Source organism: Equus asinus, chromosome 3 (genome assembly GCF_041296235.1).
Source record: "Equus asinus isolate D_3611 breed Donkey chromosome 3, EquAss-T2T_v2, whole genome shotgun sequence".
Lineage (NCBI taxonomy): Eukaryota > Metazoa > Chordata > Mammalia > Perissodactyla > Equidae > Equus > Equus asinus.
In genome coordinates this window covers 158,502,061-158,642,216 of record NC_091792.1, presented here as the reverse complement: position 1 = coordinate 158,642,216, position 140,156 = coordinate 158,502,061, and the positions used below count along the sequence as shown (strand labels likewise).

Sequence of the window (140,156 nt, the reverse complement as noted above, 5' to 3'; positions counted from 1 at the left end):
CTGGTCCCGTTGGGCAGCCTTCCCTGGCCTGCCGGTATTGTGGACGGGGCATCGCGGGCCTGACGGACAGCGATCTTGTCACACAATCCCTGAGGCCTCCTGCCCCAACGCCCCCTGCAGGTCCCTCCTCCCGCGGGTCCCTGACACCTTCACCAACAAGCTCTGAAATGCTCTCACAGATGAACGCTTCCCTCCCGGATGGCACAGGCCACCCCTCCCCATGCCCTCCCTCAGCCCCCGTTCCCTTCTCCTTCTAGAACTTGGAATGCTTAGTAATCAGTCAGTCATCTGACATCTAGGCCTCACGCCCTGTCCTCCTGCTGGACGGTAAGCGTGTCCGCAGCCAGGCGCTGGTACAATGACCCTCGTCGGGGAAGGAATGAGGACGAGCGCTGACGGCTGCTGTCCTGACGCCGCCCTGCAGGAGCGCATCTCGCAGGCGGTGCAATGTTAACCCAGAGTCTCCACGGGCACCCCGAGGGGAGGCAGGCAGGACACTCGATGCATGGACAATGAGAAGATCCCCCCAACCCTGACCCCCAGCATGGGGACCCTCCCCCATTCAGCTCGGCCTTGGGGACGGTGGGCCTAGGCTCCCAGGCGGTCTCTACCACACACCAGGTGGCCGGGGCACGTGGCTTCCCTTCTGGAGTCCCACCGTCCCGCCTGTGAAGAGGGACATGACACCCACCGCCCAGGGCACCGCCCAGCGCCGACGGGCCTGGGGGGCCGGCTGAGCTGTTCTCGGGGTTACTAGTTGTGGTGTTGCTTCTGTTCCTTCATCAGAGATGCTCACAGCAGGAAGCAGGCACAGCGCTGGGGTTCGGCGTGCTCCCTGCACCCGATACCGGGGGAGGGTGGGCGGCGGGCAGGTGGGGATGCAGGGCCGTGTGAGGAACGGGAGCAGGACCGGCGGCCGGGGGCCTAATTGCCCGGTGCAGGCGCCTCTGCTGCCCCAGTCTGCTGTTCCTGCCTCTGCTCTCTCTGCGGAAGGACCACGTGCCTTCTGGGCAGGGCACATGGCTCTAACCCTCTTCCCTCCTAGTCGGCCGAGGGAATTAAAGCAGACGAAGCCTCCCGTGCGAGTCCTCTGTGCCGCGCCCCGAGGAACCCGGGGCCTCTGCGGCTCACTTTCTGCTCACCCAAGCAGACACCTAGAAGGCCAGCCCCTCTGGGCGTCCACAGGTGCCACCCCACTCTCCCAGGACTCCTCACACGCTGGCCTGGACGAAAGGCACTCGTGTGTCAGAAGACAGAGAAAAGTGCATGCAGAGCGTCCTTCAGGGAGGGCTGTCCGTGATGGCAGGGACCGTGGGAGACTGTCGGGGGTGGAATCGTGTCCCCAGAAAAGATGCATTGATGTCCTAACCCGTGTACCTGTGCTTGCGACCTTGTTTGGAAAAAGGGTCTTTGCAAACAATCAAGTTAGGATGAGGTCATTAGGTGGCCCTGATCCGACGGGACTGGTGTCCTTATGAGAAGAGGAGGGACACACGGACACGTGGGGAGAAGCCACGGGACGACGAGGCAGGGGTGAGGGTGATGCGGCCACAAGCCCTGGGACGCCTCGGGCCACCAGGAGCTGGAGGGGCAGGAAGGACCCTCCGCTGGAGCCTCTGGAGGGGGCCCGGCCTGCCCACACCTTGATTCCAGACTCCCGGCCTCCAGCTGTGAGAGCGAATGTCTGTGTTTAAGCCCCTGCGTGGTGTGCGGGGCTCTGTGGCGGCTGCCCTGGGGTGCTGCTCCATGAGCTCAGCCTGGGAAGAGGCGAGGCGAGGGGGGAGGGGGGAGGTGCAGGACGGCCTGGGTCATTCTGTCCTGTTGGACGCAGAGGCCTGGAGCCGAGGCTGGATTCCGGGTGGGGGAGGGGCCTGAGGACCGCTGGGCAACCTGACAAGGCAGGACCCGGGAGGATGGGCGAATACCCTGCCGAGGGCGTCCTCACCTCTCCTCCTCTCTGGAACGTTCAAGAAAGACCCCCCTCACACACCCCCAAAGTAATTTTTTAATTAAAATAATTATTTATTGAGTGCCCCCGATACCCCACGCATGGGTCTCGGGGAGAGAAGCCAGATGCAGCGCCCGCCTCAGGGCTCACAGTCCTGCTGGGGGTGGGGTGGGCTCCAGCAGACACTCCCACAGCCACACGGAAACTGCCCCCCTGACGAGGGCGCCCATGGGGCCGCCAGGAGCACGTCCCACATGGAGAGGCGAGGCTGCGCTGAGCACAGGCAGGCGAAGCAGGTGAGGGGGGCAGGCGGGAGCACTGAGGCCCCACGTCCCCAAGGACAGAGCAGAAACGGAACCCAGGTCTGTGTGACTGCAACCCACAGGGTTCTGTCTCTGAATGAATCTCTCTCCGGGCTCCCCTGGTGGGTCAAGGACAGTGTAAGCCATTGATAACTGCATCCAATTGATTCTTAAACAAGAAAGGAAGGGCAGGTGGAGGGAGGGAGAGAGGAAGAAGCCACCCCCTTCTGCAGACACCTTGCATCAGCAGGAAGCCGTCTTCCTGTTTCTGCCCCACTACGATCTAGGGAGCCACAGCCTGGCCTGAGAGGAGGAAGCAGCAGGAGGGGTGCAGGGGAGACAGTGACTTCTCTGGAGGTCTGTAGTGGAAAGAGCAAGGAAGGCAGAGTCTGACAGATGGGGCTTGTAGGGCCAGCTCTGCCCATGATGAGCTGTGCAACCTTGGGTAACTTTCTCAGCCTCTCTGGACCTTGGTTTTCTAAGGTTTCTTCCCTTAAAGACTGCAGACTCAAGGGGAGATGGGCATAAAGAAAAACCGGGCTGTGTGTGAGGTGTGGCCATGGCCTGAGTGGGTTGACATGGGGGGCCACATGGCAGGAGGGAACGGGGAGTGAAGGAGGGGAGAGGTTGGAAGGGGAAAAAGGGGAAGGAGGGAAGGAGTAGACAGAGTGGGGGAGCAGGGACTCTCTCTGCCACTGAAAGAGTCGGGGCGAAGGCCCTGTGGTGGAGCTGAGGCTCAGCCAGTCTCAGAAGCATCTGCCGGCGGCCTGGTGGACAAGATGAAGCCCATGGGTGGGGGGACTTTCGGTGGGGACGGGGGCAGCTCCTGTGGGTGGCACCCGGATGAGGGTGGCTAAGGGAGAAAGCAGGGACTGTACCTGGGGACAGACCGCAGGGTGTGCAGCCTCCACCCGTGCTGGCAGTTGGGCTGCGTCCAGCGTCCTCTCAGACCACAGGGGAGGTGCGCTAACCACCACGGCAGCGGGAGCTCACGGGTGCCCAAACCTTCCTCTCCAATCAGAGGAGCTGAAGCCCTGAGGCGAGGACAAGCCCCATTGCTCTTGTTTCCTGTCCTCTCACTGCTTGGCCCTCGACTCAGGCGTGGTCCCAGGAAATGTGCAGCAAATCAGGATTCTGAAGCCCTAGGCTTTCAGCCAAAAGACTTGAGAGGGAACCCCTGAGAACCGGAAAGTCCCAGAGACATCACACAGAGGAAGGAGCTTGCAACCCAACACCACAACCCCAAGGCTTGCCCCGGGCTGGATGCGCATGCGTGGATCTGATTGTGAACAGCACGCCAAGACACTGAGAAGTCAGCTGAGTGTAGACCACCTCTCAGGCACTGGATCGGCCACTGGGTGGTGCACACACAGGACAAATCTAAATGTTACTGCAAAGACTTTAAAAATGTAACTGATGTTAAAACCTCGACCCACAGCAGGCTGGGGGAAACGCATGAGCTGGACCCAGCTGGATCCATTTCCTGCTACAAGGGAAATACCAACATTTTCCATAGGATTTAAATAAAACCCAGCCTCAAAACATAATATTCTAAATGTCCAGGATACAATCCAGAATTACTTGGCATACGAAGAACCAGGAAAAGCTCAACTTGCATGAGAAAAGACCACCAATGGACTCCAACGCCAAGATGACTCAGACGTCGGAATTATCTGATGAAAACTTTAAAGCAAGTATTATAAAAATAATCCCGGAAGAAAGAGTGAACAAAGGGCGAACACTACTGCAATGAAAGGAAAGACAGAAAGCCTCAGCAAAGAAACACAAGACATAAAGAACCAAAGGAGAAGTTCAGAACTGAACAACACAGTGATCAAAATTACAAACTCACCGTGTGGGCTCGAGAGTAGAATGGAAATGACAGAACAGGGGGGTGAACCTGAGGATGGAGCACCGGAAGGCACCCAATGTGAACAAAGGGGAAAAAAGAGGTTAAGACACGGTCACAAAATCCAACATCCTACCGTGATAAAAACAGTCAATAAACTAGGAGCAGAAGGAGCTTCCTCCCCATGGTGAAGGGCGTCCTCGAAGCACCTGCAGCCCCCATCACTCAGCGGTGAAAGACGTAGGGGTGTCTCCCCTATGACTAGGAACACGGCGAGACGTCTGCTCTCACCACTTCTACTCAGCACTGGCCTAGAGGTTCCAGCCAGGGTGATTAGGCAGGAAAAAGAAATAAAAGGCATCCCAAAAAAGACATGGTGTGTGTATACACACAACAGAAAAATACTACTCAGCCATGAAAAAGGCTAACTCTTGCCATTTGTGACAACATGGATGGACCTTGAGGGTATTGTGCTAAGTGAAATAAGTCAGACAGAGAAAGCCAATTACTGTATGACTTCACTCATATGTGGAAGATAAACAAATAAAGAAACACGTAGATAAGGAGAACGGATTGGTGGCTACCAGAAGGGAAGGGGTGGGTAAAGGGCCACATAGGTACGTTGATGGATGGAAACTAGACCATTGGTGGTAAACACAATGCAATCTATGCAGAAGCCAAAATATAAAGATGTACACTTGAAATTTATATAATGTTATAAACCAATGTGACCTCCATAAAATAATAAAAAGTAAAAAAAGAAAGAAAAGTCATCTAGATTGTAAAGGAAGAAGTCAAACTATCTCAATTTGTGTATGACACCATCTTATATACAGAAAACCCCAAGAATCCACAAAAAAACCTATCAGAGCTAATCAACAAGCTGAGCCACGTTGTAGGATACAAGACCAACACACAAAAATGAGTGTATTCTTGTTCACCAGCCATGGGCCATCCAAGAAGATAATTCCATCAACAGCATCAAAAAGAATAACATCCTTAAGAATGAAGTTAACCAAAGAAGTGCAAGACTTGTACACTGAAAACCACAAAACAGAGTTGAAAGAAATTAAAGACGACCAAAGCAAACGGGAAGACATCTTGTGCCCATGGATGGGAAGGCTGACTATTTCGTTAGGATGGCTACACGCCCCGAACAGATCTACAGCTTCAGTGCAATCCTGATCAAAACTCCAATGCCCTGTTTTGCAGAAATGGATGCATTCTCCTAAAATTCATTGAAAGAAGCCCAAACAGCTAAAACAACCTTGAAAAAGAACCAAGTTGGAGGATGCACACTTTCTGATTTCAAAACTTCCTACGAAGCTACCGTCATTAAGGCACTGTGGGCCTGGCAGAAGGATAAACACATAGATCAATGGACTAGAGCGGAGAGTCCAGAAGTAAACCCACAGAGCTGTGGTCGGCTGATTTTCTCCAAGGGGCTGACCATTCAATGGGGAAAGAAAAGTCTTTGTAACAAATGGTGGTGGAACAATTGGATAGCCACATGCAAAGACAATGAATTGGGACTCCTACCTCACACCATACACAAAAATTAACTCAAAGACCTCAATGTAAGAGCTAAGACTAGAACACTCTTAGAAGGAAACACAGATATAAGACTGTGTGACCTTGGATTTGGCGATAGTTTCTTGATATGAAACCAAAGGCACAAGCAATAAAAGAAACAATAGCTAGATTGGACTTCACCAAAGTTAAAACCTTTTGCTACAAATAACATTCTCAAGAAAGTGAAAAGACAACACACAGAATAGGATGAAATATTTGCAAATCATATATCTGATAAAGATCTAGTGTCTAGAATATAACAATTGAAAGACAAATAATCCAATTAAAAAAATGAGCAGAGCACCTGAATACGTTAGCAGTCGAGCTCCCCCAGCCGGGCAGAGACCCGAGGAAGGGGCTCTGGCTCTTCCTCTTGGGGTGCTTCCTCTGTTCCGTGCCACAACTTGGAAACAAGATGGAAGCTGAGCGTTCAGCAGCACAAGCTTTATTCAATGGCCAAAGAATGGAGAAGTGGGAACTACGTTCACAAACCAACTCCTCAGCTCTTAGGACGATTGAGCACCTGTTGTAAGGGGTCAACGTAACGAAGGGAGGAATATTCACAGGTACTCGGGGAACTGGGCAGGCTTTTTAGGGGAACAAGGGTGCCACCTCTTTTCTTTCCTCATGTGGTTATATCGTGCCGTTGCCATGGCAGCTGTAAACTGTCACGGTGTCGATGGGGTTGTTCTATAATATGGTGATGTATTACAACGAGCGTAGAGTGAGCTGAGGGTCTATGTCAGCTCAAGTCAGGCGGCCATGTTTCCCTTCAACCGGTTTTAACTGGTTTTGGTTACATGTCTCAGCCATCTCCTCCTTCCTCTCTGCGGTTTCCTAAAGGCTAAAAAGAACGCGTTAGGCTTGTTCTGAGCATGGTTGTGGTTAATGTCATGGTGTCAGTGGGCTGGGTGACAAATAGACATCTCTCCAAGAAGCTATACTAATGGCCAATAGCACATGAAAAGATGCTCAACATCATTAGCCATCAGGGAAACGCAAATCAAAACCACAAGGAGACACCACTTCCCCACCAGGAGGACGGCTAGAATCAAAACCAGCAATGACAGGTGCTGGCGAGGACGGGAAGACATTGGAGCCCTCAGGAACTGCCGGTGGGAACGTGACACGGTGCAGCCGCGGTGGAAAACAGTTCGGCAGTTTTTCAAAAAGTTAAAAATAGAGTTGCCATGCAATCCAGAAATTCCGTTCAAGAGACTCAGAAACATATGTTGTTCACACAAAACTTGTACACAAACGTTCAAAGCAGCATTATTCACAATAGTCCAAAAGCGGGAACAACTCAAACGCCCATCAACTGTTGAATGGACTTTTTAAATGTGGTCCATCCATACAATGGAATATCATCCAGCCATTGAAAGGAATGACGCACTGACACACCCTACAACACGGACCCATCTTGAAAACCAGGCTGAGTGCAAGAAGCCAGACACAAAAGGCCACATATTATACTATTTCACTTCTACGAAGTGCTCAGAATAGGCAAACCCATAGAGACAGAAAGCAGACGAGGGGCAGCCTGCGGATGAGCGGGAGGGGAGCGGGGGGTGACTGCTAACAGGTGTGGGGTTTCCTTCAGGGAGGGTGGGAATGTTATGGAATTGGATAGTGGTGACGGTCGCACAGCATTGTGAATATAGTAAAAACCACCAAAGTGTACACTTAAAATGGGAACCTTTTTTTGTTATGTGAATTATATCTCAATAAAAAATGCAATTAAAAAATGGAAAAAAGTGAACAAAGCTTCACAGACCCTGGGGAAATAATAAACGGTCTACGTTCGTGTCGTGGGAGTCCCAGAAGGAGAGGAGGAAGAAGGCAGAGCAGAAAAACACCTGAGGAAATGATGGCTGAAAACTTCCCAAACTTGGCAAAAGACGGAGGCCTGAAACAACCCCAATGCCCTCCTGGGGGTGAAGAAGGAATGAGGCTGCCTGCGTAGGGCGGAATGCCACCCCGCCATAAAAAGGGTGGCCCTTGGCCTGGGCAATGACTGGCCTGGGCCCCAAGGGCACCGAGGGCGCTGCAGAGGAGCGGAACTGCCGGCTCCCTGTCCGCTCGTGTCGCTCTAAAGCCTTCGTCAGCGAAGTCCAATGTCCTGTTCCATTCAGACGACGTTCTAGAAAAGACAGGACGTGGTGATGGCAGCAGGCCGCTGGTCGCCAGGGGCTGGGGGTCAAGGGCAGCAGGAGGGGGTTCCTCGGGGGCTGACTCGCCTTGCCCTGACTGTGCTGTGCTTGCACAACCCGACGCCCGCGTTAGAACTCACAACGCTGCACGCCCCAAAGGGCAAGGGGCCTGAACCGCAGTGTTTAAAATAAAATATGCGAATTTGAAAACAAGACTTTTTCAAAACCTGGGCTCAGAGGAAAGACATCCGGGCGCCCCAGACTGAGAGAAGGTGAAGACCACCACTGTTAGTATTTTGTCTGAGTAAAAACCGTTTACACACGGGCAGGGTCTCCGGTTCACAAAGCCCAGTTCGCCATTTCCCCGCCTGCCCTCGTCTCTGCCGGGTCAAGCAGGAGCCAGCACTGGCTCCTGGGCCCAGAGTCCCTGACAGTCAGCGGGCATGCTTGTCCTGCACGCCTCGCCTGCCGGGGCCACCTCGCTTCACAGCGCATCCTGACTGCGGAAGGGCCTCGCACAGGTTGGATGGGAAGGCGCTGGGAGGGAGCATTCCTGTCCCCAAGGAGGCGGGCTTTCTCCACACACTTGCTGGGCGCCAAGCAAGGTCCCAGGAGGGAAGTCCTCAGAGGGCACGGGGCAGCCAGCCCTGGATCCACCCCCACAAGCCACGGGCTCTCTCTGTCCTCAGTGTCCTTAGCTATAAAACTGGAAACAGGGGCTGGCCCGGTGGCGCAGCGGTTAAGTTCACACGTTCGCTTCTCAGAGGCCCGGGGTTCACCGGTTCGGATCCCGGGTGCGTACATGGCACTACTTGTCAAGCCATTCTGTGGTAGGCGTCCCACATATAAAGTAGAGGAAGATGGGCACGGATGTTAACTCAGGGCCAGTCTTCCTCAGCAAAAAGAGGAGGACTGGCAGTAGTTAGCTCAGGGCTAATCTTCCTCAAAAGAAAAAAACTGAAACAGAGCACAAAGATGCAGACATACGAGGCGTCAGATTCCAGCACCCAGGGACTGAGATCACCATATTCATTGCAATTCCCCACAGTTGGACGCACCCCACCCTCGCACTGGGCCAGCAGCAGGCCTGACACGACTCGTGGCACTGAGTCGTGGTTCAGCGCCAGTGAACATGTCCTCAGCAACATGACGACGTGGCAGGGAGGCCATGTTGGCACTTCACGGCAGCAGTCTTTCTCTTCTCGGCGTGTCGGGGAGGAAGCATCCTGCAGCGACGTGTCTGCAGTCAGCGGGGTGTGGAGTTCATCTACTCACACAGCAGACTGCGCGGTGCACCTGCTGGGTGTCGCCCACGGCACGGCCTGGGCCACTGAAGAGTGAAGCCGCATCCCGGGGCAGCCACGCGGACGACGCCGGTCCTCACGGGCGGGGGTGAGCAAGGAGCAGAGTGCGGCGCCTCCAGTGCTTTCCACTTTGACCTCGGCTCCCCCTGACTCTGGCGCAGACCCTCCATGACCCCCACCCCACGCACCTCCTCCGTTGCCGACCCCGCCCCGCCCTGGAGCCAGCAGCCTCGCCTGTGAACCCAGAGCTCCAGGGCCCCCTGGCCTCCGCCCCAGGAGCACAAACCTTCCTTCCTCTTAAACTGGGAATAGTTGAGATTCCACAGGCGGCCCCATTGAACTTTCCCAGAAATATTTCCTGAGCAGCAAATTCTTGAGCCTCCTTTGAAATGCATCTTCCTTCTGTCCTGCTTTCTCTGCTGCCCGTGGCCTCTCCCTCGGCCCAGAAACGTCTCTGGCTCACAGGAAGGCCTGTGTCCTTTCGAGCTGGGTTCCCTGTGGGGGCCTCAATGAGAGGCTGTGAGTCTTCAACCTCCATCCGTCTCATGGGCCTCCATGGAGGTGGATTCTGAAGCTCATGTCACCTTGGGAAGCGCCTCCCCAGGAAGCCCTCCTGACCACCGCCCCACCCCGGGGGCAGCATCCAGTCACACTGTCCATGGGGAGGCATCAAACCCTCCAGGATGAAACGTGGTCCTACTGTGTGTGACTATGTGCAGCCGGGCCACAGGGGCTCACCCCGTGGACTGGTGCACCTGCATGTTGTGACAAGATGACGTCAGATGGTGACGTGCTCCAGCGACGCAGCAAAGTCAGGCTGCTGCGCAGTCTCCCCCCAGTGGCACTAACAAACACCCGTGGACAGGCCCCCGGTGTGAACTGCGCTGAATAGCACTGACTGGGGCCTCTCCACTCAGTGTGTCCAGGACCCCAGGTGAGCCCTGAGCCACACAGGTGCCACAGCTCCATTGCCCCGTTGGCCCAGTGCCTGCAGAGGGCCTGGGGCAGGGAGGCCGCATGGAAGGAACAAATGTCTGGGGGTGTGTGAGGGGGAAAGAGAAGGAGGAAGAGCACACGGGGGCGGGAGTCCCTGAGACGTCACCGTTGTTCCGCGGGCCATCTCCAGCAGCGCCCTCCGTGGGGGGCGCGTCACAAACGTCCTCCTGCTTTGGGCCCCTCGCGTCACACGGCATATGCAACTGTCGTCCTCTATGGCTTGGATTTTCATGTCCTGGTGAAGAACCATTCTCTGACCCAAGATCGGAGACGTTCTGCTGTTTGTTCTTCTCAGCATCGCGGAGTTTGCTTTTCACGTCCAGGTCTTCACTCAGAATTTGCTTTTGCGCAGTGTAAAATAGGGCCCTAGCGTTTTCACTATCCATAGAGATAAGCAATTATTCCAGCCCCGTCTGTCAATGTGTCTGCTCTTTCCACACTGATCACAGAGGGAGCCAAGGCCACTTATCTGGCCAAGGACCTGCTTGCCCTCCCCCCCTCCACTTAACCAACTCCTATCCATCCCTCAACAGCCAGCTGTGCGCTCACTGCTCCCAGGCAGACTTCTCTGATGCCTGACCTGGCTTTGGTGCCTCCTCTGGGCTCCCACAGCCTCTCTGCCCACCTCTGTCACAGCAGAAAACACACATAAAGACAATCAGACAAACTCAGGTCAGTCATCACAGGATGAAATCCTGCTTCTCTGGCAGCTGTGTGACCTTGGGCAGGTTCCTGAACCTCTCCTAGTTCAGTTCCCTTGTCTATAAAACAAGGGCAGTAATATATGCCTCAGTTCGTCCCAGTTGTTAAATCAGATAATCTTTATAAGCTTTAGGCATGTTAGAGGACTCCATAGTGATCGTGGATGTTGTAACCATCTCTCTCGGTGTCTGCTTCCCCAGGAGACTGAGCGCTCCCCGGGGAGCAGGAACTGAGTCGGCCCATGGGGGTGCCTATGTTTGCTGAGTGGAACGTAGCTTCGCAGCCAAGAACAACGAGAGGACATGACGATGGCCGTCATTCAGGGAGGAGGACTGTTCAAGGGCAGGGCAGCTGGGCTTGGCGGGGAAGCGGGGCTCCAGTCCACGTGGCCACCCAGCCCTTCCAGAGCGTTTCTTTTCACAGTGGAAAATCGGCCCTGGCAGCCGCCCTGCTGGAGGCACAAATGCTGGCGCGCTCTGCGAGGACTTCTCCAGATGGCCCCGGGAGCGTCCCGGCTGCATTCCGGGTGAGAACGCTCTCCAGGCCGCCGTGGCAGCCCTGAGCCCGGCGCAGATGCTGGGATTGCCCAGTGCAGGTTGTGGGGACGCAAGGCCTGTCACCCCACCAGGGACACAGCCGAGCAGGTTTGGCATGGGCATCCAGGCCTTCGACTTCCTCTCCTGCGCGAAAAGTCAAATCGGGAAAGTTGAAATGCTCAACACCCACATTTCTTTCGACAAGACTCCCTTGGCCCTGTCTGTGTCCAGCCCTGTGACAGACGCAGGGGGCAGGAGAGGATGGAGACCTGGCCTCTGCCCTCCACGCTGCAATGCCACTCACGTCCCAGGCCACCACCCCAGCGCTGAGAGGAGCTGAGGGGCCCGGGGGGGCCATGCCCAGCCAGCCACAGCAACAGGGCACAGGGCAGTCACTGTCCAGCCCCCAGAGGGTCTGTCCTCACCACTCAGTGTGTCCAGAACCAAGCCAGCCACAGCCCGATCCACCTCTCTTTGGCCAAACCCAGCTCTTCATGTCTAAGGCAGGGTAGTTAGGGGCAAAGCCCAGGCTTTGGAGGGAAATTGTCCTTTCATCCATTCATTCATTCATCTCCCTGGGCCTCAGTTATCCGGCTGCAGAATGAGGATAATAAGAGTACCCACCCCATAGGGATGTTGCGTGGGTTACCTCCACAGTGAAGAAGTACTCATTAACGGCATGGGAGCCAAGAGGGACACAGGGAAATCAGGCAGATGAGAATGGAAATAAAGTATCAGCTTTGTTACTTAAAACAAACAAACAAGGCTGGCTTCAGAGGAATGGGCTCCGATGTGCGGCAATAATGGCTTCCTAATGCTGACCACCAGGGTCAAACAGAACTGACCACCGCCGGCCTCCCCAAGGGGTGGCCCCGAAACCTGGACCAGGGAGGAGCTGACCACACTGTGCACTTGGAGCGGACAGCGAGTGGAGAAGCTACCACGCTCCTCCAGCGGGTGACCGATGCCCTCCTCCTGGAGGGCATGGAGTGAGGGGTGAGGCCGGAGCCCAGGAGGGTTTAGGGGAGATCCCTCTGTAAGGACAGCAGGCGAGGGAAGATGCATTTTACCACGCCCACGCATGCAAACAGGGCTGATGTAGAAAGTGCTCAGACAGAGCCAGCACGGGAAAGCGCACAGTGACTGTCAGCTACCAGGATTCTGATAAACTGTTGTTTATCAAGCCTCTGCGAGGTGCCAGGCAGGGATGCCCGAAGCTGAGGATGCAGAGCTGAGCAGAGCGGGCACGGTCCTGCCCACCTGAGCCTCTGGCGCTCCCACTCACTGCTGTGGGATACCGGCCAAGGCAGTTTCTTCATCTGTAAAATCGCGACCCCTCCCAGGGTCACTGAGAGGACGCCAGGCGACAACACACGCTGTGTGGGCCTCCCTTCTTCCAGTGGTGGGAATGCTGCGACTTTGTTCTTTGTCAACCTGCTTTGGATACCTTAGGTCCTTTGCATTCTGTTCAAACTTCAGAATCGGTTTGTCAACGCTACAAAAAAGCCCGCCGAGACGCGCCTGGGATGGCGTGGAATCTATAGACGCACTCGGGGAGAAGAGGCGGCCCGCCCTCTTTCGGCGGCTTCAGCTCTTTCGTTTCTTTCCGCGACGTTTTGCAGTTTGAGTGCACCCATCTCACATCCTTTTGTCAGATGTATTCCTAAGTATTTCATAGTTTTGATGTTATTGTAAATGGTCATTGTAAACTTCAATTTCCAATTGTTCATTGCTAGTATATAAAAGAATTGATCTGTATATATTGATCTTGTATCCTGCAACCTCGCTAAACTCCATTTAGTTCCAGTAGCTTTTTTGTAGATTCCATCAGATTTTCTGCAGAGATGACCATGTTGTGAGTGAATAAAGAGTTTTTCTTCCTTTCCAATGTGCATGCCATTTATCTCTCTTTATTGCCTTATTGCTCTGGCCACAAGCTCCAGGATAATGCTGAACGGAAGTGGGACGAGCATATGTCCTTGTCTGCCCCTGTTCTTAGAGGCCTCAGTCTTTCTCCACTAAGTATGACATGAACGGTGGGCCTCGCAGGTGTCCTTGATCAGGCGGAGAGAGTTCTGTTCTATTCCTAGTGGGCTGAGAGTTTTCATCAAGAATAGATGTTGGGGTCGGCCCTGTGGCCTAGGGGTTAAGTTCAGTGTGCTCTTCTCTGGTGGACCAGGTTCTGTTCCCAGGCACAGACCTACACACTTGTTGGCAGCCAAGCTGAGGCGACAATCCACATACAAAATAGAGGAAGACTGGCACAAGCATTAACTCAGGGCGAATCTTCCTCAGGAAAAAAAAAGAAAAAAAAATAGATGTTGGATTTTGTCAAAGCTGTTTTTGCCTCTATTGAGACAATCATGCGTTTTTTCATTTTTAGCTTGTTAATGTGGTCAATTACACTGATTTCTTTTTAAATGTTAAACCAACCTTGCATTCCTGGGATAAATCTGCCTTGGTCATAATATGTTATCCTATTTACATTTACATTTAATATGTTATCCTAATATGTTATCCTATTGTTGGATTCAATTTGCTAAAATTTTGTTTAAAATTTTTGCACCTATGTTTGTAAGAGAGGTTAGTTTGTAGTTTTCTTTTCTTTCAACGTCTTTGTCTGGTTTTGGTATCAGGGTGATGCTGGCCTCATAGAATGAGTTGAGAAATATTCCTCCCTCTTCTACTTTCCAGAGGAATTTGGAATCAATTGGTGTTATTTCTCCTTAGATTTTTGGTAGAATTTTCCAGTGAAACCACCTGGGCCTGGATTTTCTTTATGGGGATGTTTTCAACTGTGAATTCAACTTCTCCATCAGATGAAGGGCTGTTCAGGTTGTCTTTTACTTCTTGAGTGAGCTTTGGTATTTCGGATCTTTCAAGGAATTTGTCCATTATCGCTAAGCTCTTGAACTTATTGGCGTGAAGTTGTCCATACGAGTCCCCTATTTTCCTTTTAATCAGTGGAATCCGTACGGCGTCATCTCTCTCATTCCTGATGTTGGTAATATTGGCAGGCTTTGCCCAAACAGGATCTCCTACAAAACAGCAAGACCTTTCCATCAGACGTGCTGAGTCAGCTTCTCCGGTAGTTACCTCACACGCTTTCCAGAACCCCCTCACACCCTCCCTTCCTTCCCTCCCCAGCACCATCGGGTCCTGCACCCAGTCGGGCCCCTGGGATGGCCGAGCGAGGTGGGACCAGGATGGCTGCACACAGCAGGAAGCAGAATAGGGTGGCTTAAACAGACAGCGGCTTACTCTCTCGGGTAAAAGGTGTGGGAGGGCTGAGGTCAGCAGGGGCCCCAGAGCCTTCACTCTTTCTGCTCCAACATGCTTGGTGTGTGGGGCCTGTCTTCCAAGTCACAAGCTGGCTGTTGGAGCTCCAGGAAGCACATCTGCATTCCAGCCAAGAAGAAGGAAAGAGCAGGGGCCAAAAGGGGTGAGCACCCACTGTCTGTCCCCCTTGAAGGAACACTGCTGAGGTCCCACTCAGACACTTCCAGTTCCACGTCACTGGCCTGTGCCAGCAGCTCTTTCCTTGACCTGTCTCCCGGGGTCTCGCCAAGCCCACTCCATCACTAGCACAGCTCCACACCAGACTTCTGTACCCACCTCCTTCCACCAGAGGAAGCTGAGCCCCTTTCCCAGCAAGGCTCAGAGGCTGGTCCTCAACACCTCTCACTCTACAGATGGGGAAACTGAGGCCTGGAGAAGAGGGGCCCACCCAGGGTCACTCACAAAGTTGCTGACCCAGCGGGGTGACCACGTCAGCCTCTATTCCCAGCCAGAGCTCTTGCTGGCACATTCCATCTGGTTCTCTGAAGACGATGCTCAGAGAGGTTGACTGGAGCATCCAGGACCACCCAGGAAGCAGCTGCATGAGTCATCTCACAGCATGCATGGCAGGCCCCCTGAAGGCCCCCAGAAACGTGGCTGCTGCCCTCCGTATCCCGAGTAATCTCCCAGTCACTCTTCACATGCTCACTCAGCCCTGACACAGGCCGGCGGTGGTGCCGAGCCCAGGCTCAGCGAAGGTTCCCTCCACCTTCCTGGAACAGGGCTTCAGCACCTGACGCCACTCGCTCGCCTTCCCATCTCCCAGGGTGAGAGCACAGCTGACCCCAGGGAGGGCAGCCAGGCTGCCAGCATCCTCGGCTGGGCGACATAGGGACAGAAAATGGGATTCAGGGGCAAATGACACGAGAGCCTGGGCAGGGTCCTGCCCTATACTCAGGTCATCAGGGTTGGAAAGAACTGGAGAAAACGTGAGCTAAATCTACAGCAGCCCCCGGCTCCTGCCACCCCCTGCCCATCTGCCGGGCGGGCAGTCTGAGGTTCCCAGAAACCCTCGTCCAGGCTGGTGCAGCCATAAGAGTCAGAACCTGGCCACGAGGGGGCTGCATCGTGAGGGTCCCTTTCTCATTTTGCAGTTAAATAGCCTAAAGTCACTTCAGACCCTGCGCCAGGCCGTACTGCTCCATGCCCTCACTGCCCGACCCCGTGCCTTCCCCACCTCCCATCCTGGGTCAGGAGGACCCCGACGGCAGCCTGCCCCTGCTGCCCTAACACCCCGCTGAAGCCAGGCGGGCAGAGTCGGTGCCCTTTTCGAGTCCAGCACAGAGAAAGGGTGCTTTCAAGGCAAAAAGATTCCTGAATGCAGCTCAGTTCTTGGAAGTCAGTTTTTCCTTCTCTGCCCAAGGAGAGGAAGGCAGCTCCCAGGCCTCCACCCGTCCTGCATCCTGCCAGAAATCTATGCCTCGTGGAAACCCTCAGAGGATGGGGCCGCCTCCCAGCCATGGGCCTGCTGCTGACGTGGCCTCAAGCCTGGGCTACCACGGGGAGGACGAGGGCGCCCCTGCAGGGAAGAAGCCATTAACGCCAAGTTGTCTAGGCCCCTCCCTGGCCGGAGGGTCTCGCCCCCAGCAGGCATGTCTTCGCGGGGCTCTCTGGGCAAGGGGGCTGGAGAGGAAGCAGAGAGGACCCCCTCAGCAGGGGCTGGGCTCCCTCCAGCTGTCATGTGGCCCCAGGGGTACAGACCCTGAGGGCCTCCACCCCCAGCAGCCCCGCCATACACTGCCTCCTTCCCTGCAAAGCCAGGACGTGCTGCCCGGGGCCCCACCCTGTGCAGGTGAGGGCGGAAGAGTCCAAAGTCCCTCAGAGTGCAGGGCAAGGCCAGGGCTGTCTGAGCCCAGAGCCTGTGCTCTGTCACTGCTTGCCTCTCCCTTCCGGGCCCTGGCCTCATGAGGCTGAAGACAGACTTCTTGAAGGGGACACAACCCCAGCAGATTGCCAACATCAGGGGACCAGAGCAGCTGAGCTGAAAGGACCCTAGAGCCACGTGGGCTGTGTGCAGTTCTCAGAGGAGGACTCGGAAGCCCAGAGAGGATGGGGCCTCCTCAACCTCACACAGCAGCTTGGTGACAGGGCTGGGACATGCCTGCCACCTCCTCTTAAACCCAGGACCCCCCACTTCCCTTCCAAAGGGCCTACCCTGTGCTCCAGCTCCCTCCCTCTCTTCTGCTCCCTGGCACTGGAGGCGGTGAGAGAACCTTCCCAGGGTCTGGTCTGCCCTGGTCACCACTGGATAGAAATGAATTTTAAAATAAATTTCCGGGTGAATCATCACACCAGGAATCCTCGAAAACTGCCTGTGTCTGCTGGAGGCCTCTGTCCTCTGTCCCAGCCATCACACTGCTTCCTGCAGTCTCCCTTTCTAAAACTTGTAAATAGTTCATTGGAAACAGGCGTTTGGCACCAATGCTGTGCCTGCCACAACGCTGGGCCGCAGGACTGCAGCCTGCAGACCCTGCAGGCTGCCTGTGACCGGGCCCACCCAGTGCTCAGCACCATCTGCACCTGCTTTTCCTTTGAAATTCATTCTCTTCCAGATGGTCAGGAAGTGGGTGATACAGCACAGCATCAAGAAGAGGCTCCATCTGGACACTGATCCCTCGTTCAATGTATAAGATTAGCTCGGAGACAGGACCAGCCCCATGGCCGAGTGGTTAAGTTTGCCCGCTCTGCTTTGGCAGCCTGGGGTTTTGCTGGTTCAGATCCTGGGAGTGGCCATGGCACCGCTCATCAGGTCATGCTGAGGCAGTGTCCCACATGCCACAACTAGAAGGATCCACAAGTAAAATATACAACTATGCACTGGGGGGATTTGGGGGGGGGGAAGCAGACAAAAAAGATCAGCTCAGAGAGATGCAGGGCTTCTCAAGAAATCGTCAGCTGGATAGAGCAGGTGACACTGTTATAAGGTTACGGCTGCAAAAGTCCCTAGGGACCCCCACCCAGGATAACACAGTGCCTAGCACACTGGATGTCTCTGGTTCAGTAACCTCAAAGAAGGGAGGGAGGGAGAATGACTGAATGGGTGAGTGGGTGGATGACAGATGGATAAAAGGGTGGGTGGATGGATGATGTATGGATGAATAACAGGGAGGATAGACAATATCTCCCACAGGTGCAGTCATTCATTCACTCCACAAACATTTATTGAGCACTTGCTATGCACCAAACCCATCCCAGACATGGGGGATTCAGTGGTAAGCAAGAAAGACACAGTCTCTCTCTCCTGGAGTCCACAGCCAGGAGGTGGGAGGGAAATAAAAAGTCAGGCTCCCTTCCAAAGCAGGAATGCAGAAGGCAGTTTTCCTGTTGCACACACAATTCAACCTTGGCCACATTGGCATTTGTGTCATGAACTCAGTTGTCATAAAGGTAGGGCAGTGCAGTAGTAGGAGCCTGCACTCTGGAGTCTGATGGACCAGGTCAAAGCAACACTTTGATGCTTACCTGCCATGGAACATGGACAGGTCAGCTCACTTCTCTTGGTCTGTTTCTTCATCTATACAATGAAGGTGCTGTCATGAGCACTGAATGAGAGAATGTAATACTCCCAATAAGTGGTAGCCACTATGAATGTGCCTCAAGTGTCGGCTTTGCCCTCCCCCTTGAGTATTGCAAACATAAGGGGGTTACTGATAGGATCCATCCTTCCCTTTGAACCTCTGCTCCCTTCCTGAAGTTGGGGGTCTCTCTCCAGTGCCTCCACGACCCTGTGAATCTCCCCAGGCAGCCCACAGACATTCCATTCAAGGCTGGGGGACCCCAAGTGGCCATCCAACCCCTGCCTCAATTTCCTGTTGATGCTACCAGGCTGCCCTGGGCTATCAGAGGGGCAAGGGGCAAACCCCAGCCCCCTTTACCTCCCCACCCCTCCTTCAGCTCTCCTGCCAAAGTTGTAACGAATCAGGAAACTTCCTCAGAAGGTTCAGAAACTAAAAGACATGAAAGTGCGAAAGGGAAAGGATTTAAACCTGTCTGCTTGGTCTGACTTTCTACACGGCCCAGTGGAAACCACCCCCCGCCCAAGATAAGCCTTCCTTCTCAGGGACCCCCAACTCCCAATCATTCTCCTTGTCTTCAGAGGCAGCACGTCCTCCTGCAAACCTCTGCCCGCATCGCCCACCATCTCTCAGGGGTCCCACTGGCCTCAGCACCAACTGCCCCCCAGGCACTGTGTGAGAGGCCCGAGCTGGACCTGCAGCTCCAGCGGGATCCCAGCCCCAGGGCACTCCGGCCCTCTCAGCTCCTGGCAACTCCCCTTCCCCAGCCAGGGACAAACCTTCCTGAGGTTGAGCCAGAGGGGCCAGTGGGACCCCAGGGGTGGCCACAGCCCAGAGCCATCTGCAGACCACTGTTACTGGTCAGGGAAAAGATAGGTGCAGAAATCGAGAGTAAACAGCAACTTTTATGGCAATCTGACAGAGTAATTTATATCTGTTGTTAAATCTTATAATAATTTTTAAATGGGCCTGTCTTTTGAATGAATATCTTTTTATTTCCTTTTCTAACAGTTTATTTTTATGATATTTTACAAAAGTATTGGTCTGCCACAGTTTGGAAATTTTAAAAAATGATCCTTGTCCCGGCCTGGTGGCATGGTAGTTAAGTTTGCATGCTTCACCTTGGCGGCCTGGGGTTCACAGGTTCGGCTCCTGGGTCCAGGCCTACATGCTGCTTGTCAAGCCACACTGTGGCAGCACCCCACATAAAAAGTAGAGGAAGACGGGCACAGATGTTAGCTCAGGCCAGTCTTCCTCAGCAAAAAAACCAAAATGCAACAAAACGGTCCTTGCCCGTCGATCATTTGAGAAGAACAGCTCTGAATGCGAAGGAAGAGTGTCGCTTTCCCCGAGGGTCCTGTCATTGGGGGCCCTCCCCGGACCTGGGAACTCAGGGGCTCTCCTTGCAGAGCCAGGTTCCTTCCACTGAGCCCAAACCTCCAAACCTCCCTGGCTTGGGGACCTACTGGGAATAAACCCAGCTTATTGGAGAGTCCCTCTGAACAGCTGCTCCCTTGGCCTCGGGACCCCCAGCGAACCTCACAAGGCCCCAGTGAAGTCAGAGGACTGGGAGACCAACCAGTGGGGACAGAGGCCGGGAGGGGGTCTGTCGTACCTGCAGAGAGAGACTGGGCTGAGCGCCACCAGCTAAGTTTCTCGCCGCGGTCTCTTGCCGTCAGCAGAAGGAAAGCAGACAGTTCGTTCACAGAGAGAAGGAAGAAGACAGCGGTGCAGCTGCTGGAGCGAGCGGGGGCACAGACAGCAGGGGCCGTGTTCCTGGCCAGAGATCGTCCACGCGAAGGGTCGCGCAGGCTGCGAGGTCAGCGTATCACTCCAGATGCACTCGTTCGCTGGCAGCAGGGGCCGCGGCCTTGACCCACTTGTCTCTGAGACATGGCCAGTCCCTGTCCTGCCAGTAACATCACCTTGCACAGAATGGTAATGATCGCTGCGCCTCCTGAGCGCCTGCTGCATGTGGGCCCTGACCAGAGGCGGGGAGCAGGACACAGGAGGGAAACTGAGGCTCAGAGGGGAGGCATGTTTTGACCAAGGTCACAGAGCACTTAAGGGTTAATGCCGAGATAGAGACCTAGGAGTGCCGACCTAAAATCTCAGGTATTTGGAGCCAAAGCCTGATCCCACGAGTCCGGTAAAGCGGACCCAGAGCGTGGGGGCCTGCCACTGCGTCAGCCAGCCAATCAAGTGTCAGCTGGACCACAGTGTCCTGCCGGGACAGGACGCCCCAGGCCCCAGGCTGGACTCCTGTGGTACAGCCGGGCAGAACACAGGTCCCTGCTTCCAGAGGCAAGAGTGGGCACAGCCCTGCACAGCCCTAGACCACCCTGCGCAGGGGAGGGGACATTCGAGCCAAGGCTGAGGCAGCACGCCCTGAGCAGCGGGAGCACCTTGGGAAAAGATATTGCAGGCAGAGGGACACCTGCTCCCTGGGCCGGAGCAACTCCAACCCCCAGCCCATCCCCAGCCTCCTGCACGTTCTTTAGACTCATCCTAGAGGTCACCTCCCCAGGAAGCCTTCCCTGATTCAGCCCTCCCCAGGCCGGGTCAGACACTCCTCTGGGCTCCCACAGCCCTGGTTCTGCCCCTGGTGACATCTGTGCCATCGTCTCTCCATGTCCCCACAGGACTGGGGCTGGATCACAGCAGGTGCTGCAAGTGCACACGTCGGGCCAGAGGCCGGGGGTGGAGGGAGGGCCCAGCAGCCAGGCGCCCTTCGCTGGACGGCGAGCTCCCGTGATCAGCCTGGATTCTGCACGGTCATTGCTTCTGGGGCTAGAACAGCACCCAGCCCGAAGCCAGCATCCCTGAGCACTCGTTACATAAAGGAGCTGCGAGTCTCAGTGCACGCGGGCCCGGCTCAGCACTCACCCACTATCTCCCTCCAACCTATTCTCCTCCCACCAACTACATACTGGGGGTGCTTATTCTTATTCCTACTGCACAGGCCCAAGTTTGGGGGCATTTGGGGTAAATTTGTTAAGGATGGAGAAAATACCAAAACCGGACAGCTGGATGAACATTCGTAAAGCAGACATGCCACGTAGGTCAGAGATGTAGACCGTCCCCTGCTCTGAGGCCGCCCCACCTCCCAGCACAGCGCCCCGGGAGTCACGGCCGTCCTCCCTCCCCGCAGACCCCGCCCGTGGGAACTTCACAGGGGAGGCGGCCTCGGGCGGGCGGGTCTTCTCCTGTGGTTCTGCTTGGCCCCACGTGCAGGACACGCCCAGCACCATGCGCGGTGGGGGCAGCCACGCTCACTGGGGGATTGCCTTCAGCGCGTGTCAACCGCGCTTTACTCATCCGTCCGCTGTTGGCGGCACGTAAGTGGTCTCCCGTGGGCTGTTCCTGTGCTTTGGGGCACGTACGTGTGCGTTTCTGTCGCGTGTCCACCCAGCGGTAGAACTGCTGAGTCATGTGGAGCAGACGCTGCCCCACAGTGTGGTCAGACCTCGGTCCAAAGTGCCTGGACCAATGTCCACCCCACCAGCGCCGACGAGTGCCCCGCTGCGCGGCACTTGCGACGTCTGCGGCACATTGCTGCGTCCTGGTGGGTGTTCAGTGAAGTTGCGCTGTGGTTCAGTTTGCATTTCCCCGAGGACCGACAAAGCTGAGCGCCCTCACGGTCGGGGTCCAGAGGGGCAGAATTTCATCCTGCTCAGGTGGGCGGGGCGAAGGGCAAAGGTTTCAGAGAGGGGTAGATGCTGACTGAGCATCTGAAGGGAGGCCGGGCCTGGGGCAGGAAGAGTGGAACAGTGTTTTAAGAGGAGGGACTGGCATATCCAGAGGTCGGGGGGTGGGGAGAAATCGCAGTCCACTCCGAGGCCCACAGGTGCCCAGGGCGTGGGAGAGGGGCAGAAATAAGCCTGTCCAAGAACTCTGGCGGTGGCCCAGGGGGCCGGTGGGACCCCACGGGGAGGAGACAGGCCTGAGCGCCATCCTGTGCCCACACTTACCTGCCCCCAGCAAGGTCCACCCCTGTGTCTCCTCTCAGGACAGGCCTGTCCCTCTGTCCAAGGCCCACGGTGCCTCGGGCCATCTGGAGCTGTGTGCTGGCTTTGTGAGGTGTCAACCAACCAGGCTGGACGACATTTCTGAGTCCCTTTCCCACAGAGGGGCCCTCGTGGGAGACTTGGAGGGTGGGAGGGAGGCAGTGGATGCTCTGTGGCTCGCCTTCTTGGGTGAGGCAGTGGCTGCTGCAACTGCTGGACCCTTGTCCCTGGGTCCTTCTCTGCTTCTCCCCGCAGCGGGCAGGTGAGAGGGGGCCCAGCTCCTGCAGGACACCCTCGTCACCCCCACGGTGGAGGCAACAGGACCTGAGCTGACACGGGTCTCAGTGGTCCTCCTGAGGTTCCAGCTCCTGCTGTGGCTTCCAGATTGTCTGGCTCCCCTCCCACACTCATCTTCCCTTCCCCACTGCTGCCCTGACCTCAAGCTCCAGCATCAGATGAGAGCCTGACAGAGACCACTTAACCCACCGGCTACTGCATGGGGCTGGTAACCTATCCCTTTACAGACAGACAGACAGACACATAGATGCGTATGTGGGATGGTATATATCATCCTGCATTCAAACATACAAATTTACATACGTATGTAGGTACACACATTTATATATTTAAATATATTGATGTAATTTAATAAAATTATTTTAAAATTTTATGATAATTCAAATTATATTGAAAATAAAAATATATTCATTATTTACTTATAAAGGAATGTGATCATATATAGTCCTTTACATAAGTCTATAACCTTATTTATAGACTTGCGCACACGTGCCCACAGACCCACTGGGAGACACAGCAGTTCTCTAGAACCTAGCAGTTCTGCCTCCCTGACGGAACCCTGGCCAGGGGCCACTCTGTGAATAAGTGTTTTTTAATCTTTATCTATAAAATAAAAGATAACAGTAAGTGATGCCGAATCCCCCGTAATTCACGCAGCAGCTCACGCACCATACACAAAGCAAGTGAGAAACGCCGTGCTCAGCTGTTTCCAACAAGATGTAAGCGTCTGTGTGATAATTATTATCAAAACTAATTTTCAATATGCTTACATTGTTTTGATCAATTGGGTTCTGACAACAAATGTAGGGATAACTAAATCCAGAAGAAAATTTAAAGTCTTAGAATGTGAATAGTGATCACAGAAATATTTAAAAATCTATTTCAGCTTATATGATTGTGTTTGTAAGGGATAGGAGGGATTTGGAAGACCGTAGAGCACAAAAGATGTGCACTGTCCAGTCCAGCAGCTGGAACCTTAACACCGTACGAGCTGATGTCCACCATCTTAGGAGGGATCATTTCCTGCATTTTAAAATTTAATTAATTTATTTTTTGTGAGGAAGATTGTCACTGAGCTAACATCTGTGCCAGTCCTCCTCTAGTTTGTATGTGGGATGCCGCCACAGCATGGCTTGATGAACGGTGTGTAGGTCCGTGCCTGGGATCCGCACCTGCAAACCTCGGGCTGCCGAAGTTGTGTGCATGAACTTAACCACTGTGCCATGGGGCTGGCCCTCCTGCATTTTTTTAAATGCCAACATTTTAAAATAAAACTGTTACATCACCTTTTGTCACCATTTAAACTTCAGATGAAAAGTTTACAGATGAACTATAAGAAGGGTGAGGCCGCATGCTCTCCTCAAAGTTCCTGTGGGGATATAAAGAGAGTTTGGGGACCCCCGCCCTGGACCCAGGCTCGGCGACCCTTTGGGTTGCCCCAGCCCTGTTGCCTTCCTGTGGGTGCACCCACATTCCAAAGTGTCCAGCACTGTGTGGTCTCATTCTGGAAGGAATACGGAGAGGAAAGGGGGCCGTCCCCTTAGGACCTCCCGTAGGCCCCAAATCTGGCCTTGTGAGCCCGCTCAGTCCCGGGACATGAAGCTGGGAGCATTGGAGGTGGCTGGCCTGCTCGCTCTAGGCACACAGAGTTTGTGCTCAGGGGATGGAGGGGGTGCCCAAGACTCTAAAAGCCCCCTTTTGGAGCTGAAGGAGCCCAGAGCCTTTGCACTGTCATCTGTCTGGCTCTGAATGGCAGGGAAGGGTGTCCGGACAGTGGAACCACATGGCAGCCCCTTCAGAGCCGGCCCTCGAGGGAGCCCACCTGGATGTAGATCCCAGCCTTCCAGTAAGATCTGCCAGAAAGCTCCAGCCCACGGCCCGCACAGCATCCACATTAACTGCCCTTCTCACCAACCTGAGCCCCGAGCTGTGGTGTTACCTTGGAGCTTCTGTCCCATAAGAGTGCTTCTCTTTCTGTCTCATCATTGATGGCTTAGTCATTTCCCTCACAGTGACGACAGGACCGCCCTTGCCCAGCATCTTCGGGCCAGAGGCAGGTGCCTGGACACGCATGTGCATGCGTGTGCCCACGTGTGCACCTTTCTGGGCCCAGCTCCAAGCGTTCCCTACATTCCAAGAGGGGCCTTGGCTGCAGACCCTCTTCAAAAGCCCTGCAGGCAGACACTCCCGCATTATCAGATGCAGAAATGTTTCCTCTCCGTTCGCTGGTGTCTGGCTCCTGCCCACAAAATATTCTATCGGGTCAAGTCATCAGCGTGACCCCTCGGGGGCAGACAGAAGGTCTGCTGAGCAAGCTCCTTAGGGTGCAGTCAGGGGGACAGCCTGAGAGCGAGGGGCCCATTGACACACACTCAGCGTGGGCAGACATCCCAAGAAAGACTCTCTCACACGTACATGCGCTCAGCAAAGGCAGCAGGTTGGGGTCCATTCGCACTGCCCCGGCCGGGTCCTCCTCACCCCTGTCCAAGATGAGAGCTCCACGGCATGAGCATCCCCATGCCCGGGCTCCAGGCACTGCTGTTGCTGTTCCACTTGTCCGTCAATCCCAGCCTGACAGGCTCTGTCCAAAGGAAGAGGGGCCTCCCGAGGGACACCTTGGCATTCTGCTCATGCCTCTTTCCAGCAGGGTTAGCTGCACCCCAGAAAATCGTTGGATAGACTTAGTGTGTGCCAGGCACATAATAAATCCTCAGTAAAGTGAACTACCATCACCATTACTGTTTCTTCCCCACAAGAACAAGTGAGCTTCTTGAGGACAAAGAACCATGCCGTAGCATCTTATATCTCCTTTACCCAACATAACACTTGGAACACAAAGTGGGCATTCAGGAAACAGTGGCTGGATGAATAAACAGAAGGATGGATGAACAGATGGACAGGTGGGTGAGTGGATGGATGGACAGATGGATGGATGGGAGATGGATGGGGGAAGGATTCTTGGGGGATGGGAAGACGGATGGAGGCATGGGTGGGTGGGTGGATGGAAGGAAGAGTAGATGGATGGATAGAGGATGCATGAATGGAAGGAAGAAAGGATGGATGGTTGGATGGATGGATGAACAACTGAACAAACCAACCGGCTGTGGAGGTAGACACAGAGCAGGAAGGATGGAGAAGCTGGAGCAGGGTAACGAATATGATGGTGCATGCATTATCTTTATAGGAAACAAACCAATCAGTGAGAGGCACACGCTGCATTTCCTAACTGGTGGAAAACAGCTGTAGCCATAACAAGGAAACAGGTTTGACAGTGGAGTCGTCCCCATGGGATGGGGACTTGTTTGGAGCCCACTAGACAGAAACAAGGATCTGGAAGAGTCTGAACGTGGGACGTTATGAAGACCACAGAGTCTCTGGGAAACACTAAATCCACATGGCATGGTAACCATCTCCATCAGCTCTCAGGAAGGGGTCTGAGAGCTACTGTGGGTCCTTCATTTGAGGGGACGCTCTTGTCCCACCAGGCCCAGCCTGGTGGCTCCCCTGTTCTGATCGTTGTCCACGGGGATCTTCAAACCACCCACATGGCACCCTCTGTCTCCTGCTCTTGCTCCTGGTCTGTGAATAGGCCTTTCTACCTGCTTTGCCAGCGAGGGCATCCCACCTCGACCTGGCCATGAGGAACTCTCCATTCTCCCCCCGTGCCCCAACATCCCCCTGTGTCTCTATATCCACAAATGACACCAGAGACTCAGGGGCTCCAGGCCAAAACCTCGCAGGGCCCTAGGGGGTTTCCTCCAAGACCTACCCCATGTCCCCCTCCACCACCACCACCACAGACCTGCACAGGATCTGCAGACATCCCTGGTGGGCTGGAGCAAGTGGGAAGCCAGAGGGCCAGGTTCTCGTCCTGGCTCTGCTGCTGATCTCCTCTGAGGCCCTGAACGTGGCACTGCTCGTCCTTGGGCTCAGTCCCTCCACCTGTAGAATGGGGACACTGAGGCCTGTATCAGAGGGTTGCTGTGACAACCAGATGAGGTAGTGTGTGAGGGCCTCACAGGAGGCAGGGAAAATAAGACACATGCCCCAGAGCAATGGCACTCCTTCCAGAAGCTCAGAGCTCCTCACAAGCTGTGAGCCTCCCTCCCCACTGAACCAGGAGCAGCCTGACTTCCAGAGTGGGGAGACTTTCTCAGATCCCCCACTGGCCAGTGGTTGGTGGCAGGCCAAGGCAGGCAGCCATCTCTGGACCCCGGGCCCCCGGGTCTTCCTACTAACCCGGCCAGCCCTCCGGGGCCTGCCTGCTGGACCTGCCCAGTTTCTGGGACTGCAGCTGACCCAGCTGAGAGAAGAAGGGGTTCTCTGGGCAGGGCCAAGTGCCCTCCAGGGAGGCCCGGCCCCCCATCCAGGGCCAGCCCTAGGGAGGGGACGCGGTGGCCATGCTTCCTCCTCCACAGCCCCTCACAGGTGACACTGAGTGTTATCTGGGCCATGAGAGCGGCTTCTAGCAGTGGCTCAGGGCACACGGGCTCACCAGGGTACCTGGGGTTGACGGGCTGTTCTTCCAACTTGAGCAATTCCCTGCATCAAAGCCAGGTGCACACCTTCTCGTGTGGCCGGATCCTTGAGTGAAATGATGACACCATGCGAAGGCTGATAAGTCCCGGTCTCCCAGAAGAGGAATTTGTCTCCTCCTGTTGGGAGCTCAGATGTTGGGCAAGCATGCACCCCAAGTGCATCCAGAATATGCACGTTTAGCTGTCAGGCACTGGGATCCACTGTCCTCTCACCCTATCCTTCTGAAATCCCATGGGGAAGGGCTGGTGGCCCTCCCTACAGATGAGGAGACTGAGGCTCGGGCGGTTGAGTAAGTTGCCCAAAGTCACACTCAGTAAGTGGCCCAGCTGAGACCCCAGGCGGGTCCGCCTGGCTTCCCGTCTGCCCTCCCAACTGTGAGCTGTCCGCCCCCCCAGTCCGGGTCCCAACAGGTGTCTTCCGGGCAGGAGTCAGGAGATATGTCACTGGGGGCAGCAAGGCATTGTGGAGCTAGAGGAGGATGCTCGAGCCAGATGCCTGGATCCAGCTCTGCCCTTGCCAAGGGACCGTCCTAGGAAGCTTCTCGAGCTCTCTGAGCATCCTCGTCCTCGTCTGTCATGGGAAGAACACGACAGCCTCCCCCAGAGGGCCTGCCCCTGGAATGCACCCAGCACTGGCCCCTCAGTGACTGCCCACCCGACAGCCCCAGTGCAGCTCCTTCCCCCGACGGCAGCCTGGAGCAGGGGCCAGGACACAAGACAAGCACGGTCCAGGGTGGAGACCGAGAAACACACAGCCTCTGGCCAGATGGAGGCCTGTCAGCAACTGTGAGCACAGTAGAGGGTACCCCATGAGGATGCAGCCCACCCAGGACACCCCTGTGCTCCAGTGCTCTTAGCACTTTCACCTCGGATGTCCCTGGGCCAACTCACATGGTCACTCACCAGGGTCGGTCTCTCCATCGGAAGCAGAGTGCAGTGCCGCCTGGCTCATCCACACAACTGAGCTCTCCAGGGGGGACACCCCCACCGAGGTGAGGGATGGTCAGGTGAAGAGGGCAGCTGGCTTCCGTGTCGACATAAGGCGGGACATCTTTGAGGGGGGTTATTCTGACTACCACAGTCCATGAAACTGCAAATACAGACCAGCATGAAGGGGAAACCAGCGGCCCTGATCAATACCTGCTTTTGACATTTTCCTGCCCATCCTCTGGACTCTTCTGAGTGTGAGTACTTTCAGGGATGGACCCGTGCTCGTCTGCAACTCGCTGTGACCAGAGCCTCATGCAGTCGGGGCACTTGCCGCGTCGCTCAGCACAGACCCCACGTGGCTGCCTGGGGTTCCAGCGGGCAGATGAAGCAATGAGCTGGGACCAGTCTCCCATGTGGGACATGCAGGCTGTTCCCGATTTTTGCCATTTATACAACGACAGGGACGCATCCTTTCAGTTTGATCTCCACCCTCACCCTTGTAAGCGAGATCCTGGGCTCGAGCTCATTCCACGGGCGTCTCAGGCCAAGGCCATCTTCTTTCTGTTCTCTCCAGGTAACCAATGGTCACTGGTGGGGGGGGGCCGGGCAGAGGAAGAAGGCTGGGGAGGGGCACGGACTCTGAGGCAGACCTACACCCATAGGGCTGGCCTGCAGGTGGAAGAAGGGCCCAGGAGCTGAGGGACATGGGCCCCTCTAGAAGCCAGAGAAGGCCAGGAGTGGCTTCTCCCTAAAGCCTCCGGAGGGAGGTGGCCCTGACGATGCCCTGATTCCCGCCCAGCGAGACCCCATAACAAGCCTAGGCTGTGGAAGCCGCTGAACCTGTGATAACGTGTCACAGGGGCAAGAGAAAACCAACACACCGTCTCTACCTGGACGGCTCCCAGTGCCGTCTCCAGCCAGGGCCTGCCCCCAGGTCCAGACACGTGACCCATTGCCACTGTGCTGCACGGTCAGCTCAAACCCAGCACGTCCACAGCTCGAGTCCCCACCCCACCCCACCGTGCCACCCTCTCACATCCCAACTAAGTGACAGGTGGCCACCTGCAGGCCTGGGTTAAACCGCTGTGTGGCCGGCAGCCATGCCAGCTGGGCTTTGACATCGGGGCACATCTCTAAGCTGCTCTGGTTCCCCAGTGAGACCTTGCTGGTGGGGCCCAAGGGCCTGGCTGCCATCTCTGCACCATAACGTGGAGACAGTCCGACCAGCCTCTGAGGCGCATGGCTGGGGCTCAGTGAACGACAGCCTCCTCCTCACAGGGACAGTGGTGTGAGGTAGCCAGGCCCGGGCTCGGCCTCATCGGGGTTGGAATGGGACCTGGGCCAGCTCTGGATCTCTCTGAGCCTCAGTTTCCTCACCTGTGAAATGGGCACAGGCACCCCATTGCAGAGGAACCCCCTGGCGTCCTGACCTGAGTTCCCTCACCGGCCACTACAGCCTCCGCCCGAGCTGGCTCACAAGTGCCCCTACAGGGGAAACTGCCCTCCGTCAGGGCCTCCCCAACCCAGGGCACACGGAGGCATGAGGGGGCCACTGCCCCAGGTTGGCCTCCCCAGGCGGTCCAATGCACCCTACAGAGCTCCCGGGGTCGGGCCAGCCTCCCCAGGCAGTCCAGTGTGCCCAGCAGAGCTCCTGGGGTCAGGCTGCAGCATGACTCCAGCCGAGACCACTTTTCTGCCTGATTCCTTGCCCTGCCCCATCCTGAGAGCACACCCAATGAATCACACGACCAGAATCCCCATCTCAGGCTCTGCTTCTAGGGTCCCTAGACTGCCTGCCACACACAGGCTGGTATAGAATTAGCCAACGCCTGTCCAGTGTTTCCCATGTGTCACACGTCCAGCACAGCCCAGTGGGCAGCGGGGGCAGCCCTCAGCTGTCCTGCCTGTCGGGAAATGAGCAGGCTCAGACTCCTTCCCCGCCACCTCGGGCTCCCCTTTCACAGGGGGCACGGGTCCTCAGGACTGTGGGGAAAACCCAACTCCTACTGGCTGGAGTTAGATGTACGATTTCATTGTGTTTCTTTGGTTACTCAAGATTGGATTACAAAGTCTCAGATTCACCTGTGTTCTGGTTTCCAATTTCCATGGAAACCAGACATTATCTGTCCTCTGCCTGAGAGAGGAGCGGCTGGCTGGGCCCCCTCTGGGTCCTGCCAGCTGCCAGCCCTTCAGGGCAGTGCGGGATGGGGCCTGGGGCTGGGAAGAGAAAGAGGCCCTAAGGGACAGTCAGCTCAAGGACAAGGAAACGTCACTGGCTTGGAGAGGGGCTGCTCCCCCACTTTACAGGTGAGCACACCGAGGCTCAGGGAGGGAAAGGCGTGTCCCAAACCCGACAGACCAGTCTCAGGGCCTGCGGCAAGCAGGGTTGTTGTGGGCACATCGTCAAAGGTGCACAGCCGGCCCGCCCTTTAGAGCCGCGGTCCACGTCCCTACAACCGCACGGCCAAAGTCGGGGTCCGCAGGACGCCATGGCCATGCGGGTTCGAGGGACAGGCTTCCCTTCCGTCCAGTCCCACTGGGGCTTCCTGAGCATCTGCCCTGCACTCAAACGTGACTCGAGCGGGCTTCAGGTTTGTGAAAGGCTTCACCTCTGAGGCTGGACCTCTCGGGAGGGAGTTCCACGGCCCAACAACCCACAGCCACGGACGGCCAGTGGCTCCTGCCCACCCTCACGGCCCCCAGCCCCCTGCCTGGAACGTCACCTCCCTGCCTCTCACAGCCCAGAATACCCTCCAGGGACCACCGCAGGCCCCAGGTAGCTGCAGGGGACGTGGAGGAGACCCAAGAGGTGTGCGTGCTCATCCCCAACGTCCGAGGGGGCGCTGGGGCCCAGCATTTCTCGGGCTGAGGGCTCTGCCAGGCTGAGGGCGGGTCCATAACTGGGGGATGGCAGGGGGTGCGGTGAAGGAGCCCGCGCAAACTGTGGACACTCAAGCTTGATCTTGGCCCTCAGAGCCAGGATCCTCCTTTAAACGGATGACGGCCTTGCCCCCAGGTTCCGGGCAGAGCAGAGGGACCTGAGACCCGGGGCAGGGGGACTCACACAGCCCCAGGCTGGACTCTTTTTGGAAGCAAGTAACAGAACCAACTCTAGCTTCAGCCAAAAAATAAAGGGAGACGGGGGGAGGTGGGGGAAGGTATGGAGGGAGGGAGGGCGGCAGGGCTGTCACAGAGCTGCAGGCGGGTGCTCGGGGCTCAGGAGCCGAGAACCGGGCACCATGGGAACCCCGGACTGGCCAGTGCCCACGCTCCTCTCGGGTCTCCGCCTTGTGCTGTGGATGGAGCGTTTCACGGCAGAATAAACGGCTGCCACATGATCCTGGATTTCTGAACAACCAGCCCAGTCACAAGCAGAGACTCGTCCTTCGTTCAAACTCCCGGTGAGGACACCGTGCCACCTGGCCAGGGTCAGGAGCTCACAGGGCATGAAGACATCACTCTGCTGTGACCATGTGCGCAAGGCATGCGGTGGAGGGAGACCTCCGCTGGGTCCCCTGAGCCTGGAAAAGCACAGCTCCAGGCCTGCTCCATGGGGGCTTCTGAGGGGAATCCAGCCCTCGAAGGCTCAGGCCAGGCCGGGCAAGCTGGCGTGGTCACAGGCCTTCCAGTCCTCAGGCTGCGGGCCGCCCCCTCAACCCGTGGCCAGGCAGGCTCCGCCGGCCAGTCTAATGAGAAGGCCCAGCCCCGAAGGCGCAGAGGCTCCCGCGAGCCCCTCGGCCGGTCAGCGGGCCGCCCCGCGGACCAGGCAGCTCTTCCCACTTGGAGCTCGAGCTGTGGTTTCTCTTTACGCCAAGAAAAGTCTCCCAGGCTCCCTGCCGGAGCCTCCGCAGGCGCACGGGGAGGGGAGGAAGTGCACACGCAGCACTTGGCTGCCTCCCGGTGCAGAGTCACCGCTTCCCGGCCTGAGTGGGCCCCAGCCGAGGGAGGGACCTGCCTGGCTCGCAGGGACCCCAGAACAGAGGTTAATTCAGGTGAAGGCGGCACAAGCGTGGAGCCGCGCCCTGGCCGAGCCTCGCTGGCTGGCCCTGCAGGACCGTCGCGGCTCTGCAGCCTGGCCTGAAGGCTCTGGGTGCTGCTCTGTTTTCAGCAGTCAAGGCCTGATGATTCAACAGACAGTTAAGAAACAGTGGATTCCCGTCCAAGTCGTTTTCTGGGGCACGGAGGGCTTAGGAGAAATTCCTTCTGCTTCACCCCCTGCTGCTGAAAATATCTCTGGACTCCGAGCGCTCTGGGCAGTATTGGTCAGGGGACGGCATCGGGAGCTCAATGACACCCCTGTGGATCTCAGTCTCGGGGAGGCCCCTGACTTCGCTCCAGCCTCATCCCCTTGTAAAGTTCCTGAAAGGGCTGCAAGAGCACCTCCTCCCTCCGTGTCCCATGTGCACTCAGCCAGGCAGACCTGGGTTCCAGCTCCAGGCCGCCGTATACTGTGAGGCCTTGGGCGAGTGGCTCAGCCTCTCTGTGTCAGACTTCTCGTCAGCACAAAGAGGGTGACATTGAGGGGACCCACCTGTGGGGACTGTGAGGAGAAAAGGTGACACAGCCTGCTCCCCTCCTGGTAGGGGTGTGAACCGGCTCTGTCTGACCCTGTGACCTCAGCCGTCCACCACCAGCTGCCTCTCCAGGGCCACTAAGAAAGCCTTGGGGGGGGGGGTCTCCATCCACCCCGAGTCTTACAGGCAAAGAAGCCGAGGGGGCAGGCACCACAGAGACCCCTGAGACCCCATCTCAGAAAAACTGGAAATCTGATTCCACATGTGTTTGGGAGTTGCTTGGGGTTGGGGGTTGAGGGTGACAGGGGACAGCTCTGGAATAAAGGAGAGGTGGTCCTCAGCGTTGTCCTGCACACTGGCCCCTGTGCAGCGGAGACCGCGTGCTTGTGGGGGTAGGGGGTGGGGCCTGCTGATCGTTCTGCTCTTCTGGCCAAGTGCTTTTCTGTCAATTTTTATGAAATGCAAAAGGAGTTTTTTGTTTTATTCTGTTTTTTTTGTAAAGCTTAAAAACACATCTACATCTTATACTTGAGCTTCCATACTTTAAAATAAAGGAAAAAAAAGAACAAAAATAAATAAATAAAAAGAAACCCATCTCAGGCTCGGTCAGCAGAGCTACAACGGAACTCGCCCGGCCTCCCCCGGGGTGAGGCTCCCCCCGCACAGTCACAGCAGCCCCAGCATGACCACTGCTCGCCAGCTTCCGTACACAGCAGCTGACTTCCACATCTCACTGGGCACCGACTCGGCGCCACGCCCTCCGAGGTGTGCGGCCTGGTCACCCCACTCAGTCCTCTACCTGGCAGGGCCACCCATCACCTACAGTTTAAGGTCAGGAGACTGCCCCAGAGGTCACTTCTGGGCCAGCATGCTCTGCCCCTCGCCACTGGGCACACAGCCCCATATGGCCTTGCTGCTAGGACCCTCTGTCTGACCAGACTCCACACCCCTTGGTTCAGGTTCCACTGAGCAAGCACCTGTCGCTCTGGGCAGTTCCTTTGGGCCAGCTCCTCAGGCTTGGATCCATCAGCTGGGGCTGGGGGCTGGCGGAATGGAAGGCCCCCTGCCAGGGGCCGTGGGGAGGTGGCAGGTGTGATAAGGTAAGTAAACCATTTTTGTGAGTTTGTGAGCCACTCTAGCAAATGATGGAACCCGAGGAGGGGGTCATGGGAACCTCTGATGTTCAGCCAGGAGGTCCAAAGCACAAGTGACAACCTGGACTTGTGACCGGCATCTGAAGCGGGGGAGGGGAGGGAGTCTTGTGGGACAGAGCCCTTAACCTGTGGGGTCTGACGCTATGCCAGGCAGACAGTGTCAGACCTGGGTTAACTTTGTGGAGGGCCCAGTCAGTGTCCTTGGAGAACAGGAGGGTTTGTGAGGGAGAGCAGCCCCCTAAATGTGGCACCTGCAGCCGGGGGCAGGGGGCAGATATCCTCAGCAGAGAATGGGCTGGGACCCCTCAAGGTCACCCCCTCCTCACTTTACGGATGAGGGAGCAGCCCCCACGGGAGGTGGCCCACCCATGGTCACACAGCCCGTGATGCCAACCCAGCTCTTCCACCTTCCATGTGCCAGTGTGAGGCGCACAGGGCATGCCCCCGTCTCACTCTGATGGGATTCCAGCCCCTGCCCATGCTGCAGGGTGTGCTCGTCTGAAGGGTGGATAAAATGGTGTGGGCTGGCCCAGACAACAGCACCAACTCTGAGTGGCCCCATGGCCCACCTCCTGTGTTCGCGAGTAACCTCCAGAGTGTGGGCAGGGCCTGCAACTGGCTTCTAACCAACAGGACCCTGCAAGGGTGATGGGCCGTCACTTCAGCAGTAACCAAACGAGAGGGTGTCAGCAGTCTTGCCAGGGGGCGCTCTCCCTTGCCAGCTCTGAAGAAGCTGCCACACGGTGAACGGGCCTCAGGACAGGGCCACGTGGCAGCGAGCCGAGGCCAGCCTCTGGCCGACAGCCAGCAAGGCACCGAATGCTGCCAACAACCACGTGAGCTCAGCAGCAGGCCCTTCACCAGTGAGGCTTGAGCTGAGAGCACATCCCCAGCCAAGAGGACAGCAGCAGCCTGATGAGGCCCTAAGCAGAGGACCCGGCTAAGCCGCGCTCAGAGCCCAGGCCCACAGCAACTGTGAGAGGACAGTGTTCCTTTGGCCGTGAAGTTCGTTGCAATTCATTACACAGCAGCAGACAACAAATACACAGAGGGTCCCTCGCCACGGCCCTGACGACCACTCTGCCGGAAGCATCCAGATGCGCCAACCAAGGCCAACAGGGAGAAGGCAGGACAGCGTTTCCACTTCAGGGCGCCTGCCCACTATGAAAATGACTCCATGGACTACGGAGGAGGATTTCTGAAGTCATGACCAGGGGAGTGCTCTAGAAACACACCATTAGCCACCGTCGCCGATTAACAGGAGTTCGCAGACCCGTTTTGGAGAATGCCCCGTGATGAGTCATCAAAATCAACTTATCTTCTCTCCTTGAAAAAGACAATCACAGCCCTTCTGTTGGCAAATGCAGCTGCTGCTTAAAGGACCAGTGATGTGTTTCCTCCCGGAAGTAGGGAGTTCCCTCCCCAAGGATCCAGGAAGAGGCAGGACCCCCGCTGTCCCGCGGTGGCATCAACCCCATCGGTGCACAAACCCAAGCAGGTGTCAGCACCGAGAGCAGCCTCAGGAGCCACTCGAGCAGCCCTCTGGTTTTACTGATGGAGGGACTGGAGCCCAGGAAGGGTGAGGGGCTTGCCTGAGATCACACAGCAGACTGGAAGCATGACGAGGAGATTCTGGGTCCCAACAGCCAGGCTCCACAGCGCCCACAGTTCCACCATGATGTCCACTCCCAGAAACAAACTGTCTAAATTAACAGGGATCTGCAAATGATCAAGTTCACGCCCCCACCCCCAAATATCAACAGGGAAGATATCCCCCAGAATTCCTGCCAGATAGTCGTGCAGCCTCCACTTGCACACCCTTGATGACAGGGTGCTCACTCCCCGGAGGCAGTGTGTCCCACCTCTTGTCAGCTCTGCTGATCCAAACATTTTTTCTTTCGTGGGCTGAGCAGAAATCTGCCCTCGGTCTGGCTTCCGTGTTGGATGTTCCGTGTTCCGTATGGAGGGTGGCATAGAACAAGCTGTTCTGTTCTCCACCCAAGACCCCTGGGACTGTCTCTTCTCTCCCCTGGCTGAAGCCCTACGCCCAGCCCCAGCCACTCCTCCTGGGCACAGTGCCACCTCCAGCCCCCTCCGGGCCCATGGAGGATGCCCCAGACATGCAGAGCTGCCGTGAACCGTGTGCCCCCAGCACCCTCCCTCAGGCACCCATCCCCGAGCCTGGTGGGAACCATGGTCACTGCTCTCTGCACCCCATGACCAAGGGGGGCCTAGGGAGAGGGAGGGGCTCAGAAACTGTGGGTGCGCAGTAAGCGTGGGCTGGGTGAGACAGACCTCCTGCCCTTCGGGACCTACACCCCTCGCCTTCTGCCGGCATCTCAGACCTAGACCTGGAGTTCTTGCACCTTCCTGGGGTGTCTGCTGCCCAGCTCCACTTTCAAAACATCCCAAATGCATTTTGCTGCCCTTTTTTTTGGGAGCTGAACCACGCCCACAGCAGACCCAAATCCGAGACCTCTCAACAGTCAGTTACTACCTGCTAGGGCTGCCGAAACTTTTTATCCATCCACCAGGAAAAATCTATTCCTTACCTAGTGCCACCCACTGGTCCTTCACGCTCATTCCACCTCCCGCTGAGAAGCAGAAAAACATCAACACTTCCTGCCTCACATGACAACCGCATTGTTAAGAGTGTTTCTCACAAAATATCTCATTTAATTCCCCAAACAGCCCTGTGAGCTTGTTTCTCTTGAGCCCATTCTGCAGACGACGCGACCGAGGCTTGGGAACCCTGAGACTGGCCTGAGCGCACCTGCTGCGGGGCAGAGCTGGCTGCAGTGAGCAGCTGTGGGGCTGCTGTTAACACTTTATACCACTGATGTTTCCATAAAGAACAACTTGCTTCTGAGCTTCCTAGCAGCCCTCGCAAAAAGGGTGATGAGAAAAGTCACCTGCTTCTCACCGTCTGAGGACCTGACAGGCAGTGCCAGTTCTCCAAGCGCCCCACAGAGAGCCGTCTGTCACCTGCATCCTTGCTTATGGGTCACAGAGGGACAGAATGGCCAGTGTCTCCTCTGTAGGAAGAAGCTTCCAGCACAGAGCCCCGTGGACTCCTTGGCCTGGCGTAGGCTGGGGGTGGAGCAGACCCGGGAGGTGGCTTCACGGAGGGCAAGGACCCTGGACATCTCTGGGGTGGGTGTGTGCATGAGGGCGCCTTCTGAGCCCCCCTCCCTTTGCCTGTCCCCCAGACCCCTCCTCGCGGCCACGTCTCCTGGTGCAGCCAAGGGTGTGGGAGAGAGGCAGTGGGGGAACCTTGTCCTCGGGACGGAGTTCTGTGGCCCAGCAGACAGTCTGGTGCCTTCAGAAGGTGCCAGCACCACTCTGCAGCATCAGGAGAGCAAGCCTGCCTTTGGAAGATGCCTCTCTCCAAGGGTTCTGTGAGGTGCACCCTCACTGAGTGACCACAGCACGGGGCCGTGGCCCCAGTGGCTGAGCAGGTAAGGCCCTGACCTCATCGCCAGGCCTGTGAGATGCTACCATGGGCCCCAGAAGTGGGGACTCAGCCTGTCTAGGGCGTCGGCAAGCTGGGGCAGGAGGGCAGGGAGTCCCGGAAGGAAGCAGCAGCAGGTGGCAGGTGTGAGCACCTGTGGGTCCTGCGGCCTGACCCCGTGCCCACCTCACCCACCGCCTGCACCCAGCCGTTTCCTGCCTGTCTCTGTGCCTTGGCCAGTGCTGTTCCCTGCCTGGAACACACCCCGCCCCCCCCAACCATGGATCATCATTTGAAACACCCTTGTGCGTCTCCTCCTCCCATCTCCCTGCCTCCTCAGCAAGGCCCAGCGTCCCCCGGGCCCCCGGAATCTGCCTTCCTCTCTCCCGGCACAGTGCTTAGGCACGGCTGAGGTCCCTGCTTGGCTCGGGGTCCTCAAGATCCAGGCCAGGCGTGAGGCTCCTCCGTGTCCCCAGCAGGAGCCTGGCCCAGAGGGGCAGCAGCGAGTGGGACTGAGGTCAGCTGCCATCTACCGGCTGAAGGGCTCAAGCGTCTCAGGTGGAGGGAGACTGGGCCTGCCCTCCCACACACCAGGGTCTGCACTGGGTGGACATGCGAGTCTCTCGCCCCATGTGGCAGACGTCACCATTCCCATTTTACAGAGGGGAAACTGAGGCTCCCGTAACTTGCTCAAGGCCATGCAGCTCAAAGAGGCTGAGGCCACATTCACACCCACATCTTTTGGGCTGGTTTTGTTGTTCTCCCAACCCTGAATTGGTTCTCCTGGCACCCTGCTTCTGCCCCGCTGCCTGGTAGCCGGCTTGGTGCAGCAGGCTGCTAATGCCCAGTGTGGCCTATGGGGTGAGTCTCAGAGGCTGGGTTCCGGGACTGAGGGAGGGCCTGCAGCGGGAGCTGGGGCCCTGGGCCCTGAGGACGGAGAACCGAGCCCCCACTGAACTCACGGAGCCAGGGCCCGGGGCAGCCGTGTGGGCTGGAAGCACCCACCCAAGGTGGGATCGGAGGCAGCCCCTCTTGCCCAGCGGCCAGGATCCCAGCCCTGACCCCTCCCTCAGGGCCTGCCCCAGGCCCAGCAGCTCCCAGGGAGGGCGTTCGCACAGGCAGGGAGAATGCTGAGTCCAGGCGTCAGGACCTGCGGGGACCGCTCTGACACAGAAGCCCGCGCCCCGCCTCCGCCTGTGTCAGCAGCCGTGGTCCTGGCTGAGGGCCCCCACTTTCAAGATGGATTCAACAAGTTCACCCCTCGGGGAATTCTGAACCATCCACAGCAACATCTGCATTTCCTGACTCTTCCAACTAAACGAAAAATCTATACTCTTAAAAAAGGAGCAAAAAAAAAAAATTAGCCCTTGAAAGGAAATTTAAGACTTGAACCCTCCCAATGGCCATAAGGATTTCCAAAGACCAAAACCCTGATTCCAAAGCAAAGTGCCAGGGCAGAAAAGAGGCCACCGGCAGCAGCGCAGACCTCGCCAGGCCGGGGGTTACTCAGCAGGCAGTTCTGAGCATCCGAAATAGCCTGCGCCTGGCTGGACACAGGGAGGACCAGGGTCACTCCCACCCAAGGAGCTCCCGGGGACAGACCGTTCAACGAAAGATGGTGACGCAGCGTGACGGCGCCATCCTACCGGTGCAGCAGAGGGGCCAACAGAGAGGGCCTCCCCAAGAGCTGGCTTTACCTGGATTCTGAACAACAGGACTGTGCTAAGCAGAGGAGAGAGAGAAGCACTTCCAGGCCGAGGAAACAGCTTGTGAAAAGGCTGAGGTGTGCAGCGCACTGCAGCAGCACCTCCCCAGCCCCAGCACCAGACCCCACCCAGAGAGCGGTAAACACAGGGGGCTGCAGCGGGCTGGGGCCCAGCTCAGAGATTCGGATCAGCAGGCTGGGGCGGGGGGCCCACGATTCTGCATTTCTAACAAATGCCCAGGCGAGGCTAACCCTGATTGTCAGACGATACTCTGAGCAGCGGCGGTCTAGAGCTCTCTCTGTCCAATGTGTTAGCCACCAGCCACATGTGGCTATTTGAATTTCAATCATAATTACATAAAATTACACACTCAGTTCCTCAGTCTCAGCAGCCACATCTCAAGTGGCCAGTGCAGTGGCTATCACATTGGACAGTGCAGATCTGGAACACTCCCACCGTTGCAGAAGGTTCCACTGGGCTGCGCAGGTCTGGAGGGTTCAGGAACAAGCAGTGGTCCAAGCTGAAGTCTTGAGGGGTCAGAGCAAGTGCGGGGAGATGAGCTTGAGCTAGCCGGCCGCCAGGGGAAGCAGCTGGGATTCGTCCACGGAGCTGAGGATGATTTTCAGGTTTTGAGAAGTGGAGGCTGGCCATCAGGCTGGGAGAACAGATGTGGTGGTCGTCTCCTTCGAATCTCACAGCACAGGGTTCTGGCTCCCAGTGCTCACGGAGCGGCTCGTCTAGGACAAGCTCTTCTGTTAGTAACAACTGTAACCCTGGATGAAAAGAAGAAAGGCTGAAGGCACTGGAGAGTGATCAAACACAGGTACGACCCGGAGGGGAGTGTGGCCCTGAGAGAAGCGGGCACACAGGTACGATCTGTATTGGTACGGCTCTCCCTAGAGGATACTGCTGACTGCGCAGGGCACGGAGGACGGAGGTCAACCAGAAAGCTGCTGGCTCATCACCTGAGGAGTGGTGGACAGAGCTCAGTGCTGCCAAAACAACCGGAAATTGAAGGGAAAATCCTGGAGAGGAGGGACACACAGAGGGGGCACTCCAAAATCTGCATATAAACTCCTCTGAAATCCTTGGCTGACTCCTAAATCGCACAGGAGTGGCTGACAGTCCAAAGGGCCAAGGACAAGAGCCAGAAGTACAGCTGAGCAGAGCGTGCAGTGCTGCATGCCACAGGGAAGAGAGAATTTGGAACTCAAGTTCTGCCAAGTTAGAGGCACCGGGAAAAACCTTGGCTTTCCATGAAACCCCAGAAAGACCCACTGTAGAAGGACGGACCTGTCCAGGACTACAGGGACATGGAATAAGAAATCAGAATAGGGCCCGGCCTGGTGGTGCAGTGGTTAAGTTCGTATGTTCCGCTTCGGCAGCCCGAGGTTTGCTGTTTCAGATCCCAGGTGTGGACCCATGCACTGCTTGTCAAGCCATGCTGTGGTAGGCATCCCACATATAAAATAGAGAAAGATGGGCATGGATGTTAGCTCAGGGCCAGTCTTCTTCAGCAAAAAGAGGAGGACTGGTGGCAGATGTTAGCTCAGGGCTAATCTTCCTCAAAAAAAAGAAAAAGAAATCAGAATAAAGGCAAAACAGAGATACATCTGCCTTAACAAAGCCTAATGCCAAGCCTCTGCCAACCCAAAGTGATTCCCTGATAATTAAACGAGCAATAAAACAGAACTCAGCCATCTTCTAGGAAGACAACTGAATTTAGAATCTCTACAACATCTGGAAAGCATCCACAACATCCAGTATACAACAACAAAATCTAATCATAGGAAGGAACAGGAAAATGTGACTCATAATCAAGAGAAAAACCAGCCCAAAGGAACAGACCCATAGATGACCCAAATGCTGGAACTGGCAGAAAAGGACTTTAAACTTGATGGATAATGACTGAAGAGATGGAAAATTTCAGGAGAAATTACCTGCAAAAAGATAACCAAATGAAAATCCTAGAAAGGAAAACTACAATATCTGAAATTATTACAAAATCTATCACTGAGTAGGGTTAACAGTACGTTGAATGAAACATAAGAAAGGACCAATGAACTCAGAGACAAGTCAAAACTGAAGTCATCCAAAGTGAGGCCCACAGGCTAAGAGATTAAAATAAACGGAGCCTAGCGGTCTGTGGAATGGCACCAAGCGCCCTAGCACAGGGATGAGTGGAGTCCTATGAGGAGAGGGGAGAATGGAGCAGAAAAAGATATTTATAGAATATTGGCTGATTTTTTTCCAAATTTGATCAAAAACAGTAACCCAGGGATTTACAAAGTTCACCAAACTTTGGGATAAATAAAAAGGAAATTACATCTTATGAAGAACGTTATATAAAACTGCTGAAAACTAAAGATAAAAACAATTCTTAAAATCAGCCAGAGAACAAGCATCCATCCACTCCACAGAGGATGCAGCAATAAACCCATGATTCACTTATCAGAAACCATGGAGTCCAGAAGACAATGGAATGACAACTTTAAAGAGCTAAAAGAAAAATACTGCCAGGCCAGAATGTTATACACAACTAAAACATCTTCGAAGAATGAAGACAAAATAAAGACATTTTCCAGAGGGACAGCATACTATAAGACATGCTAAAGGAGAGCTCAGGCTGAAAGGAAATGAGGCCAGGTGGAAATTCGTATGCGCAGGAAGCAGCAGAGTGTACAGGAAACAGTAAATACGTGGGTAAACACGAAATGTTTTCCTTTGCACATTTAGAAGTCAACAGGCTGTTTCAAGCAACAGCAACAGCAGCGTGCTCTTAGGTTGCTTTTGCGTTCTCCGTGAAGTCGTCTTAACACTGATCCACAGCAGATGCTGACACACGAGGGACACGCATCGCAAACCCTGAGCAACCACGAGAGACCCCAGCACAGGGACGCAGACCCCCACGAGGGACGGCGCTCATGCAACTTGGGACTGTCTGTGTGTCACCCTCTCTTCCTCTCCACAGCCCCAGCCACCCAGGACGCCCTGTCCCCCTACTCCAGCCTGGCACAGCTGAGCCCCGGGCCCTGCCAGCACTACCACTCGTCCATCCTGACGTGCTGGTGCCTGCTGGGCATTCTGGAGAGCACCAAGCAGGGTCCCAGCCACACAGTGCTCAGCCCTCTCCAGGGGCTGAGTAAGTATGTGTTGAACACATGAACCAAGGTGATGTTTTTAGCTCCAACCGAGGGTGCAGTTCCTCCTCCCCGCCCCCGTGAGTCCCCGCCCTCCACCCTGGCCACAAAGCTCCCATTCTCCGCGCTGTGCAGACAGCTTGCAGGGGGAAACAGCAGAAAAACTCACGTGGGCAAACGCTTGGCCACCCCTCCCCAGGACAAATCATCTGACGAGACGGGGCTGGAGCCCTACACAAAGGCCCACTGCGGCCTCTCTGGATTAAAAATCACTGGACCCCCAACTACCCAGGCTATGGAAATTTCCCAGCTACCCCGGAGGCCACATCCTCAAGGCACAAGAGGCCGGGGGATTACTACGTGGTTTGATGCGCCTCCCCTCCTAACACACGGAGCCGCCTGGGAGGAGCAGCCCAACGGTCCTCTCTGGGGCCGGCCGCACTGCAGCAATCGACACCGGTCACCTGCACAGCTGAGCCCCTGCCGGGGCCTGGCTGGGGAGCCCCCAACACCCACTCACCCTTTCCTCTTTGTCGCATCCTCAAGGTCTGACAAACAAGGAAACTGAGGCGCAGCCCCTGCAGCCCCCAGCGGAGGGCGAACAAGGGCGGGGTCTCTGTGAGCAACACGGTGAGACGTGGATGCTGTCTGACCTTCATTCTGGAAGAAGTTAGAGGGCAGTGACGTCCAAACTGGGATCATTCAGGTACCATCTTTGTGACGTTGGCCCCCTCCACGCACCAACTAAACAATCACCTGTTTAATATTTTGTACTAAACTGACTTGTTTTATTGAAACGGATTCATTTTGAAAGCACACTTCACTCATCACCAACAACTGGAGGGCAGGACTCTCTACCCTCACTGGAAGGTGAGAAATAAATGCATGCCCAAATTAACTCCCACATGTCCCCTCTGGTCAAGGGCCTTGCCAGGAAAGAGCCTCCTGGGAGGTGGCAGTGCCAGGTTTGAATCCTGACTCTGGAAGTTGCTAACTGTGCAACTTTGGGCAAGTCACTCAACCCCTATGAGCCTTGGTTTGCTTCCTGTGGCACCAGATCACGGACACCCCACAAGGTGGTGAGGCTTAAATGTAACAATGCAGATATACTGTCCAAGGCAACAGGACTTGAGGGAGTGGCAGGCGGCACTCACCTCCTGTCCAGATGGGAGCAATCTTTGCAGGCCAACCCAGCCTCTCCTGGTCCAGGGCTTCCCAAAAGTTCTGTCTCCCGCACTAGACTGAGCTATGGTAAAAAAGCCCACAGTGATGAGAGGGGAGCCAGGAGCTGGGAAACTCCGCGGCTCGCCCACTCTTAATGCACTTCCTTGCGAGCAGCCTCTTCCCCTAATGACAGAACCTGCAAGAAACACCAGAAATGAGCTGGATGCATTAACGCACACTCACCCAGACGGGGCCTTCCTGCAGGGACCACGTTTGTTCGCGCTGTGGCAGTAGCGGCCCTGCATGGTGACCCTCGGTGGGCAGCCACCCCAGGAGCAGGTCAATAGGAAAGGAGAAGCACAGCCCCAGCTCCTGGTCCCCTCTGAGGTGACGGGGTCTTTCATGAGGAGAGATGGGGGGAGAGGGTCACCTCTGAGGTGGGAGTGGATCCCCTCAGCCAGAGCCACAGAGGGTGGAGGACAGAGAGACGCTGGAGGGCAAGTGGAAGATGTACCACGCACGGGACCTGAGGTTACTCCCTTGCCCATCCCCCAGAACCCTCTCCTCTGGGTGCCTCCCTACTCCTAGCACCAGACAATGACTCAGCCCGTGGCCTCTAAATGTACCTCCCACCAGCCACCGGGTGAAAGTCCACCTAGCCCTTAGGACACAGTGGTCACCTCCTATCTTGCCAACCCTGACCAACTCCAGCTGGTGTCAGACCGGTCCCTACAGTAACCACTCTGCTCCCCAAGTATTTCGTCTGCGGCAGACGGGGTGACAGGGCTCTGGGAAAGGGCAGGGGCTGCCTGGGCAGTAGACATATGAGCCCACGGGGCTCCCCGGGTCTCTGGAGGAAACGCAACTTAGGCAGGGCTGCCCGGGCACAGAGGCCATCTGCTGCAAGCCCTGCTGCCCGCCTGGCTCGGTGAGGCACTCACGAGGTCCCACTTTCCACATCAGATGCTCAAAGCTCAGAGCCATCCCCCGGCAAGTTCCCCGGGCAGGCCACAGCCAGGCTGCCATGGTGAGCACTCACTTGGCCGTGTACATGCACAGACACGTGGTGCACGGCTACAATGCTACAGGGCGCGTGATGCCCAATGTTACCATGACCTTTGGGCAGGGGGCATGGTGGTGCTAGGGGCCAGTGAGAAGTGGTACCTGGAACTCAGAAGTTGGATCCAGTGACACGGCCTACCAAGGCCATTTCTGCAATCCTGGTGGGGTATAGGCAAGTCCCCTCAGCCTGGCAGGACCCCACCAAGATGGGCAGAGACCATGACCACTGGCTGGGGCAGGTGTCTCCCAGGGGTGTCCAGGAGACCTGAGATCATCTAACACCCCCTGCTGACGCCAACTAGGATGTATCCTTGGGCTTTTCAGGGCAAACTGTCTGTCCCAAGACTTGGGGAACAGCTCATTTTACCAAGGGCCACCCCGTGTGCCCCAGGACAGGCAGCTCTGGAGCTGGGTTTTGAATCCGGGAGTACTGATCACAGAGCCAGGCGTCCGTGCCCGCTGCAGCACGTCTCCGTGAGTCACGCTGGAAAAGGAAAGCAGGTGCGCATGGGCGTGGTCCTTCAGGCTGCACACCCTGCACATGCAGGGGGCCTAGGCAGGCCTGGGGCTCCCACTCCATCCTTCAGGAGATGCTCCCCTTCCAAGAGGAAGGAGAAGCGGGCGGCCCCAGGTCTGCTCCCAGGATAGGGAGGCCAGCGGGCTTGTCTTGAAGGGATAGTCCCAGATGTGCTAGGCACCAAGTAACAGGAAACCTCGGCCCCCTGGCTCCCCAGGGAAGATGCTTCACCTCTGTGAACGGCAGAGGTCAGAGGTGGGGAGGTGCAGCTCCAGGGCTGGCTAACCCAGCAGCTCAGGACATCAGGGAACCTGCTCCCTCCATCTTTCTGCTCTGCCACTCACAGCTTCCTACACCAGGCATCCCCTGCAATGGCAGCAGCCAGGGCAAGAGGGGGCTCCACAGCAAAGACATCGCCCCCAGGAACCCCAGCAGTTCCCTCCTGCCTCGCTGGTCAGAACAGCTCCATCTGCAGAGGCAAGCCAACTGTGGCTAGAGTGGCATCTCTGCAGCCTCGTGCAAGGGAGGGGCTGAGCGAGTGGGAAACGCCACAGCCACCACATGGGTGTGGGAGGCCTGGGATCTGGGGGCCCCAGCCGACAGGGGGCTTCCCGAGGGCAGGGCCTCGAGCCCTGTGGCAGCCCCAGCCCCAGCGCCAGCCGTGCAGCACCGAGCTGGGCACCTCCCACAGAAAGGAATGAGTTTACTCTCATTACATGGAGTGAACTAAGAATACCCGCACCACAGGAACTACACAACTAAAGGTCGCCAGGACGCCCCCACGGAAAACCAGGGCAACACAGCATCTACGGAGGCGGCATTCTGAATGAAGTGAAAAAATAACTTCACAGAGAAATACATTAGGACTTTTTTTGCCTGGAATGAAAAGAATTAACGTGCCTGTGGGGAGAGCTAGAGCAGGGCAGGAAGAGGGCGGTGAGCACTGGAGCGGCAGGATTCCAGTCGGCCAGTTGCTGGCAGGACGGCTCACCTCTCGGGGTACCCTGTTCTTCTCACACCCTGAACTCGAAGCATCCAGAAGCCAGAACGGCGCCCAGAAAGGCCAGTCAAGCACTTCCTATGTCTTCCAAACTCCAAGTCGCTGTAAGAACTCTCCCACTCTCTTTCTGATAAGATGCTGCTGAACACAGGATAGAGGGCCTGATCTAAGACACCCCAGCAAGCAAAGGGGTGGGGCAAGAGTGGCTCCAGCTGCTCATGTCCGTGTCACATGACCACGATACCATGGTGATGTGGAGGACAGCAGACGGAAGCCAGTGGAGCCCCCACCAGCACAGAAGCCACAGGGCTCTGAGGAGCCGGGACACCTCCGGCATGGCCTCCCAGCACCAGGCCCCTGCTCACAGGGCAGAGCAGCTCACGAGACCCGCTCTTTCGTCCTGGCAGTCAGTGACAGCCGCAGCTCCCCAGGCCCGTGGGCGAACGGGCAGCAGGGTGAAGGCAGAGCACAACCGTCAGGGTGATGCATGAAAAACCAGCAGACACGGCTTTTGAAAGCTTCAGGGACCAGTTTCCGTTTTGCTTCCGGTTGCTTTTTCTTCGGTGGCTTCTGTTCTCTCCAGTCGCGAATGTGAACTCTCCCGTCCAGAACTGTGGTTTGGAACAGACAAAAGACACAGCCAAGAAGTTAACCTGCAAGTCCATTAACTGCCCAGGATCTGTGGGAGGCAGCCGGCCAGGGCCAGGGATGCAGTGACGCGAGACCAGTTGCCTCGGCAAGCCAGCGCCCAGAGGGAGGGAGACAAGGTGCTGAGATCTCAAGCAGTGACCAGCAGCACCCAACCCGCCCTGAGGCCTGCGGTCCCCACCTAAAGGGTGAAGTGATAGAGGCACAGCGCCCGCGGGCAGCGAGCAGGCAGGGAGTGGGTGGAGGCGTCCCGGGGTGTGGGAGTGTGGAGGGGCCGGCACCAGCGGGACTGGGAGCCATCAGGAGGTGCGTGCTGGACACTAGGGAGGGGTGAGGAGCCCGGTGCCTGAGGCCGAGGCTCTGGTGATGACGAGATCCAGAGTGTGGCCCCAGGACAGAGTGGCTGGGACAGCCTGGGGGACGGGCTTGTGGGAAACAAGCTGAGGCCCGGAGCCCGGAGTGTAGGAACCATAAACGTGGTCCCTGATTGAGGACACGTCAGAAACCGATCTTCGCATCACACAGGGGAAACAATGCGAGGCGCCAGAGGCCTTCCCCAGGTGGCAAGACGACCGGCAGGCTGCAGGGACACCAGGTGTAGGCACCCCACAACCAAAGCCCCCCAGTGTAGACAGGGTAAGGCGCAGGGCTTCACAGAGGCCCGCCTGGAGCAGAGGGAGGCTGAGAGACGCACTGGGAGGGACCTGGGTGGCTGGGGTGACCTCAAAGCTGGGCAGCTGGAGGACCCCAGAGCAGCGGGGGATGGAGGCCGGGGGGAGCACAGTTCCATCAGCTGACTGGGCCCCCACCCAGCTGCCTCCTGAGCCGGTCACCCCTACTCGACTGAGACCCGCCCCAGAGCTTCCACTTGGCCATTCCATCCTGAGGAGCCGACAACTCCACGGGAAATGCAGCCAAAGCAACCAAACCCGTCCTGGTTTTCCCTGGAAGCCGGAAAGTCACCTGGAGCGGGAGAGGCTTGGGCAGAAACAGAGGGAGCTCAGTGAACAAACCTGGTGCTCCGACTTCCAAGGAGAACCTGAGAGTGTGAATTAAGCTTGAATTCCACTTTCAAACCGACCCGTGTCGTGGCCATAATGAGACTGTTTGTCTTCACAGACTGACGTCACGCTCCCTTGAAACCGGAGACAGGGGCTGCAGGGGCGCCTCCCTGTAGGGAGGGATGCGAACGAGGGATTCATCCTCCCGGGGCCGCCAAGAAGCACCTACTCAGGGCCAGGCTCAGTTCTGTCCCCTCCACGGAGCCATCCTGCTGCACTGCTCCAACAACGCTGACGCTCAGCTCACGCAAACCCCGCTGTGTTCCACTGGATGTTCCCACAGCAGCACCTCCTGGCGCCGCAGGGAATGACACGGCCCAGGCCAGTGGGATGGGGAGTCAGACCCCTGAGGTGTGTGCAGAAAGGGCTTTGGGGGCAAGACTCCCACCAGACTCCCGGAGTGTGCGCCCCAGAAAGCTGAGGAGCACTGGCCCAGCCTGATGTCCTGGCCGGGTTCAAGAGAAATACAGGGGACAGGGTAGGGGCTCACAGGGCAAGCCTGGGCAGGGACCTCTGCCCTCCAGAGGTCAGGCCATGTCCCCTCCCCTCAGGCCAGGCTGGCTTACAGCAGGCCCTCCACAGGTGGTTTCACGAAATATGATATCTAGCCACATTTTTGGAGCAATACCTGAAAGGCCAGGGAAAAACGGGCCCAGCTAGTATTTCTAAGGCGAAGGAGTCGGGGCTAATGACACAGGGGTGACCCTGGAGATGGCAGAGGCCGGGGTGCCCTGAGGTTGGCCAGGACAGCTGACGTGTGCCCCCCACCCCCACACCCAGGACACAGGGCAGCTCTCTGGCATCCCCCTCCTCACAGCCCCAGCTCCCACTCTGGGCAGGCTTGTGCCAGGCAGCCTAGGGCACCAGCATCCAGGGTGCCTGCTCCAGCCCCAGCGCTAGACTCTGCTGATGCAGAAATAGGTCCCAATTTTAAAATGGAACTGGAGGACAACACACGCCCTCCCAAAGCTCCCCTCCCATCCAGCGTTCCTGAAGTGTCGGCCCTCACGTGCGCTCCCTCGGACCTGCTGAACACAGCACAGGAAACTGTTTCGTTTCCTCTGTTTCTGACAGCAGACGCTACCTTAACCAGTGTTCTGAGGAACTGGTTCAAGGTTCTCCGGAAAGTCACTATGGACAACGTACCGGGACGAAGCACTGGTTCTGGTCAGATGTGGCCTGGGTTGCCAGCCCAGCCCCTCCACCCAGGGAGACCCTGGGCAAGTCCACACCTTCACGGCCATGAGCGCAGGGATTAGAGAGACCACCCGCGCAGACCACTCAGCACGGCATGGGCACACACACGCCCCACTGGCCAGAACCTCCTGACCGCCTGCATGCCAGGCTGTGCGACCCTGGGGGCGGGCACGAGAGCGGGCCCCTGGCCTCATGCACCGCGCTCACGGCCTCTGCGTGGCGGCCCAGCGGTGCCTGGCACACAGGGTGCTTGGCACTGGCTGAACTGCAGGCATCCAAAGTCATCTTTACTCTCTCACTCTTGTAAACATCACTAGAGCCTGGCCACGTCACTTAAAACCCCTCAGACAGAATGAGACCCAGCTCCAGTGCATAGTTTTTGCATGACTGGAAGCAGAATGTTTACTCAGAGCTCAGTCCCCAAGCCTCCTACTCAGAAGTGTTTCCAAGAATAAATGTGACCTCTGATGTGAACAGCAGAGAAAAGCAATCACACACACGCATATTTATAACGGAGAAAAAAGCTACTATTTCATGAAACCAAACAAAAAAACGCGTTGGGACAAAGAGAAGGAAGAGCCCCCGTCGGGGTTGCAGTGGGATGCCAATGCCCAAAGCTCTGAGACCGAGGACGCAGGCAGCTGGGCCAGGGCTGAGCCACGGCAGGAAGTTCCAGCTCAGGAAGGCCGCCCGCGTCCCACCTCCTCCACCCACCAGCGGGGCCTGCCCTCCTGGCCTCAGCTTCTGCATCTCCCCCACCCGCAAATATGGAGACTCCAGCTCTCCTTATAAAGCTGACCGCCATCCTAACAGCAGCACTTATCCAAGGAAATCAAGCTGAAATGAAAACCAAGTGTAGCTACGCAGAGGCAGCTGGCACCCAAAGGCACCACAGGCGTGCACACTCAAGCTCTCACATGTACACGTGGGGAGGAGACAGTGCAGGCGTGCACATCTGAGCTCTCACGTGCATGCATGGAAGGGGACAGTGCAGGTGTGAACACTCAAGCTCTCACATGCACCCATGGGGGGGAAGACAGTGCAGGCGTGCACATCTGAGCTCTCGTGTGCACGCACAGGGGAGAGAGTGAGGTGTGCCCACGTGGAGGCAGAGAAGAGAAGGCGGCAGCTCTCCACACCCTTGAGAGGTCTACAGGCTGAGGGAGTGGGCAGACGTGCCTCCTTCCCTACTCCCTGCCCTGCTGAGTCACGTCTGACCACCCCACTCGGCAGCAGCACACTGATGGGTGGGGGGGACTGGCTCAAATCCTGGGGTCCAGAAAGCTGCCTGCGTCCCTAGACAAGTTCTGCGGGCCCAGTATGCGCCCACGCCCCTCCTGTGGGCCCGGCAGGTGTACGGACCCCTCTCATGGGGCCCAGCAGGTGCCGGTAGCCTCAGGTTGGACTTCCATTCTGTGCTGGCATGATGGCTTCCCTCACCCCTGGAAAAGCCCCCACCCAGCAGGGCCAGCTGCTTCCTTCCCACACAGACCCCACTGAGGCACCTGGCCACTGTGCTGGACCCACGACTTGGTGTGCCTGCCTCCTCTGCCAGGTCCTGGGGCAGGAACAGAGAAGCCATCATCTTAGTTTGCAGCCTCCAGCCAGGGCATGGACATGGAGAGCCATGCCCACAGATGGCACCTTGTGGGTCGGGGACCCTGGGACCCAACAATCTTGCCCCTGGTGAGGAGGGGTCCCATGACTGTACCCTCCTCACTGGGCCACTCATTTCTTCATCCTGTGACACATGCTAGCACCAAAGCAGTGAGCTCTGGGCTGCTTCTCAGGCTGCAGAGTAAGACCTGGGCCCGCCCCAGAGAGTCCAGGGTCTAGTTGGGGCAATGATGTGACTGGTGCAGAGCCTGGGGACCCAGAGGAGGCAGGACTGGGTGGGGGTGGATGGAAAGCTGTTTAGGAAAGGTTTCCTGGAGGAGACGGCAGCTGAGCTACATCATCGGAGAGACCAGGGCACCACGGAGGTGGGGACAGGGAACAGCCTTGTGAGTGAAGGGCCCAGAGAAACACAAGCCAGCAGGCCACACAGGAGGCACTGAGGGATTAAGTCTGGCAGAAGGGGGTGGGTGGGGCAGGGGTGGGTGGAAGGAAGGGGCGGTGTGGGCAGGGCTCCTGAGCCAGACCAGCATGTCACACCCTCACAGGAGCCCATGTTCTCAGCAGGTCAAGGCTGGGCCCACAGGGCACGTCGACAGCCCCTGCAAGCCTGCTCTTCCCTGGAGCCCACGTTCACGGAACATCTGCAGATACCACCACCCTGGACCAGCGCTTCTGTACATCTAGTGTCTGCCCTCCGCCTCCCGGAAAGAAGAGCTAGTTGGAAGTACACAGCACTAGCCCACCCCCAGCCTTCATGAGACATTTCACAGCAGAAACAGCATCAAACTCGCTTCCCCTTCTTAAGTACTATGGGAACCAGGTGCTGTTCTGTGGGGGGACTTGAACACGGCACTTGACCTTCATGGACCCAACGTGAGAGAGAGCAGGCAGGCCCGGTGACCAATAGGGCTCAGGGCCCTTCGTACGGCAGGTCACACAGACAGTGACACTGCAGCCAGACTGGAAGCCAGCTCTGCTCCTTCCTACTCTCACACCGTCACATCCGTGGCACCACTCCCGTGCTAGTCAGAGGCCCAAGTCCTTCTCACAGCCCCGCCTACCCCCACCCCTCGCTCATCAAGCCTCCAATCCTGCTCCTTTCCAACTCAGCCCCTTCGCGCAGGCTGCTCTCTGCCTCAAACGTCCCGTCCTCGTCCTCGTCACCTAGCTGACTCCTACTCCCAGCCCCAGCGTCACTCCCTCAGCGCGGCCTTCCCGGCCCTCCAGGTTGCCTAGGTCTCCCTGCACCTCACGACACCAGGGAAACATGCCCGCGACATTATGGTGACCAAGAGGACACAGCTACTTTTACAGATGCATACGGAAGCATGGAGGGGTGAAACAGCACACTGGCTGGGAGGCACTTTCAAACACTTCCACAAAGAAAAACAGGGAGAAAGCTTCAAGAAGCAAATATGACCAATTATTGCCCATCTGGATGAGGGGCAGACAGGAGCTCTTTTGTGTACGCTTGAAAACTTCAACTAACGGAACAAATTAAACCTTGGGTGCCCGTGTAAACGTCTGTGACACTTTCCCCTCCCGGGCACCGTAAACTTGGGGTGGGGGTGGAGCAGGGCCAGTGCTGCCTTGCTCTGCAGACTGAGTGAGAGCACACAGGCGCCTGGCCCTGCCGCTCCGGCAGTCCTGGAACCAGGGCGTCAGCGCAGGAGGGCAGGGAGCGCCTCACCCCTGAGGGGCAGACTTCCCGAGGCCCCAGCGCAGGTACACAGGGTGCAAGAGCCGGCAGGAATCGGGGCTCCCTCCTCTAAACTGCCCAGGGCCTGGCTGGGAGCTCAGGATGCTTCTAGTGTGCAGGCAGCCAAAGGCCAAAGCAAGGTAAATGAAGAGCCCCCACCCAAGAAGGCTGCCCAGGCCACATGGGGCGCCCAAGCAGCAGCTTTCAGACTCAACTTCCTTCTGAGTGAGGAGCGAACACATCCTGCAAGTGGCAACTCCAGGCCTGGGGGCGCTGAGCCAGAGAGGTGGGAGCAAATCAAAGGGGGGGTGTGGCAGTGTCCTCTCCTGATGTGAGAGGCTCACAGGTGGGAACTGGGTGAGGGGCAGAGGGGCACTCTAGTCTACCTTCCCAACTCTTCTGTGAGTTTTAACTAAAATAGAGTTTACCACTAAGAAAAAAGGTGGCGGGGAGAGGGGGCGATGCCAAGATGTGTAGGAAGGAAAATCCTGACCCAGGGGAGGCGGAGCACGGTATCCCGTCAGAAACAGGCACCTGCAAAGGCGTACCGCTTTACCTTCGAACACCTGATGGTTGTTTCTAAGCAGCGTCTGCAAGCCTCCACATTCTCGCTTCAGCCTCTGCAGAGTCTCCCTGTCCAGCTCACTGGCTACCTCAGCCAAGGACAGGCTCTCTGTCGAAAATGGGGTTTCCCCCAAACAACAAGAGGCTATTAGGAACCTGTTAAACTCGAGTTCTCTAAATTCAAACCCCTTACATACGTCAGCAGGAGACCATGAACATTGAACGTTTCATTAATTTAGTCTATAGCTCACGACAGCTGGAGCTCCGCAGGCAGACCATCGGTGCCCGTCACCCCCAAGAGCGTCCACCTGCCAGGCCCTGCACTGCGGGCTCACCATGCCCGCCTGCCCACAGGCGAGCCAATATGGACACCAGGCAGGCAGCTGCTCCTGCAGCGGCGTGATCCCACCTATCAAAGCACAGCCCACCCTCAGGGCACCTCTCCGCTGCCTCAAACTTACCCCAAGAGGAAGCGGGGAGTCCAAGGAAAAAGTTAAATATTGGCCCAGAAAGCCTTCCCTGCCCCTCCCAGTCCAGTGTGTTAATAGGAACTACAAGGAGGTGGGAGGTGGCCCCCCGACTCCTGGATGCTGACTCACGCACTGGCCACCTCCCACCTGCTCATCCTTTGATACGGCATGTCCTGACCCCCCTCGAGGGCAGGGGCTACCTCCTCTCACCCTGCGTCTCCCAGCCAGGCCTCGCAGAGGGGAGACCCGGGTCTGAGATCAGTCAGGTCATGAGGACAGACCCACTCATCCGTCACGCAGAACTCGGAAACACGGACGGTCCTGTGCCCAGGGCGGGCTGGGGAGAGGGTCACGAATTCCAGTGACTGAGGGAGGGGAAGCCCACCTGTGGGTGGAACCTCTGGCTGACAGGCCAAGGGCACACCTCCACCTCACCGGAGCACGCCTCTCACGCACAGGGGGGCAGCCGGAGCACCACAGATGAGCCCCAGATGGAGGGAGACCAACCTGGGGAGGACGGCACCCAGCTCCCAGATGTCTCCCATGGGCGGGCAGGGCTGAGACCTGATAATCAGAGCCACCCCACCATCTACCTGTGAGCCTAGGGAAAGATCCAGCCTTTGCTCACTAAAAGGGTGTTCCATCCCAGGCAGACTAGCAACTCCCGTGCGGAATCCTTCCCAAAGGACCCGGCAGAGGAAAGGGCTATCCTGAGGATTAAGGGTCAAACTCCATATTTTAAGATTCATTCAAGTCTCTGGGGCTCTGTGCCCTTCGAGAACCCACTAGGAGCCTCTACCCAGCTTGACTTCCTCTCTACTCTGGCCCTGCCTTAGCAGGGTGCACTGAGGAAGTGGGGTGTCAGCCCATAGGACACCCCATGGACCTCAGGGCTGGAGGTCCACAGTTACATGGATGGTCAGCCAGCTGAACCAGGGCCACACTGGCCAGGGCTGCGACCGGGTCCCCAGAGAGGCTCCCCTGATCAGACCCTAGCAGGGCAGGATTATTCCTGGAGGAGGGCGATGCTCAATGGCACTGCCACATCGCAAGCATGAGAGACGGGAGGGGTGTGAAAACATGAAGACAGTAACTTGAGCATGACAACTTCAAGGAGGAAGACCAGGCTCGGAGAGGAGGAGAACCAATTGCCATCTCCTCCCTGGCCCATCCCACCCACAGGGCCAGCCAGGCCGCAGTCCCTGACAGGCCGAGGGAGGGGTCCTCAATTTCCTCCAATGACCCAAAATCTCCAGGAGATGAGCCTCTGGCTCTGCCCCCAGCGCCCTCCGGCTGCTGACAGGCACGGGCCCCGACAGGACACAAAGGAGGAAGAACCAAGCTCCTCATCCAGCAGCCCCGGGGGCTTTCCCCACTCACAGCAACCTCACAAAAGTAACAACGCTGATGCTTTGACCCCTAGCTCTCTTGAGTGCCACTAATTTCAACACATTACTCATCCCATGAGAACAATGAGGCACAAATGTCTCCCTTTTATCTTGTCTGATTTTTGCATTTTGGAGATTTTGAAGAAAATGAAATTATCAAATCACAACATCTTACCAATACTCAAGGGGACAGTGCACTTTTCTGGCATTCAGTAACCTGCTTTCTGTTTAGATAATCTCTATGGACTGAAATGAGCCGCTCTAGACCCTGAAGCCTGAATGCTTCTGGAAAAGTCCATTAAAGGCCCAAACACTACCACTCTGACCTCAACTGCCTCCTCTGAGGAACCAAAGTCCAGTGTGTTAATAGGAACTACAAGGAAAACGCTAAAGAAGGAGATTATAGGTAGCCTAGTTATTACCACGGTTTCCTTAAAGCGTATTTAATTCAAGATGGCCACACCATTTTAAACCAGTCATCAAGGAGAACAGAGTCGCTGCCTGCAACCCAGCAAGTACTCAGCAGCCCCCGGCGGCGCATGGTTACCTCCTCGATTCCAGGTCTTCAAAGTGCCACTCGGAGAACTTCCTGTTAATTGCTTCCCACCTAACAACAAATGTGCCACTTGCAACACCACTTGGTCAACAAAGTCTCGAGGGAGGGCAGCACAGTTCCTTGTGCGCTGAGCTTTCTCTCTGGGCTGAAATCCAGGCAGCCACAGTTCGGAGGCCCGGGCCTCAGGCGCGTGCCCAGCTGCGCCATGCAGGGCTCTGTGGCCACCGGGGTGATGGGCACTGCTGGCAGCAACCTGGGGGGAAGCAGGGGCAGGCTCCCGGCCAGGTGGGCCCAAAGGGCAGCCCCGCCTGCTGTTAATGTACCGGGTCCTCTGCTCATCGAGGGACAGCTCTCTGGAGGGGGGGTATGTTCTGGATTTCCCGACGAGACAAACCTGCATTTGAAGAGAGCAGAGCAAGTGTGTTAGCAGGTTCCTAGAGTCTATTTCAGCGTTCTCCATAGAATTCTCTTGTTCTAGAGTACAAACTATAAAAGTTTTGATATTTACCATGAAAGAGATTCTTATTTTAATAACTAATACAACATCAATGATGTAGAAACAAACACCAGCAGCTGGAGCTCTCTGCTGAGACTTGCAGAGTTCTGACAAACATGCACCAGCCAGTCCACCCCTCCAGGAGCACTGTGGGCCTAGCCCTCAGCATGGCCCTTGGTCAGCCCTCCCGCCACCACTCCGCCCCGCACAGACCCTGATGGACCCCCACGAGCTCTGAGCCGAGGCTATGAAGGAAGGAGGCATCAGTACAGGGACCTTGCCAGAGGGAGGGCATGCTCGTGTGGACCAGGAGAGCGCCTGGTGGAGCACAATGTTTAATTCACACTACTCCCTTCCTCCTTCACACATCCAGACGAAGGCTGCCCTTCCAGAGCCCCTGAGAGAGCGAGGCCCAGGCCAGCCACGCTGCCATGAGCACAGCATCTCAGGACTCTGTTCTTGGGCATTAAGTACAAAGCCAGGTTAGAGGTGAGGAAAGGAAACACTTCTACTTACACCAGAGGCACCCCTTATGGCTCTCTAGCTCTGCCACCTGCTAAATACGTGACCTCAGGCAGGGACTTGACTTCTCTGTATGGGGACTGAGAGTGCCTGGCACGTGATCAGTCCTCACTAAACAGCTGCTACATGTGGCCATCGCCTTGCATCTGACCCCCAAGCCACCCAGCGATAAGAAAGCTGGGGCTCAGAGAAATCAATCAATAGTCCAAGGATCCTACAACTAGTGAGGGAACGACAAATGCAGAAATCAAAACTGCAGGGCCCTCGTACCCACCTACATGACCCAAACTCTAGCAGTTCCCAAAAATCAATTCCAACCTCAGAAGACTATGACTTGCCAAAATAGCGGGCACTTAAGAGAATGACACGAAGGCTCTGAAGACAAGTCCCAAAGGACATTTTCAAAATGCTTCTGAGCAGTGATAGGATTGACAGCAATGATGTCCCTGAAGCCCTTGACTGCGGGGCCCAATCACTGCCAGCTGGTGACAAAGATGCTGTTTTATCTGGTCCTCAACATGAGCCATGGAGAGCTGCTCCTCCCCACCTGACTGGCGAGGATGCGGGCCTAGGTGTTGCAATCTGCCCCCGAGTGCACTGCTGGAAAGCGGCAGGGCCAGAGCTGAGCCCAGATCCTGACCCAGGATTTGGTCCTTTTCACCACGCGAAGCGATCAAGCTCTGTGACTTAGACATGAAGGATTTTTGTGTTTTGTTTTTCAAAAGAAGCACACAGCCATAGTCTTGTAAAAGACAGTTGTCAGAGATTAATGTAAACTGATTCCTCTCTTTCAGAGGGTCAAGTCCTTGGAGCAATAAGCAGGAACCCCGCCCAGTGTGCCCTGACCACCAGGCAGGGTCACAGAGAGGGGCCACTGTTTTCAGACAGCACAAGGCCAATTTCTGCCTGGACAGATTGCATTTCAGGTAAATCTGAAGTAATGAGCCTTTTAATAAGAAAATTTGAAGTCACTTTGAACTTCTAAAACAACTTTTTTTTTTTTTTTAAGATTTTATTTTTTCCTTTTTCTCCCCAAAGCCCCCTGGTACATAGTTGTATATTCTTCGTTGTGGGTCCTTCTAGTTGTGGCATGTGGGATGCTGCCTCAGAGTGGTTTGATGAGCAGTGCCATGTCCGCACCCAGGATTCGAACCAACGAAACACTGGGCCGCCTGCAGCGGAGCGTGCGAACTTAACCACTCGGCCACGGTGCCGGCCCCTAAAACAACTTTTAATCTCAGCCCATCATTTGGGAATCCAAGGAGGCCAACTCGGAGCACCCCAGCTCAGATGACACTGGGCCACAACCCACACAAGCCAAGCTGACGCCTCCTCTAGGAAGGGCCCCTCGGGCTGCTCACAGTTTCTGCAAAGACAGCAAAGACCTGGGGAGGGTTCCTGCAGAGCCGCTACAGGCCTGCAGAAGGAAGTGCCAAACCCCTCCAGAGGAGGGGACCGTACAGACAGAACGAGCCCTCTGAACCCCAGCAAGGACTGAGATGTTGACACTGGCACAGGCACCTTCTGGAACATTCACACTTTCAAACATCACACTGTCGTTTTTGGTTCTGTGACACGGCCCTGAGCTTTCCATCTAAACAGCAACACAGCATGGAGAACACCCACGGCAGTCAGGACGTACGCACTCTCTTGGTAGAAGGAATCCTAAGGCAGTCCTCCTCCACGTGAAATCCACAGGTCGAGCCCACTTCCGTAATGAAATCCAGGTATTCCCGGTACTGGGTCTTCCCGCTCTGCCTCCGCTGGTACTTCCCAACAAAGTCAAAGAAGCAGCAGGGAAGGACAAAGAAGCGGCAGTTGTAGGAAGACCTTCAAAAACAACCAACAGACAGAAACCAAAAGTCCTGAATAGATTCATTAAAGAAAATTCAGCAGAAAGCCCATGGTAATGGTGTACTAAGGTAAAACATAAACCTTTGCTCCTGGCTAATTTTGTTCTTTATGTAAAAAAGGAATTACAGGGGCCGGCCTGGTGGTGGTTAAGGTTGCACGTTCCTCTTCAGCGGCCCAGGGTTCGCCAGTTGGGATCCCGGGTGCAGACATGGCACCACTTGGCAGCCATGCTGTGGCAGGCGTCCCATGTATAAAGTAGAGGAAGATGGGCATGGATGTTAGCTCAGGGCCAGCCTTCCTCAGCAAAAAGAGGAGGATTGGCAGCAGACGTTAGCTCAGGGCTAATCTTCCTCAAAAGAAAAAAAAGGAATTATATGGGGGCCATCCCCATGGCCGAGTGGTTAAGTTCCCGAGCTCCGCTGCAGGCAGCCCAGTGTTTCGTTGGTTCGAATCCTGGGTGCGGACATGGCACTGCTCATCAAGCCACGCTGAGGTGGCGTCCCACATGCCACAACTAGAAGGACCCACAACTAACAATATACAACTATGTACCGGAGGGCTTTGGGGAGAAAAAGGAAAAAAATAAATTTTTCCATTGCAGTTATTCTTGTCAACTGGAATCTAAAACTTTCTGAAGTGCTTTGAGATTTCAGCTGTCATAAGAAATTTCAGAGGTAGGCACAACAAAGGTTAAGATTTTCTTTGCGCTATCCCTTGAGAGCTAAAATAGCTCAAAAGAATCCTGGATGAAGGAGACATGGGGATGGCAGCACAACCAACATCTTTTATTTATTTATTTATTCATTCATTTATTCATTTATTTTTGAGGAAGATCAGCCCTGAGCTAACATCTGCCGCCAATCCTCCTCTTTTTGCTGAGGAAGACTGGCCCTGAGCTAACATTCGTACCCATCTTTCTCTACTTTATATGTGGGACGCCTACCACAGCATGGCATGCCAAGCGGTGCCCTGTCCACACCCGGGATCCAAACCAGCGAACCCCAGCCCACCGAAGCGGAACGTGCGCACTTAACCGCTGCGCCACCAGGCCGGCCCCATAACCAGCATCTTGATGACATCTCCTTCTGATACAGAAGCATAAGCCACCTCTGACAGACGCCTGGAGTTCCTACTTTGAAGAGACAAACATTGCTGGAAATCATCTTTATACTGACAGATTTTCTCCTCTGAAGACAAACCCTCCTGTTATGAGAAAAATACTTCCAAAAAATGGCACATCTTTCAAGACTGGATACAAATATTGTAGAAGTAACACGGTTTTGATCAGCATTGTCCAATAGAAATATAACATGAAAAGGAACCTTCATTTTACATTTTCCCATAGCCATATTTTAAATAGTGAAATGGGGAATTTATTTTAAATTTAACCCAATATATTCAACCTACCATCACTTCAACACTTTGAAGCAGCTATATTTGAAGTGCTTAATAACCACAAGCAGCTAGTGGCTCCTGTTCTGGACAGTAAGGTTGAGGCAACAAACATCCCCAGCCGCTCACTTCTCCACTTACTCACCTGGCCGCAATGACAGGTATCCACGGGGTTAGTTCATCCGAATGGTTACCAATTAGCCAATCAACGTCAGGGAAAAGGGTCTTATCACTTGGTGTGATTGCACCTTCCTAAAAGAAAAACACAAAACAAGACTAAATGTTTAGCAAATAAATGCAGAGCTAGTGAGGCAGCAGGACACAGCGGGAGGGCCAAGGCCCCATGGAAGCACAGCTGCTCTGGGCATGACCTCAGCCCCTCTGGGCATCCTGCGCAAAATAGCAGGACTAGGAGTGAGAAAGTGAACACCCCTGGGCCCATGTCCGCCCCAGAGTGCCGAGAGTACTGGCGACTTTTGGCGGTGTCACAACCAGAGAAACGAACACTTGTCTGACTGCTAATCTCTGTTTGATAATTAAAAATGTGCTTCTTTACAAAAACAAAAAAGGAACTATAGGAGAGAGGGGACATGGAAATTGCTTCATCTTTGGCAGAATATGGGAGGACGAAATGGCCCTAAGAGTGGGCAAGTGGCGAGCAGCTAGGTCTGAAGTTGATTTAGGTGCATAATATAATGCACTGATACAACCTGGAAGTCTAAGCTTCCTTCTGCAAAATGAAGCACGTCTATGAAAAGATCAGAGGTAGGAAGAACTGACATATAAAGTATGCATTAGTTCTTTGCTACTATCCTATTATCTTTTGTAAACTCTCAGACGGCAAGGAAAAACCCACGGAACAGGCATGTTAACCATTCTGATAATTTCTCTAGTTAAGCTGGAAACAGCTTGCTTTATGACTTAAGAACTTTAAATAAAAGCTCTATCCTTTCTGCTAAATAGCAGGCCATCGTTAATTATTGAAATCAACAGCCTCAATTGTGAATCTGTCAGTAAAAACTGGAAAGAGAGAGAAAAGACACTACACTACCACTCAAAATCCTCTTAATTTTAAAACTGAGGAATCTATCCCCAAGGGAAGTAAGCAGAGTGTCATTCCCTGATGAAAACAAACGGAAGGGGCTGGACGGGCCAAGTGGTCAAGTTCGGGTAGTTCACCTCGGCGGCCCAGGGTTCACTGGTTGGGATCCTGGGGATGGACATGGCACCACTCATCAGGCCATGCTGAGACGGCGTCCCACATAGCACAACCAGAAGGACCTACAATTGTGTACTGGGGGTCTTTGGGGAGGAAAAAAAAAAGAGGAAGACTGGCAACAGATGTTGGCTCAGAGCCAATCTTTCTCGCCAAAAAAACAAAATGGGGAAGACTTTACAACAACACTCACTTTTCAAGGCCATTTCTCACAATAAAACACAAGAGTCTTGTAGATATAATGTATACAAAAATAGAATTTAAATTCTACAGTCTTTCTAGGTCTTAAATAAGCATATGTGCTTCTATTTATATGTATATTAAAATATTGGAAATAACATTACTCACCTGGTATATGCATAATCTAAAAACAAACCAAATCTTTATTCCCACCCACTCTAGATTTAAATTTGCCTATTTGTCTCTTTAAATGGCTTGTATTAACAAAACCATAATTTACACTTAGTGATTACCACAGCAACATTTACAGTTACCTTGCCAACAGCACACTAGACAACCAAGCCCCACGTTTTACGAAAACTTTTAACTGACATTTTGAATACAGCAAATTGCAACATTCCTATTTCATATACAGCTTCACAAACAAAATTAAGACACTTTGTGATCACCACAATGCTTTTTTAGAAACAGGCTTTTTTCTTACCATCTCTTGCTTATAAGCAAAAGAGGTTTTTGAAAGAATGAAAAGAAGCTGGATCCCATGCTTGGCCTTTGAATGTCCAGATCGTTCATGGAAATGACTCATTTACTAGGCACTATGCACTTGCCAACAAAACACGCTCATTTCTGGCAAGTTCTTCTAGAGCAGAAGGCCTAACAGAAACGAGTTCAGCTTCTACCCTCATATTTAACACCAGAATAAGCAAGACTATTCTAGCACTGAGGCTGAAGGTCCAGGTGCAATGAGAAAAAAATTCACAAGAGATCAGAACACAACTCTATCAGCAGGCCTTGACGACGGGGTGGGTAGGGTCTCCCCCACTCCACAGAAAGTCTGAGGCAGGTTGCTAGGGAACCTCAGATACAGCACTAGAACCTTCTACCCGTTCTCTAAGAGGCTCCTCATGCCGGCCAGCTCTTCCTTAGGGTCACAACTTAAACAGAGGGCTTATTCAACTGCTGTTTGAACTTCTTACCCAAAGAAATTATTTTGCTTTTTCACAAAACATAGGGACACAGAAAATTCTAAAATCAACATGTTATTCCTTTTGCCTAAATCATCACCCTCATACCTAAATTTAGAGCCTGATTTTAACCGTGTAATAATACCTGGTCTGCACACACGACGGCAGAGCGTCCCAGCACATCATCTGGCTTACCAACACACTCTTCAACCTCGAGATCTCTAAAGTATGTTTTAATTTATTACAATCTATGAAGATATAAACAAATGCAAACCTTTGTAGCTGTAGCCGCCCCTGACACAGGAAGGGTTAATAATCACTGGAAAAAGCTTGCCAACAAACTGTGACCCGGAGGTGAGAAGGCCGGTTAGCCAATGACGGGTAAGACCCCCTGGGGGGCAACTTAAGCCAGGCGGCGGCCGCCCGGGGGCACAGATGGAGAAACGATATCGATATCGGGAGCAAGAGGGACCGTTGCCTAAGAGACCTTGCCTGCTCTGAGATAAAAATATAGGAGCACAGCAACAACATGATAATATCAAAACAGAGGCCAAGAGAGGGCTCCTTGAGAAATCACTAAGAATTCCTGGCATTTGCTAATTACTTCATCCAGAACACCTGTGTATGTTTAACAGCTATAAGCTATGTATATATTGAAACGCTGGTTATAATAAACTCAGAGTGGCCATCAGCCCTCTCCGCATCTATCCTGATGTGTACATTGGATTGCGACACCGACAGTAGCATAAAGCAAAGCATAAACATATAATGAAAAACAGCAGATAAAGAGCTGTTGGGCAGCTCCAATGAATTTCCCTTCCTCCGATCTTTTATTTTTTGCAATATCATTCTCAACTTTAAAAGAAAGTGAGGTAGAGAGAAAATATAAAAATAGTCTCAAAAACTGTATTTTCTATTTACAGATGAAATGATATCCCTAAGAATTGTTTCAAAGTAACAGCAGGACTAATGTGTGGGGCGGGGGGGGGGGAAGGGGGAGATAAAAGAATGAGCGTTGAAGCTGGTTGATAAGTTTCTGGGGTTCATTACACTCTTCTCTCTGCTTCTATATGTTCTTGACATTCTCCATAAAGAAAAATAAATACTGGTGTCATTTCCCAAGCCGGCCTTCTGCCCTCTGGTGGATGAGAAGCTGTGTCCCAGTCACACCCCCGCATTCTAACTCCAGGACTAAGGTCTTGAGGCGAGCAGGGAGCCGCTCAGCAGAAGCTGCATCGCAGGAGGGCGGCCACAACCCCGGGGTCCCAGAGCCAAGTACTGGGCCCCACTGCCAAGCGCTCCCCTGGCTACTGGGAGGCCTCCCCTAGAGACCAACAGCCACAAACACTTGACAGGGGCCCTGCTGTAGGGTCACTGCTGAGGAGGAACCCATCACGTCCCTCCCTTAGGGGACACTCAGGACGAGCGAGAGGCTCTGGACCAAAAGTGGAGTGACCTGGGTCACTGAGCCCCACGGTCATGGGCTGAAACCAGGCTATTGGCCGGCTCAGAGCAAACCTGCGGTCTGTCTCCGCAGCTCCGTGGGCGTGTGCATGTCTGCGGCCAGGCCGCTTCCCCTCACTCTCCTCCCCGACTCCTCACGCCGCGCCCCCGTGCTGGGAAGCGGTCCCTCTACTTACAGCAAGGGACCTGCCAGCTCCCAGCGGCGGCACCCCTGCCTCCCTAGGTTTCCGCCTCTTCTTAGCTGTTACCACCACCTGAGGCACCACGCGCCCACTCATCTATCCCTGGGCTGTCTGTCCCCACCTCCCCACACAACGAAGGCAGGAACCTTTCATCACCGCTGAACGTCGGCACCTAAAAGAATGCCTGGCAGGCAGCAGGCACTCAAATATTTGGTAAACATGTGAATCCCTTACTTTTTCTCCTGTTTTTTTGGATACATCTCTTACAGCATTCAAGATTCTTCCTGAAATGAAAGTGTATTTCAAGTAAACCTTTCTGAAAAGCATCATGGCAATATTATCAAAAATCTTTTAAAATCCAGCCCTATGAAAAAGATTCCTTTTAAAGTGGACTAAGATTTACACGGTGTAACCTTAATCTGACAGCAGGTGGTCAAGAAAAGGAGAAGAGTCGAGGCAGCAACCATGCCTCCGTGGCGTGCTGTGCGTGTGGCCTAGCCTCCCTGCGGCAGGGGCTCCTCACCTGTGAGAGGGGCATAAAACGGACAGCCGACCGCCCGGGCCGCACGAGGGCGCCAGCGCGTCCAGACACACAGAGCTCTGGGGAACAGCACACAGCACTCAGAGGGTCGGCAGTGGGGACAAGACTCGGTGCCTGGCTGTTCCATGCAATTGGACGGAAGAGAATTCACCCATTTAAAAACAATGCTTACTGGCTGGCCCCATGGCCAACTGGGCCCTGCTTCAGAATGCTCTGCTTCGGCACCCACACTTTCACCGATTAGGATCCTGGGCGTGGACACGGCATCGCTCGTCAGGCCATGCCGAGGCAGTGTCCCACACAGCACAACCAGAGACAGTCACAACTAGAATATACAGCTATCTACCAGGGGACTTTGGGGAGAAGAAGGAGGGAAAGAAAAGAAGATTGCCAGCAGATGTTAGCTCAGGTGCCTATCTTTAAAAACAATAAAAACAATGTTTACAAGTAATTGTTGAAGGCTTTGGAAAACGCCAAGGATGAGATGTTACCGAACAAAAGCTAGAGCTAAAATTCTACATACAATACGGTCACAGATGTCATTTTTAAAAGTATGTGTATTTATGTCCATAAAGAAAAAATAGTGATTATCTCTGGGTAGGGGTATTAAGAAAAAGAGAATGTCCCATTTCAAGGAAATGTGAAGGGTAAAAAAATATATATGGCACAGATATGTGAGAAAGCGTCTGGGACACACGGTCCGCTCTACCCCTCATGTCCTGCATATCCGAGAGCCAGGAGGCCATCTGGTCAGGGGTGCATCTCAACTCTGTGCTGGATACCTCGCCACCCCCCACTTGCCCCTGAGGAGGATGCTCCAGGATGGCTCTCCAGGAAGCATTCTTGAAAATCCCAGGCGGGGCTGAGTCCCTCCTGCAAGTCCCTGGCCCCTAAACCTCCTTTGTACCAGCCCTGACATGGCACTCTAGTTCACCGCTCATCTGTGTGGGCCCCACGATGTGTACTCCTTAAAAGCACATGAGCACAAAGACACATGCTAAGTGATTGTCTGAACAAATGGCCTGTCACGGGCACCGGAGAACATGCAGAGAAGATCGAGGGTCCATCCTCTGCCCCCAAGGTAGCAAGGGCACCTACACAAGATGCAAACTGCCTGCAGCAGACCTAGGGGAGGAAAGAGCATCTCCAGCTCCGGAGGTCAGCATCCTTTCTTCAATTTAACCAGAAGGTTTTGGAAAGTCTGAAGACTCACCCTTCTTTAAATCTCAGAGCACCTAGATTAATATGAATTGTTATGCCTGGCATTTCTGATTGGCCGACACACAGAAACATACCCACTGAGACAACGGCCACCAGGGAAAACCAAGCTGAGGTCAAATAAATGCAGAAAGCCAGTACCTCCAAGCGAGTCTGTGGTCCATACATGTCCCAGATTTTTCTTCTTCGGATATCAATCCCTCGGCCTGGATGCTAAAATAATTAATTTCAGAAATCAAAGGTTAAGCTCAGCACATCATAATAAACTAGCAAAATAAACTACACTCTGCAGGGGCTGCCACCAGCGCGAAGTGCAACAGAGCCTCAGCATTCACAGACGGCACAGCAGTTTCTCAGCTCTCCAGACACTCTGGCTCCTGCAAGACGCGGATGAGGCCCTGTACTCCATTAGCCGTCACGAGCCTTTACGAAGGGGAAGCAGAGCCGAGAGGCCGAAACACCTCCAGGGCTGGAACCCCAGGAAACAGGCCTGGAAAGGGAGCAGCTCTCTCGGCTCTCAGTCTAGTTCAGATGTCGGGCACGGCTGCTCTTCCAGCTTGCCAACCAAGACAACAGCCATCCTGTGAGGCGAGTCCTTACCAAGTACACTGTGGCCACGCCCGTTAGCTCACAGGCAACCCCACCCCCCAGCGTCTCCACCTACCAGCCTCCAGGTCACCATGTGATGCGCTAACACCCTACATACAACCTGTTTACAGGTATTACAATTACAAACCCATTCTTTTACAAAGCAATTCAGAAAGTACATTTTAACAACTCCATTCCAAGTTCCCACAGTTGAGGACAAATATATCTATCCCATAAGGCAGAATGCTACGGTCAGAAGAAAATCAGCCGTGGGGTCATCACGACTGGGCTTCACACCTCGAGCGTGAAGGTGCTGAGCTCCAGCTCTCTGAGCCGGGTGATGGGGGAACAGCACCTAAGGCACTGGATTCACCAGGAAGGCTGAGACGACAGCAGAAACTCCAGGAATGGGGCGCTACGGCTTACGTTTGCTGACCTGCTCTGACCGCCTTTACTTCTCTGATGCAGAAAACAGCTGCAAACTAGCACCACAGTTTACACTGTGGTATATGTGTCCGGGACTGTCCTCTGAGCTGAATTTAAGCTTCTCGAGGGCAGAAACCCACCTTGCCCTTTATTCCCCTTGCAGTGCCTTGAAATGGTGGGTTTTCTAAACAAAATTATTTGACAGCAAAAACACATGTGCTGTTGAAAGTCTGTGGTTTTATAGGTACGCCTCACATGTTCCTTAGAACCGCTCTTCTAGTCTAATGAGGTGGCTGTCTTTCCCTCCTGTTTTACAAGCTGCCCATTCTACAGAGCAACAAAGTTTATAATCAGACACTATGCCAGTAGCCAGGATGACTCTGAATCCAGGTCGTACCGGGAGAAAAAGATCTCAATGAACCTTGGGCTGGATTTGAAGACACTCTCTAGAGAAGATACTAGAAACGGCCATGAACCGTGCTTTACCCCCTCACTGCTCAGGATGTGGACCAGAAGACCATTTCCGCATCCTAAGTCAACAAAGGACTGCTTAGCTGTCACTCCCCGCTCAGCTCTTTCTTCTTCCCATAGAATCTAGTCAACAGAAAAAAACAAAACAAAGTCAGTTTGTAATTCACTCTATCCCAGAATAATTCAGACACAAACCCCACGTGAGACTACAAATCGCACTCCCACACAGGTGGAGAGGCCTCATCAGAGGCCCTGGGCTTTCGCTCAGGTGACACATAGTTAGGCAGAGTGTGGCGCATCGGCCCACTGCTCTCGAGTGATGCCGCCTGGAGCATCAGAGCTTTCTTCTTCCATCGAGAGTCCAAAGTTAAGTGGCCATGTCTGGGTAAGAGCTTTACAGGTTATTGTTAGTTTCTTCACGCTTTCTCTATATTCTTTAAGTTTTGTATACTTTGATAATCAAAATAAAATATGCTATTTCTAAAAAGACTAAGAGAATTGCAATTGAAAGGAACTTGGAAATTCTCTAGTCTAAATATTTTATAGATAAGAAAAATCCAGACTATTAAGTTAAAGAGCATGTCCAAATTTAGGTGGCTAGCAAGCTGGCTAAGGAAAGATCTAGAACTAGAAACACCAAATGCTAGGAATGGAAGGGATGTGCTAATCACATGAGCTCCCATATGCCAGCCAGCATCTCCATGTTGACCATTAATTATGAAAGAATTATTTAGCTGAATGCCTGCAGTTACGTTTCACAATTCAAACTTGTACACTCATGCAAAAGCACCATGCAAAGTTAAAAAACTATTATTGTGTAAGCAACCTTGGCAAAGAGAACTACAAACAGCCTAGGTTATGAATTTGACCAATGTCGCCCACTCCTGTAGCATCTGCCCATGGCAGGCTTCCCCCACCCACCCCACTCAGATTACATACATTCTTACCAGGAGGTAGGTGGCAATAGCCACATCTTCATACACAAACTTCTCAGGATCAGTTACTTCAGGCCACACCTAAAACATTTTCAAGAGCATATGTAAATTGTTCTCCATCTCCCCACCATTTCACAATGTTGAATATTCCCTTAAGGTGTAAGTCAATCCGGACTAACCACGCAATAAAATAACAAAAATGAGCTTGTTCCAAAGACAGAAACTCACCGTCGGTCTCTCATAGTAAGAGACGTGCATAAAGACACACAACCCTCTACCAAGTCTACGTGGCAGGACACACCAAGGGCAACGCGGTCCACGCAACACCTTGCAATAGACAAGGTACGTCAGATATTCAGACAGGCAACTAGACATCAGAGGAAATGCTCAGCTCTTTCTCCCTATCTTCAGCTCTTCCATCTTCATTGTTTACCCAGAGGAAGATAACGAACAAGGACACAAAGAGGAGGGGGGTGGGGAGGCCGACAGGGGTCAAGAGGCCAGTACTCTAGCCCCGTGCTCTGTCAGTGACTAGCTGTCATTCATCAGGAGTGTCACTCAGCTGTTGTGTCCGCATCTCCCTGTGTGTAAAGCAGGGACGAAGCCTTAACCACCACGCAGGATGACCATCAAGGTGCTCTGAGAACTGTAAAACACTAGCTATGCAAGTGCAAGTCCTCGTTATTAAAATTAGTTACCTGCAGAAGAGGAAAAACCGATGGCCAATGTCAAATGTTCAATTTCTGTTTCCCGTCACGGTGGAACAGACAGTTCAGACGAGCCATTTCACTAAGGACAATTTTAAAAGCTGGAAGAATATAAAAGTCCCTTCTTGAAGATGCTGAATGGTTACTAAGATGATGAAGGAACACAAGGCCAGGATCTGAGAGAGAAGGGGAGCCAGCCTAGGTCAGCAGATCCACGACCTACACACGCTTCAGCAAGAACGAATGGTACTGCCTCAAGCCTGTGAGTCTGGGGTGCTTTGCTACAGAGCAATAGGTGACTAATAAGAGAAACATGGAAATGACAAAGCGTGCTTGCTTCCAGGAGGAGGAGGGAGGGGTAAACTAGGAAGAGGACAAAGGAGGCTCGACTGAGCTGGGTGCGCACCCACAGAGGCCTGCTGTTACCTTCTTTCTACATCTTAGATATAAAGTTCACATGTTATGAAATTTATCTCCTTTCTGGAAGTTTCTTTTGTACTTTAATTTCTCATATATTTTCTTAAAATATCTTTTAAGTTTATACCAAAGAATTACGGTAATTTAGTAATTTAATGTTCAATTATCTTAAATTTAAATATTTCCCTTTTGTTCTTTTGGAAAAAAAAAAAAAAATCCTTTTCCATAACACTTGCCAACGCTGCTGTGGTGTGCATCCCTAAGAATGTCAGAGCGACGCAGGACTTACGTGGGTATACTAAGGCTTAAGTCTGCGTCCGTACAGAACTAGACGGTGCACAGGAAAAGCAACTCTACCCGGCGTAGTCTGGTCACACTTCCTCCTGTAAGCGAGGGGCGTCCCGGACGCTGTTCCCCACAATTACCTTGACCATGTCCTTGTATTTCTCCTTAAGCGCCCAGTAGGCCCTGCTGTACTTCAGCAAGGAGATGAGGGACAGGGTGCTTTTAAACCCACTCTTCCCGCTCTCCACAGACCACCTGGCCAGCTTGGTCAGCAACTCCTCCCCAAGCCAGGTGAGTTTGGGATAAACAATTCCATCTGGATGCCATCTTTCTGGACAGAAAATTAAAACGGATATGAACCTTTGAAAATAAGAGAAATGTGAATAAGTAGAGCTAGCTTCAATCTTATTTTAAAATTATACGTTTATTTGCTGAAAGAAGAAATAAGACAGCTACGACCACAAAACGTTTTATCGAAAACACAAACTAATCTGGAACTAGTCACAGAATTTTCATCTAACAGAGAAAAACATTTAACAAGCAGAAAGAATGCCTCTCCTCTTGCAAACATTGCTGCAAATGCATTTACACGTCCCATGAGACCCATCAGGACGGACAAACAACGAATCCCTGTCACCTTCTGCTTCACGCGCTAACGAGCCAGGTTCTACAGGGTCTGTGGACTTGCCTAACATTTCTATTTTTTATACATTTTCACTTGTGCGGCTTAAATGTGAGGATACCGGTTCACCAACTATTCACCGGCCAGAAAGCAGAGTGCTCATGCACGCAGCCCCCCGCAGTGTACAGGTTCATTTTGTCTATTGCGTGTCTCCTGCCCTCAGAATGTGGGGAGGCCGCGGCTCTTGTCTATTGTGTTCACGCGCTGCTCTACCCGAGCCCTAACAGTGCCTGATCCACGGCAGGCGCTCGCTGTCTGTGTGCCGAGTAAGTAGACGAAAGCTCACAACCCGTGGGCGCAGATCACGACCACACACTCTCCGAGGCTGCGATTCGGGCGGCACGATGAAAGGGAAAGAGCATCAAGTTTGCCAGGCCGCAAAAAAGGAGGTGGCGTTCGATGGGGCCCCCAGAACAAGCAGCAGCACAGGCGGTTGGATGAGAGGGGTAGAGCGGGAGACAGGCGGGGGACAAGGGTGAGTTGGTCAGTCTGCTGAGAGCTATGACTGTGAGGCTTTTTGCCACCACATGCATCAGAGGGACACAACTCACTCCCACAAGTAACAGACACCTCTCCTCTCCGGAAGCCTCCTCTGGGCTGAGGCCCCTCGGCAGCCACCCCTGCTCTTCCTGGGCCTCGCACTCTTTCACCATGTGTCCCCAGCAGTCACATGACCTATGCCCTCATCTGCTCAGGCCTCTCTTTGGGTGCCCCCACCCACCCTACTGGACACAGCCCCACCTTTGCTAAGGAGGGACATGGGAACAGAGAGCCATTTCCTCTTTTCCTTCTTCTCACAGTGCACAGCACCCCCTGGTATCAGTACGCAGAGGTACCTACCTGCCCCATGAGAGCCGCTCACCACCACACACCCAGCACGAGCACATGGCGGGCCCAGAGACACTACGGAAACCAGCGCCCAGGAGCACCGTGCCCCCCAGCAGCCGCCCCTCTAATGGCCATTTAACGTGTGCTCCACTTAGAGGACAACACATCTGGCCCCCGAAGTCTGACCAGTGCCAAAAGGAATGTGAGGGACAGCTGCCAGTGGGGCAAGGACAGGAAATGCCAATGTGGAAAGATGGGGAGCAGCCAGCTGAGCCCTCTGTAACTCGTCAAAGAACAGGGAATGTGATGCCAACGCATCGCAGGTGCTGGGAGCTTCCCAACATACTGAGCAGACAGACGCCACCTCCAGTCTCACCAGCAGCCCCCGCACCAGCCCCCACGAGGAGACCACCACAGACAAAGCTCGGCCCGCGGGGTGTGCCTCACTCTCCACACACCAAGGGGAAAGGGCCACACACAAGGCCCCTCTTGGCCGCTCACCCAGGGTGGCCCTAAGTATGCCCACCAAGCTTCTAAGCCTGCGACAGGTCCCCAGGAAGCCCAGCCCAGCGCCCTCCCCACTTCACAGGTGAGAAGACAGAGCCACGAAGGTGACGCACCCAAGATCACACAGCCAGTGAGAAGACCCAGGTCTGACTCCAAAACTAAGCTCTTCCCACTGGACCCTCCACTTTCTACGAAACACTGTGCAAAGCCCACGCCGGTTAAACACACACGATCCCCAAGGTCCTTCTAGAAAGTGCAGACCGGATGTGGCTCTCAGGATAACATCACCACAAGAATAATGAGTGAATTTACCCTTCCTCTGACTTTTTTTAAAAAAAATATACCAAGTGGGGGCCAGCCCGGTGGTGCAGTGGTTAAGTGCACATGTTCCGCTTCGGCGGCCCAGGGTTCACCTGTTCGGTTCCCGGGTGCAGACATGGCACTGCTTGACACGCCATGCTGTGGTAGGCGTCCCACATATAAAGTAGAGGAAGATGGGCACGGATCTTACCTCAGAGCCAGTCTTCCTCAGCAAAAAGATGAGGACTGGCAGCAGATGTTAGCTCAGGGTTAATCTTCCTCAAAAAAAATAAAAAATACCAAGTGGAAGTAAACCAAATTCCAGATTTTCCATTGAGGCCCAAACACCATATGGAACTAAGGGAGCATACTGAACAGCTCCTTTTCTAAGAAGCATCACTGAACACCCACTGTACCTAAGACCATCTGCACCACAAGGAAACAAAAAAGGAAGCATCACTCACTCCCTTAACTGAGCTGTAAGAAACAACAAAAAATAAAGAGAGTTCAGTTTATTTGAATTTGATGCTAAAACTAGGTGCTAATAGCCATCAAGGCCACGTGGAATATGGAGACTACAGACCCCAGGCAGGCTGCGACCACCCAGGCTCCACAGGAACACAGACGTAGCATGGAAACACCAATAGAAAGCACCTTTCCACTAACCCTAACTGCCTGAGGGACGGTCCCCTGGCTCTTCAGTGACCCAGAATCCTGCAGCTACCTAAAAAAGTAATCAACTGAAACCACAGAACACTGAAAGAGGAATCCGTTTTCTAGTTCTTACCATTCTTCTCTGCAACGACTGAGCTGAATTTGATACACATTGCTCATCTTGACCTTTAAATTCCCTTCATCATCATCTTCCAAAGGTAAAAAAGTTACAGTTCCATTGAGGACATCTGAGGAAAAAGAAGATACGGATGATAAACTAAAACTGCTTAGTTCAGTGTCTTATCAGAAGCCGTCATAACTTGTAATGAACCAGTTCCGGAGTCATCCATCTCCCAGGGCTCCCCACCTACTGACAGCAGTGCCAGGGGTCGGACAGGCTTTGATGTCCTATTCCCTGCCGCATCCCCGTCCTACATGGGGCAGGGCACGCAGGAGACAGTTTGCCAGGGGCTGAGTGTAAGAAGCAGCCCTAAAACCAGCATCCCCGAGGAGAGGAGCACTGCTCCCAGAGAGAGGCAAAGAGGCCTGTGAGAGCGCCACGTCTCCACCCGCAGGAGCAGGGGCACCGCAGCACAGGTCCTCTCAGTCCAAGGGAGGGGAAAGGTAAAAGGTGACCACGACACGGTGCATAAAGGCTGCAGAGCTCCCAGTCTGGGCACCACAGGGTCAGAGAGAGCCTCCTGGAGGAAGGACCCCTGGGAAGTCTTGCAGGGGCTCAGAGGCAGACAGTACGGGGCGGGGGGCATGCACCCACCAGCAACTCTGCATTGCTGCTTGTGGCAGACAGAACAGCCTCTCCAAGATGCCCACGCCCTAATCCCCAGACTCTGTGACTATGCTGTGTTACAGGGCAAAGAGGGACTTTGCAAATGTGCTTAAGGAACAGACGTGAGAAGGGGGAGAGTACACTGGATTACGCAGCTGGGCTCAATCTAGTCACATGAGCCCTGAGACCATTCTCCAGCTGGGGGCAGAAGAGGTGCAGCTTGCGAGCAGGAGAATTTGATGCGCGGTGGGCTCCAAGACGCAGGGAGCCGGGTTCAAGAACTGGAGCGAGGCCTTGAGAGCCTTTCCACTCACCTCCTTACCTGCTACACCAGCATTTTGTCACTCAACATCCGGCGCTTCTTCACCGTCTCCCTGAAGCCGTCCAGACACTGCCCCAATGAACGAACCCATCCTCTACGTGCCCCTCGAAAAAACAATCAAACATCTACAACCTCCCCAGGACACCGCAAAGGAACGGGCACAGTGGTCCCTTTAGCGCCTTTTCAATGACATGAGGTTGAGCGTGTGCTTTTTAATCTATCCGCATTCTCTGCCAAAGATTCACTTCTTGACCCAACTCTCGCCAGGCTCCTCTGAGCCCTGTCCCAACTGGGCTTCAACCCCGGCCCATAAAAACCTGAACAAATACTAACACAGCTCCTAAGGGCACAAGGCTGCACCCCTAGGATGCCCCTAGGCCCCCTTAAAGTGCCTGCTCCAGAAAACTCAAGGCTGACAGAGAACTGACTGTTGGAGCCCACACCTGAGGATAGCCCTGTCCCCCGGCCTCTGGGAGGGGAGGAGCCCAACTCCATAAGCACCAGGTGGCCACCCAGACGGGTGTCACACGGACCGACCCCCTCCCCCTGCCTTTCCTGCTTTTTGTTAACTTTTCGCTGCCCTGACTCTAAGTTCACCCCCTCCCTAATCCCTCCCTCTCCCTTGAAAACACCGGGGCGCCTCTGCACAAACCAAAGTGGAGTTCAGTTCACACTGGACTCTCCTCCCCACAGCAACAGCGAAGTACTAATTGAAACCCACCCTCGCCGCTTTCACTGGGGTCCGGCTTTGTTTGCCTCTGACACCTCTACTAACAGAGATGCTCATACCTTGCACGACCATTTCCCTCGTCGGAGCGAGAAGCGGGCGATGCGGGCTCGATTTCAGGATGACGGTTCTGAGAACCACGTCCAGCTCGTGCTGCGCCTCCGGCCGCGACCCCGCCCGGGAGCCGGCGAGGAAGGCCAGCATCTCCCGATTGCCGCAGAGGCTTCGGGAAAAATCGCCCCAGAGAGAGTCCAGCTCCGAGGCGGGCACGTCGCCCTCCTCGACGCCAGCCTTGCCGGGCTGCCCGGGGGCCCCTGCGAGCAGAGGCGCCGCGGCTGCTGCCCTCCGGCCCCGGGACTCCTCGGGGACGCGCCCCGCCGTGCCCAGCTGGGGGCCTGCGCTCGTCCGGGGGCCTCCGGCCTCGGCCCGGGGCAGGACGGCGCTCCGCCGGGCTTCCAGGCGGGCGCCACACAGCCGCTTGTTGGCCACCTGCGGCCTCTCCAGCCACACGCCCACCGCCTCCCAAAAGCCCCCCGGGAGCAGAGCCCCGGGGTCGCACACCGCCGTTCGGCCAACCTCCGCCATCGTCTGCCTGACTGAAGAGCCAAGCGGCGGCGCGCCGAGATGACGCAACCCGACGGCGCGGCGTGTTAGCGTCATGGGGGCGGGGCGCTGGGGCCGGAAGTGAAAGGGCGAGGATGCGCCGGCGACTTTCGTGCTTCCCTGTCCGTGGGGCGGGCTGCCTGCGGGTGTTCTCACTGAGACTTTAGCCGTTGCTTCATTCACCGGGAATCCAGCCAAGGCGTGTGGGTGCCTGATAGAAACACGATTATATATATATTAATATATAATACATAATATTATAATACATAATATTATTATATTGACAAATAAAAATGGCAAGTAATAGGATATATTGGAATATATGAGGAAGCCATTTGGTATAAACCTAATTCGGCCTGACCTTGTCTTTCCAAAAGGGCCTGACGGAGGCGGTTGAGCATGCATTGTATATCTGCTTTAGAGATTCCCTCTGGCAAGAGCAAAGGCCCTTGAGATAAAGGTGCAACTCCCCTCCCCCTCCGAACGTTGGCATCTCCTTAAAGATTAAGCATCTTTCTTTAGGCTGGGAACCGATTGCAGCACTCATCTGTGACCGCCCAGCTCGAGGCAACACACTTGCCACCCCATGGCGTTCACTGAGACAGCAGACCTATCTTCCGTTTCCATCAATCGCTGTGCTGACAGAGCAGCCTCGTGACTATTGTAAAAGGGACATTTCAATCATATGTGAAACATACTCTTTGAGGATATATAACCACCCTATATACCCCCACTTCTTTGGAGTGCTCTGTTCCTTTGTGGAAAGACTCTCCCGGGTTATAATCCTAAGATTTAAGCTCAGAATAAACTTACCCAAATTTTCATTTATAGATTGGTTATGGATTATTTTCGTTGACAATATTATAATAATACATAATATTGTATATATGTTTTTTTTTTTTTGTGAGGAAGATTGTCCCTGAGCAAACATCAGTCCCAATCTTCCTCTACTTTCTATGAGGAACACCACCACAGCGTGGCTTGATGAGCGGTATGTAGGTCCTTGCCTGGGATCTGAACCTATGAACCCTGGGCTGCTGAAGCGGAGCATGTGAACTTAATCATTATGCTACTGGGCCAGCCCCCAAACTAAATTTATGTTGCAAACCTCTTTCCCAATACCATTCTCATCTGCCTCCTACTTGGTGTAATTTTACTGGGGGAAGGAGGTTGTGCTGGGTGCTGGTGGCCACAGCAGAGCTGTGACAGGAGCGTGCTTAGCACTGATCATCATGGCCCATCCCACAGTAACCTGGTGACTCCTTTCTGGCCACTCTTGTGTGAATTCTGAACCAGTGAGGGAGGCGGTGGTGGTGGTGAGAGGGAAAGGAGGAAGGAGATAGGCGAGGCAAATGGCCAGAGTTTGGGAGGAAACTTCAGTGTTAACAATGTGTTCAAATAATTGCAGTTAACAATGATGGCCAATAGAGCAAATGACTAAACATGAGCAGGAATGGGTGTGCCAAACGAGGTGGAGTGGGACAGATGTCAAAATGAACAAGAGCACATGTGTGGGGACTGATGGCAGAGCTCTAGTAGGGGACTGCCAAGTCATTGTCAGCTGAGTTACTGAAAGAGTGCTCACCCTCCCACTCTGTTCCCACCAGCTCCGCTGCAGTTCCCAGTAGCTTCACCAGGAAGTAGCTAACGAAACATGTACAAAACCAAATTCCCTTTCTTTTCCCCAAAGTTGCTCCCCCTATGCTTGTCTCAGGCATTTCCATCCACCCAGGTCCCAGCAAAACAACCCACAGAGTAGTGTGTGACCTCTTCCTCTGTCCATATCTCACCACCATCCAATAGTTGCAGTGTCCACCAGTTTTACCTAGAGATGCCAGAGCACACTCCTTTTCAGACACAGGCCAAGCAGGGTCCTAAGGCCAGAGAGGGGACCGAGTATGGGGGAATGGAGGACTGGCAAGCAAAGACCAGAAGGTGGGTCCTGAAGTAAAGCCATGGTGGGCTTTACTGGGTGCTGGAAACAACAGTCTTAAACCCAGTTACCAGTTCAGGAAGCTAAATGGAGAGAGTGAAGTAACATGGCCCAAACTTGGAGGGTGGAGGTAGACATTGTGAGAAGAGAAGGGAGGAGAGAGAGGCAGAGAAGGGAGGGGGACCTGATGACACGTGCAAGCCTGCGAACATCCGCTCTGTATGTGGGCTCCATGTGCATTTTGTGACAACACCCATCTTTCATAGAACCAACAGCAAAATGTCCGTCAACTCCTCCCCCGCTCCAGCTGCACTGCCGAGGGCTCGTCTCAGGCCTTCGCCTCAGCTGTGCTAGATCCCCAGTTGTTCCTGTTCCGTCCTCTTCACCTTTAGCCTGCCCTCCATTGTCTGCTTAGAAACACCTACTCTCTCCCTCTCACTCCTGCAATGGGCTCAGATGAGTTCCAAGTGGAAAGATGTTTCTCTAATGTCAATAAAACATAGGAACCTGACTCACTTTTTAGTAGTTATAATTTTGGCAGAAACTGTGACCTAAAGGGGTGTGAATTCTGTAATGAAGGAGTATTTTATTACTGTCGAAAGTATCTCCAAACATTTGAAAAACAGCAGCACGTATTTTTATTAGACCACTGTTATTTGATCTGCAAGCAATCCTGGGTGCTTCTATGGACTCAGGGACCCCTTGGACCAATGCCACAGACCTCTGGCTGGAAACACTGGCCTAGATGAAAGATCAATTCTCACAGCTTAGCATGGCATGTACAGGGCCTGATAAATAAATGAAAAGCAACAGTGTATATCGGAGTATATGAGGAAGCCATTTGGTTTAAAACTAATTTGGCCTGACCTTGTTTTTCCAAAAGAGCCTGACGTGGCCTGTTGAGCATACATTGTGCATCTGCTTTAAATATTTAGTATGTCCCAAAGACAAGAACGAGGCCCTTAAAGATAGGAATATAGCTTCCCCCAAATCAGCAATTGTTTAAGTTTAAGCATCTCTTCCTGGGAACTAAGGATTTATTCTCGACTTGCTGTGCTCACCTTGTCACCACAGACCTACTGACCACGGACCTGCTGTGCTAGCTAAGCATCTTGTGACAACTGTAGAAGGGACATTTCTATCATATGCGATGTATGCTCTTTGTTCCGAGACGGTATAGAACCACTCTGTACACCCCACTTCTTTGGTGCCATTCCTTCTTTGGGGAAGGAAGGCCCTGGGCTAGTCCTCAGATCTGGCACATAATAACCTCACCTCAATTGTGATTTGTAGATTGATTACAGATCATTTGCGTCGACAGGCCCTAGTTTGTTGATCAGTCCCTTCCTCCTGCTTTTGCACCAGAAGGTCCCCCGATTATATCTCTGTTTTGAATAAGGGTCACAGCTGTGAGAGCAAGTGTTGCCATGGAATGAAGGAGAAGAAATTTCATAGCAGAATAGGAGTAGAAAGGGGATTTCCAGATATCAGCTGAGCATCTCCGTCCAGACGTCCTATCAACTTCTAAACTCGACGCCTCTCTAAAACTGAACGTGCCATCTTTTCTCTTCCCCGTGACTGCACTGCCCACCTTTCAGTTCCCTTTAAGTGGAAACCTTCTGACTCCTTCTTCCTTCTTCTTTACATGGTAAATCGCCAAGTCCAGTTGATTCTATTTCTGTAAATTCCATTCGAGGCGCGTGTCTTACTTTGGATTACCCGCCCCCCCGCCCCCCCCAAACAGAGCCGGAGACAAGGATCGGGGCGCAGGCGTTTAAGTATGGAGCTGCCCCAAGATGCAGGGAGGAGGAAGAGGGAAGTAGGAGACGAAAGAAAGAACGCCAGTAAAGGGTGGGTTTCGAGTTGGTTACTGCTTCCGGCACCCCGGCGCAATTCCCCCGCACCCTCTGAGGAACCGGGCGCGACCACGGTTCTCAGACTTGGCTGAGCTCCTGGGCGGCTCGGTAACTTGAGAACGCCAGGCCCCAGCCCGCGGGCTCCGACTCCGCCGCCCGGGACTGGCCGCAGGAGCCCGCGTGCTGAACGATCGCCGGGCACCTCAGCGCGAGGCCCACGGGGCGCCCGGGCGCGGCCAGGGACGGGCCTCCCGCGCGCACGGCCTCGGCGCTCCCGGCGCGCGACGCGTCCTGCGTTTCCCGGGCAACGGGGGCGGCCTGCGCGGCGCGATGACGTCAAGGGCGGACGGAGGCCGAGAGGCGGCGGCCTGGACGCGGCTGCGCGCGCACTCCGCTCGCCCTTGACTTTGCGCTCAGCTAGACGCCCACTGAGCGCCTGCTGTGTGCACTGGGCGGTGCGGAGAGACAGCGAGCCGGAGGGACCGCGCTTTTCTAAGGTCTAGCCTGCGTCAGCCCCGGGGCGAGGGGGCAAGGGGACGAGTGAGTGCCCGGTGGGAGCGGGGAGACAGCGTGTGCAAAGGGCCGGGGGCGCCCTGGGCGTCGGTGCACGCCCTTCCAGGTGCGGAATTGCCTGGAGCAGAAGTGGCAAGGGCCGGCGGGCGGGTAAACGCCTGAGACATTTTGAGGAGTTCGAACGTTGTTCTTTGGGGTCACTGGACACCTGTCACCTAAAGGAGAATGATGAGATCTACGTTGTAGAGTCACCTCTTCCACTGCAGAGAGGAAAATTGAGGTGGCTGTCGCTGTCGTAATGATATCAAGGCCGCAATCCCATGCTGGGAGGTGTTCCAGGTACTACTGTGAGTTTCAACAGCCTGGAAACTAGGCTAGCGTTACCGTGTCGCCATAACCACTGAGGCACAGACAGGCGAAGCGACTTGTCAAGTTCACTCAACTCGTAAGCTTTAACGTTGGGGTCTGACGCCAGACACTCTGGCTTCAGAATCCTTGCTCCCAGCAGCTGTGCTTCCTGCAGTAATGGTGACCTCAGGTGGCGGGGAGCTCCAGGGACTTACTGGCTGGTTAGGATCATGGGCTTTGGGGTCAGGTGTGCCTGATAAGAGCTGTGTGACCTTGGGCAACGTTCTTCACTCTGACAGGTCAGTTTCCTCACCTGGAAAATGCGAGCAAAGTTGAGATTATGTAGCTGCTTAACACATGCACCTGCACTCAGCGATCGCTCAGTGATCGGAGGTTATGATGATAGATTTAATAGGAGCGGGGAGAAGTGAGAGCATTGAGTAGGCGTTAGGGAGGCGCCGGAAGGACCCCGTAACTAACTGGGTCACAGGGCGTGATGGAGAAGGGAATTCCAGGATGACAACCCTTGGGCCACCGGCTGTCGAACTGGGCCTGCGGCAGGACAGGCTGGGTCAGGGGGCTCAGGGTGAGCCCACTGTTGAACATTCAGAGTTTGAGGGCCTCAGGAACGTGACGGGGAGGGGTGTCCAGGAAACTGCCAAGTGGGTGTGGAGGTCTCCACGCACGAAGGAAAATGTACACGGATGCCCTGATGCAGAGCGGGAGTGGCTAAGGCCAGGTCTGCGAGGAGATGGAAGAGGAGCGGCCGAGGAGGAGGGGAGTGGTGTTCTGGACCCCACGGGGGCGGAGCTCGAGGAGTCACAGGGATGGGGCCACGTGCGGGAAAGTCCAGAAGGTACTGTTCCCCTTGGACTTTATCACTTGCATTTGGGCACCTGGTTTCTGCCAAGAGCTGAGCCTTACTTTTTTTTTTAAGAAAAATTGCTTTATTGAGATCGAATTCACATACCCTGCAATTCAACTGTCTAAAGTGTGCAGTTCAGTGTTTTTCATATAGTCCCAGAGTTGCAACCATCACCACTGTTCAATTCTGTAAAATATTTTCATCACCCCAAAAGAAACTTTGGACCCATTAGAAGTCACGCCTGTGCACCCCCTCCCCAGCTGCTGGCAGCTGCTCATCTCCTTTCTATCTCTGTGTGTTTACCCATTCTGAGCGCTTCATGTAAATGGAATCATGTGATACACGATCTTTCGTGTCTGACTCCTCACTTAGCATGATGCCATAGCGTGTGTCAGTACTTCATTCCTTTTTGTGGCAAATAATATTTTGTTGTATGGACAGACTGTATTTTGTTTATCCGTTCATCAGTTGATGGACATATGTGTTGTTTCCACTTTTTGGCTATTATAGATAATGCTGCTGTGAACTGCCTTGTGCAAGTTTTTGTGTGGATATCTATTGTCATCTCTCTTAGGTATGTACTTGGGAGTGGAGTAGCTGGGTCGTATGGTAACTGTATATTTCACCTGTTGAAGAACTGCCAGACTTTTCCAAAATGACTGTAGTGACCATTTTACGTTCCCACCGGCCACGTGTGATGGTTGCTGGTGTATGACTGCTCCTCATCCTCATCAACAGTTGTTATTTTCTGTCTTTTTGGTCGTGGCCATCCTGGGGGGTGTGAAGTGGTATCTTTTTGTGGTTTCGATCTGCATTTCCCCGATGGCTAATGGTGTTGAGCATCTTTCCATGTGCTTGTTGGCCATTTTTATATCTTCAGAGACATGTCTATTCAAACCCTTAAAATTGAGTTATTTGGCTTTATTATTAAGATTTAAGATTCTTCATATAGTCTGGATACAAGTCTCTTATCAATATGTGATTTGCAAATATCTTCTCCCATTCTCTGAGTTGTCTTTTTGCTTTTGTTTTTTTTAAAGATTGGCACCTGAGCTAACAACTGTTGCCAATCTTTTTGTTGTTGTTGTTTCCTTTTCTACTTTTTCTCCCCAAATCCCCCGAGTACATAGCTGTATATCTTAGTTGTGGGTCCTTCTAGTTGTGGCATGTGGGACGCTCCCTCAACGTGGCCTGATGAGGGATGCCATGTCTGCACCCAGGATCCGAACCAGTGAAACCCTGGGCCACTAAAGTGGAGTGCGTGAACTTAACCCCTCGGCCATAGGCTGGCCCCTCTTTTTGCTTGCTTTCCTTTTTTTTTTTTTGAGGAAGATTAGCCCTGAGCTAACTACTGCCACTCCTCCTCTTTTTGCTGAGGAAGACTGGCCCTCAGCTCACATCCATGTCCATCTTCCTCTACTTTCTATGTGGGATGCCTGCCACAGCATGGCTTGCCAAGCGGTGCCATGTCTGTACCCGGGATCCAAACCAGTGAACCCAGGGCCACCAAAGTGGAACTTGTACACTTAATCGCTGCGGCACTGGGCCGGCCCCTCTTTTTGCTTTCTTAGTGGTGCTCTTTGCAGCAAAGTTTTTAATTTTGATGAATTCTAATTTTCTAATTTTTTTTATTTTATTGCTTGTACTTTTGGTGTCATATCAAAGAAGGCTTTGCCTAACTTGAGATTATAAAGGTTTACTCCTGTATTTTCTTGTAAGAGTTTTACAGTTTTAGCTCTTACATTTGGGTCTGTGATTCGTTCTGAGTTCGTTTTTGTGTGTGTGTGGACAGAGTTCAACTTCATTGCTTTACGTGTGGCTATCCAGTTGCCCAGCACCGTTTGAGAAAAGACTGCCCCTTCTCCTTGAGTCGTCTTGGCACCCTTGTCGAAAAGTAGTTAACCCTGCATGGACGGGTTTGTTGCTGGACTCCAGGTTCTAGTCCATTCATCCAAATGTGTCCGTCTTCATGCCAGCACCATAATGTCTTCGTTACTGTCACTTTGCAGTGAGTTTTGAAATCAGGAAGTGTGACTCCTTCAACTTTGTTCCTTTTTCAAGGTGGTTTTGTCTCTTCTAGGTTCCTTAAATTTCCATATGAATTTTAGGATTCGCTTTCTAATTCTTGCAAAGAAAGCCAGCTGAGGTTTTGTTTGCGATCACACGAAATCTGTAGATTAGTTGAGGAGTGTCGCTATTGTAACACTGAGTCTTCTGTTCCCTGAAGACGAGATGTGCTTACATTTATTTAGGTCTTAGATTTCTTTCGAGAATGTTTTGGGGCCGGCCCCGCGGCCGAGTGGTTAAGTTCGCGCGCTCCGCTTCAGCAGCCCAGGGTTTCGCTGGTTCGGATCCTGGGCGCGGACGTGGCGCCGCTCGTCGGCCATGCTGAGGTGGCATCCCACATGCCACAACTAGAAGTACCCACAGCTAAAAATACACAACTATGTACCGGGGGGCTTTGAGGTGAGAAAGGAAAAAATAAAATCTTTAAAAAAAAGAGAGACTGTTTTGTAGTTTTCAGACTATAAGTTTTGCACTTCTCTTGTTGAATTTATTTCTACGTATTTATTAATTTTGATGCTGTTGTAAATGGAATTGTTTCCTTAACTTCATTTTTGAATTGTTCATTGGTGGTGTATAGAAATACAATGGCGTTTTGCATATTGGTCTTGTACCCTGCAAACTGGGTGAACTAATTTTTAGTTCTGATAGTTTTTTAGTGAATTCCTTAGGATTTTCTATATACAAAATCATGTCACCTGCAAATAGAGATTCCAGCCTGGGTCATTTTCTTGCCTAATTGCACTGGCTGGAACCTCTAGTACGTCATTGAATAACGAAGGTAGAGCTGACATCTTGCCTTGTTCCTGATCTTAGGGGAGAGGCATTCAGTCTTTCATATTTGAATATGATGATAGCTATGGGTTTTTTGTAGATGCCCTTCATCAGGGTGTGGAAGTTCCCTTCTACTCCTAGTTTGTTGAGAGTTTTTGTCATGAAAGGGTGTTGGCTTCTGTCAAATGCTTTTTATGCATCAGTTGACGTGGTCATGTATTCTCCGGTGTGTTACATTAATTGATTTTTCAAATGTTGAACCAGCCTGCTTCCCAGGATAAATCGCACATGGTCGTGATGTATAGTCTCTTTCATATGTGGCTGGATTCAGTTTGCAAGATTTCCTGGAGGATCTTTGCGTCTATGTTCGTGAGGGACATTGGGGTTTTGTTTGGGATCACGTTGAGTCTGTAGGTCAGTTGGGGAGCAGTTGGTTTGTGGTTTCCTTTTCTTGTGATGTCCTTGGTTTGGGTGTCAAGGTAACACCAGCCTTATGGAATGAGTTGGGGAGTGTTCCCTCCTCTTCCATTTCTTGGCAGGGTTTGTGGATAACTGGCATCTTTCTTTAGGTGTTCGGTGGAATTCACAATTAAAGCCATCTGGCTTCTCTTTGTGGGTAGTTTATGGATTCCTCATTCAATCTCTTTCCTCGTTGGAGGTCTGTTCAGATTTTCCGTTTCTTCATGAGTCAGTTTTGGGTAGATTGTGTCTTTCTAGGAATTTGTCCATTTCATCTAAGTTGTCTAATTTGGTGGCATGTCGTGTTCATAATTTCCCCTTGGAATCCTTTTTATTTCTTTATGGTCAGTACTAGTTCCCCACTTTGATTCCTGATTTTAATAATTTGTGTTTTCTCTCCTTCGCTGGGTCAGTCTAGCTACAAGTTTGTCAATTTTCTTAGTCTTTTCGAAGAACCAACTTTTGTTTTTGTTGATTTTCTCTGTTGTTTTCTCTTCTCCATTCCATCCGTTTTTGCTCTAATCTCTCTTCTGCCTTCTGCTTGCTTCACGTTTAGTTTGTGCTTCTTTTTCCAGTGTCTCACACGGTGCTTGAGGAGCGTGACCCAAGGTCAGACATGGCTGGGTTCAAACCCCTTCTGTGCCGCTTCTCAGCTGTGGGAGCTCTGGAAAGACAGCCCCTCTGAGCTTCAGTTTTTCCATCTTCCAGTAGGGACAAGAGTACTTGGCTCACAGTTTGGGGGAAGGTTGAAGAAATCCCGTCTGTAGCGGGCACCGTCCCTGGCACCCAAGCAGGGCCTCCGATCACGCTCCTCCCACCCTTTCCCCTTTCCCTTAGAAAACACAGGGCCTTTTTCCAGTGAAAGAGATCGCTCTCCCACTGCTTATCGGCAGTATTGACCCGTCGTACTCAGAGTCCAACATCCTAGACGATTTCAGCTTCAGCTAAAAGGATGTGAAGGTTCCCGTGGGCCTCAAACAGCTAAGCTGGGGGTCCACACGCAGGACTCAGCTCTCCCGGTATTCCTCTAAGTCTGGGTTCATGAGCCACCCCCATCCCACGCCTTGGTTAGCCAAGGCTCTGTGGAAAAGGAAGCAGTCTACTTAGAAAATTCCAGAACCATTCAGTTGAGAGCTGGTTGTGGGGTGCTTGCTCTGTTAGTGGAAGACAGATGCCCGTGTGTCAATTAGTGTCCAGAACAAAAGCCTGTGTTCAAAGGCTCTGTGGCAGATATCCACGTCCAGGAGAGCTGGAAGGGGGTCCTTTGGTGCGATCGTGTGTGGCCAGTGGACCGGCGAGCATTGGCTGGATTCCAGAGGAGAGCTTCCTGGCCGCAGGGTCTGACTGCGCCTTCGGGGAGGGGTCTGGGTGGCTTGAGTGCCCCCCGGGAGGGCCAGGTGTTCTCAGGCCAGGCTGTAGCACATACAACCTCTGGACTCTACACCCGGCTCCCCCACAGCCTGTGATCGTGGCGCTTCCCAGCGTCGGCCCCGGGGCTGCCCTTGGCTGTCGCCGGTCTCCTTGGTCTCCTTGTTCAGGAGGGAAGTGAGGGGATCTCGCCTCACCGTTCGTTTGGGAAAATGGCTCTTCACGAGGTCATTCTCTTTAGCCTCCCTGTGGACTCAGAGTTCTTCTCTTCTTTATAGCGCGTTGCACGTCTGGGGTTGCTCATGGACGGTGTGAATAGATAAACTGAAACACGTGGGCTCAGGTTGTATCTCTTGTGCAGGTTGATGCTGAGCGATGGCATCCTCTTCGGAAGGAAGTGGCGATGCCCTGCTGCCAGATTTTCCCAGGGGGCCCCTGCAGGCCTACCGTGCCCGCGCCTCCTTCAGCTGGAAGGAGCTGGCGCTGTTCCTGGAAGGCGAGGACATGCTGCGCCTTAAGGTGAGGCTGGCGGCTGTGCGCGAGAGGCCATGCTGATCCGCAGTGCGGCCCGGGAGGCATCGCCGTTCATCGGCAGGATGGGGCTTCACGCTCTTGAAGCCACGTGGCCTCCCTGGGCCTCGGCTCCGCCTCGGTAAGGTGCGGCTAGTCCTGGGCCCAGCACAGGCCAGGACCCTGGAGCCCGGGGGCTGTGGAGGAGTCAGGAATGAGCACAGGTGGTCTAAGCTCTCTAAGCCTCAGTCCTTCTGCTTCCCGCTGGCAAGGGCTTTCGTCTGCCCCTGCGTTTCTGGGTTAGACAGTGTCCCAGGTAGCCGGCGGCCTTGAGAAAAACCGTGTGAGTGAGAGTGTAGCGAGCTTCCATCCTTTGACTCCAAATCGGCCATTCCCCATCTGCTGTGTTTCCAGAAAACTATCTTCTCGGCTCTGGAGGACGACCCCCTCTTCGCACGTCCCGGTGGAGGTGACCTCCCGATGGAGAAGTACCGGGAGCTGAACTTCCTGCGCTGCAGATGGGTCTTCGAGCACGACTTGCTCCGCGTGGAAGACATGCTCCAGAGCCCCCTGAAAGTCCGGGCGCTGGTCAACTGCCTGGGCATGTACGACTGGTCCCTGGCTGCCAAGTTTTTCCTGCACATGCTGGTAAGTAGTCAGGTGGGAGAGGGAAGGACATGAGGCTGTCACAGTCCACTCTCCAGCCTTGGGATGGCCCTGCCCCAGGGCCAGGCGGGAGGAAAAGACACTAAAACTACAGGTACTTGTTTCCTTGGAAGACACACAGCGCATAGCATTTGCACAGTTGGGCCCAGCCCAGTGGCCTGGTGGTTAAGTTCAGTGTGCTCTGCTTTGGAGGCCTGGGTTTCCGCGTTTAGATCCCAGGCACGGACTACCCTGCTCATCAGCCATGCTGTGGTGGCGAATCTTCCTCACCAAAAAAAAGAAAGAGAGAGAAGAGATTTAGACAGTTGCCGTTGTAGATTGGTAAATGTGTGCTTTTAAAGTTTTGTGGTGATTTATGTGTTTGGGAAATGTTTGTTTAAAGAGATTTCTAAGAAATAATACAGGAAACAAAAGCAGAGATTAGAATGTGTGAGCAGATCTTGTGATTAGGTCTGCAAAGTCCCATTTTTTCAGCTATCTATGCAAATTTACACACGTAAGTCCTTGAGTAAAATCCAGTGCCGTGAAAGTTAAAGCCCCTTAGAAGAGGAGCTTTGGGACGTCTTTTGCTCTATTCCAAAAGAACACAAAGGAAAGGGAAAGTAGTTCGAAGGAGAGGCCTGTGTCCCTTCCTCTCCAGCTCCCAGGCAGAGATGCGCTCGGAGGCGGTGGCTGGGCCTCGCCCTGGCTCGCGGTCGGTCCATGTGTTGTCAGGTGGAAAGCCGGGCTCGCTCTGCCCGTCAGGCCCCCTCACTCCCTGCCTTCCACACCCTCCTCTCCTGGCTCCCTGCTGCCCACAGACCCTCGGGATTTCTTTCAGTCTTCGAAGTTCAAAGTGATCCTGTTTAACTCACGTGAACTGGTTGGGGCAGGGACCCAGGTCCTACCACTCGCATGAGCTCAAGGACAGGGCGGCTGGGTCTCAGGGGACCCTGGGCCCCGGTGCTGGTGCTGTCACTTAACTCTCGGAGCTTCCTTCTCGTCTGAAGTGTGGTGGGGAGGGACCGTCGTGGGGCGGGCGGTGACGTGCTGGTCGGGCAGGATGTCCTGGGATGGCAGTACTCATTAACTTCCACCTGTTTCTGTGACATTATATCTTCAGGTTTTTGGATCAGCCATTTACAACTCTGGTTCTGAAAGACATTTCAAATATATTCCGAAGATCTTCAACATGGAGGTAAGTTCCGGTTTGCAGTGAGTTGTGAGCCTCTGTTCTCTTCTGTCTTCTCCTTAGAGGCGTGTGACGGGCAGATGGCAGACAAGGGTCCCCGGGGGTTATGCTCATCTTATTTCCCAGTGTCCTTAGGCTTCTTGCCAGATAGCTAACACTCTTGTTTACCAGATGTGGGTATGCTAAATTCCTTGCACTGTATGAATTTAGCTTTTTCTTATCAAAGCTGAAGCTTCCATTTCCTTCTGCCGCCGGGGAGCGGTTCTTGCCGCAGTGCTCACTCAGCGAGGCCGCTGGCAGATCCTCCGACCCGCTGTTCCGCAGGCTGGGGGGTGGGTCCATCTCACAGAATGACTGTGAGGTCCCTGGGCAGGTAGATGGGTAGATGGAGATTTGGGGCTTTGATCCATGGCTTAGTCCTTAAAGGGAAGAGGGTGGCAGGTGACCCAGGAACGCACAGACAGAGGCTTTGTAGCTCATCGTTTTGTGCTTCCGTGTAGATTTTTGGATGTTTTGCTTTAACTGAACTGAGTCACGGGACTAACACCAAGGCCATCCGGACTACCGCTCACTACGACCCCACCACCGAGGTAGGCGTGACCTTCCCTCCGTCCCTGGGCTTCGGGCACGAGGAACCGGGCAGTGTTGTGGTGAAAAAGTCGTCAGATGGAGAGACCGTCCTTGTCCCCCGTGCTTGCACAGCGCATGCCGACATCCAGCCGCCGCAGGGAGGGAGCTCTCGAGACACGGAGTCTGAGCCACAGAACCCGCTCCCCGTGAGCTGTGTCTCGGTTTGGACCTGTGTCGTCGGAGGCCAGTGGAGAAGCTGGCCATCCGTTAAGCGTGTTTCTGTTTCTCGGGCAGCCAGTGGCAGTTGGTTTTGTGACAGTTCAGATCACTCACGCTTTATGAAATGGCAGTTTGCGAGGCTCCTCCGTGACCCTCGTCCCTTTCCAGCTGCCCGTCTGCGTCCCCTGCCTGCGGCCGAGCTCTTTCGGCCAGCGGCCTCCCTTCTCCGTCCCTCCCTGCCCACTGCAGTCTGGCCCCCTGGACCCTCGCCATCTTCCTGCATGCAGGCCTCGTCCCGTGGCTGTCCTGTGGCGTTTGCCCCGTCGGCCCTGTCTCACACCTTCATCAGCATATCTGTCGAGTGCTGCCCTGTGCTGCGCGGTTCTCGGTGCTGTGTGTCGCAGGCTGTGTCCTTGCTCTGAGCGAGCGGACGGTCTGCTGGAGGGAGACAGACCGTGAACAGATGGATTCATGTCTATTGCCCAATAGTCGGTGCTGGGGGGGAAGTGAGGGCAGGGAGAGGACGGGGCGTGCGGGCCGGTGGGGGCCTCCTCGCTCCGGGACCCCTGTGCCTCCCCCGTTCTGCTGCCCTCCCCCAGTCCTGGCAGCCGCCCCCTTCGCCTCCGTTCTCACTGTGGCCTGTGTCCTTGCCCTCCTTTGCTCCCCTGGCTGGTGTCTGGGGAGCCTTTCACCTTCCCCCATTGTAGTGTGGTTTGGAAGAGTCTGTGCAGCAGGAAGTGAAGCCCTGTGCCTGTGTATTTGCTCGTCATCCGTTCGTTCAACAGAGAGCACCGAGCATGGGCTGTGTGCCTGGGGCGCTTCAGGCCAGGAGCCGAGGGCCAAGCCCGAGAGGAGCTGGAGCGGGGATGAGGGAGGGTGGTCCCCGTGCCGCACCGTGTGGGCTGCTGTCTCGGGCTTAGAGCCGAGGGCCTCCCTCCACCGCCCGCCGCTCAGCCAAGGCCTCTTGGGGTTTTCTGTTTTTAAGCCACGGGATGCCGCTGTCTGCACCGAGTTCTCTCTGGCTCCATGGCCCCTGCCCCTGCCCCTGCACTCTGTGCCTGTGGGCTCTGTGTGAGGCGGGGAGGCCTGTTCAACTCTGGCAGAGAGAGGGTGGCACCACATGGCCTCGGGCTGGGGCCTCGTGGGCCGGTCTGTTTCTAACCACTTCTTCCTGGCAGTTGGTGCTTCAGTGAAGGTGGGGGCACGACGTCCGGGCAGTGAGGTCAGGAGCCCGGAGCCCCTCACGGGCTCTGGTTATGCGTTCGTCTGGACAGCAGTATTCATTGGGTACCTGCCACGGGCTGGACGCTGCTCGTAGAGACTGTATACAGAGCGGCGAGCAAACAGATAAATCTCTGCTCTGGGACGACTCTCGTGCCAGAGGGGAGACACGGACACCAGGAAGAGAAGCCGGTTGTGCCAGGGGCTATGGAGCCTCGAAGGGATTGGGGTGGAGCGTGACGAGGCACAGGGAGGGCATCTGCAGAGGTGACAGACTGAGACCGATTGGCACGAAGGAGACAGTTGGGTGAAGCCCCGCGTGGGGAGGCAGCGATGCTGAGGCCCCGAGGGAGCTGGCCAGCGGGTGACTCCTGCAGGGCACAGCAGCCGCGGCAGCTGAAGTGTGGGCAGCGGAGAAGCAGAGGTCGCCCTGAGAGTGGAAAGGAAGGCCAGCTGGCAGTCTGCTCTCCCGCCAGCTCCCACTTTCCTTTAGTGAGGTCTCGACTCTGCAAGCTGCTGCGTAGCACGCTGTAGTTTATAAAACCGTGCACGCTGCCTGATTCTGGAAGGAATTCTCCCGGCACGTCCTTCCCGCTTCCCACCCTGCAGGAAGAGGGAGAGCTGAGAATGTCCCGACGCTGGCCTCCGTCAGTCACCGGGCCACCGTCCCCTCCCCTCCCCACCCGACTCATAGGCCCTCCCGTGGGGCCCTCCCCAGGGGCAGCCCCAGCCCCCGGCGACCACCCCGGCTCCCTCTTCTCTTCTGCCAGCTGCATCCTCTTCTGACCACGCCTCTCAGCTCGGTTGAGAAAAAGAAGGGGAAAAAAAAAAAGATTAGCAACAGATGCTAGCTCAGGTGCCAATCTTTTTTTTTTTGCTTTTTCTCCCCAAATTGCCCCAGTACATAATTGTATATTTTAGTTGTGGGTCCTTCTAGTTGTGGCATGTGGAATGCCGCCTCAGCGTGGCCTTATGAGCGGTGCCATGTCTGCGCCCAGGATCCGAACCAGCGAAACCCTGGGCCGCCGAAGCAGGGTGTGCGAACTTAACCATTCAGCCACGGGGCCGGCCCCCTCAGGTGCAAATCTTAAAAAAATTTTAAAAAAAAAGGCTGCGGTCAGGGAGGCCCCCCAGCTCCCTGAATATTTTGCATATATCTTACTGTTTGGCATGTTAGTTATCATTTAAAGTTCTTCTTTAAGTCGTAAGACCCAGGACTATGCTCTTTAGAAATAGATCTACTTGTGCCTTACAGGCAATAAGACGTTCAGTCAGTTCTTCCTCTTGCCTCAAAGGTTTTGAACAGAGAAAATCAAATGTATCAAAAAGGAAAAGGAAGTCTGTCTGTGTTTCATGTGCTAATCATAACTTTTGCTTTTTTTCCTCGTGCAGGAATTCATCATACATTCCCCCGATTTCGAAGCTGCCAAATTTTGGGTCGGCAACATGGGCAAGACTGCTACGCATGCGGTGGTGTTCGCACAGCTGCATACGCCGGGGGGCGGCTGCCACGGCCTGCATGCCTTCGTGGTACAGGTGGGCTGCCTGTGGTGGGGGTGCTGGGGTTCTCAGCTGGGCTGGTTCTGCCCCGGGGGCACCTGGCGGTGTCTAGAGACTCGTCATCACGGCTCCAGGTGGGGTGCTCTGGCATCTGGTGAGTGGGGACCCCGGATATAGCACAGTGTCCTGTGGTGCATGGGACAGCCCCGCCCACTCACCTGCTCACCATAGGTGCTGCCACCCCAGGGTCACTTAGTGGAGACTCCTGCCATCTTCCTGGTGGCCACGTCGGCCTCGTCTCGGACACTTGTCACAACCTTCCTGGCCCTGCCCTCCCAGGATTCCGCCATGGCAGGTCTCCAGTGGGCCCCCGGGGTTCTGGCGTGAAGTCTGACTTGGGGGCCTTGAAGGAGCCTGTTCCTGGGTCACAAATAGGGAGCTTTGGCCAATGGAGGCCTCTGGGACTGATGGCTGGGCTAGGGTTCCCCGCCTCCCCTGGGGGACCCATTTCCCAACTCCTCAGGGCGGCTGCAGTGTCCCCAAAACTGGAGCTTCCGGAAGGCTGCCCAGGACTTTCTGGCTGGGTGGCTGGATTCTGAGTGGAGCCCTGCTTACCCCCACCCCAGCCCCTCCTGGCGTTTTTGTTCTCCAGGGCTTTCCCGGTGGAGGGTGGGGGGTGGCTCTCATGGGAGTAGCAAGTCATCGTAGTTTTTTTAATTGAGGTGACAGTCATGTAACATACAATCATGGTTTTAGAGTGGACAGTTCAGTTTAGCACATTCACAGTGTTGGGCAGCCACCTCCTCTCTGGTTTCAGACGTGTCATCTCCAGAACACCCCGCCCCACGGAGCAGGCGCCCCGCCTCCCTTCCCCAGCCCTAGGGAACCGCTCCTCCACTTCTGGACATTTCACATAAAAGGGGCAACGATATGTGACCTTCCTGCCTGGCTTCTTCCATGTGACGTGTCTTTGAAGTTCATCCAAGTGGCAGCATGTGCCAGAGTGTCCTTCCTTTTGGGGCTGAATTATCAGTTGTGTGGGTGGACCGCAGTTTGTGTGTCCGTCTGTCCTGGATGGACACTGGGTTCTTTTCCCCTTTTGGCTGTTGTGAGCGTGCTCCTGTGAACACTTGTGAGCAAGTGTCTGTCTGAACACCTGTTTCCAGTTCTTTGGGGTGGATCCCCATGAGTGGGACTGCTGAGTCACGTGGTCATTCTGTGCTTGACCTTTTGGGGAATATCATATGTTTTCCACAGGTCCCACCATTTTATTTTCCCATCAGCAACATAGAAGGCTTCCAGTCTCCTCACATCCTCACCAACACTTGTTATTTTTACTTTCTTTCTTTCTTTTTTTTTAAAGATTAGCACCTGAGCTAACAACTGTTGCCAATCTTTTTTTTTGTTCTTCTCTCTAAGCCCCGCAGTACATAGTTGTATATTCTAGTTGTGGGTGCCTCTGGTTGTGCTATGTGGGACGCCACCTCAACATGACCTGATGAGCGGTGCCATGTCCATGCCTAGGATCCAAACTGGGGAAACCCCGGGCTGCCAAAGCGGAGCGTGAGAACTTAACCACTCGGCCATGGAGCCAGCCCCTCTTTCTTTCTTTCTTTCTTTTTTTTTGGCTGAGGAAGATTTGCCCTGAGCTAACATCTGTGCCAGTCCTCTTCTGTTTTGTATGTGGGTTGCTGTCCAGCATGGCCGCTGATAGACAAGTGGTGTAGGTCTCCGCCCAGGAACCAAACCCAGGCCACTGAAGTGGAGTGCGCTTAACCACTAGGCCTCCAGGGCTGGCCCTCATTTTCTTTTTTGATAACCACTCTAGTGGGTGTGGAGTAGTATTTGTTGTGGTTTTGATTTGCATTTTCTTAGTGACCAGTAATGTTGAACATCTTTTCATTTGCCAGTTAGCTGATTGTCTGTCTTCTTTGGAGAAATATCTGTTTAGATCCTTTGCCCTGTGGAAGGAAGCGGAGATGCCCATGGGAAAGGCAGGGGCCGTGTCCTTGGTGCTGCTGGAGCAGGGGCTCGGCCACCATCACCTGTGTTTGGCAGAGACTCAGAGGCAGGCAGAGGAGTGGGTGTGCTTCACAGAGGAGAAAAGGGGCTCAGGGGGGCCCTGAGGGTCTGGGAGCCTGGGGAAGAGGATGCCTCACTAGGAGGGGGCGTCCCAGGTGACTGTGAGGGGGCATGTCTGGCTCTGTCGATTTGGTCCTGAGGTGGCCATGGGGACAGAAATTAGGGACGCTGTTGGTTACTGCTGGAGTCCTGGCTGGTTGGTACAGGTTGTCATTTGGCCTGGCAGGCTGCTGCAGGCCGTGGGTGAGAGCTCATGATATGGTCTGGCCATTGTCTGCCTGTACGTTCAGCCCCTCCGTCCATTTCTAAATTGGGTTGTCTGTCTTTTTATTGTTGAGTTACAAGGGTTTTTTATATGTTCTGGATACTAAACCCGTATCAGATAGATGATTTGCATGTATTTTCTCCCATTCTGTAGGTTGTCTTTTCATTTTCTTGATAGTGTTCTTTATGCATACAGGTTTTTAACTTTGATGATGTCCAGTTGATCCATGTTTCTTTTTTGCTCACGTCCGTATTTCTCACTTTACATTTGAGCTACTGCAGACGAGGTGTATTTTTCAGGTCCGAGGCCACCATCCGTCACTCCTGTGAGTGCAGATGTGTACCTGAAGTGAGCTTCTGATGGAACTTGTCTGGACTGGAATCCATGTCGTTCAGTGTTCAGTGTCTCTGGTTCTCAGACTAGAGAGCTGCGGTGTTTCAGACTCTTTACCAGTTAAGCTTAAATCCTCAGTGGGGTTTAGCCGTCCCTCCATCCAGCAGCTGGCTCCTGTGCCCCTGGTGTGGTTCCCACAGGCTCGGGGGCAGCGTGGCCCCCTGTCCCCGGGGCTCAGCGCCTGCTGAGGAGGACTGGGCCGGGGAGCCCCAGGGTGGTTAGGTTGCAGTTGTGATGCGCGCTGCTCACGGCCAGCTGGGAAGGTGGAGGGCGATAATTCGTGCAGGTTCTTGTGTCAGGTTGGCAGTGTCCAAATGTTGTGGGGAATGTATATGTCAGCTGACACAATTATCTGTTTTTGAGATAAGCAGACCATTAACCAGCTCTGCCTTTGACCCTGGTCAGCGTCTTTCCTGGCCTGGAGAGGTCCACGCACTGTGTTTGTAAGGACAGCAGTGCCGTCTACTCCCAGAGGAACCGACCCCTTGCACTCACTGTATTGTTCTGTTTGGTTACCTGCAAATCACCGGATTCCTTTTGTATCTGTTCTCCTCTCCATCTCCACTTTTGAAACCATTTTCTAATTTCAAAACGCTTTTAAAAGTTTGTATCTGAATCTTTACTGAGCCTTATTGAAAGATTTTAGAGAAAGGGAAAAGATGGTTGACTTTTGGGTTCCAGCCTTCTATTTTATTTTAAATATCATGATTATAAAGTTCAATTAAGTTAGATCCTTGTGGTACTGAAGTAAACAAAATCCAGCAATTCGTACAAATAGCTCAATCCCAAATAGCACAAATTCAGTAATTCTGTAAAGCGGAGTTTCTCAGCCTCAGTGCTGTTGCCATTTCGGGGCGGCAGTTCCATGCTGTGGGGCTGCCATCTGCAGTAGGGTGTGGGGCAGCTCCCCTGGCCTCCAGCCACGAGGTGCCTGTGGTTCCCCTGGTTGTGACAACCAGAACTGTCCCAGACATTGACGAGTGTCCCCGGTGGGGTGGGTGGGGGGTGGCAGACTCAGGCCTGGGTGGGAATCGCTGCTTTAAAGGTATTCTAGAAGGAAACTCCTGTCCTGAGTGCAGAGCTCACACAGTGAGGAATGTCAGCGAGCAATGTCTGTCTTGTTAGGGAAATGCATTTCTTGGAAACTCATTTTGAGGAGCAGAGGTTTACAAAAATAATCTTAGGCTTTTTCACCCACAGCACACGTGTGCACAGCCATTTTGTCATTTTATTAAAATCCAGCAGGAAGTCCTGTGTCTGGAACATGCATGTGACGTTCGTAAACGTCAGATGCCAAGTTCCTGAGGCAGCAGGGACGATCCGTTCCTGCCTGAGTTTCCTGAGGCTGTTGTGACAAAAGAAAACACCCCCAGCTGGAAGGCTTCAAACAACTCAAGTTTCTTTCCCTCTCAGTCTTGAGGCCAGAAGTGCAAGATCAAGGTGTGGGCGGGGCTGTGCCCCTCCGGGGGCTCCAGGGGAGGCCCCTTTCTGCCTCTCCTGGCATCTGGGGGCCACCAGAGTCCCGGGCTTGTGGGCGCATCCCTCCGGTCTCTGCCTGTCTTCTCTCCTCTCCTGACTCTCAGAGGACACTGGTTGTTGGGCCTGGGCCGCCCGGTGGTCGGCAAGGACCTCCTCTGAGATCTTTAGCGTAACTACCTGTGCAGGGACCCTGTCTCCACATCAGGGCAGGGCACACGGTTGCACCCCCCGCGCCTGCCTGGAGGGAGCCCAGGGCTCAGTCACTGGCGTTTTTGACGATACTCGCTTGATTCTGTGTGGTCGTAACAGTTGCTGTCTGTTGCTCTCTGTACTTTGTAGATTCGGGACCCGAAGACCCTCCTCCCCATGCCGGGGGTGATGGTTGGTGACATCGGGAAGAAGCTGGGGCAGAACGGTCTGGACAATGGGTGAGTGTGCTCCCCACGCTCCTCGCGGGGTCGTTAAGAAAGGCTGCTTACTCGGGACCTGGATTCCTGCCGAGTCCAAGGCCACGTGGCCGCTCGCACTGTGACCTCCCTGCGTCCCTCAGTGCTGTCCCCTCACCCTCCTGGACTCCTGTGGGCCAGGTAAAACGTGGCGGGGACACATGCCTCACCTGCGTACCTGAGAGCGTGTCCTGAGGGCCTGCGCGTCTCCCTGGGGGATTCCAGGGTCAGCGACGCGGGAGCCGTGGAAGCTGACAGATTTGGATTCAGGTCCTGGGTCCACCTCTGACTCTCTTATGTTGACCAGCTCTCGGCCTGTTTCCTCACCCGTGAAGTGTGCACGAGGACAGAGTCCTTCTGAGCGGGCCGAGGCAGGTCGTCCTGCCCGTTTGCTCTGGCTCAGTGCCCCGAACCTGCACATGGGGGACTCTGTGCCCTGTCTCTGGAAGCCTGGCTGAGGGGCTTTCTGCTCCTCTGCTCCTGTGAGGTGGTCTACAGCTGGGGAGGAAGCCAAAGCAGGGCCGTGCCTTAGTCATGTGTCCTGCGTCGTGTCTCTGGAGTGTTTATAGACTTGCTGCTTCGTAACAGGGAGCCGCCTCTCCATAGTTTGACTCACCGGCTATCATAACCCTGGTCATTTGGGTATGAAGCAGGAGGCGGGTCATCGCCAGAAAGAGAAGCTGGACCAGGTGGCTTCCAAGGACCCCGAGTGTGGAGAGACCTCGTTGCATCTGTCCCTTCCGGGAAGTCGGGGTGCTGGGTATGTGGGGAGAGTCTCAAATCTCTGCTTGGACCCTCAAAACACGGGGGGCCCAGACTGTACCAAAGAGGGCTGGGCAGCCTTGATTTTACTCAGTGCCAGCTTGAGGAGAAAACAGAAGGATGTGGTTAACGAGCAAAACGAAGCACGCGTGCACAAAACCCTTCTAACCAATACCTGTCTCCCGGAATTCTGGCGCCTCTCGCTGACTAAAAGAGCCTGTTTGACACTGGGGCCAGCCGGGGAGGAGGGTGTCCCCAGTGGGGCCGTAAATGCCTTTGATCACTACTTTGTGCAGTGGGGGGGGCCCTGGCGGCCCACGCTGAGGCTCGCCATCCTGTCCTTGTTCTCGGGGCGGTGGGGAGGCATGGCCGCATTCTGGTCTGTCCGAGAAGGTTGCACTGGCCGTGGTGAGGAGACATCAAGGAAGGCCGTGCAGGAGGTCCTGTGGAAGGGACTGCCTCGTTCTGGACTTTGAGCACTAGCATCCTTTTGTTAGATCCACGTGTCCAGTTTGGGGCCCAGAAAACACGTGATTCGTGACTCCGTCTGTGGAGGGGTCTGCACGTACATGTAAGGCCAGGCGGTGCATCCCCAGGCGCGTGCTGTGGTAAATCACCCTCCAGCTGCGGATAAAGGTGACCAGGTCACATCCAGTGGGCGGCACCAGGTGTGGGCCTGGGTCTCTATTCTCTGTTCATTTGGTTTTTACTATTTAGAGTCTTTAACGTTGTTTTGGAACATCACCAAAACCCCTGCACTTGTTTCCCCTGAATAAACTCAGACTCCTAGAGACTGAGCACCTGTCTCTTGTTCTCATGGTCCCCAGGAGCATTGAGTAGAGCCACGTACAGTGAATGTGTCACAGAACATGGCCCAGGCTCTCCTGAATCAGTATGTCACGTTGCTGGGGCAAAACCTCTTCTGAGACCCAGAAATGCCGGGCACCGCCAGCGTGGTCCTGGGCAGTGTAAGGGCCACCCTGTGGCGCAGCCGCGGGGCGGCTCCCCCACACCCGTGCCACCGTGCCTGGGAGCTGCTCAGTGGCAGGCTGGTGAGACGCTACAAGCAGCCACAAGGGTCTCTGAGCCTCTGAAGGTTCAGTGACTTGCTCTGGTGCCGGGCTGTGAGCTGTCACGTGATGCCGCCGGACCCCCACCCGCTCCTGCTCCCCAGAGATGCTGGCTCCGTCCTGGCCTTGGGCTTGCGCCCAGCAGAGGGCGCACGGGGTCCGAAGCTCCGCGCTGGCTCCTGAGGCCGTGCCAGGATCCTGCTGGCTTCTCTGCCTGGGAGCTGTGCAAGTTCTCCATCGAATTTGAATGTCAGGGTTCTAATTTAGTGATTTTTTTTCCCCCAGATCATTTATTTTGGAAAAAAAGCCAAGAATTTGTAAGTTAGATTTTGTCACTTCCCAAGAATTCCCAAGTATGTGGGATGGCCGTCTAGAACTCAGAAGCAAACATGAATTGTGTGGATTAATTTTGGCCAAATAACTCTGGAAGTCAAATAATGAAGACCCTGTCAAGTGAGGTTTTCAGCCAGACCTTTGATGTGGGCTGCAGCTACATTTGTTTGTTTGTTTGTTTTTGAAGGGAGATCCCAAATTGGGACCCTCAGTTCCGCTGATCGCTTCAAGAGGCACGTGTCTCGCCACAGCGCCCTCTGTCAGCTTTGTCCGTCCCACTTTATTTTTACTACGTGGTTTGTCTATTTCTTTCTTGCGTTTATTATTTATTTATTTATATGTATTGCAGCAACATTGGTTTATATCATCATATAAATTTCGGGTGTACATCGTTATATTTCATTTCCTGTGTAGACTATGTCATGTTCACCGCCCGAAGACTAGTTACCACCCATCGCCACACACATGTGCCCTGTCACCCCTTTTGTCCTCCTCCCCCCTCCCCCTCTGGTAGCTATCACTCTAATCTCCATCTCTGTGTGTTTATTTATTGCTGTTGTTATCTTGTGTTTATGAGTGAGATCATACAGCATTTGACTTTCTCCCTCTGACTGACTTCACTTAGCATAATACCCTCAGGGTCCATCCATGTTGTTGCAAATGGCAAGATTTCATGTTTTTTGTGGCTGAGTAGTATTCCACTATGTATATACCACACCTTCTTTATCCATTCGTCCCTTGATGGGCACCTAGGTTGCTTCCAAGTCTTGGCTATTATGAATAATGCCGCGATGAACATAGGGGTGCGTGTGCCTTTATGCATTCGTGTTCTCATGTTCTTTGGATAAATACCCAGCAGTGGGATAGCTGGATCGTATGGTAGATCTATTCTTAATTTTTTGAGGAATCTCCATACTGCTTTCCAAAGTGGCTGCACCAGTTTGCACTGCCACCAGCAGTGTGTGAGGGCTCCCTCTTCTCCACATCCTCTCCAACATTTGCTATTTCCTGTCTTGTTAACTATACCTATTCTGACCGGAGTGAGGTGATATCTCATTGTAGTTTTGATTTGCATTTCCCTGATAGCTAATGATGTCGAACATCCTTTTATGTGCCTGTTGGCCATCTGTATATCTTCCTCGGACAAATGTCTGGTCAGATCTTTTGCCCATTTTTTAATTGGGTTGTTGTTTTTTTGTTGTTGTTGAGATATATGAGTTCTTTATATAGTTTTGAGATTAACCCTTATCAGATGCATGGTTTGCAAATATCTTCTCCCAATGTCAGGTTGTCTTCATTTTGTTGATGGTTTCCTTTGCTGTGCAGAAGCTTTTTAGTTTGATGTAGTCCCATTTGTTCATTTTTTCTATTGTTTCCCTTGCCCGGTCAGACATGGTATTTGAAAATATGCTGGTGAGACTGATGTCAAAGAGTGTACTGCCGATGTTTTCTTCTAGAAGTTTTATGCTTTCAGGTCTTACATTCAAGTCTTTGATCCATTTGAGTTGATTTTTGTGCATGGTATAAGGTAATGGTCTACTTTCATGCTTTTGCCTGTGGCTGTCCAGTTTTCCCAGCACCGTTTATTGAAGAGAGACTCCTTTCTCCATTTATGCTCTTGGCTCCCTTGTCGAAGATTAGCCATCCATAGATGGCGCAGCTATGTTTTTGTGCGATTGCTCTCAGATGAGGCAGGGCCTTTCGGCCTTGGGAATCCATCTCAAAAGTGGCTGGGCAGAAGTCCCAAAAGGTGCTAGATGTGTGGGTCACAGGTGGGGCTGGGGTGATGGTGATGGTGGGAGGCCCAAAGGAGGAAGAAAATTGCTAGAACTTGGAGCAGAAAGCCCAGGGCAGAGGGTGTGCAGTGCCTGGGAGCAGGGTCTGCAGCTGCAAGCGCCCAGCACAGCCCCGCCCCCCGCCGGGGTCACACTCTCCCTGTGCCACGTACGCCCCCGTGCCACACACACCCTGTGCCACACCTGTGTCATAGCCCGGGGTCACACACTCACCCTGTGTCACACACCTGTGTCACACGCACACACTTGTCTCACACTCTTGTTTCACACACATCCCATGTTGCACACCCCCCTTGTTCAGATACACCCAGTGCCCCCCACACCCTATGCCCTCTGGGACACTGGGAGTTCTGGCTTGCAGGCTGGCGCCCCAGTCTGGCCATTGTCTGACTGTTTGGGACCAGCTTTTGTGAGGTAGAAGTGCTCAAAGAGAGTACGGGAAATTTTTGCTTTCCATTAAACCCAGCGAATACTTGTGCAAATATAAATATATTTGGCCTTGTTCCACCTCTGGGTGGCACGGAAGGGCGAAGATTTTCCACTCCTTACAAAGGGCTCTTCGAGTTTACCGGGTTGTTCTTGCAGCAGCATTCCTTGGCTTTCAAGGAAAGCCAGTGTACACAGGGGCGTTGGCATCAACTCTGGGGTTCTGGAAAAGTGGGCGTCTGAGTGTGCAGCCACACTCACAGCTGTCATGTGGTGGCCCCCTTGGCTGGGCCTGCCAGTGCCCCAGGCTGGCCGTGAGGAGGGGCTGCAGCCGGCCATCCTTCCCCACGTGGCTGGAGGAGTGTAGGAGGCCCTCCGAGCCACCCATGCCCGCTGGGCTCTGCTCCCCCCAGGTGTGCTGGAGGGCACGCTGTCCTTACCCCAGGCCCTCCTGGGACCTGGGTTCTCTGGAGATGGCACCAGCGCCCCGCAGATTTCTCACCCACAGTCGGTTCACTCCACAGCACTTACTAAGTGTCTGGTAGGTTCCAGGCACTGCAGCCCCATTGTAACAGAGTGAACAAGACACGCCGCCAACTGCCTGTGCACAGCAGGTGGCTCAGCAACGAACGTGGACATGGGCAGTCACTGCAGAACGGGGCCGCCCTCTACTGGCACTGTGGGAACACCTGGTGCTCAAGGGGAATCGTGGCAGGCTTCCTGGAGGAGAAGGCAACACTGAGGGCCACCTGCCTGGAGGTCAGGAGAGAGCCTGGCCAGTTTGAAGGTCACAGGCAAACACAAGCCAGCTACAGGCTGTGAGGGGACAGTGCCATTGGAGCAGTGGGCAGGTCCTGTCTGAGGACTTACCCTGTGTTTCTAGGGGGTTAGATTCTGTAGGGCCCAGGGATCTGATGGTCTCGTGAGGGTGTGACCATTCTGAGCCAGAGTTGGGAGAGGCTGCTGCTCCCCTGTGCGGGACAGGCTGACGAGGCGGGGTCTGGAAAGAGCCACGGGGGCGTTGATGCAGTAAATCAGACAAGAAGAGGTGGGAGCTGAATGGAGACGGGGCTGGAGGGGAGCAGATGGTCAGACACAGCCCGGGGCAGAGGGGAAGGCAGAGGCGGGGCCAGGGTCCTGACTCAGGATGGCGTCCTGGGTGCCGCCCGCAGGCTGGAGCCAGAGGAGCTGTCTGTGTGGTTTAGTGAGAGAATATTCCCTGTGATGCTGAGGGTGCTCTTAGCCATCACACGGGTTGCTATAGGAACTACTGATATTTTTAAGATGCTTCAGGTTTTTTTGCACAGTTTATGTCACACCCATTACTTTACATAACCCCGTTCCCTAGACAATTGTGAAATAGGTTTTCCTGACCTGACAACCATAGCAAGTACCTTTGATCACTGTCACGTGGCTGACCCGTGACGACATGTGTGTCCACCTGCTCTTCACGAGGAGCCAAGTGGCAGCCTTTGGGGCAGGGCTGTAGTGGCGCGGCTCTTGAGTTGGCCTCCAGAGTTTAAGCCCCACTGTGCTGATTTTTCCGCACCGCACGGTGCAGCCTGGGCTGAGGTTGCAGTGTGGGAGCCAGAGACCCTGGCCCTTTGGTTTACAGTTCCCGTCCTTTCTGGCGAGTAGCGGCGTCCTCAGTGGATACAGGGCCGAAGACTCGCCCTGCAGCCAGCCCCCTCTTCCCTTGTGCCCGGGGAGCTCCCTGTGCAGCCCCAGGACTGAAATTCCCTGTCTACTGGTGTCTTCTCTCCCATTTTCTTTGTCTTTTGGGGATTATGTCACCTTTTAAGCGGTCCTTCACTTTCATTTGGCTGGGTTTCAGGAGACAGAGCAGGTAAGCGCCAGGCCAGACCCCTGTTCACCTGCCGTCCTGCCGTGTCTCCGCAGGTTCGCCATGTTCCACCAGGTGAGAATCCCTCGCCAGGACCTCCTGAACCGGGCTGGAGACGTCACCCCTGAGGGCACCTATGTCACCCCCTTTAAGGTACAGGTATCTCCAGGCAGGGGGGTTTGTGGGTGGCAAGGCCTCCCCTCTTGCCACGGCCCCCCCTCCATGCTCAGCAGGGGATGGAGCCCAGCTTGGAAGGTGGGCTCACCTCTCTAAGTTCAGGTTCCGGTGCCACCAACAAGGAAGGGGGCACTTGGGTGTGATGGGGCCCAGGCATGATGACAGATGTTGGCCGACAGCTGCCCATGGGCGTCCACTCCCCTGCACCACGCCACCAGCCCCCCGGGGTTACATCAGGGATGCTGCCTCTGCCAGCGTGGTTTCCCAGGGAGGGTTAAAAGGTGAAGGGCCACCTGGCGGGGCGTCCACACGTGGGGGTGACACAGCATCCACTGGCGTCGGGGGTTCCCCACGCCCCCAAATTCATTGTGTGGTAGACACACAGTGGTGTGGCCTTGAGACCTTGGCAGATGGGGCCTGAGTTGGAGTGGGCGATCACCCTCCTGAGTCCTGACCTCACAGCCAGGATGGCCGTGTCCCGAGGAGCTTATGTGCCACGAGGGCTCTGCCCGGACAACATGCGTCACTGACAGGAGCCGAAAGGGCAGGGCTTAGAACGAGCGTGGCAAGTTCACTTAGAGACAAGGAGAGCACTTAGCACCGTGCAACTGGAAGTCATTTAAGATGGAAATGGTAATATGAAAAGTTAATTAAAAGTGAATATGGAAAAAAAATAATCGAAAGAAAGCACGTAACAGATGGGACAAATAAGGTGGGAGAATGACTTAGAGATTGGAGAGTCAGTCAGGGAGCCTCCCAGAGGCACAGGAGAGGATGCGAGAAAACAAAGAAAGTTTGGAGGAATGATGACAGCAGACGTCTCTAAATTAAAGAAAGGAAAACAGCCTTGACCAAAGGACCCCGTGGCGCCCACAGAGGAGACGTCAGCGAAGCTCGCACCCCAGGCACACCGGAGAGAAGTTTAAGAATCTCCAAGAGCAAATTCTGAACTCTTCAGAGAGAGGCTGCCGATCTGGCTCTGAGAGTAAACCCGCTTCCCCCTCCGACTTCTCAGGCGCAGCCCTGCAGGCGGAGAAATGCGCGATCCTGCCCACGGCACACGTGTGCCGTTCCATCCTGCTTCCCTGTCGTTCGGGCGCGAGGACGGGAGAGGGCTTCCCCCGCATGCGGAGTTTCGGAAGGTTGCCACGCAAATTCCTACAGGGCTCATAATTTTGGAACAAAAGCCCAAATAATGAAGTGACCCAGGAGAAGCAGCAGGTGGTCAGGGAGGTCAGGGCGATGGGACAAGCCTGTAAGGCTGTGGGTCAGGCGGACCCACCGCACCACTGACAGGCCTCGAAAACAAGCCAGGCGCTTCGGAGACGGTGGCGCGTGCCCTGAGATCTGTAACAGAAGATCAAAAGTAGAAGCGCGCAAGATGGCTGCCCATTTTCAAGGAACACAATAGCCCATGACGTCACACCCCTGGGGACGGTTGTCTTTGATGGGGAGAGAGGAATTCTGGGGGAAAGTGGGTCCATGGGACTCATTTTGTGAACAAAGCGTTGGCACCAGCCATGGAGCGCGGGTCCGTGGTTCCCCCCTGGGCTCTGGGCACAGGCACGCTTGCATCTCTGGGTTAGAGCCAGCTGCCGTGCCTGCAGGTGGGCAGGGACCGGTCCCTGGGAGGGTGCGTTCCTGCACAGTGCTCTTCCCTCTGCCTGGAGCACCCTCCCCTGGTGCCTCCCCACTCCATCCCGTGAGGGTTCAGTAATGGCAGCCACTCGACCTGCCCGCACTGTCCTGCACCCGGAGGCCTGTGTGTCTGGGCGCCCTGGGGACAGGACCCAGCCGGCCCTTGTCGGCCTGAGTGGCTGAACGGACACACCTTCCTCTTGGTGCCCTTCTCCCTGGGGAGGCCTCGGAGGTCTTGCTGCGCTCCTCACCAGCTTTTCTTCCCCAGGACGACAGGCAGCGCTTCGGAATGTCCCTGGCTAGCTTGTCCTCCAGCCGCGTCTCCATCGTGGGCATGTCCGTTGTCAATCTGAAGCTGGCCGTGTCCATAGCCATTCGCTTCTCTGCCACTCGGCGTCAGTTTGGGCCGACAGACGAGGAGGAAATACCGGTTCTCGAGTATCAAATGCAGGTGCAGTTGGCAAATGCAGGTTCTTTTTCTTTCTGTTCCGCGTGCAAGTGGACTTCTGTCAGGGAGCCATGCTTTGGTTCCGAGAGTTGACCAGACCTCCTCAGGCCGTTAACAGAGCCATCGCCAGGGCGCTCCGGGAGGGAGAGCGGCATCCAGGGCCGGGCTTTTAGGAAATGGTCGTAGTTAAGGCGGGGCACGCAGGACTGTCCCCTGAGGAGAGTGGAGGAAGTGTATTCCGGCGAGGCTCTGCGAGACAGGTGCACATGCCGTTCCCACGTGAGGTCACTGCAGGCTTCGGCAGGTGGCCTTGCACGTCCACGACCTTTGACTCATTCATCCCGTCCCTGAGAATCGATCCCAAGGAACTGACCGTTAAGCTGCGGAGTGTGCTCCGCTGTTCCTTGTGACGTCGTTTAGCAGAAGGGACGCTCCTCCTCCGGGTCCTCGGAGATGAGGCAGCTGTTGACGGCAGAGATGCGGCCCAGACCACAGTGCAGGAAAGCCCACGTCACTGCCTGGGAGGGGATGCATTTTATCACAGCGAGTACCCGGACAGCACTTAGGGTTACCAGCCCATTTTTCCACACCAGGTGTCTAGTCGTCACACAGGCGGGTCGGGTCATTATTCCCAGTTCGCAGGTGGGGGACTGAGGATCGAATGGGTGACACCTGTCAGAGTGCAGTGGCTGAATCTGGTCCTGGTCCACATTCTGTGTAAGCAAAGGTGTATTTGAGAGAAAGTTTGAGGTAATTGTCACAGAATCATTTCTTTTACTGTGAGCCTGTTTTAATAATAAATAATGAAGAGCAGAATGTCCTGGTTCATGCCTATGTCGCACACATCTCCCACCCCCTGCTAATCCCATGGCTGTCGTGAGGTCACAGGGCATCTGACCGCCTGGGCATCCAGTGTGGCTCGGTGGTTACGAGAGCCCCCTCACGCACAGTGCTGCTTCTCCTAACCCCAGCTCCACCCCTAGTGGCTGTGTGCCCTTGGGCAGGGCACTGACCCTCTCTGTGCTCTGATTTTCTTATTTGTAAATTGGAAGTGATAGTACTAGCTCTTCACTGGTGGCTGTAAGGGTGAAGCGCGTTAGGACATGAGAAACAGGCGCAGCGTCTACCCTCAGTAACGATCAACGGTGGGGACTGTTTCCCGGGTCCCTTTTCTCCCCTTCCCACTTCCCATCCCTGCAGCAGTGTATGTGCACAGGTAAATAAGACACTCTCCTTTCCTCCGAGAAACTTCTGGCTCTTCATGAGCCTCAGTTTCCCCATCTGGCTTAGGTTGGTTGCTTCATCCCTCAGGGCTCACAAAGCACAGGATATCAGCCAGTCAGCGGCCTACTCTGGCACAGCAGGCTGGTTTCCGTAGTTCCCAGGTGGACCCACTCTCACTCTGTTCCAGGGGTCACCTCGATGGGCCAGCGGGCAGTGGGGGCATGGATCCACACTCGCTCCGTTCCAGGGGTCACCTTGATGGGACAGCAGGCAGTGGGGGCGTGGACCCATGCTCGCTCTGTTCCAGGGGTCACCTCAATAGGCCAGCAGGCAGCGGGGGCGTGGACCCGTGCTCGCTCCGTTCCAGGGGTCACCTCGATGGGCCAGCAGACAGTGGGGACATGGACCCGTGCTCGCTCCGTTCCAGGGGTCACCTCGATGGGCCAGCAGGCAGTGGGGGCATGGACCCATGCTCGCTCCGTTCCAGGGGTCACCTCGATGGGCCAGCAGGCAGTGGGGGCATGGACCCGTGCTCGCTCCGTTCCAGGGGTCACCTCAATGGGACAGGAGGCAGTGGGGGCGTGGACCCGTGCTCGCTCCGTTCCAGGGGTCACCTCGATGGGACAGGAGGCAGCAGGGGCGTGCAGGGAGATGCACAGGGAACAGTTGCACCTTTGAGCATGGTTGTCGGGGTGATGGGCGGGAGAACGGGCTGAGCTGAGAGCGTCAGGGGCACGGTTTCCTGGAGGGACCAGGAGACATTAAGTGGGAAAGTGAGCAGTGAAGTCCTGTCGCCCACGCTCCCGCATCTGGTGCTCACGGCATGTAGGGTGGGCTGGTCCCGAGGCCCTGGGGTGTATTTACGCGAGTGTCTTATTTACTGCAGCAATGGCGCCTCCTCCCGTATCTGGCAGCTGCCTACGCCTTAAACCACTTTTCCAAATCGCTCTTCCTGGACCTGGCGGAGCTTCAGCAAGGCTGGCTGGGCAAGGACACAAGTGCCAGGCAGGTGAGAGCTCGCTGTCTTTTCTCCGCGGCATTTATGTGGCTATTCACACTCGCTGGGGCTGGACGGCTCGAGGCAGCCTTTCTTTCAAACAGCGTGAGGCTGCTGGTGTCCAGGATGCGGCTCTGACGTACTCCCTCGCTGCGTCCACCCCCTCGGGCCCCTGGGAGCTCGCTGTGATGATGTGAGCAGTGTGGGCGCGTGTCCATACCCCTGTTTCTCAAGGATGTGCTGACAGGACTCCTAATTCCAGGCTGTGAGTTCAACTGTTGCTCTCCTTTTGAGAACATGATGGTTTTGCAAAAGCCTCGTTCCTGGCCCCTCAGTAGATTTCATGGTTCGATCCTTTTGTAAACAACCCTTCAAAGATCTGAACCCAGCTGACGGGATTCGAGTTGACAGCTAAGGATTAGTGCCAGGAATGAGCGTGCAGATCCACTGAGATCAGCGACTACGTAAAAAGAAGTCCTTTGCTCATTTCTGTATTGACGGCTTACAAATTGATTTTCCATAGCCCCTCACGCTGCCTCCTGGGCAGGAGTGAGATGTGAATCACGAGAAATGCATTTGAAAACAGATTAAAAATGCTGCAGATTGGGTTGTACAACACCCTAAAGAGCCTGGATCAAATTAGCACATTTTGACTGTTCTGCATAAACAGGAGTCAAGAGGCTCGGACAACATGGGGGGAATGGCCAGCAGGGCGTGCTGCTGAGCAAAACGGGTCTGCCCGGGTCTGCTAGGGACCCCTCTCCGGAACAAAGGGGTTAAAGGTGTTTTTCCCCGTAGTGTGAGTCATTGAAACTTCTGCCAGCTGACATTGGACTTATTCTCCTGTTAATAATGTTACAAAGTGTAATCATGCTTTATTTTTGCTGAAACTCAGTGGTTTAACCCAGGCGCAGAGGACCCAAAAGTAGCCCTATTTGAAGTTGAAAACCCTGGTAAAATGCACTATCTTATTTAGCAGGTGTGAGTGCGTCTCTTTCTCCTAAACGTCAAGCAGAAGCAGAAAGACATTTGTAAGATGTGGAAGGCCCAGGACGCTGGCTGGAGAGCACCCTCGAGGAGTCGACTGGGAAGGACCCCCCTTCACGGTCTCCTGGGACCCGTCCCCACGTCGCTCCTCAAGGGGCAGCGTCTCAGCACTGTGTCATCTCTTGCTTCTCTGTGTGGTCTCACCACAGACGGTGGGAACCTTAGACATCACGTTGCTCGTTTTCACGTTCGTGAACTTCGTGTAAACTGAGTCCTAATGTATGTTCCTGTTAGGTTTGCTTCTGCGACCAGCCCAATGCCCCTGGCTGGGGGTTATCTGCTGTACAAGCTGTGGTCCACTTATTTTCGTTGCTGTGAAATTGTCTGAGGGTACCACAATGTGTCCATTCTTAGGTGAATCCTGTTTTTAGACTAAAATAGGGTAGGGTTTCTTTGTTCTGCAGCTGTCAAGTGTCCCAGATTCGACTGGAGGACAGGCCTCTGTCGCTAGGGTTGAACTGGCCCCTGACCTCTGGTGTCAGAGCCTCTTTTCACTTGCTTTTGTTGGATTCCCTCTCCCAAGGCAGAGCTCGGACGTGAGATCCACGCCTTGGCGTCGGCCAGCAAGCCCCTGGCCTCGTGGACCGCCCAGCGGGGCATTCAGGAATGCCGAGAGGCGTGTGGAGGACACGGCTACCTGGCCAGTAGGTTTTGGAGAACATGTGACACTTTCCTGTCCTTACTCCTGGTGGCTCAAGAGCAGGGGTCGGCACACTGTGACTGCCCCCAGGTTTTGGGAATCAAGTTTTACTGGAACGCGGCCATGTCATCCGTTTACGCATTTTCCGTGGCTGTGTTTGTGCTGCAGTCAGAGCTGAGGGGTCGTGACGGAGCCTAAGATGTTTGCTCTCCGGCCTTTTCAAGGACGTGTGTGCCAGCCCCGGCCCCACGCAGCTCCCTCCGCTTCTGACGCCCCACGTTCCTCAGTCGAGATCTGGGGGTAACGACACAGTGAGGAGAAACCGTGCGAAGGAGCCTCCTGCAAACCAGAGCAAAAAGCAGATTATCTGTTCGTTTGAATCGTGACGTTTTGGTTAATGACGTGGCAGTAGACTGGCACCAAGTTTTGTTCTGATGAAAAATTCTTAAACTTAGACAAAGAGAGCTGGTTTTCATTGGCATTGGCTGTCGTTTGGGCAGCTGGTGTACGGGTAAGGTAGCAGGCAACCCGTGGCCAGGGCCACATCCTGGCTCTGCCGCTCACTAACGGCACAGCCGTGGGCAGGCTACCCACGCCCGCTGTGCCTCAGTTTCTTTGTCTATGAAATGGGGATGGTTATAGGATACGACAGCACGTTCTTGCCCTGATTCAGTGAATACACACGCAGGAAGTGCTCAGCACGGTGCCGGGCACATGGCTTACCTGCAGAACTCCTTGTGCTAATCTCCGTAACCGACTGGTAGAACCTGGTTACGCACGGAGGGCCACTCACGCCTTCGAAACAGCAGCACGGGCAGGAACCTTATTGGCAGCTCATACCAACAGAAGCATCTCGGGCTCTTGCCGAGTTTGAGCGTTCCGGTGATGGGCTGTAGACACAGCATCCTGTCAGTGAGGGTCCACCCCAGTTTCTGCTCAAGCAGGGGCAGTGCCGCCCCCCACATCCCGACCCCGACCCCGGCTCCTCCATTCTCCGCCTCTCTCCGTCACTGGTGTGTGGGTGACCATGGCTCTGCATCAGTCACTCAGTTACCGGTTTTGTCCTCCACACGACGCTCTTTGTAGTTTCTGTTTGTTGTTATAACTCATAGAGACGCTATAAATAGTTGAGAATAAGGAAATTGAGTCATGCAGCACTGCAGACAACAACATGACTGAACCAAGAGTCATTACATATAAAACACTAAACATAAGGCCTTTATCTAGGTTTAAATGTCAATTGCAAGTGACTTCCCTAAAGTTGCTCCCAGCTCCTCATGCTCAGTAGTCTAAGTATGGCATGGGCAGCAAGTCGCGAAAACAATAAGGATGTCATAGGTGACCACAAGCCTCGTGGCTGCTACAGAACATCTCACACCCTCCGGGGCTCTGTTCCTGGCAGTGTGTGAGTGGGAGAAGTCAGAGTCCCAGCCCTTTCCCATCCCAGCCTCACGTTGGGAGAACCTTCTCCATCAGAGGATGGAGACCCAGAGGTGGAGGGTCTGGGAAGCATCCCTTATAAAATATGCAAAGGAAGTGGGTTATTTAACTGGCAGAAGAGACCACAAGAGGGAAAGGAGCTTTGTCTTTGGATATTTGAAATTTTCTGCATGAAAAGAAGGGTCACTTCAGTTGTAGAAGGACGAAGGGCAGCCCCCGGACAGTGAGCCCCTAGAACATTCCAGGTCTCTCAGCGACGCCCCCCTCCCCTGCCCCGCCCCCAGGGAGCTTCTGCCCGGGGCCCATGCGGAGCTCATGATAACAGTGGGGATGCTACTGACAGTGACTCTGTCTTGAGTGCTCACTGTGCACCAGCACCACCCAAGTGTTTACGGGGACCCGCCCATTGACCTCCCTGACAGCCTTACTGGGCAGCTGCCCCCATATCCGGAAGGATGGAGCGGGGCCTTTACAGAGGTGGGGGGCGCACAGGCCCCTGGGAGGTGGAGCCGGGCCTCAGCGGGGTGGGAGTGCCTCATCGGGTCAGGCAGGGCCGGGGACTTTGAGATCCCAGATGGGCGGGGGGTTCTCCCCGTGCACCCCACCTGATGGGAACGCTGTGGTTTCACTGCAGTGAACCGGCTGGGCCACCTCCGAGATGACAATGATCCGAACTGCACGTACGAAGGTGACAACAACGTCCTGCTGCAGCAGACCAGCAACTACCTGCTCAGCCTGCTGACCCGCCGGACCCACGGTGAGCCCGCCGCTCTCTCGGCAGCCCCTGGACTCAGACGGGGAGCTGCCCTCGGGCCCCGTGGCGTTAGCCCTCCTGTCGAGATGTGCTATGTGTTTGCAGGAAGTAAAGGTGTTCTTAAGTGGTGATTGGCCAGCTCGTGAAATGGGGCGGGAGGGTCTCCCCTCCGGGACGGCTGTGCGTGGGGTCCCCTGGCTCCCCCAGCTCACAGGGTGTGCTCCTAGGTGGTGCTCACTGCAAGAGCCCTCTGAAGACTGTGGACTTTCTGGAAGCCTACCCCGACATCCTTGGCCAGAGGTTCGAGGTGCCCAGCCTTGAGGACTGCCTGGACTCCTCAGGTGAGTGTGCCCCTTGCTGTCCCTGCTTCTGTCACGACCCCGGGAGGTGCCCTGTGCCCTGGGCGGGCTTTGGTGGTTCCCGTTGTGGCGGCAGTGGCCTTGGAGACCCCTGGAGGCAGCGTGTGGGTTTGTCCCTCATTCATTCGTTGATTCATCCGTGGAGCATCTGCCTGTGCCTGACACTGAGCTAGGCACTGACTCCAAAGGTGAAACGGCGGGAGCCCACTTCCTTCCCTGACTCTCTCCTCTCCTAAGGATAAAGAGGGGGAGGCCTCTGGGGTCCCGCCTTGGCCTCGCTGGGCCCCGAAGCTCCCACCCGCCGCCCTGGGACTGGGCTCTCGTCATAGGAAGCTGGGGCTGTCCTGCTCATGGTCCACAATGCCGGCTGTCTCTGGGCCTTTGCACGGGCCAGGCTTTTCATTCTGGTTGTGGCCTCACCTGTCGTCCCCGCCCACCAGCAGCCCTCCGCCAGCTCTCTTCACACTTCAGCTGCTCCAGCCCCTGTGCCTCTCCTACCCTGGTAGCCCTCCAGCCCTTGCCCCCAGGCACCTCGTTCCCCGCTTCCTGCAGTCCCTGTCGCAGTCTTGCCCGTCGTCAGCATCCTTGTCTCCATGCTCCCCTCCTTTTGGTGTGATTGTCTCCTGGCCGAGCGCAGAGTTAACCCTGCAAGCCTGCTGTGCACGCAGGGAGCAGCTGCAGGCCCTGCCCCCACAAGGACCTGGGAACGAGAGCTGGCCCAGGAAGCGGCAGCTTATTGCAGAGCATGCGTGGTCCTGGCCCTTGGCTTCCCGGGCAGAGTCCTGCTCCTATGCAGCTCCCGCGTTAGCTGCAGACAGGCACTAGGCGTGTCTCTGTGCAGCTCTTGCCAGGCTGTGAGGGTGACTGAGACCTGGGTCGCTGCTCTCACGGGGCTGTACAGTCTGGATGGGGATAGCCACCCACAAGTCCGTCAGGAGGCTGGTCAGAGAAGCAGGAGCTCTGTGGCCCCCGCTGGGGGCTTGGCCGGCAGCAACAGCCTCTGAGGAAGTGGCCTTGCAGCTGAGGTCACAGTGCAAGGAACGAGTGGGCGCAGGGGCCCCGAGGAAAGTCTGTGCTCGGTAGAGCGCCAGTGTCCTCAGGGCCAGGGAGACCCCGAGACAATTCTGAGCAAGAGAGCGGCCAATGGGTTCGTATTTGTGATGTTTGTTATGACCATGCACATTAAAGTGCTACTCTGAAAAAAAAGGCTGCAGACAGAGGCCAGAGGACATAGTAGCCAGGGCAGGACAGTGGTGGCCACGGAGAGTGATGGATTAGAGCCTGGGAAGGACAGTGGTGGCCATGAAGAGGGACAGGTAAGAGTCTGGGCAGGACGGTGATGGTGGCCATGGAGAGGATTGGATAAGAGCACCAAGATGGGGATGGAGTGGCTGCTGCATCCCTGTCTGCGTCCCTGTCTCCGTCTCTGGGGGCCGTGTTTGGGGGCATCCACCCTTCTAAGTGCACGCACGGTGGGGGCACTTGAAATGCCCCTTGGGCTCTGGCTGCTCGGGCTCCAGTGGGTCCAGTGGCTTGTCCGAGCTGGAGGCAGAGAGCCCGGGTCTGCCCCCACGCCTCTTGCATTCCAAAGCTTGGGGTCCTCCTTGACAGCTCCCGGAGCCTCCTAACAGGCCATCAGATGAGATTTTGCAGGAGAAACAGGGTCGGACCTTCTGCCCCGCAGTTCGGGCGGCTTCTGAAGGAAGTGCCTTCCTCCCACGTGGTCTCACTCTCATTTTATCGAATCGCATGTCAAAAATAACAGCTTTGGGGCCGAGGGCTTGGGTTCACACTCCGCTTCAGTGGCCCAGAGTTCACTGGTCTGGATCCTGCGCATGGACATGGCACCGCTCGTCAGGTAATGCCAAGGTGGCATCCCACATGCCACAACCAGAAGGACCTACAGCTAGAATATACAGCTATGTACCGGGGGACTCTGGGGAGAAGAAAAAGAAAGAAAAAAAGTAGATTGGCAACAGGTGTTAGCGTGCCTGTCTTAAAAAATAAATAAGTAACAGCTTTAAGCCACAGCAGAAATACCACTAGTTTTGTGGTCACTGTATCCGTTAGTAATTGCTGAACATGCTTCACTTTGCCACCTGAAACACCTGTTTCAGGTCATCTCAGGGACTTACTCTGTGGCCTAGGGACGAATCATGGAGTGTGTGGGGCAGAAGCTGACCCTTCTGGTCAGACACTCAAGACTCAAGCCCACCTGCCGGGAGAGCGAGGCATTAGGCTCCCCTTGGCTGCCGACCCTGTGCCCGGTCCCTCCACCCGCCAGCCCTGGGATTTAGGCCCGTGTCTCGCCCCTCCTGCCTCAGCGTCCTCATTTGCCCTCAGGGTGCTGACAGGACCTGCTGCACCAGCTTTCATGGTGAGCTGGTGCGTGTGAAGCGCCCGCACGGGGCTGGGCACCACATGAGCACCCGGTCACTGTCGACAGCTGTCTGACACACAAGCACGTGTGCTTCTAGCTTCAGTCACAGAAATCTCCGTCAGACGCCATACATTCCACTGACCACTGTGAACAGAGGGCCCTTGGTGGGGGCGACCTGAGTGTGAGCGTCCCCTGGGGACTGGGGGCTGCTGGGCCCTCTGGGTGAAGGTGCCGCCATCCTCCCTCCAGGAAGGACAGAGGACACGTGGCACATGGGAACATTGGCAGCTGCAAGCACTCAGGGCTGCGTCGGCTGCTCACGTCTTCCGGAGAGCAGACCGAGGCAGAGAGCACGTGGCGGGGACCAGCCCACCCCAGCCCACGTCAGCTGCCAGAGCTGGCATGCAACCCAGGGTGGGTTGACTTCCCAGCCCGACTTTCCTCCGTGATCATTGTCATCATCGTCGTCGTCATCATCATCGTCTTTATCAGCCAGAAAACATTTCTGGTGGTAATTTTTTGTTTCTCATCGGTCACCACGGTTTGGTACAATTTTTCTGGCGATGGCTAACCTTCTCACGGCTCTTCGCCTGCCTTCTCACGGTGCTGACAGGGAACAGGGACACCCTTGAAGCTGTTTCTGATGGTGGCGGAGCTCCCCACGTGTTGCTACAGAAAGCACTAGAAAATGAGCTATTCGTTCTAAGAACACCAACCCAACCAGAACTTGTTCTTTAAAACCACAGCCTGTTGTGAAATCAGAAAGTATACAAGTGGGGCGCCAGCTTCTTGACGTACAGCCCGTGCTGCTGGTGTCCCCCACTCGCTGACACCGTGACGGCAAAGTCCACCTCTATACCGGTATCGGAACAACGCCAGGCGGGGCGGCATCTGTTTTTCCTGTGAGTGGCCTAACTTTTGCAAGATCCAGCAAAGTGAAAACATTTTCTAGGGCAAAGAATGCAACTGAAACTCATTTCGTGAAAGTGGCTCGACGTTGAAGGCTAACGTTACTTTCTGTGCACACAGAGGCCCAGCCTCGTCCCAGGTGTTGGACCCTCCGCCCCAGTCCTGGGCTCGCTCCACAGCGCATCTCAGCTGCGTCTTTGGTAGAAGTTGCCTGAGTGACTTACAGCCCTCGGGCTCGGTGGGACTGTGACGTGTGACCTTTCCAGCATGGAGCACCACCTGTTTGCAGGGTCAGGGTAGGGGGGCAGGCATGCTCTCTGTCCTGGTCCCAGGCTGTGCCCAGCGTGCACCCCGAGGATGGTGTGACAGATGGCCCCGTGTGCTTGAGGACCGCACCCTCGCTGAGTGTGGGAGGCCTGTCTCTTTTCTCTCGTTGGCTCATTTGCAAGAACGTCAGACGACCTCAGCTCCATGTGGTTGCTGCTCTGACAGCCATGTGGACACAGGGGCTGGGGTCATGTCACAGCATGTGTCCCGTGGCTTCCATGGTACTGTTGGTGCACCGAGGTCTGGGAGCTCAGGCTGAGGCCACACTGCCCCCAGCGGTGTGACTTGGGCCAGGTCCTTAACCTCTCTGAGCCTCAGTTTCCCTTGTGACATACGGGGAGGGCGCGAGGTCGTCCCTGTGCTGTCCCTGGCAGTGGCGTGGCCTGTGGTGGGGCGCCCTCACTGGGGGCTGGCTGCCGTGGTGGGGTCACCATTCTGGGTACGTCAGATGCAGAGTGAGCAGTGTGCGTGTGTCCTCGGGCCCCTAACAGCCCCTCAACAGCCCCCCCACCCCGAGGAGGCGCGTTGCTGCTGGAAAGTGCCAGCTTCCCACCCGACTTCGTCCACCGAAGATTCCTCAGCTCCTGCTGAGCTCCAGGAACTTCCCACGCAGCCTCCTGTGCTGTGTGCTTTTCTCCGCTCGCTGGGGACTCCTCCCTTCCGTGCGAACCCCGCGAGGCAGCGTGACATACTTTTTGGTAAAAATTAAGAGCTAGATGTTGGGTTTCTAAAGGAAAAACATCCAACAACTCCCGTGTCAAGCTTGCTTTCTGTTTGAAGTGCAAAGCACACTGTGAACTGGTCACTGACATTGAGCCACGCGGTCACCTCTGCTGTGGACACTGCTTGGAGAGTCCAGGTGACTGCCGCAGTGGCGCGTCGCCCACAGAGGGACGCCTCCTAGGGCAGCGTGTGGGGACGTCCGGCAGGCCTTGGGGGACAGCGGGGTCGGACGGCGGGAGCCTCCAGTGTGGGTGGGGAGTCAGCACGAGCCGTTCCTGGCCCTGGCTGCGTCCTTGGGTTTGTTGCTGTGTAAATAAATCATGGAAAATGTGAGTCTGCAACCCCCTCCTCCTGCTGCCGTTGGTGACAGCCCATCCTACTGGGAAGAGCTGGGGAAGTGGCAAAGTCTCAAAGACCCCCGAACAGGCGTCCTCAAAACGGGCTCTGGGATGTCAGCCTTGCTTTCCAGGGACGGCCTGGAGGGCAGCATCTGAGGCTCAGGACAGCCCGCTGGGCTCGCTGGTGTGTCAGCGTCCTGGGAAGCACACTGGATGCTGAAAACAGCAGAGACGTACTTGCACATGGTTCTGGACAGAAGCCCAAAATCCAGGGCTGGCAGGGCTGCCTCCCTTGGTGCCTCTGGGGAGGGTCCTCCCTGCCTCTTCCGGCTCCTTGTGGCCCCAGGCATCCCTGGGCTTTTGGCCACCTTACCCGAGCCTCTGCCTCCATTGTCACACAGCTTCCTGCCTGTGTCTCTGTCTTCTTTCTGTCTCTCATAAGGACACTCTCCTTGGATTCCGGGCACACCCTCCTCCAGGATGATCTCATCTTGAGATCCTTAACTAATTACATTTTCCCGAGTAAGGGCGCGTTCACGGGTTCAAGGGGGCAGGAGGTGGTCATGTCTTTTTGGGGCTCCTATTCAAGCTACACCTGGCAGGAGGCTGGGAGGGGTACCTCACCCCAGTTCCCTCTCCACCTGCCTCACTGGGCTCCCTGGGAACAGCTGTGTGGAGGGTACCTCAGGCCTCCCCCACCCAGGGCGGCGGAGAAACCAGCACCTCCCCCCAGGCTCTCCCTCTTGGTGGCTGTGTGAGCTTGGGCAGGCTGCTGCAGTCTCTGAGCCTTGGTTTCCTTTGCCCTGTGAGACAGTTTGCTTGCTCTTTAATGGACGTCTCAGTTGTGCTGAGGATTAACTCATGGAGTAGCCGTGAAACAGTCGAGTGTCTGCAGCAGGACCCCACCCATCGCTCCGTGTCATTTTCCCAGGGGCCGGGCTATGTGACAGAAGGAAATCCCAGGACCCATTTGCCCAGGCTTCGGGCCCTGACCAACGCAGCCAGGTCCCTCGTCCCCCTGGGAGCTATGAGCCAAGAGCAGCTGCCAAGTGGAGGGGCTCCTGCACCCTGTGTGCCCTCTGTGCCTGGGCCGGGGGAAAGCGTGGCCTCAGAGCCCCGTGGCCAGGCCAGGCCAGGTCCCTCCCACTCGCTCACCGTGTGCCCCAGGTGCCTCCTTGCACCCTGTGCCCTCGTTGGAAGGGGTGGTAACAGCCCGCTTGGCAGGGTGTTGTGAGCACTGCCAAGTTCTCGGAACCACCCGAGAGGTGACGAGGGGCCACAGCTATGGGCGCAGCGCCTGGGCGGGGAGGGGGTTGGGGGGCCGTGCACCCTCCAGTCTCTCCCGGGGAGTCTTCCTTCCAACCTGTCCCCATTTACATCCTGTCATAGCACTTCCCTGTCTGTCCTTCCTCTTGTCCCTGTATTGCGTCTGAGCTCCTTAGGAGGGATGGGCATGCAGCGAGGCCGCGGGAGAGAGGCGTGAGAGGGAGTGAGGGGCGCCCCGCTCAGCAGCCCCCTGCAGTAGTGAGGTCGGGGCTGGGCCGGCCAGGGGGATGGGCGCCCCCTCTTCTCGCCACTTGTCTGCCATCCACCAGCAGGTTGTCCTGATGTTTGTGCAAATCCCTGGTGACTGGGGGATGCGCCCCCATTTCATGCAGACTAAGCACGTGAGCACCAGCAGAACGTGTGGCCGTCGTAAGCAAGGTGCTCGCCGGAAGGTGGCTCCGTGAACCTGCAGCCCCCGTGGTCGCTAGAATGGCATGGAGCTTGGACGGCCTCGCCTGTGCCTGTGCCAGCCTGGCCACCGCCCGGTGGGGGGTCTTGGGCAGCCCCCTCCCTGTGCCTCGGTTTCCACGTCTATAAACTGGCCCCGCCTCACACGCTCACCATGGAGATTTCTCTATACACGCCTGGCGCTCGCGATGCGTCCATCCCCGCTTAGTACAACTGTTAGATGCTCTGTAGTTACTTTGTTTTCTGTGTTTTCTCTCGTTCTGAAGTCCCCCTGGCAGCGTATGAGTGGTTGGTCTGTTACCTGCTCCGAGAGAGTGACCAAAAGTTAAATCAGGAGAAAAGATCAGGAAGCAACGACTTTGAAGCAAGAAACAACTGTCAGGTATGGGTTTGTCTTAAAAATTGTTTTTGTCTTATTTGCTCCTGATTCCTGTGTTGCCGTGTCCTCAGGAAGGTGACTGTCCCGGCAGTGGCGGCCCTGTGACCGCGGGCATGTTGCCCCAACTCTGTGCACCTGTGTTTGCTGGCGGGCTGGCGGGGCCTCCCCTGGGGCATCATGTTCAGGTGCCCATCTGCAGAGCTGTGACGAACGGAGTTGGGACTTTGGGTTGTGGGAGCCTCAGACCCAGTGTGGGTGGAGACACCAGCCCAGGGCCCTCCCGACCAGAGCCATGGCTCCGTGACTCATGTGAGGTAACACCAACCCTACGTCTGGTTTTCAGAGTCACTGCCGCCCTCCCCGGGGAGCCTTGCGGGACTGGTCCTCACCCTGGGACAGGGCTGTCTCTTGTGTTCCGGGAATCCTCAGCCCAAACGCCTGCCCTAGGACCCCTCGTTCTGCCGGCTCTGCTCCGCTGTGTCTGTCTGTCCCGTGTGTCTGTAGTGATGGGTGTCCTTTGGGAGGCCATGGATGAAGGAAGCACAGAAAGCATGTAAAACTGGTGCCATTTAACGAGGCTCTGCGTCCCCCGAGGCCCGGCATCCACATCTGTCGTCCCCTTCGGAGGCCCTGGCCCCACCCCTTGTGCTGCGAGGGGCAGCTCACCCCCCAGGCGGACGCAGCCAGAGGCAGAAATGGCGGTGCCTCGGGGGACCTGCTGGATGCACCTGCCCAGGCCGGAGACGAGGAGCAAGGGGCAACTGGAGCAGCTCCCGCTGAGGCTGAGCAACCAAGACCAAACCTGGGGCTTAAAAGCAGTGAGCATGACCAGAAGGACCTACAGCTAGATATACTACTGTGCACTGGGGGCTTTGGGGAGAAAAAGAGAAAAAGGAAGAACATGGGCAACAGATGTTGGCTCAGTTGCCATGTTGAAAAAAAAGCAGATGGCCAAGGTCAGTAACCTTCAGGTTCGGTGCCACTGTGACCAAAAGTAGGAGGTGTGACAGTGACCCTTCTGGAATGGGCTGCAGTCACCGCAGGCTGGGCCACTCGGACACTGATGGCCGCGGGTTAGCTCGTCCCGCCTCACTGCTTTCTCAGTTTGTCAGGTTGTCATTCTTGAAATGGAAGTAGGGTTACTCCCCTGAGTTACAGCCCAGGACCGTGAAGAGAAGGAGGGCGCAGAGGACCCCCACTCCCACCACGTCTGAATCCCGGGAGCTGCCCCAGAGGTCATTGCAGACCTTGTCCGAGCTCTCCGTCAGCACCCCCATGCCAGCCGGCTGCACCTGTGCCTGGCACGTGCAGTCAGACAGTGGAACCTGAGGGGTGACAGAGAAATAATTCACCTGTAAACCTTCGTTAAAGAGTCTCATGATGGCATTTCAGCGAGTCTTGTGGCAGAGAAGGATGGCGGGCAGCGGGCCCGGCCTAGCTTCTGGGTCTGGCTGACTCCAGTGTCCCTGGGGAGAGCCACAGAGCTGACCGGCACGCGTCAGCAGAGGTGCAGCCACACGCAGCGGCATGACAGTGGACAGGAAGGCAGCTGTGAGGCCTGAAAGGGGAGGGCACAACTCGAGAGGGGTCCTCATTTTCCAGAGCCGTCTGGATCACGGAGTGTCTTGAGTGCGCGCTGGGTCGTCCTGACAGCCGGGAGCTCTCAAAGCTCTCCCTGAGGAAGGCCAGTCCCTTCCCAGATGGTGACTGGAGCAGCCACAGAGCGTGAGAAGAGGGCTTCAGAGGATGTTTGTGTAACCTCAGCGTGGGACGAGCCTTCTTGAGTCAGACAGGAAACTCAGAAGCTGTAAAAGAAGAGGGACCGTCAGCTGTGGCTGCATAACGTTCACTTCTCTGAATAACAAAAGACGCTGTGAACAGAGCCAGAAGACGGCGCAGCCTGGGCAGACGTGGAACGTTTACCCACCGGGGCGTCCCCAGGAGGAAACGAGTTCCTGCAGACTGAGCGTCAGCCGGCCCGGAACCAGCCTCTGGCCCCAGGCAGTGGCCGCCAACCGTGAACCAGGAGCCAGGGACGTGCGGTTAAGGGACTGTGTGTGATGGACAGCGGCCACTCCAGACACCTGGCGGAGAGTGTGAACTGCCATGTCCTTCGGGGAGGTTGTCTGCTTGCTCCTGCTGATGACAGCTGCCATTCACTCTTTACCTAGTGCTAGTCAGCTGCACACAGTAGGTTCTTAAAAAAAAAGATGCGTTTATTGCATTTCTTGGCTGGGTAACACCCTCACGTGTTCAAAGTGAGAAAATATAACAAGGTAGGTGGTGGAGTCTCCCCCACCCCCACCTTCCAGCCTCGCCGCTCCCACCCCCGGAGCCAACCCATCCGAGGTCCCCAGGACCCTGTACAGAGATCCGTGCGGCAGAAGTGAGATGAGAATGATTTTTCTCCCTTCAGCGGCACTAGGCTCTTTCCCTGTGCCGTTTCATGCCGTCATCTCTGACGGATAAGGCAATGGAGGCCATGAGGGGTGCCCAGCTGGCTCGGCCCCCTTAGGGCAGCATTGGACCCATGCACTGACCCCAGGGCCCAGCACTTTGCCCCGTCCCACACAGCTGATGTCTGAACTTGGACAATTCAGGGTTTCTCTTTTGCCCAAAGTGTCTGTTCCTTGTTAAAATGCAAGTATCCTCTGAAATTAGAGCACACTAGAAGTTAATACCTGGATCCGAATTCCCTTTCTGGAGCCGAAGCAGGGTTCACGAGAGAAGGGAGTCTGGCATGGGGACCAGTGTGGAGAGGGGAGCCGGCAGGGGGTGGGGAGGTGGCTGGCCGGTCCTGGCTCTGTGTGTGCTCTCCCTTCAGCCGTTAATTCCAAGGTTTACTGCTGTAAGGTGACATGTGATGCTCAGCTGCCTTGAGTCCAAGAGGTTCCTGGTGAGCCTCCTGATGGGGGACAGTTAAGCAGCACACTCCGAGGGTCAGCTGAGACCGCCCGGAGACTGAGCAGTGGGCTGCAGCCTCCCCGCCCCATCCCTGCCCCGTGGGCCTGGCAGGAGCGGCAGGTGCCAGACCTGTCTGCAGATGCGTGAGCACTCGCAGCTGGAGCTTTTTGTGACTAAAGACCAGCCGTTTGAAACGTTAACTGTGGAGAAGCTTTTGTAGGGAGTGCGGACCACACTTGAGGCATTTCTGACCCCTCCACGGCCCCAGAATGGGCACCATGCAGGACACTTCGGGGCCACCAGCCACATTTGTTAATGCCTTGCTCACGTTTGTTGATCGCGAGGACAGGCCATCCAAGACTCAAGGAGGAGCCTGAGGGTGCGGGAAATGGGCTGGATGAGCTTGGGGACCTGTCCTGCGTGGTGCAGGATGCTCAGCAGCACCCCGAGTTATGCCGACCACAAATGTCTCCTGACAGTGCCAGGTGCCCTGGGGTCAGGCTTAGCCCAATTGAGAACCCCTGAGGTCAAGTGTGGCAGGCCTCTTGTCTGGAGCCAGGACGCCGATGGGAAGGGGAACCATTCTCTCTGGCTCTTGGCATCTCAAAGGCCACAGGGCCTTTTCTGCTGTGCCACGTTTCTTCTCAGACAAGCTTCCTCCTGCCCGCAGCCCAGCGTGGCTGCTCCCTGGGGCCCACATGACGGCCCAGGCCCAGCACAGACTGCCCTCACCCTGTGGGCTCTATGGCCATTATTTCAGATTCGCACACGATGGTTGGGTGGCCTGACAATCGCCCGGGAAAGCTGTCCACCCAGCCTTTCTAGTCCCGTTAGCCTGGGTCAGGTGTTGACGTGGGCCCTTGTGCCTGCTGCAGCCTCAGACACCGGGTCAGGAAGGCTGCAGTGGTGCCCCAGAGCCTGTGCCCCAGGTGACTGATGGTCTCATCGAACCTTGCCCAGAAGAGCACATGGCAGCTTCGTGCACGTCTGGTTCCCAGGACTGAGCTGGCAGGAGGGTAGCGGCCACGGCCGAGGAGCCCCTCCACGTGAGAGTCTGTCTCAGCCTCCTCCCAGCACCCTGGGAGGTTGGCGCCATCACCTTCCCTCTTCCCAGACCCAGAAGCTCAGCCCAGGACATAAGTCACTTGCCCATCCTTGCACGCTCATGAAGCTGCGTGGCTTCGGAGGCGGGCTCTCCAAGGCCCAGGCCGAGAGCTGCTGTGTCAGCTCAGGGGGACTCAGGATGCATTTTTTTTTTTTTTTAAGGAAGATTAGCCTTGAGCTAACATCTGCCAATCCTCCCCTTTTTGCTGAGGAAGACTGGCCCTGAGCTAACATCCGTGACCATCTTCCTCTATATGTGGGACACCTACCACAGCATGGCATGCCAAGTGGTGCCATGTCCGCACCCAGGATCCGAACCGGCGAATCCCAGGCCGCCGAAGCGAAATGTGCAAATTTAACCACTGTGCCACCGGGCCGGCCCCAGGGTGCATTCTTGATGGTGGCAAGGTCACAGGTGGGACTGCCTTTCCGGGCCTGTCACTGGCCTGTGTCATCACTGAAATTGAAGCATGCCCCTTCCACCAGAAAATAAGATTAAAACACTGTGCTTTTAAAACCAGAAAACCTATGTGGCGAGGAAGAGAGTACAGTGGAGAGATCCCAGGGCTGGGATTCAGTTCTGAGCCTGGCCCCTGTGCTGGGATCAGCCTGGCCTCAGGTTCATGAGGGTACCCACGAGAAGGGGCGCCCTCATTGTGTGAGCAGGTTTGGGGGTGTTGGTGAGATCTAATGTGCTACCATCCTAGGGAAGTGGTTAAGGGGCAGGCGCTGGGGCCAGGTGAGTCTCCGCCCTTGCTATTGTTCCAGGAGGATCAGGGGCTTCGCTGGGACCTCTTAGCTCGTGCCTGGCCCCGGAGCGCTCACTGCCCACTTGCACCGTCAACTTCGTCAGCTTCCTCCCTGTGAGGTCCCAAGGGCCTTGGGTGGGTGCCTGAGGGCCTGAAACCAGCAGAGCCCCCACCTCCCAGCCCTCATTCACCAAAGCCACGGGCACGCACGCTGTAGTGCATGCCAGAGCAGAAGAGGGCAGGGCCACTCTGCAGGCAAGACAGCAGGATGAGCGCCCTCTCGCAGGCGGTGGTCCAGCGGGGTCTTGGGATGGACCAGCCTGGCCCGAGGCAGGGGAAGGAAGCCCCCTCTCCTGAGCTCTCTCCCGAGGGCTTGCGGTCTTGGGTGGGGCCCTGGGAGGCCCCGGGCCTCGGGTGTCTGCTCTGCGAGTCCCCAGCAGGCCTTGCAGACGGAGCCTGGCCCTCTCAGTCTCGCCTCACCGTGCACATTCCACCCCGCAGCCGCGCTCTGGCTAACGTTTGGGGCAGCGTCACGCCAGGCACTCGACTAGGGGCTTCCGTGTCGGGTTTTCTCCCCCTCGCCCCACTCGTCACTTTGCTGGATTATTTCTTCAATTTCAAAAGTAACTCATGCTCATTAGAACAAATCAGGCAATACCTGTGTTACTTTTCTAATTGAAAATTCTGGTAAAGTAATAAATTGGGGATGGGGAAAGAAAAGCTAGGAAGTGAAGCTAATGATTATCAGCAGGTGTTTTGGATGTTGGTTTAAAGAGTTGGGACGAGAAGATGTGTGTGGCCTCCTGCCTCCACCCGCGAAGCCCGCAGCAGAGCTGCTTCTGCACGTGCAGCTCAGCCGGGCCGGCCTCATGTTGTGGCCTCTAGTTAGCCATCGGACATAATATGTGAGCGGGTCAGAAACGCTGTTTAAGAAACTTGGGAGGAGAGGAGCGTGGCCCTACCCTTGGAGAAGCTGGAATCACCGCCAGCTGAGTCCACCTTCTCTGTGGCCCCAGGTGCAAAAGAGACTACTAGATCTCGTGCCTGAGGGAGCCGGCTCCTGGGGGACGCCCCGCACTGCAGGGCCGGCCGGCGCTGGGCAAGCACAGGTGTCCTTGCATGTAGGATGCTGGGGCCACCCTGTGTTCCAGGCAGGGATTGAGCCAGGAGCGGTCACAGGGTGTCCCGAGGTCCAGGTCTGTCCGTGTGCAGCCTTTTCCACAGAAGTGTTTGTCTGCCCTGCCCTGTCCCCCCCGCTCCACTTGGTGTCCTGTCCTCTGGGACGCGGGCCTGGGTCTCTGCTCCCGATGATTCCCCATGAACGGTGGCTGTGCAGGGGCCGCAGCTGCCCGCTCACTGGTGGCCGTGTGTCCTTTCAGGTGTATTACTGCCGCTCCTTGGCACTGGCGTTCCTGGAGCTCACTGTGGTGCGGAGGTTCCACGAGCACACGCACCAGCCCAGCGTGCCGCCCCCGCTGCGGGCCGTGCTCCGGCGGCTCAGCGCACTCTATGGCCTGTGGTCCCTGAGCCAGCACACCGCCCTGCTCTACCGAGGTGAGCCTCCTGGGGCACCTGCTGCCCCACCCTTCCCACCCCAACCCCCCAGGGATCAGGCACCCTCTGCGTTATCCAGGACTCTGCTTTCCTGGGAGGCGTGACTTCCCCGAGGATTTACTGAGCACACCCGCCGCCGGTGCACAGATAAGGAGCCCAGACACCAGGATGGGAAAAGTATGAGGGGTGGAACTGTCAGGAAGGCACCCACAGGGGCAAGCAGACACAAGCCCAGGCTGCTGGGGAGGCCCCAGGAATGCCCGTATGGGGGGCCCAGGAGGGCTTCCTGGAGGAGGTGATGCCTGGGCTGATTCCTGGAAGACTGGTGAGGAGGTGGTTAGCCTGAGTTTCTCCACCTTTTTCTCATTCTTGTCACCTAAGGAGCCTTTTTAGACACGTTTTCCTGATCGCCTCCTGGCGTGTTAATAATACAGATGCTCTGTGTGTCTGTTCACCTCCTGTACTCTATCTGGGCTTCATGAAGAGTGAGGGGTTTGCCCCTCCCCCTCCCAAGAACCCACGTTTCCCCTGGGGGCTGGTGTTGGCCCAGGAGGCCATGAGAGTGCACAGTTAACAAAGGAGTGAGGGGTGTGCCAGCGGCAGGCGCGGCGGGGGGTGGGGGTGGGCAGGAGATGGCCCTCTCTGAGAAACGACCACTCTCAGCGACTGACGAAAATCAACCAAAGCCGGCTGTGCAGCAAACACATCCTCCCTGTGCAGGGTCGGGGCCTCGGGCCTGGTAGACGCCACAGCAGAGCCCCAGTGGGCCAGCGGAGGGAGAACCCCAGGAGGTAGCCCCGCGGCCCGCCCACGTAGCCGGCCCCTAGCCCCAGGCACCCACCACAGTCTTCCTGGGCATCCCGAGCCACCATCCATGCTTCCTTCTGCCTAAAATCCCCATTTCCTCCTTTGGACAGAACCCAGCCTGCTGTGCCCCCGGCCCCGCCTGCCTCCCCGGCCCCTCCTTGTGGGTCCCCATGGCCCACCTGCCTCCCCGGTCCCTCCTTCTGGGCCCCCTGCAGCCCGCCCACCTCCCCCAAGCCCTCAGATCTTTGCCCTCCTCACACCCGGGCCCTCTGCCTCAGCATCCTCAGCTTCTGGCTGTGACCTCCTGGTTCATGCTCAGAGAGCCGGTGGGAAAAGGGACATCAGAGCCCTGGCTGCCAGTGCATTCCTGCGCAGGGGTGCAGCCGGACTCGGGCAGTGGCTGTGAGCCGTTTTCACACAAAGTAGGCTAATGTGGAAAGCTGTTCCGGGGTGACTGCGCTTCCTGGGTGATTTGGGACCTAGGGTACCCAACAGCAGGGTAACCAACACTCTGCTTCCAGGTGGCTACTTTTCTGGGGAGCAAGCGGGTAAAATGATCGAGACGGCCATCTTGGACCTGTGTTCCCAGGTGAGTGGTGACCACCGTGTGTTACCATCTGACATACGCATTACAGGAACCCCCGCGTGGTGGCCTTCCCTGACCTTGGCTGCCCACGCATGCGTGTGCCGTCAACGTGTAGCAAAGTCAGGAAAATTAGAAGAAAATGTGGTTATGTCAGAAATGTCAGGAGACGAGTAGCTTTTGGGGAGTATCTTAGCATCTGGCCACATTCGGCTCCCTCTGATCCACTTATCGTAGCAACACCAATTCTTCTCTGGAGCATTTCGAGTTACTCCGCCTCCAGTTTAAGTTCATTTCGTGGTGTTCACTTACCTCTGTCACCCAGAAAAGTCCCATGGCCCACGCCTCTGTTCTGGTGGCGCTCTGTCCAGGCGGACTTCCTACAGGGATGGTATGTTCTGAGTTTCTCCACCTTTTTCTCATTCTTGTCACCTAAGGAGCCTGCCCCACACAGTCACCACTGGCCACGTGGGGCCGTTGGCAGTGGCAATGTAGCTGATATGACCCAGGATTTTTAATTTTCTTTGATTTTAATTAAAGAGTCACTCTTGCTAGTGGCCACCATATTGGGCAGTACAATGCTGTTAATCGGGTTGCTACTCTCTTGATGGTGGGAAGTGACCCAGAGCCCGCCGGCGTTTTGTCAGATGTCTGCAGTGACACCTGGCCTGCCACTTCCCCCTCCCGTGCTCTCAGAGCCAAGGGAGCAGCAGCAGCGTCTTTGTGCTGGTGCCAGCCACTTCCCGGGCTTCCTTCCAAGGCTGCTGAGGAGGGTGTGTCGGTACCTGCAGTGCAGGCACACGGCACATCACTTTTCTTAAAGTAGAACCATTGACAGGAAGGCCTTCCCTTGTGCGCTCCGTGGTGGTGAGCTGCTGTGTATAGAAAGGCACAGTGGTCTCCCTGGCTCTCACATGTGCTGCGGGGCTGGCGGCCATGGTGGAGGCGGCCCACGCCTCGTCTGCACCCGCCACCTCAAGGATCCAGGATGTCTTCTCCCTCGGGGAGGCCTGAGGCAGCTGGTGGAGGGGCACCCACTCATCCACTAGGCCCTGGTCGGCAAGCCGTGCGCTTGTGCATCGTCTGTGGGTGTGTCCAAGCCGCCCTGGCAGAGGTGAGCCGGGAGACAGGCCCAATGGCCCACAAAGCCGGACTGTTCCCCTTTACTTTAAAGGTTGCTGACCCCTGGTCCCGACGGCTGCTCTGCTAATGATTTCCCTCTGAAGTGGGTGGGCTCGCTCATCCGCAACCTCGGCACAGAGAGGGTGGGGCGCCGTGGCACAAGTGAACGTGTGTGCTAGGGAACAGCACCCAGACCGTGAAACCTGCCCATTTCCTGTGCTTGTGGTTGTCGCTCTGCCCAGCGATGGCTCTGAATCTGCGTCACTGGAGTCGCCCCGTTCCAGTGTTCTATTCGGCAAAGCCACGGAGCTTCACAATCGTTTTAAGAAATAATTTTTTTTTTTGCATTCCAAGAAAATTCTTGGGAGTCTTTTCATATAAATTCCAGTTGTCATATTGAAGAATAATTTGTCTAATGGAACAGGAGGGTAATAAAACCACTGTGAGCCAAAGGGCATTTGTGTCAGGACCTTCCCAGGTGCTCATAAATGCCTTCTCCCTCACATTTCTTCTGGATGCATTTTCCTGCATTAGAACAGCAACTGCCCAGATAGGTCAGGGTTCAGAGACGAGTCTCTGAAGACGGTCGCCAGTAAATGAGCCACAGAGTCGTCACTTTTACGAGCAGTCCCCACCTTGTTGAAAAACAGTAAAACATTGGAAGTCATGAGTGAATAGCAGCATGGTGAAAATATTCAAACTCACACTCAGGGAATCTGTGATCCAGGCCAGGAAAAGATAACACGTTAGTAACGGAGCCTTGCGCGCCTGCTGGGGTTACCGTTGCTAGTAGGCCCAACAACAAACGGCCGCAGCTCTGTTCTGCAGTGGTCGCCATGGCGATCTCTGGGCGTTGCCAAGTGTATGGACTGTGTTTTCCAACAGCTGAAAGATGATGCGGTTGCCCTGGTGGACGTGATCGCCCCTCCTGACTTTGTCCTGGACTCACCGATTGGCAGAGCCGACGGCGAGGTAAGGCGCAGCCCCCTCCCATGGCTGGGCAGGAGTGGGAGACGCCGTGCACTCAGGCACCAGCGGGGGCTGCTCTGGCAGCTGATGGCCGTGATTGCAGACCTGCGGGGGTGACATGGGTCAGGGGTCTCCTGGCGCCTTCCTCAAGGGAAGTTGTCACGCTCTGAGCAGCAGTGGAGGGAGTGGCCCGAAGAAGTTGGGGTGGTTGTGGGCGAGTTAGCCGTCCCCCGGCCTGCCTTCCTCCAAGAAACGGGGTGGTGACACCACCCTCAGGGGCTGCGAAGCCAAGGTCAGCACAAGCCTGTGCGAAGCGCGGCCCCGCAGCCGTCTCCCTCTTCTCACACTGCCCCAGGCCCTTTCCAGTCCTGGGTCTTGGTGCCGTCATACAGTCTGGTTCCCACCCCATCAACCAGGCCGCTCACCCCTGTCCCTGCGCTTCCCAGCGGGTTCTCGATCTCCTCTCTTGCCCCTGGTGCTCCAGAAAGATTTCTTAAAAAGCAGATCTTGTCAAGCTCCTCCTCTGACTGAGCTCTCCACCAACATCCCCCACACCTGAAATAGCACCCACATCCCCTCCTGTGCCCCCAGTGTACGGCCTGCCCTCTGCCTGGTTCTCCAAGGTCATTTTATGCCATGCTCCTCCTGTCCTCTGGACTCCAGCCTCCAGCCTCACAGTCTTCTTCTCTGTTCTTCTATCATGCTGGGCTTGTTCCCACCCCAGGGCCTTTGCACCTGCTGTTCCTGCTACCTGGAGTGCTTCTGTTCGGTTGGGTCTAAGGAGAATACATCCTCTTCAGAGAGGTCTTCTCTGGCCTCCACTAAAGTGCCCCCACTTTGTCCTGCTGTGTGATCTCACAGCACTGGTTACTGAGCCCACAGGCACCCCTAGGTGACTTTCACCACCAGGTGGAGATGCCAGTGCTGGACGATGCTCACGGGTCTGCTGTGTGCCTCCCAGCACCTCACCACCCACAGGTTATTGTCCTTGTGTTACCATGGGGAGGTGGCATTTCAGACTTCTGCAGTCACATGCCTGAGGTCTCGCAGCTGTGAGCAGCATAACAGGAGATATACCCCCCCCCGCAAACTCTGACCCCCAAGGTCATGTTCTTTCTGCCAAGGCACCGCTGCCAACCCAGGCTCTGCTTCAATGGAGACTGGACGTAAGGGGACAGGAGCCCTCCCTCTGTCCTCAGGGTAACCATCGTGAACTTGCCCAGAGAGGGGGCAGGCACCCTGGCCTCCCACAGCCCAGACACACCTGGGGTTGGACAGGGGTCCCAGGTGCTGGGGGGCAGGATGGAAGCGTTCCCTGTCGAATTGTTCAGGAGTAGGGACAGTGACATCTGTGCGGAGCCTGCTGTCCTCTGCCTGCACAGCTGAGCATTTGGCATCCTCACTGAGTCCCACAGGGTGGATGTGTCCATGCCCACTTTGCTGGGGCAAAATGCAGCGTCTGGAGGCTGGGTGGGTGCCCGTGGTTGCCCAGCCAGGGAGCGGCAGAGCCGGGATCTGGGCAGGCATCCGCCATGTGGAGAGAAGACAGGAGGGTGAACCTTGGTCCACTGCTGTGGCCAGGGTCCCCTGGGAGCACGGAGAACATGCCAAGCCCACGGGAGAGGGCCTAGCCTCTGCTGACATGGGTTCAGCAGGCAGCCGGGCAGGTGGGCATTCCAGGAAGAAGCAGCATGCGCCCATCCCGGAGGGCCTGGCAGTGGTGTCGATCGAGGATCTCGGAGCACAAGCGAGGGTCTGCCTGTGCAGAGGGAGCCGGGGCGGCTAATGCTGGACCCACCTGCTCCGCAGAGGCAGCCCTGTGTGGCGCACGGCCGGGGAGTGACCTGGAGGGAAGAAGGCCATCCTCAGATGGGGCCCCTGCTGGCACTAGATTCACGGAGCTGGGAGGCCTCGCCTGATGCGATGTTTATACAGCCCACGTTTCTCCCAGTTTTAAGGAGTGATGTCTTTACCAGGTGCTACTCAGTAAGAGATTCATTATAGGCGAACAAACACAGCTGGAGGAGGTTATTTGAGACAGTCATGAGACATCACGCTCCCAGTTGAGAAATGTAACCTCAGGTTTATGACCCGTGGGGGAGAAGCCTGGGTCCATGTCTCTTTGGGGCCAAGAGCAGATGTTGGAGGAGGAATTGCTCAGTGCACTTAGCAGGTGCAGGGAGAGCGGCCTTAAAGGTAAAATCGGTCCACAGCAGCCGGATGCAACCCAGGCCCCTCCGCGGCCCGGGGGACTGTCACCACCTCCCAGCCTGGCGCCCACTGTCGAGAGTGGTGAAGATGGGTCATCAGCCTGCAGGGTTTTCGTGGCCTTCCTCCATGACAGCTGCTCTCCCCGGTTCTCCAGCGAGGCCGCCTGGGTGAAGGTTCGCTTTGACAGGCCTGGAGGAGGCGGACGGCTGGCCCATGGGAGCAGGCCTACGGGGAGGGACAGTGTGTGCCGGGTGTGGTGGCCCAGGGGACCACACGGCAAGGCCAGCCCACGAGCCGTCATTCTGCTGCCCGGCTGTGCCTCCCCTGTGCCAGCCAGAGCCTCGTGGGTGCAAGAGGACAGAGTCCAGGAGAAAGAGCACACGGAGGCTTGGAGGGTCCCACGGCGGCCATGCTTCAGAAGCAGAAAAGGACGAGTAGGGTGTTCCATCATGAATGTGCTTTATGGTGCTTTATAATTGCATTTTCCTAATTGTTTTCTACTGAAAAAAGCTTTATATAAATTAAATTTAAATCATCTTAAAACTTCTCTAAAAAGCGACACAAGAGAATTTCCTGTTTTTAACAAAAGCTCATGAGGGGAGTTGCATTTGCACGCTCAGCCATCTGAGGAATCTGTTTTATTATTTATGTGTCTGTGTCTTTTGCAGCTCTATAAAAACCTCTGGGGCACCATCCTTCAGGAAGGCAAAGTGCTGGAGAGGGCCTCGTGGTGGCCGCAATTCTCTGCCAACAAGCCCGTCATAGGAAGTTCGAAATCAAAGCTGTAGTCACGAGGCTCAATCTCATTAATCTAATCATGCTAATCAAGACATTGACCTCACTTTCTGCTTCCAAGAGACGCTGGACATTGCTGCCGCTTTCTGAACACGCACCGCTGCCTCCAACCAGCCCTTGTCCTGTCGGGACTGGCCGTCCTGGGCTGGGCTCTCTCCAGTCACCCCAGGAGGCGTCGGGGCGGAAGTGCGGGGCTCGCTGGGGGCCGTGGTGACTTGCTGTGCATGGAGGGAACCTAGATGGCCACCGACTGTGGCAATGAGGACTGGGCGCATCCTGTTTCACTCACCGAATATAAAGCTGACTGCTGCTCATCAGGGACTTTGTTTTTAACATCATCCGAGATTTTTTACAAAGCTCTTCTTCACTGAGACTTAATGGCGCCGGTGTGAGTCTGTGGACTCTAGCCTGCCTTTACTGTGTAATTAAATTCGTTATAATCTTCCTCGTCGCACCAAAGACCATCTGAGTGACATAGTTTAAGATTTTTAAGGAGGAGAAAATCAGTTTTATTACTTTCTTGTGTGGAACTAGAAGTTTCCATCAAGGAGATGTTTCCAAATTTAAAAGTGCATCACGACTTGAACGTCTAGACAACTTAACGCCCTGACCCCCAGCGTGCGGCTTGTTGAGTTGGTAGAATGGGGTGGTTTTGCCGTCAGTAAATACCCAGGGCTGCACGGCCCTACGGGGTGTTTGCCTGGCAAACTCCCCACGTGTGTGTGTGTGCGCCCAGTGCGGCCCAGGTCTGTGAGCATATGTCCAATCCGTGGAGACCAGACTGAGGAGCTCAAAGAGCCTCTCCGGCCACGCGGGTTTCCGAGCCCAGGACGCCAGCTGCCAGGTGGTTCTGACTCTTGGCACTGTCTCTGTTTCCCCTCCGCTGTCCCGTTGTGCTCCTTGGCCTCTCTGATCAGTCCTGGAAGGCACAAGACTTTTGCCATCAGCGGCCCCCGTGCCTCCCGACCTCTGTGGCCTTGGAGCCCACCAGGCAGATGTGACCCAGGTGCCCACTAGTGCAAACTGGTCCTGGACAAACGAGGAGCTTTATTTTTCAAAATAACCCAGGGAATTTCTGAGCACATGGAAGGCGTGGGCAAGAACCTGTTTGTGGAGTCTGGATTTCCAGCTCTGGAAATTACGTGGGTGGTTCCTTCTCAAGCCTCAGTTTTCATGCCTGGAAAAGGGACACATCTCCCACCCCACCTCCCACCCCTGCAGAGCTGCCAGGAGCATCAGAGCAGGTAGGAGGGGCGATTTGTCATGAGCATGCACTACGTGCTGGAACTTTCTATCCATCATTGGCCCCTCAGACAACTGTGTGGGGCTGGGGGGAACTGTGTCATCAGGCCCATTTTACAGATGGGGAAACTGACCCCAGAGGGCTGATTCACTGCCCTGGGCTGGATAGCCAGGAAGTGGCAGAGCTGGACCGGGCTCTCAGGTCTGACCCAAAGCCCCAGCCTGTCCTTGGCCCCACACGTTCTCAGAGCCGGGCACAGACGGGCCTTTGCTGATGTCAGTGTCACGGCTTTACCTAGGGCACAGTCCTTCCTCATTTAAGGTCTGTCTGGTTGGGGGGGTTTCCTTGGGTCTTAAATAAACCCTTCACATTTTTTAAGAGTGTTTTGTCCATTATACTCTTCTCTGCCTGCTTTCAGAGAGAATGAATTTTCCAGACCCTTAGAAATTGAGATGGGCTGGTTCTGAGCACAGATTCCAATAGTGGAGCAGAGGAGCCTGTCGATGCCAGAAGGAGGGGTTCACTCCCCACAGGTCTCAGGGGTCCCCAGGCCCAGCCCCTCTGCCTGGGGTTCCAGCCCAAGAGCCTGCTGGCCGCGGTCACCAATTTCTGTCGTGTATCCCCGGGAGGCCACTCGGGCTGCGTGTTCGTGGACGCTGCTTCACCCACACCCCGCAGCTCTTCTCAACAGGGAGGAGCTGGCTCTCTGGTCCTCTGACCCTCCTGCCGCTGGTGTCTGGCTGCACCCTCCGCCTCGGGCCCCATTTCAGGAGTGACAGCCTCACCTGGGCATCTCGCGTTTTCGTATTTTGCCTTTTGTCGTTTGGGATCTTGGTTTATTGTCCAGTTTTGGGTCTGAAACCACCAGCTCTTCCAACAGGTCATAGAAGTCCGAGGTTGAGAGTGTGTTCATCCAGGAAGATAAACACAGTCGTCTGTAAGTGTCAGGCGTGCTGGGCTCTGTGATCAGGGAGCTGTGTGAGGTGTGCCCGCGGCTGCCACTGCTCCGTGTGCACTCCCGCGCCCACCCACTAGGGACGTCTTCACTCCCGAGGTTCTGCAGGCGGGACGTGCTCCTCGACTTGCAGGGCCAGGAGGGTCATCAGTGAGCCACACAGCCTGGGCGCCACCCCCCAGGCCCGGCCTGGCCACCTGCCACCGTTCATCCACCACCAGGCTCCTCCCCCCCGCCGCCGGCTGCCTGGTGCAGGGCTGTCCCGACGGCAGGAGCCGAGGAGGTTAAGGAGTGGACGGTCATTAAAGGCCCTTTTAAAAATAAAGCATTTGAAAACACTGTGCAGTAAAAACTTGAATAATTCGAATAGATTTTAAAAATTTAATCTCATTGCTTTCTACCAGTTTTTTTTTTTTTGGTTATAAAACCAACAGGCGTTTAGGTACTATTGCAGTAATATAGGAAGGTTCAAAGAAGAAAACATCACTCATAATCCACTTGGGAACAACCACTGGTTGCATGGTATTTACTTTAGGGCCACGGGGCAGAGATCTGGGTCCACTGTAATCCTGGCTCTTGCTGGGTTTGCCCGGTTGTGACAGTGACTTGTGCCCTTCCCTCGGCGGCCCTGTGGCCTGTCCCATCCCACCTGCTGGTAACAGTGTAGCACGCCCCATTCGAATGCCTTCCTCCTCCGTGTGTGGGGGGTTTTTGTAACAGGAAGGGGGTCATCCTCTTGTCAGCCTTTTTGTCCCCGCTTAAAGACATGTCACGGGCACCTCCGTTCAGGCAGCGTGGGGTACAGGGTTAACAAACCTCCCCTTGAGGGCTGTGGAGAGGGAGGGCCTGTGCTCCAGGTGGCTCTGAGCCGTCCGTCCTCCCACGTGGGCCTGAGCGTCAGTTCCTGGAGGCCGAATTGCTGAGGGCCGGGATTTCACGTGGGGGCTGCTGATAAGGCCGGAGGCCCTGGGGCGGGTGTGGACCCACCAGCGTGTTGGATGAGAGCCCAGAGTGGGCCACGTTGCCTGGGTGGGTCCCCCGCTGATGAAGTGGGATGAAGGGGAGAATCTGGCAGCTGTGAGCCTTAACATGGGCTCATCCGGAAAGCACGCAGCGCAGAGCCTGGGCGTGGCGGGCGCGAGCTCCTGGCACCTGGTCATCAGTCTCCTCCACGGGCTTTGTTCCCACGCCCCTTTGTCCTCACTGTTCCCTTCCCGTCCCAGGGGTTAAATAAACCAGCATCTCCTGGTCGGTTTGCTTTTCTTTGCTCCCTTCTGAGAGCTGATGGTGTCTTCCCCTGTATTCATAGCGATTTCTATTGTTCCCCTGTGATAACTGCCTGCTCTTGTTCTTTGTCTAATGGAGCATTTAGTTTTTAAGATATTTTCATTTAAAAAATATTTTTGTGTACTAAGCATCATAAACCTTTGACATGCATTGAAAATTATTTTTCCTCATTTATTATTTGCCTTTTAATTAATTTTTTTGATTTAGTGTAAACTTTTAAAATTTAAAATTGTATGTATGTATAAATCAAAAAACTAAGGATCGTTTCTGCTTCAGCCTTTGAGGTCAGGCTGGGAGAGTCCTCTCCCGAACCCAGATGATTCACGTTTGCCTATGTTTTCCTTGAGGACGTTACAGTATTCAGTGGGCTGGGGGTTTATTTCCAGGTGGGCGTGAGGCCAGGATCTAAAATGGTGAGCCCATTGACTGACACGCTGACCTGAAGTCCCACCTGTATCGGACGCCACAGTCACGCGTTCTCAGGTCTGTCTCTGCCTTTTTCGCTTTTATTGGCTTTTCTCACATCAGCTTCTGTTGATTTCATTATTGAGGCTTTCACACTTTTAATATCTTTTGGAGTGAGGAGATATAGCCTTATCTCTCATCTTTTCAAAAAACTTCTCAGGGCTGGCCTGGTGACAGACGTAGCAGTTAAGTTCACACGTTCTGCTTTGGCAGCCCGGCGATCGCTGGTTTGGATCCCAGGTGCAGACATGGCACTGCTTGTCAAGCCATGCTGTGGCAGGCGTCCCATGTATACAGTAGAGGAAGATAGACAGAGATGTTAGCTCAGGGCCAGTCTTCCTCAGCAAAAAGAGGAGGATTGGCTGTAGATGTTAGCTCAGGGCTAATCTTCCTCAAAAAAAAAAAGCCACTTCTCAGATGTATGAGCTTTGGTATTATTCTTGTCAAGTCTGGGCACTCTCCCATCCCCAGATTAAAGAAAGATTCTTTGGAAACTGGAATTTTGTCTAATTGATAGATTAATATCAGGAGAATTTATATCTTTAAGTAGTTTTCCCATTTAAGACCATGTTTTCAAGTTTTTAATAAAAAGCTCATTTTTGTATATTTTGTAACTGGTCACCTTTTAAAAACCTTATTATAACAGTCTTTTGTTGATTCTCTTTGGTTTTCCTTATATGTCAGATATAGTGATGCTTTTGCCCTTATCTTTCCAAAACTTTGACCAGTCCTGTAACTTTCCTGACTGGTGGCGTCTGTGGGACAGACCCCGTACACGTGATGGCGGCACCACCATCTGGGCCCGGCGCTCAGGAAAGGCCCTCAGGGGTTCTTGTTAGCCTGATGCCTCGTGAAGGACAGATGGGCAGACAGACTCAAGGCGGAAGACAAATGTGCACCGATGGCTGGACCCTCTGACCCACTGAGGACAATGCCTGCAGAGCGGGGAGCCGCCTGACCCTGGAATAAGAGAGCAACGAGCGTCCCCTCACCCTGGGGCTGCTTCACACGGACACAAATGCAAACCACGCGGACAAAGAAAAGGAAAATCAGCCACCCCATCGCTGTCTTCAGGAGCCCGCACATGTCTCGGGATTGAGGCCTTCGACATCACCTCCAAGGATCCTGGTGGCAGTGGAGGTGTGGGCACTTTCCTCATGGGTGTATTGTTGACGCAGGGCAGACATTTGGGGACTGTCCCTTTTCTTGGGCTTCTAATAGCTCTGCCCAACCCTATTCACTTTTCTGCTATTTTTTATTCCCCCCGAGAGATTTAAGGGGGTCCTACCCTTGGGCTGCCCCCAGCAGGGATTTTTTACGCAGTCAGTGTCTACGCAGCGGTCACCCCTCCTGCTGTGCAAGGACAACGGCTCACGTCCTCATCACAAGGCTCCTTTCTACTTGACTTGGTCCACACGGCCATTCTGGACGTTCCCCAGACTCCGCATGGAATGTGTCCTGCCCGACGGTGGGCCCCATCAGAAGAGCATGGGCCAGGCCCCAGGCACGGGTCCTCCAGAGGTCACATGGTCTTAGACCCCCCTTCATGTGGTGGGCTGTGTGGGTTTCCTGCCCAGCTTCCGAGCCCCTTCGTCCTCTCTAACAGAACCCTGGTTTTGTCCAAGTTCTGCCCCAAGGCTGGGCCCATGGTGGCTGGAGCTCCTCAGCTCATCTGGTCCCTTTGCCCCAGTCACTGGCTCAGGGATGGGACCCAGCTCGAGGGTCCTGTTGGGTTGAGTCTAAGGAACCAGCTGGGACGGTGGTCTCTCGCTTTCACTGGACAATGTGCTGGCCGCTGAGGAGCTATGTGCTGCTCCAGCCACATTGCCACCTGAGCCTGAGGCTCAGCCAACCCGTGGGGACGGCCTGGGACATGGTGGCTGCCACACAGAACAAGAAGCCGCAGAGCCTCAGGTGATGGCCTCCAGGTGCATGAGCCACCGGCTTTCTAATCGCTGAGGACAGGTGAGCTAGGCCGAGGGCCCCACACACGGAGCCCCAGTGCCAGGCTTGGCCCGGGCACCTGCGGCAGAGCACAGGGGGCAGCCCCTGGTCCACACAGGGGGGCCACACTCCGCAGGTGGCATGGCGGCTCGGCCTCGAGTGCGGGAGCTCTGGCACTGCACTGCCCAGCTGTCCCCCAGCAGCCTCTGCTTTGCTGCCAGCTGCTCTGGCCTCTGGCTGTCACTGAGACCTATGTCAGGGGGTTTGTCTCGGCCCAGGGCTTTGCTCCTGAGTCCGGGGGTCCGGGAGGCTCGGTGAGAGTTGGGTTCCTACTGGCTTCCAGGAAGCCCGCCTGTTCCAACTGAAACACGGGCCTGACCTCAGCTGGGCTCCCAGTGCCTGAGACTGCTGGCTGCCCCGGGGGTGGCTCGGCTTGCTCCATGACACCCGGAGGGAGGCGGATCTGGTCCCACGGTGGCCTGTCACTGAGCTCGGGCGGAGTTCCACTAGCCTTTCCTTGGGCTCCCACGTCTCGTTCGAGCTCTCAGGCAGGGAGGCCCACGCTGTGCTGCGCTGTTTGCTTTGTGAGAGAAAACGCGCGTTTCATCTTACACAAGCTGAATGCTGGGGCGCAGAGCAGACCCGAGAGTGGTCCCCGGGGTCTGCTCCAGGTGTGTGAGTTCCGTGTGCAAAACTTCCTGACATCTCTCGAAGTTTTCCATCTTTGCTCCAGAGCAAAGCTTGTGAAAACAAAATGCATTTTTAGGAAACTTTTCCTACGTCATCGTCCTTAAAAGCCCCGGGCCAGATGTCTGTGCTGGCAGCCTGAGGAGGTTGGTAGCAGCATCCACAGAGGACGGCTCTGGAGCTGGGCCCAGGTTCCAGGCTCTCGGTCACTGGCTGTGAGGCCTTGGGCACATTTCTTCACCTTCCCAAAGTTGTTTCCTACTTTATAAAGGCCTGACGCTTGCCTTCAGGGTCAGAGGCGCTGACGTCATGCAGTCCGGGCACTCGGAGGGGCCCCTGGCCCACTGACCTGGCCCCTGGGGCTGCACGTCCTCCAGCACCAAGGGAAGTTCTGAGCATGCGGAGCCTGAGGACCACCGCCTCTGTCATGGGCCTGGATTCTGGGAAGAATGTGGGGTGGTCAGTGGCCCTCGTGAAGATGCTGAGATGGAGAATGACCATGTGCAGTCCCAGCGCCTGCCTGCCTGTGCCCTGGGGTGGCTCTGCTCTTGGCCTCCAGCGCTCCCACCTCTGCAGAAGGTCCTTTCAGGGACCAGAGTGGCCACAGGAGGAGCTTCATGTGGCTCCAGGCTGGCCCTTCTCTGCCAATCCTGGGCCCGCACAGAAAGCCTGCCCCCGGGGGAGCCCTGGTCATGCAGTCTTCGTCCTTGTGTGAGCACTCCTCGACACCCGGTCACCAAGGGCCTGGGGCCCCGTGGACAGTTCACTCCCTCTTGGGACACTGCCCACTGCTGGCTGCTCACATGGCTTCCCAACCCCAGAATAGCCACTGGGACGCTGTACCTGAGCCAGCTCCCTCTGTGTCCTTCCTTGGTGCTTCTCCACTTCCCTGACAATGGCCTCTGTGTGGACGTGAATGCAGTGTTGGCAGCAGACGTGCTTCCCACCCGGCATCCGAGCCAGCGTGGCCCACCACTTGCCCTGCCCAGCTGTCATCTGTGTGACAGAAGGAATTGCGTGACATTCCTCCTTCACCACGTTGGCTGCAGTAGCCCCACGACCCTGGACAGCACTTCCCACCGGTCGAGAAGCTCACTGAGGTCAGGGACGAGGTCTGAATCATCTGTGTGTCTCCAGTTCCCAGCACAAGGCCACAGAGAGGAGTCCTAGGCAAGCGCTGGAGGGAGGCATGGGTGGATGGATGGATGGAGGGTGGATGGATGGGTGGATGGATAGGATGGGTGGATAGGGTGGGTGGATGGGTGGATGTGTGCATGGATAGAAGGATGGTTGGGTGGGTGGATGAATGGATGGATGTGTGCATGGATAGGTAGATGGATGGGTGGATAGGGTGGGTGGGTGGGTGGGTGGATGGGTGAGAAGATGAGTGGGTATATGGATGGATGAACAAATGAATGAATGAATGACTTCAATTAAAAATTGAATAAATGAATAGAATGAATGAATGAAAAAATGAATTAATGAATGAGTAAAGGACTGAGGCCAGCAGGGAAGGAGTGCCCTCGGCTGCCTCCAAAGGAGAGATCAGCAAGAGGGACTTCGAAGTCCCAGGACTCCCTTTGCGGCCACAGTGCTACCACACCTCGCCTTTTGTGTCCATCCCTGAAGTAATGACCACACAGGGTGTTACGGCTGAATTGTGTCTCCCAAATCCATATGCTGAAGCCCTAACCCCCAGGACATCAGGATGAGTGTACTTGGAGAGGGGACGTTAAAGAGGCGATTTAGGTAAAATGAGGTCGTATGAGTGGGTCCTGATCCAGTCTGACTGGTGTCCTTGTAAGGAGAGGGGATTAGGACACAGACACGCACAGAGGGACGACCATGTGAGGACACAGGGAGGGGACGGCTGTCTACACACCAAGGAGAGAGGCCTCAGGAGGAACCAACCCGCCCACACCTGGATCTCGGACTTCCAGCCTCCAGGGCTGGGAGAGGATAAACGTCTGTTCTCTGAGCCCCAGGCTGTGGGTGTGGCAGCCCCCACGGGCTGATGCACAAGCATTCGTTCCTTGAGTGATCTCTGTGAGCCCAGCCAGGGGCCAGATGATTCCACCCATTTCAGATAAGGAAACTGAGGCAGAGAGTGGCTTGGTGACTGGCCCCAGGTCCCTCTGACAGTGGGGCACAGGCGCCCAGCTAGTGCAGATTTCAACTTCTGGTTCTGCCAGGGAGTAAGGGAGGCGTGTGTGTCCAGGGAGCTCCAGGGGTGTTGTCGCCAGATGACAAGGGATGTGTATGGGAAGTCTGGAGGAGGCGTGTGTGAGGCTGGTCTGAGAATCAGTGTCCAATTGGTGCTGGACACAGCCAGCGTCCCGCTGTGTCCCTTTGTCTGGCAGTGGCCAGAGCAAGGAAGGGGCTCTGAGAGGCCAGGCAGGAGCCCCCAGTCAGGGCTGGGACGCAGCTCAGGTTCCCTCGCTGCAGGCTGCACTGGAGAGGCTGCAGGCGACTGACAGCTCAGGGGCTCTCTGATCCTGTCATCAGGTGCGTCCCCTAAGTGAGCACTGTCCCCCTTTTCCAGGTGAGGACAGAGAGCCCCGGGGGCCAGCCTGCAGCCTGAAGTGCTTTCAGAACCCCGGGGGAGGAGCTCCCATGGGGGATGGAAACAAGACTCACCAGCTTGCGTTCTGTCCGGGTGTTCTGCAGTTGGCTCTTCCTTCTAGAAGGTTCCTTCCCTCCACCCTCTCCTCAGACCTTTCCAGCCTCATTTCTGAGGCTGGGCTGAAGTCCACGGAGATTCCCAGGCACACCAGGGCTCAGAACACGGCGCGGCGGGTCTGTCTGGGGTGTTCAGGCGGCGGGGGAGTTGAAGAGGTACACGGATGACTGTTCTGGAACTGGAAGCTCCAGGACCGTGGGGTGTCATCCTCACCAGGACCCTTGAAGAAACGTGGGCGTCCAGTTGGCAGCCTCCAGGGCGTGATCGCCAGTCTGTGGGCACAGGGACATGTGAGGTTTCCACGGGGCAAGCACGGCCCCAGGGAAGGCACGGGGGTGGGGGGCCTGTGGTCCTGGTCTCCCCTCTGCAGGACCCTCACCTCTTCGCCACTCCTCAGCTTCCAGGGAGGAAACCGTCTGCAGCCACCAGGGCGATGATACAGCTCTGTCCACGATGCCCACCCCCCAGTCCTGCCTGGCCGGCCCACGGGGGCCACAGGCAGCTGAGACGACGCTGTACCAGAAAGCTGCGACACCGGCCCAGCCAGGGGGACACAAGAGCCCTTTGTGGGGACAGGAGGGAAGCAGGCGTGGGCGCCTGCCCAGCTGTTGGCATCAGACGGGTGTCTGGTTTGTGTTTGCTCGCTGTCTTCCCGCAGCCAGGCTGGTGGAGCACCCCTGCAGACAGGCCTGCCAGGAAGTGATTTCCTTCCCTGCTGCGCCCTAGGACCACAGTGTCCTAGGCCTCGCACTCTGAGACCCCGCTTCCTGAAGGCGCCTTGAAAACTCCAGGATGGTGAGCTCCCAGAGACATGAGAAGGCTGGCCACCAACAGCTATCAGTGCGTCCATCCACCCGGCCCCTCCCCCACGCCACCCAGTCCCTCATCCACACCACAGGCCCCTGCCTCACACCACCCAGCCCCTCCTCCACACCACCCAGCCCCTCCCCCACACCACAGGCCCCTCCTCCACACCACCAGCCCCTCCTCCACACCACAGGCCCCTCCCCCACACCACCCAGCCCCTCCCCCACACCACAGGCCCCTCCCCCACACCACCCAGCCCCTCCTCCACACCACCCAGCCCCTCCCCCACACCACAGGCCCCTCCCCCACACCACAGGCCCCTCCCCCACACCACCGGCCCCTCCTCCACACCACAGTCCCCTCCCCCACACCACCCAGCCCCTCCCCCACACCACAGGCCCCTCCCCCACACCACCCAGCCCCTCCTCCACACCACCCAGCCCCTCCCCTACACCACAGGCCCCTCCCCCACACCACCAGCCCCTCCCCTACACCACAGGCCCCTCCCCCACACCACAGGCCCCTCCTCCACACCACCAGCCCCTCCTCCACACCACAGGCCCCTCCCCCACACCACCCAGCCCCTCCCCCACACCACAGGCCCCTCCCCCACACCACCCAGCCCCTCCTCCACACCACCCAGCCCCTCCCCCACACCACAGGCCCCTCCCCCACACCACAG

At 55.2% G+C, this 140,156-nt stretch overlaps 2 protein-coding genes across 9 annotated transcripts; one reads left to right on the top strand and one right to left on the bottom strand.

Annotated features, from left to right (window-relative positions):
• Positions 1 to 21,565: 21,565 nt before the first annotated feature.
• Positions 21,566 to 77,754, bottom strand: TRMT44 (tRNA methyltransferase 44 homolog). Of its 6 annotated transcripts, XR_011502380.1 has the most exons (16): positions 77,687 to 77,747; positions 73,622 to 74,373; positions 71,857 to 71,971; positions 68,893 to 69,112; positions 67,356 to 67,424; positions 66,424 to 66,531; positions 65,065 to 65,136; positions 59,303 to 59,409; positions 57,558 to 57,741; positions 54,885 to 55,287; positions 52,472 to 52,588; positions 45,594 to 46,304; positions 43,105 to 43,310; positions 42,471 to 42,610; positions 22,185 to 39,583; positions 21,566 to 21,882 (listed from the first exon to the last, which is right to left on the bottom strand). XR_011502380.1 is itself a non-coding variant. In XM_014855196.3 (12 exons), exons 2-12 carry the CDS (start codon positions 74,217 to 74,219, stop codon positions 46,101 to 46,103), a joined length of 2,205 nt encoding a protein of 734 aa, XP_014710682.3. In that variant the 5' UTR covers positions 74,220 to 74,373; positions 77,687 to 77,753; the 3' UTR covers positions 45,550 to 46,100. The 6 variants fall into 6 exon arrangements, 4 of the variants coding, with proteins under 4 accessions (XP_014710682.3, XP_070362429.1, XP_070362430.1 ...); XR_011502379.1 differs by having other exon boundaries at positions 22,185 to 43,310; XM_014855196.3 differs by lacking the exons at positions 21,566 to 21,882; positions 22,185 to 39,583; positions 42,471 to 42,610; positions 43,105 to 43,310 and having other exon boundaries at positions 45,550 to 46,304; positions 52,464 to 52,588; positions 77,687 to 77,753.
• Positions 77,755 to 78,280: 526 nt separating this feature from the next.
• ACOX3 (acyl-CoA oxidase 3, pristanoyl) lies at positions 78,281 to 131,027 on the top strand. Of its 3 annotated transcripts, none has more exons than XM_044767898.2 (18): positions 78,281 to 78,448; positions 84,704 to 84,861; positions 85,267 to 85,500; positions 86,621 to 86,695; positions 87,190 to 87,279; positions 90,092 to 90,235; positions 94,758 to 94,846; positions 101,151 to 101,247; positions 103,178 to 103,360; positions 105,468 to 105,590; positions 107,149 to 107,269; positions 109,340 to 109,462; positions 109,687 to 109,800; positions 116,496 to 116,611; positions 122,745 to 122,919; positions 124,248 to 124,315; positions 126,317 to 126,403; positions 129,280 to 131,027. In XM_044767898.2, exons 2-18 carry the CDS (start codon positions 84,718 to 84,720, stop codon positions 129,397 to 129,399), a joined length of 2,103 nt encoding a protein of 700 aa, XP_044623833.2. In that variant the 5' UTR covers positions 78,281 to 78,448; positions 84,704 to 84,717; the 3' UTR covers positions 129,400 to 131,027. The 3 variants fall into 3 exon arrangements, with proteins under 3 accessions (XP_044623833.2, XP_014710688.3, XP_070362432.1); XM_014855202.3 differs by having other exon boundaries at positions 78,322 to 78,491; XM_070506331.1 differs by having other exon boundaries at positions 78,347 to 78,803.
• Positions 131,028 to 140,156: the final 9,129 nt, after the last annotated feature.

Coding starts and splice junctions, on each gene's coding strand:
- TRMT44 (XM_070506328.1), bottom strand. CDS start 74,219: ATGACGCTAACACGCCGCGCCGTCGGGTTGCGTCATCTCGGCGCGCCG. Junction 69,113..71,856: donor AGTCGTTGCAGAGAAGAATG/GTAAGAACTAGA, acceptor TTATTTTCAAAG/GTTCATATCCGTTTTAATTT. Junction 57,742..59,302: donor ATACCTGTCATTGCGGCCAG/GTGAGTAAGTGG, acceptor TTGTTTTTGAAG/GTCTTCCTACAACTGCCGCT.
- ACOX3 (XM_044767898.2), top strand. CDS start 84,718: ATGGCATCCTCTTCGGAAGGAAGTGGCGATGCCCTGCTGCCAGATTTT. Junction 109,463..109,686: donor GCTGACCCGCCGGACCCACG/GTGAGCCCGCCG, acceptor GTGTGCTCCTAG/GTGGTGCTCACTGCAAGAGC. Junction 126,404..129,279: donor TTGGCAGAGCCGACGGCGAG/GTAAGGCGCAGC, acceptor TGTCTTTTGCAG/CTCTATAAAAACCTCTGGGG.